We start from the raw sequence: 144,179 nt of genomic DNA, 5'->3' as shown, positions 1-144,179 counted from the left end.
GTGGTGATCATCGCTGATTTGCGAATCACTGAGGATTTTTCCTCCGAGCAATACGGAGAAAGGGGGAGGAGAGGGAATGAGAGGGAGTGGAGGCCTGACGCATAATGGCACACACGACGGAAATGAAACGCGCTCTGCAATTTCCATCTTGTGATTCCCGCAGGTCAGATCCTCCCACCCACTCCACTCACGACGCACAGGGACCATGTTGGGTCACATCTCACCACAGGAGATGGACACACACACACAACTTGACCCTACAGAGAGAATTCCATTGGAAAATCTCACTATTTTAATATGGCTTCCTCTTCTGATCTCCTCTAGTTCACCTGCTCTGACCTGAAGACTCATCTCCTGACCTCACATATAACATTTATCAGACATGACATCTGTCCCTAATGCTCTTTACAAGGCATTATTTCATTGACTATGACGATGAAGATGATGCATATCATAACGACTGCCATTATTCTCATTAGAGCGTCTTGGGAGATGACTCAACCAAAGACACACGGAAGCACACATGCACACACACACACAGTCGCCATGACAACATTGAGGTTAAAGTCGATTGATCAATGCCAGGAGCTAAATATGGCAGTAGACTCTTTTTCCTGTCTGTCTGTCTGTCTGTCTGTCTCAGGACAAAGACAGACAAAAAAGGTATGACAGTCTGTCTGTGTCTGTCTCAAGACAATGTCATTGTCTGTCTGTCTGTGTGTCTGTGTGTCTGTCTCAAGACAATGTCATTGTCTGTCTGTCTGTGTGTCTGTCTCAAGACAATGTCATTGTCTGTCTGTCTGTCTGTCTGTCTCAAGACAATGTCATTGTCTGTCTGTCTGTCTGTCTCAAGACAATGTCATTGTCTGTCTGTCTCAAGACAATGTCATTGTCTGTCTGTCTGTCTCAAGACAATGTAATTGTCTGTCTGTCTGTCTCAAGACAATGTCATTGTCTGTCTGTCTGTCTCAAGACAATGTCATTGTCTGTCTGTCTGTCTCAAGACAATGTCATTGTCTGTCTGTCTGTCTGTCTCAAGACAATGTCATTGTCTGTCTGTCTGTCTGTCTCAAGACAATGTCATTGTCTGTCTGTCTGTCTGTCTCAAGACAATGTCATTGTCTGTCTGTCTGTCTGTCTCAAGACAATGTCATTGTTTGTCTGTCTGTCTGTCTGTCTGTCTCAAGACAATGTCATTGTTTGTCTGTCTGTCTGTCTCAAGACAATGTCATTGTCTGTCTGTCTGTCTGTCTCAAGACAATGTCATTGTCTGTCTGTCTGTCTGTCTCAAGACAATGTCATTGTCTGTCTGTCTGTCTGTCTCAAGACAATGTCATTGTCTGTCTGTCTGTCTGTCTCAAGACAATGTCATTGTCTGTCTGTCTGTCTGTCTCAAGACGATGTCATTGTCTGTCTGTCTGTCTCAAGACGATGTCATTGTCTGTCTGTCTGTCTCAAGACGATGTCATTGTCTGTGTCTGTCTCAAGACAATGTCATTGTCTGTCTGTGTCTGTGTCTGTCTGTCTCAAGACAATGTCATTGTCTGTCTGTGTGTCTCTGTCTGTCTCAAGACAATGTCATTGTCTGTCTGTCTGTCTCAAGACAATGTCATACCTTTTCTTCTGTCTGTCTGCCTTATGACAATTTGACAATGTCAGGTCAAGGAGGCTGTTATAAAGAGCGGGAGTGGCATGGTGTGTGTGAGTGTCTATGTGGCGATTGGGCTGTGTTAGAAGAGCTGGATTAGCAATGTAATCAGATTAGTCATGTCAGGATGAATGCACCTTTCCAGAGAGCTCTCTACAGGTTGCACATCCATGCATGTATGCTCACACGAACACACACTGACTGCTCTCTGCTCTTCAATCTGATAAGACACACACACTCTGACTCACTTCCTGAGCAGGAAATGGAGCTAATTCATGACAACAGCTCTCTCCTCTTCCCTCTCCTTCTTTTACCTCTCTCTCTCTCGCCTTCATTTCTCTCTGAAGATTAATATTGTACCTCACTACGGCACTCCCTATCTATCATCAGCTGCTCTGTCTCCTCATCCACCTTCTCCTCAGTCCCCCCACCACCACCACTCTCCTCCCCCACCATGTCTCACGCCTCCACCGCCACCTATATGTCTCAGTGTGTAAATCAGGTGTGAGTCTCAGTGAGGACTGAGGAGTGGTGAATACCTCATACAGCTGCTGACATCCTGCTGCCAAATCAAATTTATTTATATAGCCCTTCGCACATCAGCTGATATCTCAAAGTGCTGTACAGAAACCCAGCCTAAAACCCCAAACAGCAAGCAATGCAGGTGTAGAAGCACGGTGGCTAGGAAAAACTGCCCAGAAAGGCCAAAACCTAGGAAGAAACCTAGAGAGGAACCAGGCTATGTGGGGTGGCCAGTCCTCTTCTGGCTGTGCCGGGTGGAGATTATAACAGAACATGGCCAAGATGTTCAAATGTTCATAAATTACCAGCATGGTCAAATAATAATAATCACAGGCAGGACAGTTGAAACTGGAGCAGCAGCACGGCCAGGTGGACTGGGGACAGCAAGGAGTCATCATGTCAGGTAGTCCTGAGGCATGGTCCTAGGGCTCAGGTCTTCCGAGAGAGAGAAAGAAAGGGAGAATTAGAGAGGGCATACTTAAATTCACACAGGACACCGAATAGGACAGGAGAAGTACTCCAGATATAACAAACTGACCCTAGCCCCCCGACACAAACTACTGCAGCATAAATACTGGAGGCTGAGACAGGACAGCCATATACAGTTCAACCCTGGGCTTGCAGTGTTCTTAACCTCTCTCTCTGCCTCTTTTTGGCAATGTACTACTACGGCATGTTCTATAAATAGGCCTAACACCCAGCTAATGTGTTGCTGTCCATCTGTATACAAAATGTTGGAAATTCCAGCCTAAAGGTAAATCATATTATGTTGTTCCTGGGCCAATTTGATGTGAGTATGCTGTTTTCAAGTTTACTACCCTGAAATGTAATATTCTATGGGTCGTGAATTTACACACCAGGACCTCTGTGAGAGGTACACCTGCCCCAATGCATAGTGCCAACTGTAAAGTTTGGTTGAGGATGAATAATGGTCTCGGGCTGTTTTATATGGATCCAGCTAATCATATTTTCTGGTCATGTTTGGTATAACACTGTGAAAATGATGATTTATAAGTTTTTCGAGTAAGAGCTGTTTGAAAATATCACCTGAAATTTCAGGTGTAGTTTTCGCCAGCCTCCCAGACAGTCCTATCAAACTCCTTACTTGACAAACTGCTCTTTGCTAAGAAGTTATTTTTTATTGTATTGAGGGCTGGATGATTAGTTGACAAGTTGAATCAGGTGTTCTTTTCCATGGTTACAATGGTACTGTTGGGGGTACTGGAGGACCAGGGTTACAATGGTACTGTTGGGGGTACTGGAGGACCAGGGTTACAATGGTACTGTTGGGGGTACTGGAGGACCAGGGTTACAGTAAAAATGTGTACTGTTGGGGGTACTGGAGGACCAGGGTTACAGTAAAAATGTGTACTGTTGGGGGTACTGGAGGACCAGGGTTACAGTAAAAATGTGTACTGTTGGGGGTACTGGAGGACCAGGGTTACAGTAAAAATGTGTTGGGGGTACTGGAGGACCAGGGTTACAGTAAAAATGTGGGTACTGTTGAGGACCAGGGTTACAGTAAAAATGTGTACTGTTGGGGGTACTGGAGGACCAGGGTTACAGTAAAAATGTGTACTGTTGGGGGTACTGGAGGACCAGGGTTACAGTAAAAATGTGTACTGTTGGGGGTACTGGAGGACCAGGGTTACTGTTGGGGGTAGTAAAAAAATGTGTACTGTTGGGGGTACTGGAGGACCAGGGTTACAGTAAAAATGTGTACTGTTGGGGGTACTGGAGGACCAGGGTTACAGTAAAATGTGTACTGTTGGGGGTACTGGAGGACCAGGGTTACAGTAAAAATGTGTACTGTTGGGGGTACTGGAGGACCAGGGTTACAGTAAAAATGTGTACTGTTGGGGGTACTGGAGGACCAGGGTTACAGTAAAAATGTGTACTGTTGGGGGTAAAAATGTGTACTGTTGGGGTACTGGAGGACCAGGGTTACAGTAAAAATGTGTACTGTTGGGGGTACTGGAGGACCAGGGTTACAGTAAAAAATGTGTACTGTTGGGGGTACTGGAGGACCAGGGTTACAGTAAAAATGTGTACTGTTGGGGGTACTGGAGGACCAGGGTTACAGTAAAAATGTTACAGTTAAAAAAATGTGTACTGTTGGGGGTACTGGAGGACCAGGGTTACAGTAAAAATGTGTACTGTTGGGGGTACTGGAGGACCAGGGTTACAGTAAAAATGTGTACTGTTGGGGGTACTGAGGACCAGGGTTACAGTAAAAATGTGTACTGTTGGGGGTACTGGAGGACCAGGGTTACAGTAAAAATGTGTACTGTTGGGGGTACTGGAGGACCAGGGTTACAGTAAAAATGTGTACTGTTGGGGGTACTGGAGGACCAGGGTTACAGTAAAAATGTGTACTGTTGGGGGTACTGGAGGACCAGGGTTACAGTAAAAATGTGTACTGTTGGGGGTACTGGAGGACCAGGGTTACAGTAAAAATGTGTACTGTTGGGGGTACTGGAGGACCAGGGTTACAGTAAAAATGTGTACTGTTGGGGGTACTGGAGGACCAGGGTTACAGTAAAAATGTGTTGGGGTACTGTTGGTGGTTGGGGGTACTGGAGGACCAGGGTTACAGTAAAAATGTGTACTGTTGGGGGTACTGGAGGACCAGGTTACAGTAAAAATGTGTACTGTTGGGGGTACTGGAGGACCAGGGTTACAGTAAAAATGTGTACTGTTGGGGGTACTGGAGGACCAGGGTTACAGTAAAAATGTGTACTGTTGGGGGTACTGGAGGACCAGGGTTACAGTAAAAATGTGTACTGTTGGGGGTACTGGAGGACCAGGGTTGGGAGACACTGCAGTAAGATACTTCATTGTTACCCAGAAATGTTTTGACATTGAGAAAACATTTGCATTGGACCTTAAAGGAAAAAAGCCTTTGATTAATGGTCTGTTTCTGTCATACATCCTGTATCTGATAATTCCCAATTCACTCCAGTCTCCCCATGGCTGTCTGGTTTCATTACCCACAGCTCAGTCAGAAAGGCAGGCAGAGCCACTGAAAGATGGGCGCAGCCACCACTGGGTCCATTATGGCTCAAAAAGGCTGCAGTGCACCATTGGATTTGCAGCCATGTCCTATAAATGACAACAGCGGGGAGATTCACCGTGCTCTGTTATGTTGCCAAGCAGTTACATTGACAGCCCTTAGAACTGTAAGGAAGAGGGGAGCAACTGAGAAATCCATGTGACCGTGGCTGGGTCCATTTCGGCTCAAACAGGTGCAGTGTCAGGTTGGGTGCTGTTTAGAGCCGACATACGCAATGACCCAATAACAGTCCTCCTCATTATATTTGTCAACAGGCCCCAGACAGAGAGGGGAGGTGCTCTGAAGCCACGACTACTGTACCTCACCAACTACAGCCAACCACGCTAAACTCTCTCCCAAGACAACGATGGAGACCCATACCATTGGCATAGCAACCCGACATCCAGACAGCAGCTACACATAAAGGAACTGATTTTAGTTCTGTGCCTAAGGCGCATGAGCACTCACACACACTCATACAGCCATTCACAGATGTAGAGGGGTACTTCAGGATTTTATCTACTTCTCCTCAGTCAGATGAACTCGTGGATACCATTATTATGTTTCTGCGTTCAGTTTGAAGGAAGTTGCTAAATCACGTTAGCATAATGTTTGATCCAGCCAACAAGGTGAAGGAGCGTGCGTGAGTGTGATTATGTTGGCTTCGGTGTAAGGTTGAGTGACAGGATCTAACCACATCATAGTTGTGTTGTCATAAATCAAGTAGACACTCTTGGAAGCAGGTTTGATGTGCTTTAGAAACAAGTAAAACTGTCACATCAACCACCACCTTCTGGTAGTTGCACAAATCATGACCTGAATCTACAGTAGGAATTGTGTAGGAATTGTATGTGTTTTAGTGACTGTACAGTCCTCCCATCGACTGTCCCATATGGCACCCTACTCCCTATGTAGTGCACTACTTTTGACCAAAAAGGTTAGGGTGCCATATGGGATGTAACCATGGTCTCCCCCCTTCCTGTCTAGCTCCCTGACACAGGAAGCATCACACCTTAAGGTCAAGTGAAGAGATCTAATGTGATGACTGATGTGTGCCTCGTAGTACTAGAAGCCACACCGCCCACTCCTGCCTCAGTGCATCACATTTCACATGACAACACTCACTACTCTACACCCACACACATTATATTGTGGTGCTGACTGGGAAACCCTGGGGGAATCACACACACGTACAGGCATGGATGGGCACACACACGTATATACACACACACACACACACACACACACAAGCAAAGCATATACATGTGCGCACACACACACTGCAGCAGTAGTTTTCTACCTGTAGGTCATACATTAAGATAAGTGCTTCCCGTGGTTATTGGAGTTTGTAAAGGCAGACTGGACAGCCTGAGGTAGATTCCTCTTCTCCTTTCCTCTTCCATCCTCTTTTCCATCCCTCCTTCACCCCCCCATCCATCCATCCCCCCTCTCTCCATGTTCCCTCTACTCCCTTCCTCTCGTCTTGCCTCCTCTTTTTTTATCCCCTCTCCTCCAACCTCCTCTCACTGGTGAAAAGATGGAGAAAGGAAGCAAGAGGAAGAGGGGGAAGGGAAGAAGAGAAAGGATGAGAGGGGAAGACAGTGAAATAGGGGATGTGAGAAGAAGAGAGGGTGATGGGATGATATGGAATAGAGAAAGAAAGAGGGGGAGAGGGGAGACAAGAGGGAGAGAGAGAGATGTTATCCCCTGGGGAGATGTTTGCGCATCATCAGGTTTGTGTCGCAGTGAGAGATGGTCCTTTCACAGATCACAGTACAATCCCTAATAGTCTTCCATTGGGATCGCATTAGGAAGGACAGGCACATTGTAGGCTACATTAGTTGAGATACATCATACTGTAGCTATAGAACAAGAATGACAAGCCAGCACTCAACATGTTCTTAACTTACTGCTGTAATGTAGATAGTAGTAGTTATATCATATATAGGCTATGACTTTAGAAATACACTATATACAGTGTGTGTGTGTATATATATGTGTATATATATATATATATATATATATATATATATATATATATATATATATATATATATATATATGTGTATATATACACATATATATATATACACATATATATATATACATACACACACAAAAGTATGTGGACATCCCTTCAAATTAGTGGATTCGGCTATTTCAGCCACACCTGTTGCTGACGTGTATAAAATCGAGCACACAGCCATGCAATCTCAATAGACAAACATTGGCAGTAAATTTTGGAATGAGATGTTTGACGAGCAGGTGTCCATATACTTTTGTCATCAAGGCAAAGGGTGGCTATTTTGAAAAATCTAAAACATATTTTGATTTGCTTAACACTTTGTTGGTTACTACATGTGTTATTTCATAGTTTTGATGTCTTCACTATTATTGTACAATGTAGAAAATAGTAAAAATAAAGAAAAATCCTTGAATGAGTAGGTGTCCAAACTTTTGATTTGTACTGTGCTGTAGGTTCTTTGGATACTGTGTTAACTAACCTCCAGACGAGCTTCAATGCCATACAACTCGCCTTCCATGGCCTCCAACTGCTCTTAAATGCAAGTATAACTAAATGCATGCTCTTCAACCGATCGCTGCCCTCACTTGCCCGCCCGTCCAGCATCACTACTCTGGACGGCTCTGACTTAGAATATGTGGACAACTACAAATACCTAGGTGTCTGGTTAGACTGTAAACTCTCCTTCCAGACTCACATTAAGCATCTCCAATCGAAAATTAAATCTAGAATCGGCTTCCTATTTCGCAACAAAGCATCCTTCACTCATGCTGCCAAACATACCCTCGTAAAACTGACCATCCTACCGATCCTCAACTTCGGAGATGTCATTTACAAAATAGCCTCCAACACTCTACTCAGCAAATTGGATGCAGTCTATCACAGTGCCATCTGTTTGGTCACCAAAGCTCCATATACTACCCACCACTGCGACATGTACGCTCTTGTTGGCTGGCCCTCGCTTCATACTCGTCGCCAAACCCACTGGCTCCAGGTCATCTACAAGTCTCTGCTAGGTAAAGCCCCGCCTTATCTCAGCTCACTGGTCACCATAGCAGCACCAACCTGTAGCCCGCGCTCCAGCAGGTATATCTCACTGGTCATCCCCAAAGCCAATTCTTCCTTTGGCCACCTTTCCTTCCAGTTCTCTGCTGCCAATGACTGGAACGAACTGCAAAAAATCACTGAATCTGGAAACTCATATCTCCTCACTAGCTTTAAACACCAGCTGTCAGAGCAGCTCACAGATCACTGCACATGTACAGTGCCTTGCGAAAGTATTCGGCCCCCTTGAACTTTGCGACCTTTTGCCACATTTCAGGCAAAAGGTCGCAGAAGAAGAATCAACAACAAGTGGGACACAATCATGAAAGTGGAACGACATTTATTGGATATTTCAAACTTTTTTAACAAATCAAAAACTGAAAAATTGGGTGTGCAAAATTATTCAGCCCCTTTACTTTCAGTGCAGCAAACTCACTCCAGAAGTTCAGTGAGGATCTCTGAATGATCCAATGTTGACCTAAATGACTAATGATGATAAATACAATCCACCTGTGTGTAATCAAGTCTCTGTATAAATGCACCTGCACTGTGATAGTCTCAGAGGCCCGTTAAAAGTGCAGAGAGCATCATGAAGAACAAGGAACACACCAGGCAGGTCCGAGATACTGTTGTGAAGAAGTTTAAAGCCGGATTTGGATACAAAAATATTTCCCAAGCTTTAAACATCCCAAGGAGCACTGTGCAAGCGATAATATTGAAATGGAAGGAGTATCAGACCACTTTAAATCTACCAAGACCTGGCCGTCCCTCTAAAGTTTCAGCTCATACAAGGAGAAGACTGATCAGAGATGCAGCCAAGAGGCCCATGATCACTCTGGATGAACTGCAGAGATCTACAGCTGAGGTGGGAGACTCTGTCCATAGGACAACAATCAGTCGTATATTGCACAAATCTGGCCTTTATGGAAGAGTGGCAAGAAGAAAGACATTTCTTAAAGATATCCATAAAAAGTGTCGTTTAAAGTTTGCCACAAGCCACCTGGGAGACACACCAAACATGTGGAAGAAGGTGCTCTGGTCAGATGAAACCAAAATGGAACTTTTTGGCAACAATGCAAAACGTTATGTTTGGCGTAAAAGCAACACACTATCCCCACTGTCAAACATGGTGGAGGCAGCATCATGGTTTGGGCCTGCTTTTCTTCAGCAGGGACAGGGAAGATGGTTAAAATTGATGGGAAGATGGATGGAGCCAAATACAGGACCATTCTGGAAGAAAACCTGATGGAGTCTGCAAAAGACCTGAGACTGGGACGGAGATTTGTCTTCCAACAAGACAATGATCCAAAACATAAAGCAAAATCTACAATGGAATGGTTCAAAAATAAACATATCCAGGTGTTAGAATGGCCAAGTCAAAGTCCAGACCTGAATCCAATCGAGAATCCGTGGAAAGAACTGAAAACTGCTGTTCACAAATGCTCTCCATCCAACCTCACTGAGCTCGAGCTGTTTTGCAAGAAGGAATGGGAAAAAATTTCAGTCTCTCGATGTGCAAAACTGATAGCGACATACCCCAAGCGACTTACAGCTGTAATCGCAGCAAAAGGTGGCGCTACAAAGTATTAACTTAAGGGGGCTGAATAATTTTGCACGCCCAATTTTTCAGTTTTTGATTTGTTAAAAAAGTTTGAAATATCCAATAAATGTCGTTCCACTTCATGATTGTGTCCCACTTGTTGTTGATTCTTCACAAAAAAATACAGTTTTATATGTTTATGTTTGAAGCCTGAAATGTGGCAAAAGGTCGCAAAGTTCAAGGGGGCCGAATACTTTCGCAAGGCACTGTATATGTATATATATATATATGTGTGTGTGTGTGCGTGTGTGTGAGCTGCAGTAAGTTAAGGTGGCAGGTTCGTTGTCTTCGTTTATTTTACTCACCAAAGAGCGAACTGAACATCTTCCTCTATTAATTATCCATCATTGCCTAAAATAGCAGGATATACACAAAAACGTCACACCCAAATGTGTGGTGGTCGATAACCACTCTCTTAAAGACATTTACATACAGATGTCAGATCTTAAAATGACCCATTTCATTGCAGGAGGAAAATGATCCTGCAGCAGGAGGATTTGAATGAATATTGAGAATCGCAGCCAAGGGGCAGCTGGAAGCGGTGTTTGTAGGCTATACAATGCAGTACCGTACCTAGCTGGTTATGGTATGGGGAAGGCTCTGCAAACCAACCAACCTCATACCATCAAGTATCATCAAGTATTCTCACGGTTGCTGGAGCATTGTGAACTGCTGTAGCACAGTGGTCTGTATATTTTATTAAATTAATTCAGCATTGTCATATTATTGATGCCTTTCTAGCTCATTGCAGGGACAGATGAGCTGCAGTCACCAGATACCCAAACCTCAAAACATGTGGAGATATCAACACTTGTAATTCTGAATAAATGTTCAAATGTTATTGGTTTTCCTGTATTTGTGCAAGTCAAAGCATTGTGCATTGTACAAAAAAAGTAATTCCCAAGTGAGGGATATCAAGGAGATTAAGCTCCAACATTCATAAGCCTGTTCAGTACACAAGGGCAAATTTAGTTATAACAGCCCTAGGTTTTTGTTCCAGCCCTTTACTAACACCTAATTGTGGTCTAAATTGAAGACTTGCATAGAGTGCAATCCCCTGGGACAGAAATCCCATATGTATTTTAGAATGAGCTTCATAAATTACAGTGTCCTGCATGATCAACAATAACATGGGTGAATCTATTTCTATCTAGCAATTGTGATGTTGCACACTCCTGAATAATATCATAGGACAGGCTAAATGCCTTTTATGGGAAAGGGCAGTGTGGAGTGCGATTGAGATTGTCTCATCGGGCCTCCCGGGTTAAGGGCGCTGTACTGCAGCACCAGCTGTGCCACCAGAGACTCTGGGTTCGCGCCCAGGCTCTGTCGTAACTGGCCGTGACCGGGAGGTCCGTGGGGCGACGCACAATTGGCCTAGCGTCGTCCGGGTTAGGGAGGGTTTGGCCGGTAGGGAAATCATTGTCTCATCGCGCACCAGTAACTCCTGTGGCGGGCCGGGCGCAGTGCTCTCTAACCAGGTGCACGGAGTTTCCTCCGACACATTGGTGCGGCTGGCTTCCGGGTTGGATGGCGCTGTGTTAAGAAGCAGTGCGGCTTGGTTGGGTTGTGTATCGGAAGACGCATGATTTTCAACCTTAGTCTCTCCCGAGCCCGTATGGGAGTTGTAGCGATGAGACAAGATAGTAGCTACTAAACAATTGGATACCACAAAATTGGGGAGAAAAAGGGGTAAAATTCAACAAAAAGAAAAGAGATTGTCTCATCTGTTGGGGTGGTATGTGAGTTGGAGTGGGTCTAGTGTTTTCGGGATGATGTTGTTGATGTGAGCCATGATCAGCCTTTCAAAGCGCTTCATGGCTACCAACGTGAGTGCTACAGAGCGGTAGTCATTTAGGCAGGTTCCCTCTGCTTTCTTGGGCACAGGGACAATGGTGGTCTGCGTGAAACATGTAGGCATTACAGGGAGAGGTTGAAAATGTCACTGAAGACACTTGCCAGTTGGTCTGGGCATGCTCTGAGTACACGTCCTGGTAATCCGTCTGACCCTGTGGCCTTGTGAATGTTGACCTGTTTAAAAGTCTTGCTCACATCGGCTATGGAGAGCGTGATCACACAGTTGTCCAGAACAGCTGGTGCTCTCATGCATACTTCAGTGTTGCTTGCCTCGAAGCGAGCATAAAAGGCATTTAGCCTGTCCTATGATATTATTCAGGAGTGTGCAACATCACAATTGCTAGATAGAAATAGATTCACCCATGTTATTGTTGATCATGCAGGACACTGTAATTTATGAAGCTCATTCTAAAATACATATGGGATTTCTGTCCCAGGGGATTGCACTCTATGCAAGTCTTCAATTTAGACCACAATTAGGTGTTAGTAAAGGGCTGGAACAAAAACCTAGGGCTGTTATAACTAAATTTGCCCTTGTGTACTGAACAGGCTTATGAATGTTGGAGCTTAATCTCCTTGATATCCCTCACTTGGGAATTACTTTTTTTGTACAATGCACAATGCTTTGACTTGCACAAATACAGGAAAACCAATAACATTTGAACATTTATTCAGAATTACAAGTGTTGATATCTCCACATGTTTTGAGGTTTGGGTATCTGGTGACTGCAGCTCATCTGTCCCTGCAATGAGCTAGAAAGGCATCAATAATATGACAATGCTGAATTAATTTAATAAAATATACAGACCACTGTGCTACAGCAGTTCACAATGCTCCAGCAACCGTGAGAATACTTGATGATACTTGATGGTATGAGGTTGGTTGGTTTGCAGAGCCTTCCCCATACCATAACCAGCTAGGTACGGTACTGCATTGTATAGCCTACAAACACCGCTTCCAGCTGCCCCTTGGCTGCGATTCTCAATATTCATTCAAATCCTCCTGCTGCAGGATCATTTTCCTCCTGCAATGAAATGGGTCATTTTAAGATCTGACATCTGTATGTAAATGTCTTTAAGAGAGTGGTTATCGACCACCACACATTTGGGTGTGACGTTTTTGTGTATATCCTGCTATTTTAGGCAATGATGGATAATTAATAGAGGAAGATGTTCAGTTCGCTCTTTGGTGAGTAAAATAAACGAAGACAACGAACCTGCCACCTTAACTTACTGCAGCTCACACACACGCACACACACACACATATATATATATATATATACAGTGCCTTGCGAAAGTATTCGGCCCCCTTGAACTTTGCGACCTTTTGCCACATTTCAGGCTTCAAACATAAAGATATAAAACTGTATTTTTTTGTGAAGAATCAACAACAAGTGGGACACAATCATGAAGTGGAACGACATTTATTGGATATTTCAAACTTTTTTAACAAATCAAAAACTGAAAAATTGGGCGTGCAAAATTATTCAGCCCCCTTAAGTTAATACTTTGTAGCGCCACCTTTTGCTGCGATTACAGCTGTAAGTCGCTTGGGGTATGTCGCTATCAGTTTTGCACATCGAGAGACTGACATTTTTTCCCATTCCTCCTTGCAAAACAGCTCGAGCTCAGTGAGGTTGGATGGAGAGCATTTGTGAACAGCAGTTTTCAGTTCTTTCCACGGATTCTCGATTGGATTCAGGTCTGGACTTTGACTTGGCCATTCTAACACCTGGATATGTTTATTTTTGAACCATTCCATTGTAGATTTTGCTTTATGTTTTGGATCATTGTCTTGTTGGAAGACAAATCTCCGTCCCAGTCTCAGGTCTTTTGCAGACTCCATCAGGTTTTCTTCCAGAATGGTCCTGTATTTGGCTCCATCCATCTTCCCATCAATTTTAACCATCTTCCCTGTCCCTGCTGAAGAAAAGCAGGCCCAAACCATGATGCTGCCACCACCATGTTTGACAGTGGGGATGGTGTGTTCAGGGTGATGAGCTGTGTTGCTTTTACGCCAAACATAACGTTTTGCATTGTTGCCAAAAAGTTCCATTTTGGTTTCATCTGACCAGAGCACCTTCTTCCACATGTTTGGTGTGTCTCCCAGGTGGCTTGTGGCAAACTTTAAACGACACTTTTTATGGATATCTTTAAGAAATGTCTTTCTTCTTGCCACTCTTCCATAAAGGCCAGATTTGTGCAATATACGACTGATTGTTGTCCTATGGACAGAGTCTCCCACCTCAGCTGTAGATCTCTGCAGTTCATCCAGAGTGATCATGGGCCTCTTGGCTGCATCTCTGATCAGTCTTCTCCTTGTATGAGCTGAAAGTTTAGAGGGACGGCCAGGTCTTGGTAGATTTAAAGTGGTCTGATACTCCTTCCATTTCAATATTATCGCTTGCACAGTGCTCCTTGGGATGTTTAAAGCTTGGGAAATATTTTTGTATCCAAATCCGGCTTTAAACTTCTTCACAACAGTATCTCGGACCTGCCTGGTGTGTTCCTTGTTCTTCATGATGCTCTCTGCGCTTTTAACGGACCTCTGAGACTATCACAGTGCAGGTGCATTTATACGGAGACTTGATTACACACAGGTGGATTGTATTTATCATCATTAGTCATTTAGGTCAACATTGGATCATTCAGAGATCCTCACTGAACTTCTGGAGAGAGTTTGCTGCACTTGAAAGTAAAGGGGCTGAATAATTTTGCACGCCTAATTTTTCAGTTTTTGATTTGTTAAAAAAGTTTGAAATATCCAATAAATGTCGTTCCACTTCATGATTGTGTCCCACTTGTTGTTGATTCTTCACAAAAAAAGAGAGAGAGAGAGGGTGAGGGCAATAGGGAGAGGGACAGAGAGACAGAGACAATCAGAAAACATGACTCACCATAGCCAGTTATTTTCTACAAGTTGTTATGTTTCACTGTATGGATAAAATACTTGTAATAGGCTTTGTATCTCAAATCCAGCTATAAAACAGACATACAGTATATCTACCAGTAGAGGCTCCTCGGAGGAGGAAGGGGAGGACTTAAGTCCTCAGTGAAATTTCATAAAAATAGTGAAACACTAAGTTATCCTTTTCAGATAAAACAACTAAATACATTAATGTCACCAAATAATTGATTTAAATCACACTGTTTTTCAATGAAGTTCTATATTAACTTCAACAGCACTCTCTGGGGTAGCACCATGGTCTAGCCTGAGGACAGCTAGCTTCTGTCCTCCTCTGGGTACTTTTACTTCAATACAAAACCTAGGAGGCTCGTAGGCCTCACCCTCTTCCATAGACCTACATGGTAATTATGACCACTTCCAGAGGACGACCTCCAAACAATCAAAGCCTTTTCAGTATGAACTGACATGTTGTCCATCCAGTCATAGGATTAGGATCAGAGAATGAACCGAGTGTGTTGTATTGGGGTTGTGCCACAGATCGTAATGTGGGGTGGGGGGGGTTCTATATGTTGAGAGGTCTGGTGAGTTGGTGACATGGGATGGAGATTGAAAAGTGATAATTAAGCATTGAAAAAAAATATTATTCCATAAAAATTAGTTTCTTCAAATTACAGGAGACAGAGGAGGTAGATTATACATTGTTTTAGAACTTTATTTTTGTGTCCAGTAAGTGCAATTTATTTCAATTTGCCTTGCTAACTTCAGTAGCTAGCTACCAGCTCGAGTGGAAACTTCTACCAGCAGTTTTCGCCACCAAGGCCGCCTCACATTTAGTTTACTTTATGTTGAAGAACCCCTTTCATTCTTTAGGGTACAAGGAAAAGTTGTGAATTAAAACTGAGGGTCAACCTCTGCCTGAGTCTCATGAAGAAGGATGAAAAGGTGAGGGAGTTCAATACCAACTGATATCAAAAGTATAGCTGTTTAACAGGGAGCCTTTCATCAAGCCGCTTGTATTTTTGAAAAGTCTGAGCCTTGGGGTGAAGAGGGGTACAGTGACATGAAGAACATTGATCGTTCAGCTAAACTGCAAAACAAAAGAAGGGAGCATATAAATGCCCACATCAGATTCAACTTTCTGAGAAAAAGCTGCATTGATCATGACAAAGGTCTGCGTATTCAAACTGAGCAACACACCGAGGAAGTAAGAAGAAACAGGGATGTTCTCAAGCGGCTTATCAACACCACTGGGTTTTTTCCGAGGACACGACGAGAGGGAAAGTTCCTCTAACAAGTGCAACTACAAGGAGCTTGCAGCGGTAATTGCACATTACAATGCTTTACTTGCTGAACATATAGAACTTTCTACTGTCTTTTCTGGGATGTCGAAATCTATTCAGAATGATTTGATAGCTTCCATCGCATCATCACGACGCAGGACATTTGTGAATGTGATCACATTTCTTTTATATTCAAAATTGGGCTGGCTAGGCAGCCTATATGTTTTCAATCCAAAATTATTAACTGGAATTAATCAATCAACATAATAGTGATGACAAATGTGAGTAGATTTTTTACAAGGCCTACACAGTTGCATAGGCCTGCATGATGCAAACATGCATAAAGAAAGCTCAGCCCTGTGAGTTCTATTGTCTATCAGTTGTTATCTATGTGTCTGGGTAGAGGGAATCCCCCCCCCCCCTAATCGAGTCTAAATATAATTGATATGAACAAGTATAAGGATGATGCAGTTTGACAGTTCTGAGGTGTTCAGAGTCAAGCCTCTTTGAGGTGTTCATTCAAGCCTCTGAACACGTCAGCTCGTGCCTCATACCCTCATTCAAACCCTTCTCAAAACGGTGTAAGTAGCCCTCTCATTCCCATTCCTCATATTATTGTACTATAAATATCTTTATTAAATGCTTTCGGTTAAAATAATTACTCTTTGACAATTTTTTAAACACACTTTGATGTCTCTGTGCATTCTGCTCCGATACCGTGGGTCTCCCATCCTCCTAAATTTTTCAAGTCCCCAGCCTCCATTGATGTTTATATACAGTATAGTGGCCATAAGATTAGCCAATTATTCTAAGCAACACATACAATTAGGCAGGTTTATCTTTTCATCTGTTAAAGTATATTTGTTTTTATTTCTGGACCAGTAGCTGCTGACGTCAATCTCTCTGTCTGGAGGGCAACCTCTGGGAGTGGTGTGTCCTTTTTGGCATTTGAAGAGCCAGGAGGCTCTTGGGCAAAAGTATCCTCTCTCGTCCACGTTTAGAAAACGCGGTGATGCTAAAGATCACAGGGTTGGATATGAATCGGAGTGAATTATTTGTTGTCATGGAACTTTCCTGAAGGAGCGTGAATAAGCATTTTTCTTCAAGATTCACATCCAAATTAATATTTTATCCAGCCTCACAGGCGTTCAATGACAAGTATATGCGGGGAGACTGTGTATATCAACCATTGTAATGTTTCTCTGTGTCTGTAAGTCTGTGTAAGCTATCTGTGTCTTAATTCATTGCATGTCCTCAACATAGGAGGTTGGTGACACCTTAATTGGGGAGAACGGGCTTGTGGTAATGAATGGAGCGTAGTTAGTGGAATGGCATTGTGATGACCGGTTAGTGACAGTATCAAATACATGGTTTCCAGGTGTTTGATGCCATTCCATTTGCTCTGTTCCGGCTGTTATTATGACCTGTTCTCCCCTCAGCAGCCTCCTGTGGTCCTCAAATGTAAAGGGTTAGAGAGAGTTACAAACACACACGCGCGCACACACACACTTTGACTATATTAAAGAGCAGAGCTATTTGTGTTGTGTAGTGAGGCTGCCCCTTAAGTCTGTTTTTCAAAAGACCTGTGTTCTCTGTGGGAGAGAGAAAGAGTGAGAGAGAGATTCTCCAGATCTTCCTCCCTCCTCCACAGTCCTCCTTTCTTTCCCCCTCCTCACTCCTCCTCCTCTCCTCACTTCTCACCCATGACCCTCACCCCTCCTTTTCTTCTCTCCCTACTCCCCCCTGCCTCTCACTCCTCTCCCCTCCTCCTCCGTGACTCTGGACCTCTGTGTGTTAACAGATGTAATTAACCTTGCTCTCCCCCCCCAGTGAGTATCCGATAGTGCTGCTTGTCTCGCTACTTAATGTGGCGTATGCATCACTCAACCTTCAGAGGCTCCTTTTTTTTAGGCCCTGTTCTGGGAACTGTTGAAGGAGGATAGGGAATGATGGATCATTCAAACAAAGTTTTCTTTATGATTTAAATTAAATATCCTTGGAATGTTCTGACATTCACTAAAACATCTGTAACAACCACCATAGAACATTTCCCTAGGTTTCCAAGTCATGTAAAAACACAATGTCCCAGGAATGTTTTTAGAACATATTGGCACAACAACATGTGGGAGCAACAAATGGTTCTGAGAGAAAACATTACAGGAATCTTCTCCTAACGTTCCCACAACGTTGGAACCTTTAAATAACAGACAAAATGTGTTCAGAACGTTCTTGCAACATCAGATGGTGGTCTCATCCCAAGAGGCCTGTGTCTGTCAGTTTAGTGCACACATTACAGTATCACAGAGTCAGAGGTGACCTGCTGGAAGTCTCCTCTTCACATTAAGTGAAAGGAAAACCCCATTCACAGATGAACAGAGATCAAACACATTGGCAATATTAACTTATGGAGAGCAGATATATGGACGTATTAAAGAATGGAGAGCTTTATATACATTAACTGGTTTTCATAAAGGATATAGGATTTCTGAAGGCTGCAGTTTTGATGAAGCTAATGGTATTGATGACCTGGAACTCTTTAGTTTGATGGATTGAGAGTTGTGTGAGTTTTCCATTGTTATTTGTTTATTATGCGCAGTGACTATGTGAGTGTGGTGGGTTGGAAGTAAAGAGAGACATGAAGAAAGTTTTTGGCAAACGAGGACCAACAATGTATAATTATTGCCCACTCTTTTTACACCCACGTGTGTGTGTGTGTGTGTGCGTGTCAGCATCCCTTTAAAAAAATGGCCTCCTACGCAGTATTTCAAGCCTACTCTCTCACACACACACACACACACACACACACACACACACACACACACACACACACACACACACACACACACACACACACACACACACACACACACATACGGCCTGATCGGGAGGGGAGAAGAGAGGTTGGAGTGTGTAATTATAGTGAAGAATAAAGAGATGCATGCTAAAGCTGACCTTGTTAAACAACCTTTTGTTTTCAGACTTATCTGAATGGAATGATTTGCCCACTAAACCATGTAATTAGTCATCAATTAAATTCCATAGCACACATCCACCTCCACGGATGAAGCAGCTTTAAGACTATCACCTACACATGCTGGCCTCAGGGCCTCCAGGAACCACTTTGGAAATGTCAATGTTCTATTGTAATAATGTAACTATTGGAAAATAAAAGTGAGTTGTTGGAAAGAAAATGCTTTTGTTAATATCATCTACTTCTGGCCCTTCTTTGGACACTGTGTTAACAACCCTCCAGACGAGCTTCAATGCCATACAACTCTCCTTCCGTGGCCTCCAATTGCTCTTAAATACAAGTAAAACTAAATGCATGCTCTTCAACCGATTGCTGCCTGCACCTGCCCGCCCGTCCAACATCACTACTCTGGACGGTTCTGACTTAGAATATGTGGACAACTACAAATACCTAGGTGTCTGGTTAGACTGTAAACTCTTCTTCCAGACTCATATCAAACATCTCCAATCCAAAGTTAAATCTAGAATTGGCTTCCTATTTCGCAACAAAGCATCCTTCACTCATGCTGCCAAACATTGCTGCCCTTGTAAAACTGATCATCCTATCGATCCTCGACTTCGACGATGTCATTTACAAAATAGCCTCCAATACCCTACCAAATAAATTGGATGCAGTCTATCACAGTGCCATCCGTTTTGTCACCAACGCCCCATATACTACCCATCACTGCGACCTGTACGCTCTTGTTGGCTGGCCCTCGCTTCATACTCCTTGCCAAACCAACTGGCTCCTGGTCATCTACAAGACCCTGCTAGGTAGTCCCCTCTTATCTCAGCTTATCTCAGCTCAGGCCCCATGTCATTCTGGACGCACAAGAAATGCCTCTCTCTCTCTCTTTCTCTCTCTCTCTCTCTCTCTCTCTCTCTCTCTGCCTTTCTCTCTTTCCATCTCTATTTGTATCTCTATGGACTACAACTCTCTATCTGTATCTCTGTATAATCTAGATTTATGGGCTATAGCTGGCAATATTGCTGCATAGGCATGTATTGTATGTGTTCATGGCCATGTGCCATAGGAAGGGGGGTGGTGGTGGATGAGGTAGGACAGTGGGGGGGGGGGGGTTGATCAAATCAAAAGGAACAGGATGTCTAATAAAGATGCTGTGAAACACACCAGCTGCCCAGAGCCTGACTTCTAACATGGACACATTACACAGCTCGTATTATTTTAATGATACTGGAGCAATTAGTGGCAGGAGATACGTGTGTGTGTGTGTGTGTGTGTGTGTGTGTGTGTGTGTGTGCGCATGGCGTGCGTGTGTGAGAGAGTTTGTGTGTACACATGGTGTGTGTGTTTGTGTGTACACATGGTGTGTGTGTGTGTGTGTGTGCATGGCGTGCGTGTGTGAGAGAGTTTGTGTGTGTACACATGGTGTGTGTGTGTGCGCGCATCTGTGTATAGTGTGTGGATTCATTTCAAACCGTGGATGAAACAGCAGCTGGTGCATATAAATGCAAATGTATTAGCATTTTCATTTGAGTTTGAAAAAAAAAGGGAGGACCTTCCGGGCTCCCTTCCTCTACTTGAGATTTCTCTCTCTAATGGTTATTTCTGAGAGGAGAAAAACAGTGAAAAAAAATATGATAAAAGAGGAGAGGGGGATCCATTCAGCAGAGTTGATAATGGCTGTTGTTCAGCCTAGCACACAATAGGATGGTGCTTTTTGGGGATGATGGGATTTTTTACCCACAAGTCTTTGGGGACCTCTTCAGGCCTTAAAAAATATAAAAAAGAAACACACACACACACACACACACAAACACACAGAGAGAGAGAGTTTGTCTGTTCATTGTCATTTGCCCAATGATGAAGGATAAACCTATTACGTATGGCAGGGCAAGTAGACCAGTGGTTTGATTGTTGGGCCAGTAATCGAAAGGTTGCTGAATCGAATCCCTGAGCTGACAAGGAGAAAATCTTCCGTTCTACCCTACAATATATTTGTTTTGTTTCTCTATTTGGAAATGATGACACATGTAAAACCCCTTACCAGGCCTGCCTGGTTGATAAATCATTACTGAATTGACTGAATGAGTCATGCCTATGTCATGACGTTGGCCTCTTTGGGTATAGCAAGCCCATCCCCCTCTCCCTGCCTCCCCCTTTCCTCTTTCAACTCTGTTTCTGTGGTCAGAGAGACGTCGTAAATTCCTGAGAATCTCCTCATGGACACATATTAGAGAGAGAGTAACATTTCATGGAGCACAAAGGAATTCCCTTTTGATTTGAACTAAATCAGAGGACCGCCGCTGAGCCCAGTTAGGGTCAGACATCCTGGGACAGCCCTCTTCGGCCCTTCCGAATAAAACCCCCACTCGGGTTTTCGATCAGCAGACCGAGCTTACCTCAATTACGAGATGGCTATAGGTTGCAGACCATGTTTTTCTCCATTAGGAGGGGGACAAAGGTTGTAGACCATTGCTGAATATTTTAACCATACCACGTGGTTAAACTCTTAGACGATCGATACCGACAGAATAAGAACAAGTCTTTGATATTGATTACTAGCCTGCAGCTAGGAATTCGGTATCATTGAACGAAAAGTACGACAACCGCCAAAACATCCATTCTATAACAAATGAATGAATATCACTTTGAACTATCCCCTCTAACCACAACCGAGGGAGAGAGACGGACAATTCTACAAAAGACACAAACTTTTCACCAGCGATCAAGATGACACACTGATCGTAAATATATATATTGATTGCAATTGTTCCCGAAAGAGTGAGCGTTCATGTGTAAAGGATTAGCATTTCAATTGTTATAATCATTAACTGTAGTGACTTCTTAGTCGACCCCCGGCTTGTCTAACAAGCCGCCATGCCCGTTTAGCCTCTAGGGCACATTATCCTATCATTACATTTACCTTGTTTGTTTGTTTGTTTATGCATTTCTGTGAATTACTTAGTTAGTAATAAATAAATGATTTAAGACAATTGATGTATGGATGACTCATAGTGAAGACTGGATTTGTGCAGATAACCAACAATATATGACGTTTGGAATGAGACTTACGTGAGGTAAAGTAAATCATTAATTAATTCGAAGACTAATTGATCAGATAAAATATCTGAAAAGTTATTTTAGGAAATTATAACTTTGTAATCTGAATATTTTTCCTTGGTGCCCCGACTTCCTAGTTAATTAGTTACGTGATTAATCAGTTGATCGCTTAATAACTAATTATAGAGAATCTTTGATTAAAAACTATCAGTCTTCAGTTAATGATAGTAAAGACACAACACCTATGTGTTCATCAGTGTTGTCCCTCAGTATTCTCAGAAACCTTGAGTCAAAACGTGACAGAAGGACATGTCAGGGCAAGGATGAAGCGGGTTAGTCTATGAACAATAATTCAACAATGTTAGCTAGCCCACTGAACAGTATTTCAAGACTATTACACCACACAGTCTTAGAAAATAGGTGCTGAACAAAAATATAAATGCAACATGCAACTTCAATTTCAAAGATTTGACTGAGTTACAGTTCCTATAAGGAAATTAATTAATTAATGAGTCCTTAATCTATGGATTTCACATGACTGTCGGTTACAGATATCTGTGTGCTCGTTCAACACCACGGTCTTGACCTGACTGCTGTTTGGCCTTGCAACCCACTTCTGTGGGCAAATGCTCACCTTCGATGCCCACTGGCACGCTGGAGAAGTGTGCTCTTCACAGATGAATCCCGGTTTTAACTGTACTGGGCAGATGGCAGACAGCGTGTATGGAGTCATGTGGGCGAGCGGTTTTCTGATGTCAACGTTGTGAACAGAGTGCCCCGTGGTGGCGGTGGGGTTATGGTATGGGTAGGCATAAGCTACAAACAATGAACACAATTGCATTTTATTGATGGCATGTAGCAAGGATCTGTACACAATTCCTGGAAGCTGAAAATGTCCCAGTTCTTCCATGGCCTGCATACTCACCAGACATGTCACCCATTGAACATGTTTGGGATGCTCTAGATCGCCGTGTACAACAGCGTTTTCCAGTTCCAGCTAATATCCAGCAACTTCACACAGCCATTGAAGAGGAGTGGGACAACATTCCACAGGCCACAATCAACAGCCTGATCAACTCTATGCGAGGGAGATGTGTCCCGCTGCATGAGGCAAATGGTGCTCACACCAGATACTGACTGTTTTTCTGGTCCACGCCCATTTAAGGTATCGGTGACCAGCAGATGCAAATCTGTATTCACATTCATATGAAATCCATATATTAGGGCCTCTACCACCCTCTCCGAGTTGGGCATCTCCGGCGCGGCTCACGCTTGGATTGCGTCCTACCTGACAGGTCGCTCCTACCAGGTGGCGTGGCGAGAATCTGTCTCCTCACCACGCGTTCTCACCACTGGCGTCCCCCAGGGCTCTGTTCTAGGCCCTCTCCTATTCTCGCTATACACCAGGTCACTTGGCTCTGTCATAACCTCACATGGTCTCTCCTATCATTGCTATGCAGACGACACACAATTAATCTTCTCCTTTCCCCCTTCTGATGACCAGGTGGCGAATCGCATCTCTGCATGTCTGGCAGACATATCAGTGTGGATGACGGATCACCACCTCAAGCTGAACCTCGGCAAGACGGAGCTGCTCTTCCTCCCGGGGAAGGACTGCCCGTTCCATGATCTCGCCATCACGGTTGACAACTCCATTGTGTCCTCCTCCCAGAGCGCTAAGAACCTTGGCGTGATCCTGGACAACACCCTGTCGTTCTCAACTAACATCAAGGCGGTGGCCCGTTCCTGTAGGTTCATGCTCTACAACATCCGCAGAGTACGACCCTGCCTCACACAGGAAGCGGCGCAGGTCCTAATCCAGGCACTTGTCATCTCCCGTCTGGATTACTGCAACTCGCTGTTGGCTGGGCTCCCTGCCTGTGCCATTAAACCCCTACAACTCATCCAGAACGCCGCAGCCCGTCTGGTGTTCAACCTTCCCAAGTTCTCTCACGTCACCCCGCTCCTTCGCTCTCTCCACTGGCTTCCAGTTGAAGCTCGCATCCGCTACAAGACCATGGTGCTTGCCTACGGAGCTGTGAGGGGAACGGCACCTCAGTACCTCCAGGCTCTGATCAGGCCCTACACCCAAACAAGGGCACTGCGTTCATCCACCTCTGGCCTGCTCGCCTCCCTACCACTGAGGAAGTACAGTTCCCGCGCAGCCCAGTCAAAACTGTTCGCTGCTCTGGCCCCCAATGGTGGAACAAACTCCCTCACGACGCCAGGACAGCGGAGTCAATCACCACCTTCCGGAGACACCTGAAACCCCACCTCTTTCAGGAATACCTAGGATAGGATAAATCCTTCTCACCCCCCTTAAAAGATTTAGATGCCTTCTCACCCCCTGGATAAGAGCGTTAAAAGATTTAAATGTAAAATGTAATTGTAAAGTGGCTGTTCCACTGGATGTCTTAAGGTGAACGCACCAATTTGTAAGTCGCTCTGGATAAGAGCGTCTGCTAAATGACTTAAATGTAAAATGTAAATGTAATAGTAGTGGCCAAGCTGCTGGAGTGACTTCTCTCAAAATATATTTGTATACATCATTGTTATACATCATTCCTGTGTATGATGAATACACTTTAAATATGACTCATTCGCAAGTTGTATGATTCAGATTGAGTTTCAGCCAACTTGAATAGGTCTACATAAACAAATTGTAAAAAGGAATGCACAAGCAGTCTGATAGTTTATGCAGTTATCATTTGACCTCAAGACCAACTGTTCAATGTTGCAGCCTATCCTCTTATTTATCTGCCTCATTTTGTTTCTTTATTTTTGAATATACTCGCAACGTAACCGACAGTGTTCCCTCCAACACTCAACCCTCCCCAGCATCAGATACCATACAGATTGTTCCATTACACGGGATTACCCACTTCACTGGTATACCATTATTGATTTCATTCTTCCTAGTCCCTCATATACAGCACACCCCCATCCCCTCTCTCTTTCTCTCTCAGGGTCCTCTCCTCTTTCTTTGAGTACTGCAGAGGAACGGTTGCAACTCGGAGGAGAGGAGAGCGGGAGAAAAGAGAAAGAACCCTCAGCGCGAGGGCACTAACTACCGACATTGCTGTGTCGCGAGGGAAACTAGGGCATATCGACTGGAAAAGCACACAGCTGGCTCCCCGCGATGTTGTAACGAACTGCCCGTTTTCTGTAGTCGGTGAGTATCTCCCCCCGTCTTTATACTTTAATTTGACTTTAATCTCTTTGATGCAAACCCTGTGTATTGTGAGTGGGCTATCCCCGTGATCTTTGCTCGGTTTACAGTAGGATAAATGTAGATTTGAAATGTGTATCGAACCGTACTCACATTAGATTAGCTCATCAATAACTATAAATATTTGCTATGTATACTACGACATGTATAGAATACGATATCATTAATAAACAGGCTTCGCGTTTGCATATTTGAGGGAAACTTAAAAGGTGTCACGTCTCTGAACTTCAAACGTTGTAGGTATTTGCGCATGCTGTGCCCTCGATGTAACTGCTGTTGGAGTGGGACACCTGATCAACACGTTTCATCCCGCTGAGATCACATTACCGCGCATGAATGAATTAGATATTTAGCTGTACTCATGTAGGCTACTCTAGGATACATGGAATACTTAATTTAATTGAATCAGTAGGCTTATATTTATGCTGATTAGACTAACGGTTCTACAAAAATGTAGTTGATCAATTAACGAATGCGCACAACCCTTTCAAATAAATAAACGTTTTGACTGAAAGATAAAGAGTTAAAAAACACAACACATATGTTTATGCCTTATAAATCCCTGACACCATCTCGTGGGACTCATCAATCAATCACCATAGGATATTGCACTGAATTTGTATTACCCTTATCCGGCTTCACCTCGGACACACACACACACACACACACACACACACACACACACAATGCAGAAAGGGAACAGATCCATCAATTACAGCAGAGAGAGAAAGAGGGGGCGAGAGAGAGAGGCAGAGAGAGAAAGAGGGAGAGAGAGAAAGAGGGGGCGAGAGAGAGAGGCAGAGAGAGAAAGAGGGAGCGAGAGAGAGAGGCAGAGAGAGAAAGAGGGAGTGAGAGAGAGAGGCAGAGAGAGAAAGAGGGAGCGAGAGAGAGAGGTAGAGAGAGAAAGAGGGAGCGAGAGAGAGAGGCAGAGAGAGAAAGAGGGAGAGAGAGTTCGATGCTGCTACACATAGTGCTGGTTTACTGAGTAATCTGCGGAGAGAGGAGCAGTCCGAAGATAGAGGAGGATGGAGAATTGATTACCGACCACAATGTCAGGACAAGACAGAAAATCACATCACAGGATGCATTTTACTCCAAAAGTCCGGCCGGTGATTGATGACCTTCCCGACCGGGTTTACTGTGGCCATGCAGTGCAGCCTCCGCACGACTTCACAGAGCCGCGTTAGTAAAGGGGGAATCTGCGGTACTTGAAGACAGAGAGGGAGAAAGACACTGAAGACAGTGCCCAGTACTGCTATCTCTGCCTCCATTGTCAATGGCTGAACATACACAACTATCCATCGGCCCAATATCTCTCTTTTTTACTGTAACATTGGCTGTGTGACAGTTTGATGGAGACCAATTCTAAACAGTTTAGACAATTCATTATGGGAGCTTGAGCAGGACTGAACATGGCATATTGACATTTCCCTGGCTCAGCTATACAGGCAGGGATGTGTCCCAAATGACACCCTATTCCCCATATAGTGCCCTACTTTTGACCAGAGCCTCATGTGCTCTGGTCAAAAGTAGTACACTACAGTACATAGGGATCAGTGCATTGGGACAGACCCAACCTTAACTCAATGTTGACTTCAGGTTGGAATAAAGGGAATGTGTATTTTCACCTGCTTATCTTTGGAGTTCAGGCATCATAAAAGAAAATCTTATCCAGCTCATTTATTTTATTTCAACAAAGCCTTAATAGCAGTAAAATATCAATAGCCTATCGGTAGCTAGATGTAACAGCCTGCAATTTATTGGTTTGAAAAATGTGTAATTTATCAACTCATGAGTAGATTGTTCAATTGATATAGTCACATTTAATGTAATTACTTTTGAAAACTGATATAAAAGCCATATGTCATGGTTTTTATGTCAGTATACTGATTGCATAACAGAACTACAATCCCCAAAAAATAAAAAATATTTCAGGCATTGGGAGATCTCCCAAATTCATGTCATCCAACCCACAACATGTTTTTTTATGTAGAATAATCTGTATACATACAAGAGTACAGATAGACAATGATAACATATGCTAGGGGGTACAACAAATTACAGATTATACAAAGACCTTAAAAGAAATACACACATTGATTGTTTTAACAGCTTTCTTATTAGAAGAATGTTGAATGGTCTTAATGTACTGCTCGAATTCCTTATAGAAAACACGGAAGAGTGTTTTTTATTACTGAATTTACATTTATGAATATGACATTTTGACATTAGCACAATTAGATTCATGAGGTAAACTTTTTTTTAATTTATCTTTATTATACTTAAGGAAACCGAGCAGCACATTCTCTCATAACAAACAAAAGTTATCAAGAATATTAACAATTATAAAACTGTGAATATCTTTCCATAATTGTTTTACATGTAGACAATGCCAAAATCAATACGGAACTGTTTCTGGATGCTCATCACAAAAAGTACAGTCAATGTTAATGTCTTTTTTGAGTTTCTTCAGGTAATGATTTGCAGGGTAATACTTAAGGATCATTCTGAAAGAGACCTCTTTGACCTGGTTAACTAGAAGGTATTTGTGTGGTAATAACCAGACTTTTTTTTTTCCAACAGATATTAGCAACCAATGTATTCCAGTAAGTTGTGACATAAGGAATGGATACAATATCCCTTTGAAATAAAGCACGTATAGATCTGTTGTTCTGAGGGAGCAAGGAGAAACATATTTTCCCTATTGGAGAGTCAACTGGATTAAGCGAGGGTAGGTCAAGAAGGTGAGGTCTGGCTACACCTCTAAATAACATGAGAGTTCCAGATGGAATAGCGTCAAGGACTATGGCGAACTCTCTAGGTGTTACAAGGATATTGTAACGAGATAAAAATTCCTCATAATTAATTGAGTAACAATCCTTCTGCATTAAAATATTGACTCACCAGCAGGATATGATTATAGAACCAGTTCTTGAAAAATAAAGACTTGTTTCTATACAAAATGTCCTTATTGTTCCAAATGAAATACCTATGTGGGAATAATTTTGCAGGAAATGTATCAATGTTATAGTTACAAAGTAACATAAAATTGAGGCCACCAAGATGGGAGAAGATATGAGGGATGAAATTCCAAATTGAAGTTGGATTCTTTAAGAAATATTTAGCCCAATTTATCTTAAAAGTATTATTCAAAGTAGGAAAATCAAAAAAATGGAGACCACCATATTCATATGAGTTCATAACGACAGATTTTCTAATATAATGTGTACGATTTTTCCAGATGAAGTTGAAAAGCACCTGGTCAACCGCTTTACCTATTTTGTTGTCAAGATATAGGGAATGGGCTGCATAAGAAAGTCTGGAGATACCTTCAGCTTTAGAATGCAATACTCGACATTTCAAGGATAAATCCCTCTGCAACCAATGGTTCAACTTCTTTTTGTCTTTTTCAATAATAGGTATAACATTTTATGAGCATCTTTCCTGTTGATCCTTACATCCCAAGGTATCCTAAGGTAATCCCAAGGGATGTTACTTTTTCCTTGACTGGAATATTGCATATAGAGGGTATCACACAGTCTTTAACAGCAAACAATTCATACTTATTAAGGTTTAGGCAAAGAACAGATGCTTTGGAAAATATATTTATCACACCGACTGCTCTAGGAATCTGGTCAGCATCTTTCAAAAAGAGGGTTGTGTCATCTGCAAGCTGACTTATGATAATACCTCTGTCAGCAATAGAGATCCCTTTATATCGATTTAACAGAACTTGTAAGAAGTTGGGTTGCAAGCAGGAAGAGGTCATTTTCAAATCAAATCTAGGAGAAGTGCCATGCTTTAATTGATTTAAACTGTTCCCATTCATATAGAGCTTTAATGGTACTACAAAATAATTCCCCAAAACCAAATTTCTCAAGGGAGAGAAATAGAAACTCATGTTCCACTGTATCGAAGGCTTTATAAAAGTCTAAGAAGATAATAAAACTATCTTTGAAGATTAGATTAGATCAGAATAGTCAATAAGGTCTAAAAACCAGTTGGATATTATTAGATATGTCTATTCCTCATGAATCCAGATTGGGTCTCTTCTATAATTGAGTCCAATACTGCCTTCATTCCTTTTGCAAATATAGAGGCTAATATTTTGTAGTCCTTATTGAGCAGACAGATTCGATGCCAATTATCGAGTAGAAGCAAGTCATTCTTGGGCTTAGGGATTAATGTAATCAGACCTTGAGTCAAACTGGGAGGGAGGGCATTATTTGTAATGCTTTCAGAAAAGACCTCTAACAGAAATGGGGCCAACTGTTGAGAAAAAGTTGTGTAAAACTCAGCAGATATACCATCAGTCCCAGGAGACTTATTATTTTTAAGGTGTTCAATATAATAAATGATCTCCAACTATAATAGGGTCATCACACTGTTCCTCCCCAAATGATTTCACATCCCCCAAAGAGTAAAAATAAAAGAGTTATAAAACTATATAACTTCCTGTATAAGTTGCAACTAAAGTTAGAGATTCATTTGGGATCATCTGTGATGAGACCATTACTATTTAAATGTTGATTTGTATTATTTTTAGAGTGGTATTTTTCTAACCTTCAAAAATAAGATGAATTTTGTTCACCCTCCTCAAGCCACTTCTTCCTAGATCTGACAAAGGCTCCCTCTGCTTTCAATTCATACATATCATCCAACTTGTTTTGTAGCTCAAACAGAACAGATTTGTCCTCCTGTGAGAGACTTTCAACAGGCAGCAGGTAGCCTAGTGGTTAGAGCGTTGGACTTGTAACCGAAAGGTTGCAAGATTGAATCCCTGAGCTGACAAGGTAAACAGCTGTCGTTCTGCCCCTGAACAAGGCAGGTAACCCACTGTTCCTAGGCCGTCATTGAAAATAAGAATTTGATCTTAACTGACTTGCCCAGTTAAATAAAAGTAAGATATATATATATATTTAAAGCTGTGATCTTTGTAATTACACTTTCTTCTTCAGCTCTCCTCGTCTTGGCAAGAATACTCTCATATTTTCTTAAATATTTTCCAACCTCATATTTAAAAAGCTCACAGTTATTAAAAGGCTAAGCTGTGTCTCAATATATTTCATTTGTGATTTTCATGAATAGGAATATTTTCTAGGAATATTTATGTCCGTTGCGTTATGCTAATTAGTGTCAGTCGATGATTACGCTCCCGCATGCGGGATGGGGAGTCACTAGAGGTTAACTGACTTGCTTAGTTAAATAAAGGTATAAAAATTATTATATATATATTTTTTAAATCGGAAATCGGCGCCCAAAAATACAGATTTCCGATTGTTATGAAAACTTGAAATCGGCCCTAATTAATCAGCCATTCCGATTAATCCGTCGACCTCTACTTTGTTCCAAAAGTGTGTAATTAAATTGTTTATCTCCATCTTGACCAACTCATGTTTTAATATAGAGTTATTAAGCTTCCAGTAGGATGCTCTGCCAAGGCCATTATCAGAGATAAAAAATGTAATGTCAATATAAATAGCTCTAAGGGGAGTGTCAAGGATGTTAACAGAAATACCCTGTTAAACAAAACATTTAGACACCAGCCAAAAATCTATGTGTGATTGTGTGGAGCCTTATTACTCCAAGTGAAAGACTTGTCATTAGGAAACTTTACTCTCCAAAGATCTATAATATCAAACCTTTCCATAACCTGCCTCAAACTTGTATTCATAGCAGTGGACTGTCCCGGATGCCATCTATCAATTAAATTATTCGGCAAAATATTAAAATCCCCACCTACTATAAGTAAAGCAGTGGTTCTTAACCTGGGTTCGATCGAACCCCAGGGGTTCGGTGAGTCAGTCTCAGGGGTTCGGCGGAGGTCAAGACACACATCCGACTCATATGATTTGTGATGACACGCCCCGCTTGGCCATCATTGGCTGCAGGTGATCACGCTACATCGCTTGGCCTATCTGTGCTGCAGGGAATTTGGTGCTCTCAGAAGTCGACTTGTGACTGTCGTGATGGTACGTCTTGTGATTTCTTTCTTAATATTTTAATCCCTTGATACTTACTATGTCGAGCAAAAAAATAAAGTGGTCAGACGAATATGTACAATATGGATTCACATGTATAACGGAACGTGATGGGAGTCAGCGTCCTAACTGCATGATTTGCAATGCTAAGTTGAGCAATTCTAGTCTAGCACCGGCAAAACTAAGAGAACACTTCCTTAAGCTGCATGGAGATGGAAAATACAAGAACACAACGCTCGCTGAATTCAAGGTGAAGAGAGCCAGATTCGATGAAAAGGCTACTATGCCTGTTCTCGGCTTTGTACCCATCAACAAACCGATCCTCACAGCATCGTACGAAGTTGCTTACCTGATCGCAAAGCAGGGCAAACCACACACCATTGGTGAAACACTCATAAAACCAGCTGTGTTGAAGATGGCGAATATCATGCTGGGAAAAGAGGCTGAAGTTAAGTTATCCCAAATTCCTCTTTCAAATGACACCATCAGTGACAGAATAGAGGACATGAGCAAAGACATCTTGGCTCAAGTAGTTGCAGATCTGATTTCAAGCCCGGCAAAATTCAGCCTTCAACTCAATGAGACCACAGATGTTTCCAATCTAAGCCAGCTTGCTGTATTCGTGCGCTATGTGAAAGACGACGTGATAAAGGAAGATTTTTTATTTTGTAAGCCTCTTACAACAACAACTAAGGCAGCCGATGTGAATAAACTTGTGGAGGACTTCTTCAAAGACAACAATCTTTCGTGGGATATGGTTTCTGCAATTTGTTCGGACGGAGCTCCAGTCATGCTGGGAAGAAAGTCTGGTTTTGGTGCGCTAGTGAAAGCCGATGCACCACACATCATTGTTACGCATTGTATTCTGCACAGGCATGCGTTGGCAACAAAAACCTTGCCTCCAAAACTGGCAGAAGTATTAAAAATTGTAGTGGAATGCGTGAACTATGTGCGAACTAGTGCTCTGAGGCACCGCATCTTCAGTGCGCTGTGTAAAGAAATGGGCTCTGAATTCGAGGCACTTCTGTACCATTCTAACGTTTGGTGGTTATCCCGGGGACAGGTGCTGAATCGTGATTTTGCCGTGCGTGTGGAATTAGCCCTGTTTTTGCAAGAGCACCAACATTGTCATGCAGATTGAGTTCATTCTCATTTTAGCATACATGGCTGATATCTTCGCAGCTCTCAATCATCTCAATCTAAAGATGCAGGGCGGTGGAGTCAACATCATCGAAGCGGAGGAAAACCTGAAGGCTTTAAAAAAAAAAGCTACCGTTATGGAAACGACGAACAGAGAACGATAACTTCGCAAACTTTCCCCTGCTGGACGACTATGTAAGTAAGATCGAAGATGTATCTGGAATCGGAGACATTTCTGTACCTTCGGAACTGAAGCAAGCAATTGCCACGCACTTAGATGAGCTTGCAAAGTCTCTCGACGGATACTTCCCTACAAGAGAGTCATATCCAGCATGGGTGAGACAGCCGTTCACATTTAGTGTTGAGACAACAGATGTCAATGATGAATACCTCGATGAAATCATTGAAATTCAGCAGAGCCAGGTTCAACAGCAACTCTTCAGAACAACAACGCTTTCAACGTTTTGGTGTCAACAAATGGTAGCGTACCCTGTTATTGCTAAGAAAGCACTGGAGATTTTCATAACGTTTGTTACAACATATCTTTGCGAGCAATCCTTTTCGAGGATGCTGGACATAAAAACGAAGAAAAGGAACAGACTTTGTTGTGAAAATGACATGAGAGTGGCACTTGCCAAGGTGAAGCCGCACATTTCTGAACTGGTCTCTGAAAGGCAACAGCAGAAGTCACACTGATTTGCAGCAAATATTCATTATTATGTTTTTGTTTTTATGTGAAAATCATGTTTTGATGATTTTGTTCTTTGAACACAGTGATGTTGATGCACGGTTCATTTTGTGCACCAGTAAACTACGTTTTGAATTTGAAAAAATCATATTTTATTTTTCCAATTAAGAAGGGTTCAGTGAATGCGCATATGAAACTGGTGGGGTTCAGTACCTCCAACAAGGTTAAGAACCACTGAAGTAAAGCATTCGGGAACTTGGTTAGCCAATGGAGAACACGCTTTTCTAAAGATTCAAGTAAGTGATCATTTTCAAGTTTGGAATTGTAACCATAAATGTTGGTAATAATAAGGATGATGTTGTTACAGTTGATAACAAGACAAAGTAAGTGACCAAAAGGGTCACAGTCGGAGTGCAAAATACTTCCATTGAAATGATTCTTTAGAGTGATAACTCCTGCAGAGCGTTCAGAGCCATGAGAGTCATACATCATTACCCCACTGAGACCTCCAGAAGTTGACGTCGCTAGCAACTGAATGAGACTCTTGAAAAAAACATACATCTGTTTTAAGCTGTTTGGCAAATAAAAAATATGCTTTACATTATTTCTTAACCCCCTAGCATTGAGTGAAACTATAGACAACGACCAAGTGGAATAGAGAACAAAGTACTATGAGCTAAACAGCAATCGCAAATCGAAAAAGAATGAAACGAAGCCAGGGTTGCACACCAAATAGATATAAATAATTGAGTGAGAATAGTTTAGCATAACAAAGCTAACTGCCAGAACAAGAAACAACAAAGAGCTTGCTCACTGCCTATACTACAGGTACAAATATCAGAAGTGAGAGAACAAATCAAATAGTAAATATCCATTACTCCAGTAGTCCTGTGCAGTTAGAGCGGAGGTTAAATCACCTTAGAGCCAGGAGTGGGATCTGATCACATCAGGGGTAGCTATCTAGGTAGCCTATGTTGACCACCAAGCACAGCCTATGACAGTCCTGAAGGAGGAAGGTTGATGTCGGATCCTTTGATGAAGGCGCGCCCTCCGATGAAGTAAGCCGCTTTCCCTTCTTTCGTGCTTTTTCCACAGCTGGCCACAGTTTCTCTCTCCTTTCTCTATTCTGCTTTCGAGAGGTCTTCAGAAAACCGCAGATTGTTGTCGCGTAGGAAAGTAGATTTCTTGGCTGCTTTCCAAATGGCTTCCGTGTAGATCTGTGATGTGAACTGGAGAATGACACATCTGGGCTTGGAGTCACCCTGCCTTCTCGTGCCGAGGCGATGTACAGTGTCGACAAACTCTGCTAGCTTAGCCTTCTCCACAGGTAGGATAACTTGGCAGACTTTGATGGTCTCTTGCCGGAACGTTCTCTCCCCATCTGCTTTGGGAACTCCATACAGTCTCGGATTCCTCCATCTGGAGTAGCTTTCGATTTCCGCGATTCTTATTTGGCACAAGTCCATCTTTCCCTCCTCCTTTTCGACACGCTTTTCGATGTGGGCAACCTTCTTCTTAACAGCCCTGATTTCCATGCATGCAAAGTCAACTGTTTTTTTTAAGCCCTCGATTTTCATTGCGTTGTCGCCAACCATTTTCTCTATGGCATCGGACCTTGCATTGATGAGCCTGGAAGGAGTGGCGATAACATCATTATTGGCAGTGGCATCTGGGCCCAGTTCAAACATGCCTTTCTTGGAAGCTAGAGGTTTGCTTGGGGTTATAGGCAAAGAAGGAAAATCCTTGTCTGACACTCTAAGTGTCATAGAGTCTGTCAGACCAGTATAGTTGTGTCAATCAAAGCATTTACCTCCTGTGTAACGACATTGGATGATGCCTGAGCATTGCTAGCTGACGAGGTAGCCATAAGATTTCTCTTCTGTCAGAGCGCTGTGACATTTTGGAAAATATAATCTTAAATCATCAATAACCTGGTGTTTTTAGCAAGCAAAGTATTAGTTTGGTAGTTCAAAACAATACACTTTTCACTATCTTTCAAAAGTTGGTATGCAGCTCCAGGATCACAACCTCATGATGTCACAACCTGCCAGCTGACCACTGGACTGGAACCAAGATGTCTCTCCCCTGCTGATAGAGAGGTCATGAACTCTGGGACACACACACACACACACACACACACGGTCCTCAGTGCCTCTATGAAACCGGCTAGGGCATCCGTGGTGGGTCTCCTACAGCTGCTGTCCAGTCGACCCACACAGTCATCCATCACTAAATTGTTGCACTTAGTCAGGCAGCTGGGTGGGTTTGTCTGTGTGTGTTTGTTTGGGTGTGTACAATTAGGACTTACAGTAAATTGTATACTGGTGTGCGTTTCTGTGTGAGACTGCGTGTTTTTGTCAACAGAGGGACTTGTCAGTGCCTGTCTATAACAGAACGTAAACTATAAACTGCTGTGTGTGTGTGTCTGTGCCTGTCTATAGCAGAACGTAAATTATAAACTGCTGTGTGTGTATGTGTGTGTCTGTGCCTGTTTATAACAGAACGTAAACTATAAACTGCTGTGTGTGTGTGTGTGTCTGTGCCTGTCTATAACAGAACGTAAACTATAAACTGCTGTGTGTGTGTGTCTGTGCCTGTCTATAGCAGAACGTAAATTATAAACTGCTGTGTGTGTATGTGTGTGTCTGTGCCTGTCTATAACAGAATGTAAATTATAAACTGCTGTGTGTGTATGTGTGTGTCTGTGCCTGTCTATAACAGAACGTAAATTATAAACTGCTGTGTGTGTATGTGTGTGTCTGTGCCTGTCTATAACAGAACGTAAACTATAAACTGCTGTGTGTGTGTGTCTGTGCCTGTCTATAGCAGAACGTAAATTATAAACTGCTGTGTGTGTATGTGTGTGTCTGTGCCTGTCTATAACAGAACGTAAACTATAAACTGCTGTGTGTGTGTGTGTCTGTGCCTGTCTATAACAGAACGTAAATTATAAACTGCTGTGTGTGTATGTGTGTGTCTGTGCCTGTCTATAACAGAACGTAAACTATAAACTGCTGTGTGTGTGTGTGTCTGTGCCTGTCTATAGCAGAACGTAAATTATAAACTGCTGTGCGTGAGTGGAGTTCGGAGTTGGCAGCTCGAGCGGGAGCGGTTAGCACGGGGAAACCATTTCTGATGCTACTGCCGTATCCTGCAGCTACCTAGATTAGAGGATGGTGTCGTTCCTTCCTGAAACATTCTTATAAGGAAACATCTCCCCCTTGCACACACACACCACATTCTCTCCCTAAGGAATACCTGGGTAGTGTTCAGAAAGCACCAAACAGGAGAAAATGTTTTTAAATGGAGGAGGTAATACATCGCCAATCCTGATTTTTTTATTTAAAATAAAAAAATAAAAGTTTTTTTATCACGCTCCGTTTTCGTGTTTACTGATCATGCTATGTTTTCCTGTTTACTAATCATGCTATGTTTTCCTGTTTACTGATCATGCTATGTTTTCCTGTTTTCCTGTTTACTGATCATGCTATGTTTTCCTGTTTACTGATCATGCTCTGTTTTCCTGTTTACTGATCATGCTATGTTTTCCTGTTTACTGATCATGCTCTGTTTTCCTGTTTACTGATCATGCTCTGTTTTCCTGTTTACTAATCATGCTCTGTTTTCCTGTTTACTAATCATGCTCTGTTTTCCTGTTTACTGATCATGCTATGTTTTCCTGTTTACTGATCATGCTCTGTTTTCCTGTTTACTGATCATGCTCTGTTTTCCTGTTTACTGATCATGCTATGTTTTCCTGTTTACTGATCATGCTATGTTTTCCTGTTTACTGATCATGCTCTGTTTTCCTGTTTACTGATCATGCTCTGTTTTCCTGTTTACTGATCGTGCTATGTTTTCCTGTTTACTGATCGTGCTATGTTTTCCTGTTTACTGATCGTGCTATGTTTTCCTGTTTACTGATCATGCTATGTTTTCCTGTTTACTGATCATGCTCTGTTTTCCTGTTTACTGATCATGCTCTGTTTTCCTGTTTACTGATCGTGCTATGTTTTCCTGTTTACTGATCGTGCTCTGTTTTCCTGTTTACTGATCATGCTCTGTTTTCCTGTTTACTAATCATGCTATGTTTTCCTGTTTACTAATCATGCTATGTTTTCCTGTTTACTAATCATGCTCTGTTTTCCTGTTTACTGATCATGCTATGTTTTCCTGTTTACTGATCATGCTCTGTTTTCCTGTTTACTGATCATGCTCTGTTTTCCTGTTTACTGATCATGCTATGTTTTCCTGTTTACTGATCATGCTATGTTTTCCTGTTTACTGATCATGCTCTGTTTTCCTGTTTACTGATCGTGCTCTGTTTTCCTGTTTACTGATCGTGCTATGTTTTCCTGTTTACTGATCATGCTATGTTTTCCTGTTTACTGATCATGCTATGTTTTCCTGTTTACTGATCATGCTCTGTTTTCCTGTTTACTGATCATGCTCTGTTTTCCTGTTTACTGATCGTGCTATGTTTTCCTGTTTACTGATCGTGCTATGTTTTCCTGTTTACTGATCGTGCTATGTTTTCCTGTTTACTGATCATGCTATGTTTTCCTGTTTACTGATCATGCTCTGTTTTCCTGTTTACTGATCATGCTATGTTTTCCTGTTTACTGATCACGCTATGTTTTCCTGTTTACTGATCATGCTATGTTTTCCTGTTTACTGATCATGCTCTGTTTTCCTGTTTACTGATCATGCTCTGTTTTCCTGTTTACTGATCATGCTCTGTTTTCCTGTTTACTGATCATGCTATGTTTTCCTGTTTACTGATCATGCTCTGTTTTCCTGTTTACTGATCATGCTATGTTTTCCTTTTTACTGATCATGCTATGTTTTCCTTTTTACTGATCATGCTATGTTTTCCTGTTTACTGATCATGCTATGTTTTCCTGTTTACTGATCATGCTATGTTTTCCTGTTTACTGATCATGCTATGTTTTCCTGTTTACTGATCATGCTATGTTTTCCTGTTTACTGATCATGCTATGTTTTCCTGTTTACTGATCATGCTATGTTTTCCTGTTTACTGATCACAACCCTGGTTGGATCTGGAAATATGTCATTCCCGTACCACCTGTCCTGAACTGTTGTCTGTTCTATATCACAGTGCAGATGAAGGCCTTTTTATTTTTATTCAGCATTACATTTTATGGGACAAATCTCTCCTTCTCTGTGATTCACTGTGTGTGTGTGTGTGTGCGCGAGCGTGTGCTTTTGTGCATGCACGTGTGTGATTAATGAAGATGGCTGTGTGGCGTCAGCGGGCCATGACAGCCCCACTAGGAGGAAATCATTTGTACCTCTTAGCAGGCTCCTGATTCCAGCCAGCAGGAAATGTGCATATTGCGTAAAACGCACCGTGAGCCTATAATAACCATAATCACTGTGCTAAGCCCAGCAGCTACGCTACGCAGGGACAGAAATGCGGAAAGGCATTTGACTGGATTTGTGGGTGGATGTGTGTGTGAAATCTGCATAAGTGATTTTGTGACCATAACTTTGTCAGTATGTGTGTTTATGCTGATGTACCATATACAGTACATTCACAGTGTTATCTGTGAATCTCAAGGTGCACAGCGGCGACTTATGTCAACATTAAGGGCCATTAACATATTAACTATGTGTAGGAAGGGATGGATCCACCATCATACAGTGAAATGAAATGCCAACAGACCGACAAGGCCTTTTAAGTTGCGGATCTCCTTCTGAGCAGCTAACCGATCGCTGCAGCTGTACACAGTCTATCTGTAAATAGCCCATTCAATCTACCTACCTCATCCCCATATTGTTTTTATTTACTTTTCTGCTTTTTTACACACCAGTATCTCTACTTGCACATCATCATCTGCACATCTATCACTCCAGTGTACATTTGCTAAATTATAATTACGTCGCTACTATGGCCTATTTATTGCCTTCCCTCCTCACGCCATTTGCACACACTGTATATAGACTTTCCCCCCCTATTGTGTTATTGACTGTACGTTTGTTTATTCCATGTGTAACTCTGTGTTGTTGTTTGTGTCGCACTGCTTTGCTTTATCTTGGCCAGGTCGCAGTTGTAAATGAGAACTTGTTCTCAACTAGCCTACCTGGTGAAATAAAGGTGATGTCCTGCCAGACTCCACTGAGCCATCAGACACTGTGTTAGAGAAGCTACATTACTGTCATAGGGGACTTGTCTAACGGGAAGAGAACACTGGTTGTGTCCCAAATGGCACCCCTATTCCCTATATAGTGAACTATTTTTGACCAGGGTTCATAGCAATATGTAGGGAATAGGGTGCCATTTGGTACGCAGTCTCTGAGACTGCTCTCTCTCCTCTAGATGGTCCAGATGAACAGGAAGTAGAGATAGCTGGGGGGTTGTTCGTTGTCTTGGTGTTGGATTATTGTTGTCTCTTTGTTTGTTGTTACAGTGTGGTTTACCTGTTTTATCGGACTGAGTTGATTTGGTGGAATGAAGTAGGAAGAGAACATACTTATAACAGGCCTGTGGTGCACACACGTCACATACTTTACACACTACTGTTCACATACTGTACACATGCATATGGGCACACACACTCACGGATATATAAAGTTGCGTTTTACCTTCACACACACGACTGCAAACATCCCCCCTCAGAACAACGCTGCTTTCCATTTGACTGCAGCAAAATCTCCAGGGCTGGTTGAGTTTGTTCTAGACCCCAGGGCTGGTTGAGTTTGTTCTAAACCCCAGGGCTGGTTGAGTTTGTTCTAGACCCCAGGGCTGGTTGAGTTTGTTCTAGACCCCAGGGCTGGTTGAGGTTGGTCTAGACCCCCAGGGCTGGTTGAGTTTGGTCTAGACCCCTGGGCTGGCTAAGTTTGTTCTAGAACCCAGGGCTGGTTGATGTTGGTCTAGACCCCTGGGCTGGCTAAGTTTGTTCTAGAACCCAGGGCTGGTTGAGGTTGGTCTAGACCCCTGGGCTGGCTAAGTTTGTTCTAGAACCCAGGGCTGGTTGAGGTTGGTCTAGAGCCCAGCTTCAATGCACCTGCTAGCATGACAGATTCGTCCTGATGTCTTATCAAAGCCCTGGGACCAGAGGTTAGCACAAACACCATACATTAATTAACCTGTCATCTGCCTATAAATATACAGGGGACTCACCCCGCACTCACATCTCAGCCTCACCCCTCAGCCCAGTCTCACCCCTCAGCCCAGTCTCACCCCTCAACCCAGCCTCACCCCTCAACCCAGCCTCACCCTCAGCCCCGCCTCGTCCCTCAGCCCAGCCTCAGTACTCTACACTCTACTCCACTTGAGTCCTGGGACATAAACAGATATCATGCTAAAACAGGTTTTGGAGAATTTATCCAAGATAGATAATACTGTGTACTATCTAAAATAACTCCACTGGAAATAATGTTAGGATATGTGTCCTAGGCTCTGTTAAAATAACATTTGATTTGTTATATGATGTCTGAGATGCTGTCTGTCAGCAGGCTGTGGTGTTGGGGGCAGGGTGTTGATGGTGAGGCCTGATGTTTTGACAGGCCCTCTGAGATCCTCAGTCACAGTGTCAAGTAGTCACAGAGGAGGACGCCAGTCCCACACCACATGACATGTACTGGACTATAGTATACTGTAGCCTGGCCTGGGAGCAGTACATAGATTCCTGGAAGAAAACAGCAGAATACATTGAGCTAGATGGAATGGAACACAAAGGCTCAGACAGAATATACAGGCTCTAGACCAGTCTAGACCGGACACAGAATAATAGATAACAGAACTTGACGGATCATACAGACCTAGATGGACGTCATAGACCCCAAACAGAAAACACGGGTGTCTCCGAGGCCCATTCCAGTCAAAGGGTGCATGGAATCTATCTACTTTTATTTATCCCCTTCTCTCTCTTTTTTGGCCTGTTTCCGCCTTTTAAATTCATTTCTTTCCATTGACCTCACAGACTGACAGACATATCCACTGATATTGTTGAAGAAGATTTATAGTGTACACTGAAGGCCTCAAGGGTTCCTCACTAACTACCGGCAGAAATAGAACACTCTGCAGAAAACCTGATTGTGGGAACTTATATTGACAAAGGGAACCTGAACACTGCTGTATCCAAATCATTGTCCAGTTCAAAGAAGGTGATATGGGTTCCGTTTAGGGTATTAACTTCTTGCGGCGAGCCATCCCGGATCCGGGATCGTGAATACAGCCTCAAGCTCATTACCATAACGCAACGTTAACTTTTCATGAAAATCGCAAATGAAATGAAATCAATATGCTAGCTCTCAAGCTTAGCCTTTTGTTAACAACACTGTCATCTCAGATTTTCAAAAATATGCTTCTCAACCATAGCAAAACTAGCATTTGTGTAACAGTATTGATAGCTATTGATAGCTAGCATTAGCATTTAGCGTTAGCATTCAGCAGGCAACATTTTCACAAAAAACAGAAAACCATTCAAATAAAATCATTTACCTTTGAAGAACTTTGGATGTTTTCAATGAGGAGACTCTCAGTTAGATAGCAAATGTTCAGTTTTTCCTGAAAGATTATTTGTTTAGGAGAAATCGCTCCATTTTGTGCGTCACGTTTAGCTACTAAAAAATCCTGTATCCAGGATTGTGTAAATCTATCCGCAAGCTCATTAGCATAACACAACGTTAACTATTCATGAAAATCGCAAATGAAATGAAATCAATATGCTAGCTCTCAAGCTTAGCCTTTTGTTAACAACACTGTCATCTCAGATTTTCAAAAATATGCTTCTCAACCATAGCAAAACTAGCATTTAGCATTTAGCGTTAGCATTTAGCATTTAGCATTAGCATCAGCAGGCAACATTTTCACAAAAACCAGAAAAACATTCAAATAAATCATTTACCTTTGAAGAACTTCGGATGTTTTCAATGAGGAGACTCTCAGTTAGATAGCAAATGTTCAGTTTTCCTGAAAGATTATTTGTGCAGGAGAAATCGGTCTGTTTGGTGCGTGACGCGCAACGTGACGTTTGGCTACCAAAAAAACACGAAAATTCAGTTATCCAAACGCCAAACTTTTTTCCAAATTAACTCCATAATATCGACTGAAACATGGCAAACGTTGTTTAGAACCAATCCTCAAGGTGTTTTTCACATATCTCTTCGATGATATATGGTTCGTGGAAGTCCGCTGAAGATTACGCAACAATTTAGACAAAGGACACCGGGCGTACCCCTGGCAAATGTAGTCTCTTATGGCCAATCTTCCAATGATATGCCTACAAATACGTCACAATGCTGCAGACATCTTGGACGGACGGCAGAGAGCTTAGGTTCATTCATCACACATTCACAGCCATATAAGGAGACGATGGGAAACAGAGCCTCAAAAATTCTGCTCATTTCCTGTTTGAGGTTTCATCTTGGTTTCGCCTGTAGCATGAGTTCTGTGGCACTCACAGATAATATCTTTGCAGTTTTGAAAACGTCAGAGTGTTTTCTTTCCAAAGCTGCCAATTATATGCATAGTCGAGCATCTTTTCGTGACAAAATATTGCGCTTAAAACGGGCACGTTTTTTAATCCAATAATGACATAGCGCCCCCGTAGGTTGAAGAGGTTAAGGTAAGTCTTAAATGTATTACTCTCTCTCTCCACAGACAGATGAGCTGTGACCAGATCTAACCACAGTCTGCATGGTGATCTCTATTACTGGAACTCAGCTGTCTTCACCGCTCAACCTTGTGACTGCTCCCATCCCACTGCCATAGAGATCTGCTCTTCCTCACCACGGCAGCAACAGCTAGCGATCCAACGCTAGCAGCATTTGAACCACCTCCAAACTTACTGTGGTTTGCTGCAACTGAATTGCCATTCAGTAACTTACACTGATACTTCAGAAGAAAGTAAGCAAGTAGCCTAACGTAAGTTAAGTCTCTGACAGTTAAGTTGTCCTCCACTGCAGTTCTTTGGCAGAAATTCTTGCCAATGAGAATTGGTTCCCAACTGACCTAGCAGGTTAGATAAAGGACAAATAAAGACACATAGATAGATAGATAACTAATCAGAGTTAGTGAGATGGATGAGTCGTACAACAACAGGATGTCGCTGGTGAAGGGCGCCAAGGACATCGCCAAAGAGGCCAAACGCCACGCCGCCAAGAAGGTCAGCAAGATCGTGAACCGCGCCACGGAAGAGTACTCCTCCCAACGCAACTACAGCCAGTTCCAGAACGAGGACAAAGACAATGACTACACGTTCTACACACAGCCCGACAGCAATGGCCACTTTCCCTGCAGCCGCACCGCCAACGACGAAGACGGCGAACACTACGCCAGTGACGCCACAGAGGGTCACGATGATGAAGATGAGATCTACGAGGGGGAGTACCAGGGGGTGCCTGCTTACACTGACAGGAAGCCCAGGGATGGGCAGGATTCTCTGGGTCAACCTGTCTCAGACAGCCCGAGGGACCGTAAGGAGCTGGAGCTGGAGAGGCAGGCAGACGAGGAGGAGCTGGCCCAGCAGTATGAGCTGATCATGCAGGAGTGTAGCCACGGCAGGTTCCAGTGGCAGTTGTTCTTCGTGCTGGGCATGGCGCTGATGTCAGACGGTGTTGAGGTGTTTGTGGTGGGGTTCGTCCTGCCCAGCGCCGAGACTGACATGTGTGTTCCCAACTCTGGAGCTGGGTGGCTAGGTAAGTGTGTGTGTGTGTGTGTGTGTGTGTGTTGGTAGAAATAGGGGCAGTGAGGACGTTGGATGACATTTACAAATGCACTCTCATTACGTTAGAACAGGTTGGGTTGTCATGGCACCAGGTATTTGGATGCCTGAGTAGAGAGCTGTGTGTGCTCTAAGTGTCTACAGAACCAGAAATTCCAAGGCCACACAAACCCATATGCAGTTAACATGTTATCTTGCTCACTTTTCCTGTCTGTCACCGTCATCATTCTGAGGTAGTGGTGACTCACCCTAAAGAAACGGAGAAACCGTTTGCAGGCTTTGGAACCCTGAAATAGCCTTCTGGTACAGTGTAGGTCTGATTGTCTTGCCTCATCATGGCTCTGTATGAAGGTCATCCACACTGTTAGTGGAGAAGAGCTCCTAATTCACAGTCTGGTTAAGAAGAGAGAGAAAGAGAGAGGGAATGATAGAGAGAGTCAGAGAGAGAGAGAGAAAGAGAGAGGGAACGATAGTCAGAGAGAAAGAGAGAGGGAACGAGAGAGAGAGAGAGAGAGAGAGAGAGGGAATGAGAGAGAGAGGGGGGGAATGAGAGAGGGAACGATAGAGAGAGAGGGGGAAAGAGAGGGAACGATAGAGAGAGAAAGAGAGAGGGAACGATAGAGAGAGAAAGAGAGAGGGAACGATAGTCAGAGAGAGAGGGAACGATAGTCAGAGAGAGAGAGAAAGAGAGAGAGGGAACGATAGAGAGATTCAGAGAGTGAAAGAGCGAGGGAACAATAGTCAGAGAGAGGGAACGATAGCGATTCAGAGATAGAAAGAGAGAGGGAACGATAGTCAGAGAGCGAGAGAAAGAAAGAGAAAACAGTCAGGTTTATATAGTTCTGAAATGGCTTGAGACAAAGAGAGGGATAATGACTGACACCTGCAGGAAAACACTTTTCTTTACCTGCTATTCTTCATTCTTTCTATCCATTCCCATCCCTCTCTCTTTGTTTCCTCCCTCTCTCTTCCAATCTCATTACCTCTTTATACATCCCCTCTATGTTTTTCATTGCTGTGGGATATGATTGTGAGGTAGTATAATCTCTGCAGCATTATGCCTCTCTGCAGTTTAACCATGCTAAACTGTCTCAGGACACCCACAGCAGGGTGTGTGTAAGGGGGTATGGAAAGCCACTGGGGCAGTTGACTCCTTTGGGTTTCCATAAAAAGTGGGAAAAAATGCTAATGTCATAGGCTAAGTGAATAATGTGAGGGGGGCCTGCAGGAGTGTCTGCCCTATGATGGGGTGTGTGAGGTTTTCATCCCGTTATTGACTGACACTGAATTGATTATGACCAGAGGTATCATGTGTAGATTGATGAGGGAAAAAAACTATTTTATAATAATCCAAGGAGTCTGAATACTTTCCGAATGCACTGTAATTCCAATGCAAGAAAACCAAAAATGTTTGCCCCCTCTCCGATTTCAACTGCCCCCTTAGTCACTTTATCCTGGCACCGGGTCAGGGGCTTTGGTCATGAAAAGCTGATCATTTAAATTGGCACCGGCCAATTGTGTGGGAGAAGAAAAAAAAATCCCATTGTGAAATAATGCATTTGAGCCTATTCATTGATTGAAATACCAGTCGACGTAGCTTGTTCGTTGCTGCTGGATGGAGTGCTTTTACAAGGACATGTTAAAAACTAAAAGACACAATTAAAAAGAGCTACTATCTTTTTTTCTCAACTGGTAATTGAAGCATGCTTCCCATTCACCATTCAAGTGTATAGGGAACTAGGCAGGCTTCAGCGCCTCACACACCACAATGAGCTGGAGGCATTAACATTTTGGAAACATACTTAATTCCTTGAAACCTGAACCTCTTACTACATATTATGAGGCATGTCTTACCTTGCTTCAAAGTATTTTAGCCATAATCCAACCAAATGTGCAGGCAATTATTGTATTATTTCATATGCCACTGAAACCAGTAGCCTATTTCTCTCATTTTCAAATAAACTTTATTTCATTGTCCAGTAGCCAAAGGCACAATCCTAGTCATATTAGCAGCCCATGCTAGTTGTTGCATATGTAGATCACCACTTTTTCTAAATATCGAACGGGTATTTTAATCTCGGTCTCATGAAATGCTTGCGATGTTTTCTGCTTATTGCGTTATGAATCCGACATTTGCGTGTAGCCTACTGCCTTGTGCGCATTGCTGTGTTAGAATTTGAAGAAATAATAGTTGATCAACATTTCAAGTTAAATGTTTTGATCTGTTGCATGAGCCGCCCCCTTTTTGACGTCTTTGGATGTAGCCTAGGTTTACTGGTTGTATGAATGTGGAATGTATCGTCCCACAACTGTCCCAGGGTCTGTTTGGAATAGGCTATTTCTTTCTCGCACAGAACGACTAACCAATAGAATAGGTTCACTTTTGGGGGACAGTAGATTGACAGGCTAGTGATTTAGCTGTTTGTTACTCGTCTTGTTGGCTGAGGAAAAGAACACGTGGACAGTTATTCTAACATCTTCAGATTGGGATCGGAATTCAGTAAGAAGGACGCGAGCCGTTGTATCCTTCAGTTGCATGTTCTGTTAAGATCAATTACCATCGTCTACAGTGAGCTCCGATTGGGACAGTGATATATTTTTTATAATATCTCAAAGGTTTACCGATATGGGTGAAAATACCCTCATATTAGAGCAGTCTGCACTTTAACCTCATAGTCATTGTATCATTTACATTTCAAAGTGCTGGAGTACAGAGCCAAAACAATAAAAAATGTGTCACTGTCCCAATACCTTTGGAACTCACTGTAAATGGGATTTCTGTCATCCTGAGCACTGTGGGTGGACGTCCTAAACAGGTTAAGAACCCAATGCATATGGGTCCGGTACATTTTGTAAATGCTCTGTGAATTAAAATGCTGCTGGTCAAATGTCCAGCGCAAAATCTTCCAAAACGGAAACCCTGACCCACAGGACCAAGGAGAGCAGAGGATAGAGAGGAGGAGGAGAGAGAGAGAGAAGACAACAGTTGAGTCTGCCTCCCCTATAAAACACTCCCACACACTGTTTTAACTCGGGGTCAGGGATAGAAGCAGAGAGCATGTTTGGAGGTGTGTGTGTGTGTGTGTGTGAGCTGGAGCTTGAGGTCAGCTAATTAAAACACTGTCAGTGTGTGTGTGTTTGGTTTTACTAATCAAAAGAGAACCATGTTGCTCTCCTAAAAGCTTGGCTGGTGCATAAAACCTGCAAATTCAGACAAACAAAGAGGTGTACTGGGTTCACACTAAAGAAATATGTGGCATCAAGCATTCTATGTTAGATTTTTTTTGGTTTTACTAAGTAAAATCAATTCAAATCAAATTTCATTTGTCACATGGGCCGAATTCAACTGGTGTAGCTTTTACCGGGAAATAAATGCTTAACGAACCCTTCTCTTAAAAAAACAAACATATTCAATAAAATAGTTTAGGGTTAGGGTTAGGGGTTAGGGTTAGGTTTAGGGGTTAGGGTTTAGGGAAAATACCATTTTGAATGGAAATCAATTGTTTGGTCCCTACAAGGATAGTAAAGAAACATTGTGTGTGTGTGCCCTTTCCCAGTCTCCAAACACACACTTGTCTTTTCCCAGTCCCTCCTTTTGTCCCACAGTCTGATATCAAGTGTCATGCCCTCTACTGTCAGAAGAGTGGTGAAGACTGCAAGCAAGCAGGAGGCAGGCTGCTAATACAAGTGTCTGCCTCAACATGATCATTGACTGCTTTGTCCTCTGACAGTCCTCCTGTCTCTGGCCTACAGCTGGAGTTTCTCTGTGTCTGTGTGTGTGTGTGTGTGTGTGTGTGTGTATGTGCGCATACGTGTGCTACTGTGTGCGTGCGAATGTGAAACTGCCATTTGCTCAAATGAATAGAAATAGTTGTAATTAGTCTACTAAAATGAGAGGTCTGTATTCCTGTTGTACACCAGTCTGTCTGATAGCTGCTCTCAGACAGACCTGTTGATCAGACATCATCCTCAGGGGTTTCCCTGGAGCTGGGGGAATCCCCAAAGAACATCCAGAATGTTCCCAATGTTCCAGATCCCTAATTAGTCAGCTGTTTCTCTCTGCTGTCTGCCTTCCTTCTCCTCTCCTCTCATCCTCTCATCCGCTCCTCTCATCCTCTCATCCATCCTCAGAACAGAGTAATGAGGAGCGTAGCGTGGAAGGGGAATTATGCTTACACATAAGAGCTAATTATCATCGAGACAAACTCACCACGCCGCTCCCCGCTCGGCGTGCTCATCTTGTCTGGTGGAGATAACAGCAGCAGCTAGCATTGAGTTAGTTAAGTAGTCCCTCTGGGCTTAAGGCAGAGCTGCCCGCTGTACCGTACCGTTGGAGAGGAGAGAGCAGATAGACAGTCTGCAGAAATATCTCTAAAGCGTAGGATTTTCTTTACATTCAATTAGACTAAATGCAGCTTCATTTGAATAATGCTTATTACGCAGTCATTTGTTGTGGAAGTGAAAGTCCCTTCCAGCAATTCTCAGAAAAATGTGTGTGAATCCCATTATTTCATAGCAGGTGTTGTGGTAAGAAGTAAAGACTGAATTGCACCGTTTGTACGTCTCAATAAGGCCATCACCAACATTCAAAGAAGGGAAAACAGAAGTGAAGAAAACAGGGAGGGTCTGGGTTGTGGGCTCTGGCCTTCCCGGCAGTGATGAGGCACAGTGTCGGTAAACCATCACCTCTCCCCACAAACACTGATTATAATTTGTATTAACATTTCTCGATTCTGGAGTGAAGTGGGTTATTTACTGCCCCCTTTTCCCCTCCTCCACTTCCCAGTGTCCCCTGGGACTTGAAGAGAGATCACACTCCCTTCCTGCGGAAGAACAAGACTTGACCATTTCTGTTAGCTCACTCAGACAGTTGTTTTCAGGTCAGTGTTGTGGTATGAAACTCTCCCCTATCAATTGCTGCTTTCAGAACACAATATTTTTGAGGTTCAGTTAGTCTTGTGATATGAAATGATACTTCATGGTGAGGTTCAGTTAGTGTTGTGATATGAAGTGATGCTCCATAGTGAGGTTCAGTTAGTGTTGTGATATGAAATGATACTTCATGGTGAGGTTCAGTTAGTGTTGTGATATGAAGTGATACTCCATGGTGAGGTTCAGTTAGTGTTGTGATATGAAGTGATACTCCATGGTGAGGTTCAGTTAGTGTTGTGATATGAAGTCATACTCCATGGTGAGGTTCAGTTAGTGTTGTGATATGAAGTGATACTCCATAGTGAGGTTCAGTTAGTGTTGTGATATGAAGTGATACTCCATAGTGAGGTTCAGTTAGTGTTGTGATATGAAGTGATACTTCATGGTGAGGTTCACTTAGTGTTGTGATATGAAGTGATACTTCATGGTGAGGTTCAGTTAGTGTTGTGATATGAAGTGATACTCCATGGTGAGGTTCAGTTAGTGTTTTGATATGAAGTGATACTCCATGGTGAGGTTCAGTTAGTGTTGTGATATGAAGTGATACTCCATGGTGAGGTTCAGTTAGTGTTGTTGCTTCATGACTGCCTGTGTGTTCTTTATTACTGTAGCTCTGTCTGTCTGCAGGTCCCCAGGCACTGTCCAATCAGATTGACCAGATCTCTGTGACCCCTCATAGGTTTGTCAATGACTGGGAATTGACAAGCCTGGTTAAATCACACCACGTGACCTTGTCTGCTCTGGACTGTACTAATAGTCAGACATGCAGCAATTCTGACACAGTTTATGCGTGTGACACACCTGCTTCTATGTGAGTGTGTCTTCTCCCTAGTCAGCAGTTTGCCTTAAAAAATAAACATGTTTGGTCCAGATGGATCAGATCCTTCTCAAGTGCTGCAAAATATAAAAGGGCCACTTAACAAGGCAACACTCCCTCCCTCCCTCCCTCCCTCCCCCTCCCTCCCTCCCTCCCTCCCCCTCCCTCCCTCCCTCCCTCCCCCCCCCTCCCTCCCTCTATTTTAGTCTTTCTGTCTTTCTTTCTTTCTCCCTCCTCCCCCTCCCTCCCTCCCTCCCTCCCTCCCTCCCTCCCTCTATTTGAGTCTTTCTGTCTTTCTTTCTCTCTCCCCTCCTCTCCCTCCCCTCCCTTCTCTCACTTTCTCCCACTCTCTTTTTCTTTTGTCTGTCTTGACCCCTTTCTCTTTCTCTCCCTCCCTCGCTCTCTGCAGGTAGCATAGTGTACCTGGGGATGATGGTGGGGGCGTTCTTCTGGGGGGGTCTGTCAGACAAGGTGGGCCGTAAACAGTGCCTGCTCATCGCTATGTCTGTCAACGGCTTCTTCTCCTTCCTCTCCTCCTTTGTCCAGGGGTACGGCATGTTCCTCTTCTGCCGCATGTTTTCCGGCTTCGGGTGAGTGGTGTCCGTTATGTTCTATTCTACTATATTCTAGTCTTCTCTACTCTAATTTACTCTTCTATACTGTACTATACTATTCTGTTATTCTAAAACATAATATACTCATGTCTTGTAAACATCTTCCTTACTATAAAACTCTCCTAGAACACTTCATAAGCACTAAACATCTCTGAACACTTATTTATCTATTCTCTCCTAATCTATTATAAACATCTCCTAGTTCATAAGTTATCTTATAATGTCTCCTAGTCATGTCTTGTAGAACATTTCCTTCCACTAAAACTCTCCTAGAACACTTCATAAGTTATCTTACTCTAAACATCTCCTAGAACACTTCATAAGTTCTCTTACTCTAAACATCTCCTAGAACACTTCATAAGTTCTCTTACTCTAAACATCTCCTAGAACACTTCATAAGTTCCATTAAGTTCTCTTACTCTAAACATCTCCTAGAACACTTCATAAGTTCTCTTACTCTAAACATCTCCTAGAACACTTCATAAGTTCTCTTACTCTAAACATCTCCTAGAACACTTCATAAGTTATCTTACTCTAAACATCTCCTAGAACACTTCATAAGTTATCTTACTCTAAACATCTCCTAGAACACTTCATAAGTTCTCTTACTCTAAACATCTCCTAGAACACTTCATAAGTTCTCTTACTCTAAACATCTCCTAGAACACTTCATAAGTTCTCTTACTCTAAACATCTCCTAGAACACTTCATAAGTTCTCTTCCACTAAAACTCTCATAGTGTCACACCCTGACCTTAGAGATCCTTATTTATTCTCTATGCTTGGCTAGGTCAGGGTGCGACTCGGGTGGGAAAATCTCTGTTTTCTTTTTCTTTGTTGTTTTGCGAACACTTCAGTTCTCTTACTCTAAACATCTCCTAGAACACTTCATAAGTTCTCTTACTCTAAACACTTCCCAATCAGAGGCAGCTGTCTATCGTTGTCTCTGATTGTGGATCATATATAAGTTGTGATTTTCCATTTGGGTTTTGTTGGATGTTATTATCTGTTTAGTGTCTGTGGCTGACGGTACTGGTCGCTTTCGTTTTTGGATTTGTTATTTTTGTTTGAGTGTTTCTTGTAAATATATATCATGAACACTTTCCACGCTGCGCTTTGGTCCACTCTTCCTTCCACCGACGACGAGAGCCATTACATCAACAACACTTCATAAGTTCCATTAAGTTCTCTTCCTCTAAACCTCTCCTAGAACACTTCATAAGTTCCTGTCACGCTGGTATGAAGAGATTTGGGAGACAGGTTTTTTTTATACCCCAAATTACGGCGTGCCGTGTAAAGGCACGGGGACGAAGACCAAACAAACACGTAACAAAAACACAGGGTTGAAACCCAAACAAAAAGCGAGGAGTACCTTGAGTAAATAACACACGTGCACCATGATTTAACTCACGGGACAAGACCCGTAATCATCTGTGCAATCCACAAGGGCACGAAAACCCAAAACACACAGCACAGGTACTCACACCCACCAACGGACATATTAACAATAATCTACCCCCAATGGAAACCAAAGGGCACATATCATATACACACATACTAATCAGTGGGAATACGGGCCAGGTGTGCGTGATGAAAGTTCTGGAGGGATCCGTGACAGTTCCATTAAGTTTCTTTGACCATGCAGTACTCTTCCAGACAGAGCTCTACTCCCACGTCTCTCTCTCTCTCTCTCTGTCTCTCTCTCTCTCTCTCTCTCTCTCTCTCTCTCTCTCTCTCTCTCTCTCCTTTCTCTCTCTCTCTGTCTCTCTCTTCTCTCTCTCTCTCTCTTCTCTCTCTTCTCTCTCTCTCTGTCTCTCTTCTCTCTCTCTCTCTCTCTCTCTCTCTCTCTCTCTCTCTAGCTACTCTCCACTTCTCCAAGGCTCTCTCTCCCTCTCCAGATATTCTCCACTCCTCCAAGGCTCCAGATATTCTCCACTCCTCCAAGGCTCTCTCTCTCTCGTCTCCACAGCTGTCTCTCAATTCAATTCATATGTATTCAATTTAAGGGCTTTATTGGCATGGGAAACATGATAACATTGCCAAAGCAAGTTAACTATATTATTTACAGTAAACATTACACTGAGAAGAAATAATAAAGACAGTTCAAATGTCATTATGTCTATATACAGTGTTGGAATGATGTGCAAATAGTTCAAGTTCAAAAGGGGAAATAAATAAACATAAATATGGGTTGTATTTACATTGGTGTTTGTACTTCGGTGGTTGCCCTTTTCTTGTGGCCACAGGTCACAAATCTTGCATACTGTGGTATTTCACCCAGTAGATATGGGAGTTTATTAACATTTGGTTTGTTTTCAAATTATTTTTGGATCTGTGTAATCTGAGGGGAATATGTGTCTCTAGTATGGTCATACATTTGGCAGGAGGTTAGGGAGTGCAGCTCAGTTTCCACCTCATTTTGTGGGCAGTGTGCACCTAGCCTCTTGAGAGCCAGGTCTACCTACGGCGGCCTTTCTCAATAGCAAGGCTATGCTCACTGAGTCTGTACATAGTCAATGTTTTCCTCAAGTTTGGGTCAGTCACCGTGGTCAGGTATTCTGCCACTGTGTACTCTCTGTTTAGGGACAAGTAGCATTCTAGTTTGCTCAGATTTTTTGTTAATTCTTTCCAATGTGTCAAGTAATTATCTTTTTGTTTTCTCGTGATTTGGTTGGGTCTAATTGTGTTGCTGTCCCGGGGCTCTGTTTTGTGAGCCACCGGACTAGCTTGCTTAGGGGACTCTTCTCCAGGTTCATCTCTCTGTAGGTGATGGCTTTGTTATGGAAGGTTTGGGAATTGTTTCCTTTTAGGTGGTTGTCGAATTTAACAGCTCCTTTCTTGATTTTGATAATTAGTGGGTATCGGTCTAATTCTGCTCTGCATGCATTATTTGGTGTTTTACGTTGTACACAGAGGATATTTTTTGCAAGATTCTGCATGCAGAGTCTCAATTTGGTGTTTGTCCCATTTTGTGAATTCTTGGTTGGTGAGAGGACCCCAGATCTCACATCCATAAAAGGCAATGGGTTCTAAAACTGATTCAAGTATTTTTAGCCAGATCCTAATTGGTATGTCACATTTCCTTTTGATGGCATAGAAGGCCTTCTTGCCTTGTCTCTCAGCTCGTTCACAGCGTTGTGGAAGTTACCTGTGGTGCTGATGTTTAGGCCAAGGTATGTATGTTTTTTGTGTGCTCTAGGGTAATGGTGTCTAGATGGCAACTGGACTTTTTTGGAACACCATTATTTTTGTCTTACTGAGATTTACTGTCAGGGCCCAGGTCTGACAGAATCTGTGCAGAAGATCTAGGTGCTGCTGTAGGCCCTCCTTGGTTGGTGACAGAAGCATCAGATCATCAGCAAACAGTAGACATTTGACTTCATATTCTAGTATGGTGAGGCCGGGTGCTGCAGACTGTTCTAGTGCCCTCGCCAATTCATTGATATATATGTTAAAGATGGTGGGGCTTAAGCTGCATCCCTGTCTCACCCCACGGCCCTGTGGAAAGTAATGTATGTGTTTTTTGCACATTTTAACCACACACTTGTTGTTTGTGTACATGGATTTTATAATGTCGTATGTCCCCCTCCCCCCCTCCCCAACACCACTTTCCATCAAAATGCCAAATTGAGTCAAAGACTGTTTTGAAATCAACAAATTTGTTTTGGTTTGTTTTGTTTGTCAATTAGGGTGTGCTGGGTGAACACATGGTCTGTCGTATGGTAATTTGGTAAAAAGCCAATTTGACATTTGCTCAGTACATTGTTTTCACTGAGGAAATGTAGGAGTCTGCTGTTAATGATAATGCAGAGGATTTTCCCAAGGTTGATGTTTCTCTCTCTCTCTCTCTAGTCTCCACTCCACAGTCAGAGAACAGCACAGGAGGTTATTCAAGCTGCCTGGCATCAGCCCTTCCCCTGAGTGGGAGAGAGGAAGAACAGAGAGAAACACAAACGTTAGCTAAACATTCACAGCAGACTAAATGTCCTTATTTTTCTGTTTAATGACTGATTCAAAGTCTGCTAGTATAATCACAAGATGTCACTTACTTTGACAGTGGAAAGAAAACCTTTTTTTGTCATGAATAAAAGACTAAACAATAGATAGAAACATTGATACAAGCTTCGGCAAAATAGAATAAAACGTTCTGCTAAAAGATGAATAAGCAGATGAGACTGACAGAATATTTGCCCCCCACTCTTAGATAATACACTATCTGCACAATTGATTACCTGGTGATTGTTGCACATGATTGTTATTCATAGCATGACTTGGCTCTATGGTGCGTTTGCATTAACAAGTAAATGTAATTGAATTTGAGACAGCCTGTTTTGGCCCGAGGGGATTCATAAACCACAGGACTGTTTCTAAAGCAAGGTTTCAGTTGGACAGAGCTGTCAAAATCAATCTGCAACAACACAATGGATTTACACTCAGCTGTGGTATTAGTAAGTGTGTGTTGTGTATGTGTGTGTTGTGTGTGTGTGACTCAGACTACACCTCATTGCAGTTCCACTCTACCAGTCCTACATACTGCCAGCACACTCCATCTAATACAATGCCTGTCTTACTTTTATTTCCATGTCGATTTAAAGACTCTTCTCATCTCTTTGATAGCCATCAGCTAGCTGGTGGTTTCCACTGGCTGTCAGACAAATTATATAATTTGCATTGAATTGCTACACTTAGCATAAATTCGCTTCTCAATGAGAAAAGGCATCGTTCAAGCTTCCTACAGATGTAGGATCTAATTTGATCACTGTTTTGTTGATGATAATTTTCTTGCACAGCAGGAAATGCAAACCTGTAGTGTTTTCATACATACATACATACATACATACATACATACATACATACATACATACATACATACATACATACATACAGTATATGGAAATGAAAATCAATAGAAGATTGAGGCTCTTCCACCTAAAATCAAGCCTGGGCACCAATATAGATTCACACATATCTCAGCCTGAGCTATAGCGGCAGTTACTTTAGCAAGAAGAATAATAAAGATACGAATATTACTGAACCGGAGTACGTGAGAACTCACACCACTGTTTCATGATCAGATTCAACCAAAAATAAAAGTTATCCAATGCTGTGGAGGTGCAGCTTAAAGTTATTTACCCGAGAGAGTCAATAAACGCAGCAGCCTCTTCAGGTGTGTAGAGCTTTTTAGGCGATCCGTTGACCATAATCTTCAATGTGGCCGGGTACAGCAGTGCGTAGTCCATCTTCATTCTCTTGAGTCGAGCCTTTGCCTCATCAACTGCTTTGCGTCTTCGTACAACCGCTGTGGAATAATCATTGAAGAATGAGACCTTTGGACCTTTACATTGACGACCGTCAGAGCCGATGTTTCTAGCCGCATCCATGACGCGCTGCTCGTCGGTGAAGTTGTGGAACTTTATAACCACCGGCCGTGGGCGCTGATTGGGACCGGATATCGGTGCTTGAGAGCGATGGGCTCTGTCCAGCTTCGCACAACCAGCCTTAGTCTCCATTTGTAGGTAGCCAGGGATCCATTCCTCAAAACTTTTTACTGAACGTGTCCCTTCAGAATTTTCCGGGAGTCCCACAACACGAATATTGCATCTGCGTCCTCGATTATCCAAGTCGTCAATGTGCTCCGCCATTTTGCGCACCTGTTTCTCAAGTGCATTTATCTTAGTGTTCATAGATGTAGTTGAAGTTTCCACTGTAGCAATTCTTCCTTCCGCCTCATCAACACGTTTCACAACCCTCTGTAGTTCAGCTGAATGGCCTGCTATTGCTTCCAATACCGTTCTTATCTTATCATCGATCCCTTTAGTAATATTTTCAGTCATCCTTTGAATCACCAGGTCCATTGTGCCTGGATCCGCAATGGTGTTAGCTTCGCTAACGTTACCTAGCTCCTCCTGCACATCTACAGGGATGGTGGTTTGGGTCGAGTTCTTAGTAGTTCTGTTGGGCACGTTGTCGGAGATTTTTGAGAAATAGCCGTCAAGACTCATTGTAGGATAACTTATTTAGCCAATTCTACCACTTTTTCAAGCTAGGAGATGAATGTAAAACTATAAATTACGAATGCCACAGGAGCTCGCTGAAACACAGTGTTCTCTCTACGGCGCCATTTTGTCAACCCTGTCATTCCTACTTCAAAATGTTAGACTTGATTTGCCCTGACATAAAATGTATTAGCCCCTACAAAAAAACAACATTAATTATAATCCACATAATAATTCACATTTCCTGTTGCTGCAGGATTATATTCCTGCTGTAGCAAACTGTCAATATTTTGTTCCCTTCCCAAACAAACCCATCAGCAGAGATCCTAACAACAAAAGCAGCAGAAATAGACAGATAATCATCTATTAATAGTTTGATGTCTGTCCTACTGTGTTGCCAGTGGGACCAGAAGAAAGGCTTTTAGGCTACTGACTGCTGGTTCCTCCGGTGGGCTATTGATTTTTATCATCCACCAGATCAGACCAAGATGGACCTCTGTCTCTCTGTCTCTCTCTCTCTCTGGAGGTATGGGGGCTTAGGGGAGCTGTCTGTATGGCTGCAGAGGAGGGGTTGGTTGTACAGTTGTAATGTGGTGCTGGAGGGTGTATTATATTCCACTGTGTTCTTGTGTTGTACTGTGTAATGTGATTGTGTGGAGGTTGTGGTGGCATGCAGTGCGTTTGTATTGGGGTGGGGGTAGGGGGTTCTGGTGGTTTTAGTGTAATGAGGATGTCTCGTTTAAGTAAGACAAAAAGTCAAGTCTCTCTCTACCTCTCTCTTTCTGTTTCTCTCTCCAGACTCATTATGCCAGATCAGAGCTGCCATATTGTTTCTCCAGCTGCCCAAAGACCACACAAACAGTGATGTTTTGAAAGTGACCTGACAAAAAGGACAAACAGGGCACTCAAGATCTTTACCCTGTTTGTCAGTTAATTTGTCCATATACATGTATTTCTGACATTTCCCATGTTCCCATGCAGGATTGGTGGGGTGGTCCCCATCGTGTTCCCCTACTTTGCGGAGTTCCTGGCGAGGGAGAAGAGAGGAGAGCACCTGAGCTGGCTCTGCATGTTCTGGATGATAGGAGGGATCTATGCCTCGGCAATGGCCTGGCTCATCATACCACACTACGGTGAGGGACTGACAGCCCTGTCCTATTACGCTGCAGGATTATTTGTGCCACACCTAGGTCACCAATCATAGTCATTGATATCAGCAGCCTAGGCCTGAACCCTCAACCTGTATCCAGGGATTACCCGTGTTTACTTACTGTCTGTCTGTCTGCTACTGTCTACTGTCTGTCTGTCTGTCTGCTACTGTCTACTGTCTGTCTGTCTGTCTGCTACTGTCTACTGTCTGTCTGTCTGTCTGCTACTGTCTACTATCTGTCTGTCTGTATGCTACTGTCTACTGTCTGTCTGTCTGCTACTGTCTGTCTGTATGCTACAGTCTACTGTCTGTCTGTCTGCTACTGTCTACTGTCTGTCTGCTACTGTATACTATCTGTCTGTCTGTCTGCTACTGTCTACTGTCTGTCTGTCTGTCTGCTACTGTCTGTCTGTCTGCTACTGTCTGTCTGCTACTGTCTACTATCTGTCTGTCTGTCTGCTACTGTCTACTATCTGTCTGTCTGCTACTGTCTACTATCTGTCTGTCTGCCTGCTACTGTATGTCTGTCTGCTACTGTCTACTGTCTGTCTGTCTGCTACTGTCTACTATATGTTTGTCTGTTACTGTATGTCTGTCTGCTGTCTACTGTCTGTCTGTCTGCTACTGTCTACTGTCTGTCTGTCTGCTACTGTCTGTCTGCTGCTGTCTACTGTCTGTCTGCTACTGTCTGTCTGCTACTGTCCGTATGTCTGCTACTGTCTGTATGTCTGTTACTGTCTGTCTGCTACTGTCTGTCTGCTACTGTCTGTCTGTCTAATACTGTCTATTGTCTGTCTGTTACTGTCTACTGTCTGTCTGTCTGCTACTATCTACTGTCTGTCTGTCTGTTACTGTCTGTCTGCTACTGTATGTCTGCTACTGTCTTGTCTGTCTGTCAGTCTGCCTGCTATTGTCTATTGTCTGTCTGTCTACTACAGCCTACTGTCTGTCTGCTACTGTCTACTGTCTGTTTGTTGCTGTTTACGGTCTGTCTGCTACTGTCTGCTGCCTGTCTGTCTGCTATTGTCTACTGTCTGTCTGCTACTGTCTGGCTGCTGCTGTATGCTGACTCTGTCTGTCTGCTACTGTCTTGTCTGTCTGTCTGTCTGCTACTGTCTTGTCTGTCTGTCTGCTACTCTCTGAAGCTGTCTGTCTGTCTGCGACAGTCTACTGTCTGTCTCCTACTGTCTACTGTCTTGTCTGTCGGTCTGCCTGCTATTGTCTACTGTCTGTCTGCTACAGTCTGTCTGCTACTGTATGCTGACTCTGTCTGTCTGCTACTGTCTACTGTCTGTCTGTCTGCTACTGTCTACTGTCTGTTTGCTACTGTCTACTCTGTCTGTCTGTCTGCTACTGTCTACTGTCTGTCTGTTTGTCTGTCTGTCTGCTACTGTCTGCCGTCTGTATGTCTGCTACTCTCTTGTCTGTCTGTCAGTCTACTGTCTACTGTCTGTCTGTCTTGCCTACTGTCTGTCTGCTACTGTCTACTGTCTGTTTGTCTGTCTCTGTCTGCTACTGTCTGCTGCCTGTCTGTCTGCTATTGTCTACTGTCTGTCTGCTACTGTCTGTCTGTCTGACTCTGTCTGTCTGTCTGTCTGCTACTGTCTTGTCTGTCTGTCTGCTACTGTCTGTCTGTCTGTCTGCTACTGTCTGATGTCTGTCTGTCTGCGACAGTCTACTGTCTGTCTCCTACTGTCTACTGTCTTGTCTGGTCTGCCTGCTATTGTCTACTGTCTGTTTGTTGCTGTCTACGGTCTGTCTGCTATTGTCTACTGTCTGTCTGCTACAGTATGTCTGCTACTGTATGCTGTCTGTCTGTCTGCTACTGTCTACTGTCTGTTTGCTACAGTATGTCTGCTACTGTCTACTGTCTGTCTGTCTGCTACTGTCTACTGTCTGTTTGCTACTGTCTACTCTGTCTGTCTGTCTGCTACTGTCTACTGTCTGTCTGTTTGTCTGTCTGTCTGCTACTGTCTGCCGTCTGTATGTCTGCTACTCTCTTGTCTGTCTGTCAGTCTGCCGGCTATTGTCTATTGTCTGTCTGTCTACTACAGCCTACTGTCTGTCTGCTACTGTCTACTGTCTGTTTGTCTGTCTGTTTGTCTGTCTGCTACTGTCTGCTGCCTGTCTGTCTGCTATTGTCTACTGTCTGTCTGCTACTGTCTGGCTGCTGCTGTATGCTGACTCTGTCTGTCTGCTACTGTCTTGTCTGTCTGTCTGTCTGCTACTGTCTTGTCTGTCTGTCTGTCTGCTACTGTCTTGTCTGTCTGTCTGCTACTCTCTGAAGCTGTCTGTCTGTCTGCGACAGTCTACTGTCTGTCTCCTACTGTCTACTGTCTTGTCTGTCGGTCTGCCTGCTATTGTCTACTGTCTGTTTGTTGCTGTCTACGGTCTGTCTGCTATTGTCTACTGTCTGTCTGCTACAGTATGTCTGCTACTGTATGCTGACTCTGTCTGTCTGCTACTGTCTACTGTCTGTCTGTCTGCTACTGTCTACTGTCTGTTTGCTACTGTCTACTCTGTCTGTCTGTCTGCTACTGTCTACTGTCTGTCTGTTTGTCTGTCTGTCTGCTACTGTCTACTGTCTGTCTGTCTGCTACTGTCTGTCTGTCTACTACTGTCTACTGTCTGTCTGTTTGTCTGTCTGTCTGCTACTGTCTACTGTCTGTCTGTCTGTCTACTACTGTCTACTGTCTGTCTACTACTGTCTACTGTCTGTCTACTACTGTCTGTCTGTCTGTCTGTCTGTCTGTCTGTCTGTCTGCTACTGTCTGTCTGTCTACTGTCTGTCTGCTACTGTATGTCTGTCTGCTACTGTCTGTCTGTCTGCTACTGTCTGTCTGTCTGTCTGCTACTGTCTACTGTATGTCTGTCTGTCTGCTACTGTCTACTGTCTGTCTGTCTATTACTGTCTACTGTCTGTCTGTTTGTCTGTCTTTCTGCTACTGTCTACTGTCTCTCTGTCACTGTCTGTCTGTCTGTCTGTCTGTCTGTCTGTCTGCTACTGTCTGTCTGTCTGTCTGTCTGCTACTGTCTACTGTATGTCTGTCTGTCTGCTACTGTCTACTGTCTGTCTGTTTGTCTGTCTGCTACTGTCTACCGTATGTCTGTCTGTCTGCTACTGTCTGTCTGTCTGTCTACTACTGTCTACTGTCTGTCTGTTTGTCTGTCTGTCTGCTACTGTCTACTGTCTGTCTGTCACTGTCTGCCTGTCTACTACTGTCTACTGTCTGTCTGTCTACTACTGTCTGTCTGTCTGTCTGTCTGTCTGCCTGTCTGGGGTTTGTTAGGGGCTTGTTGCTATCATCCTGATCATCAGGCATAATCACGTTTACCCCTGTAGCCCTGTATGCCCAACGGACCAATGTCTGAACAGGGACAATATGCGTGTAGTCTGTGTGGGCAGGTGTTTAATTACCAGTAAAGTAATTGATTTTCCATAAAAGACAGTTGACTTCAGAAGATATAAAAGCACTCGTCATAAAACACAAGGCATATCTACACACACACACACACACACACACACACACACACACACACACACACACACACACACACACACACACACGTCTGTGAAAGAACGTGTGTGTAACAGGTTCCGCCGCAGTGGGCTCTTCATTGACTGCTGCTGGCCAGAGGCTGAAGGACTCCTCCTCTTCCTGGAAAGCTGGAGGGGCGGGTCGTAAATGTTTTGTGTAAAACATGTGTAGGTGTTAATGTCGTGGGCATTGTGCTGTGACCAAGAACATTGCAGGTGTGTGTGATACCGCCTTGTTCTAGGTAGTGCAGCTCCATAAATCTAGGTGTGTGTCAATCAGTCAGCCATACCCTCCAGTCCATTATAGTTGTAATCTCCCTAATGTGATATGTACTGGTGGAGTCTAACACAGCCCCATGGGCATCACATACACACCAACAACCCCCAACAGACATGATTTGGTTTACAATACTGTGACATCATATGAACTCCCCCTCACACCTCTGACATCTCCCTGGCTTTCTCCCTCCACCCCAGGGGCTATCCTGAAGACCACCCACACCCTGACTGTCTGGATGTGTGTCTTGAGAGAGAGAGAGAGAGAGAATCCTCATTCCATTGCTATCCTCAGAGAGTGCTGTATCAGTTAGTCTCACTAAATGCTTCCAATAAGAATTGAACAGGACATTGTCTCTCTCCCTTGCTCATTTCCTTCACCAAATGGTGTTCTTCAGTCTATAGATTCTCATTACCATCATCACACTGCATCTCATTTGGAAAATAGAAGTGTGTTTTTGGATAATTCCTCATTAGAGAGACTATAATGAAATGGGTTGATGATTTAAGGTACTTGGAGGCACTTTAAGATTTCAGGCCTTCATACTTTTACTCTTATACAAAAACAACGCATAATATTAGACATGGAATATGTATTGTTGTGCTCATTTCTCTTGTTTCTGATTGGTGGTTGTGTGTGTGCAGGATGGAGTTTCAGTATGGGCTCCGCCTACCAGTTCCACAGTTGGAGAGTGTTTGTGGTAGTGTGTGCTCTACCCTGTGTGTGTGCTGTCGTAGCACTCACCTTCATGCCCGAGAGCCCACGATTCTTCCTAGAGGTAAGGAGTATGTGTGTGTGTGTGTCTGCATACCGCCCCAACAGATTCACAGATGACACAATCTCCATTGCACTTCACACTGCCGTCTCCCACCTGAACAAGAGGGGAAATAACTATGTGAGAATGCTGTTGATGGACTACAGTTCAGCGTTCAACAACATAGTCCCCTGCAAGCTCATCACCAAGCTAGGGACCCTGAGACTGAACACCTCCCTCTGCAACTGGATCCTGGACTTCCTGATGGGACAGCCCCTATAGACTTAGAAGTGTGGTGCCAGGACAACAACAAGGAGCTGATCATGGACCACAGGAGAAAGAGGGGAGAGCACGCCCCCATCCACATCGACAGGACTTTTGGAGCGGGTCGAGAGCTTCACGTTCCTTGGCATCCACATCACTAAAGACTTAACACACACCCACACAGTCTTGAAGAGATCACAACGCGCTACAGAGGGTTGTGTGGACAGACCAGGGGCCAAGATCCCTGCCATCCAGGACCTCTATATCATGTGGTGACTTCCGGGTTGGAGCGAGCGGTCGCATCTGCACTCGGTCCGCAGGTAGTATTACATTTCATTTCATTTCATTATAGTACAACGGTTTGATTTGTCTAATCTTATCAATTTCTTCTTAGCTAGCTACACAGCCGTCTTTGTATCATAGATAATTGCGTAATTATCGTATTTCGTCGTCCTAACGCAGTCTACACTGCCCTGCAGCTAGCCAGCTAGCTAACGTCCACCGTTAGCTAGTCCACCGTCTACCGATTAGCATCACAACTATTACACTCAACTGAACGACTTGATTAGTGTAGTGTTAGCTAGCTACATAGTTGTCTTTGCTGTCTTCGTACCCAAGATAATTGTGTAGTTTAGAGTGTGTAGTTTTATGTCGTCCTTAACATAGGAGACTCTGCTAGCTAGCCAACAGCTAGCCAACGTCTACCGAACAGAACTTCTGCACTCAACAATCCGGTCGCATTTCGCTTCGCTCCACAGGTAGTATCACATTTTTCATTTCATTTCATTACAGTACAACGGCTTGATTTGTTTGATCGTAGCTAGCTATATAGCTAGCTACATAGCCGTCTTTGTATCAAAGATAATTGTGTAGTCTAGAGCGATTTCCTAGGTTAGTTAGCCAGCTATTGTCGTTCTTTTAACGCAACGTAACGTAATCAACACTGCTAGCTAGCCAGCTAGCCCGAATAGCAGCACAGTAGAAACTATTACACTCAACGGAACGACTTGATTAGTGTAGTGTCAACAACGCAGCCAATGCCAACTAGCCTACTTAGTCAACAACGCAGCCTCTGCCAGCTAGCCTACTTCAGCAGTACTGTATCATTTTAATCATTTTAGTCAATAAGATTCTTGCTACGTAAGCTTAACTCTCTGAACACTCGTGACGTGTAGTCCACTTGTCATTCCAATCTCCTTTGCATTAGCGTAGCCTCTTGTGTAGCCTGTCAACTATGTGTCTGTCTATCCCTGTTCTCTCCTCTCTGCACAGACCATACAAACGCTCCACACCGCGTGGCCGCGGCCACCCTAATCTGGTGGTCCCAGCGCGCACGACCCACGTGGAGTTCCAGGTCTCCGGTAGCCTCTGGAACTGCCGATCTGCGGCCAACAAGGCAGAGTTCATCTCCGCCTATGTCTCCTCCAGTCCCTCGACTTCTTGGCACTGACGGAAACATGGATCACCACAGACAACACTGCTACTCCTACTGCTCTCTCTTCGTCTGCCCACGTGTTCTCGCACACCCCGAGAGCTTCTGGTCAGCGGGGTGGTGGCACCGGGATCCTCATCTCTCCCAAGTGGTCATTCTCTCTTTCTCCCCTTACCCATCTGTCTATCGCCTCCTTTGAATTCCATGCTGTCACAGTTACCAGCCCTTTCAAGCTTAACATCCTTATCATTTATCGCCCTCCAGGTTCCCTCGGAGAGTTCATCAATGAGCTTGATGCCTTGATAAGCTCCTTTCCTGAGGACGGCTCACCTCTCACAGTTCTGGGCGACTTTAACCTCCCCACGCCTACCTTTGACTCATTCCTCTCTGCCTCCTTCTTTCCACTCCTCTCCTCTTTTGACCTCACCCTCTCACCTTCCCCCCTACTCACAAGGCAGGAAATACGCCGACCTCATCTTTACTAGATGCTGTTCTTCCACTAACCTCGTTGCAACTCCCCTCCAAGTCTCCGACCACTACCTTGTATCCTTTTCCCTCTCGCTCTCATCCAACACTTCCCACACTGCCCCTACTGGATGGTATCGCGCCGTCCCAACCTTCGCTCTCTCTCCCCCCCGCCACTCTCTCCTCTTCCATCCTATCATCTCTTCCCTCTGCTCAAACCTTCTCCAACCTATCTCCTGATTCTGCCTCCTCAACCCTCCTCTCCTCCCTTTCTGCATCCTTTGACTCTCTATGTCCCCTATCCTCCAGGCCGGCTCGGTCCTCCCTCCCGCTCCGTGGCTCGACGACTCATTGCGAGCTCACAGAACAGGGCTCCGGGCAGCCGAGCGGAAATGGAGGAAAATCTCGCCTCCCTGGACCTGACATCCTTTCACTCCCTCCTCTCTACATTTTCCTCTTCTCTCTGCTGCTAAAGCCACTTTCTACCACTCTAAATTCCAAGCATCTGCCTCTAACCCTAGGAAGCTCTTTGCAACCTTCTCCTCCCTCCTGAATCCTCCTCCCCCCCCCCCTCCTCCCTCTCTGCAGATGACTTCGTCAACCATTTTGAAAAGAAGGTCGACGACATCCGATCCTCGTTTGCTAAGTCAAACGACACCGCTGGTTCTGCTCACACTGCCCTACCCTGTGCTCTGACCTCTTTCTCCCCTCTCTCTCCAGATGAAATCTCGCGTCTTGTGACGGCCGGCCGCCCTACAACCTGCCCGCTTGACCCTATCCCCTCTCTCTTCTCCAGACCATTTCCGGAGACCTCCTCCCTTACCTCACCTCGCTCATCAACTCATCCCTGACCGCTGGCTACGTCCCTTCCGTCTTCAAGAGAGCGAGAGTTGCACCCCTTCTGAAAAAAAAAAAAACCTACACTCGATCCCTCCGATGTCAACAACTACAGACCAGTATCCCTTCTTTCTTTTCTCTCCAAAACTCTTGAACGTGCCGTCCTTGGCCAGCTCTCCCGCTATCTCTCTCAGAATGACCTTCTTGATCCAAATCAGTCAGGTTTCAAGACTAGTCATTCAACTGAGACTGCTCTTCTCTGTATCACGGAGGCGCTCCGCACTGCTAAAGCTAACTCTCTCTCCTCTGCTCTCATCCTTCTAGACCTATCGGCTGCCTTCGATACTGTGAACCATCAGATCCTCCTCTCCACCCTCTCCGAGTTGGGCATCTCCGGCGCGGCCCACGCTTGATTGCGTCCTACCTGACAGGTCGCTCCTACCAGGTGGCGTGGCGAGAATCCGTCTCCACACCACGTGCTCTCACCACTGGTGTCCCCCAGGGCTCTGTTCTAGGCCCTCTCCTATTCTCGCTATACACCAAGTCACTTGGCTCTGTCATAACCTCACATGGTCTCTCCTATCATTGCTATGCAGACGACACACAATTAATCTTCTCCTTTCCCCCTTCTGATGACCAGGTGGCGAATCGCATCTCTGCATGTCTGGCAGACATATCCGTGTGGATGACGGATCACCACCTCAAGCTGAACCTCGGCAAGACGGAGCTGCTCTTCCTCCCGGGGAAGGACTGCCCGTTCCATGATCTCGCCATCACGGTTGACAACTCCATTGTGTCCTCCTCCCAGAGCGCTAAGAACCTTGGCGTGATCCTGGACAACACCCTGTCGTTCTCAACTAACATCAAGGCGGTGGCACGTTCCTGTAGGTTCATGCTCTACAACATCCGCAGAGTCGACCCTGCCTCACACAGGAAGCGGCGCAGGTCCTAATCCAGGCACTTGTCATCTCCCGTCTGGATTACTGCAACTCGCTGTTGGCTGGGCTCCCTGCCTGTGCCATTAAACCCCTACAACTCATCCAGAACGCCGCAGCCCGTCTGGTGTTCAACCTTCCCAAGTTCTCTCACGTCACCCCGCTCCTCCGCTCCCTCCACTGGCTTCCAGTTGAAGCTCGCATCCGCTACAAGACCATGGTGCTTGCCTACGGAGCTGTGAGGGGAACGGCACCTCAGTACCTCCAGGCTCTGATCAGGCCCTACACCCAAACAAGGGCACTGCGTTCATCCACCTCTGGCCTGCTCGCCTCCCTACCACTGAGGAAGTACAGTTCCCGCTCAGCCCAGTCAAAACTGTTCGCTGCTCTGGCCCCCCAATGGTGGAACAAACTCCCTCACGACGCCAGGACAGCGGAGTCAATCACCACCTTCCGGAGACACCTGAAACCCCACCTCTTTAAGGAATACCTAGGATAGGATAAAGTAATCCCTCTCACCCCTCCCCTGAAAAGATTTAGATGCACTACTGTTCCACTGGAGGTCATAAGGTGAATGCACCAATTTGTAAGTCGCTCTGGATAAGAGCGTCTGCTAAATGACTTAAATGTAAATGTAATGTGGTGTCAGGGGAAGCCCCGAATAATCACCAGTCTCCAGCCACCCAAGCCATAGACTGTTCACTCTGCTACCGTCCGGGCAAACGGTACCGGAGCATCAGCTCTCGGACCAACAGGCTTCGAGACAGCTTCTACCCCAAGCCATAAGACTGCTAAATCAAATCAAACTTTATTTGTCACATGCGCTAAATACAACAAGTGTAAACCTTACCATGAAATGCTTACTTACAAGCGCTTAACCAACAGTGCAGCTCAAGAAGAGTTAATAAAAGATTTACCAAATAAACTAAAGTAAAAAATAATGAAAAGTAACACAATAAAATAACAATAACGAGGCTATATACAGGGGGTACCGGTATCGAGTCAATGTGCGGGGGTACAGTTTAGTCGAGGTAATGTAGGTACATGTAGGTAGGGATGAAGTGACTATGCATAGATAATAAAGAGCGAGTAGCAGCAGTGTAAATAAATGGAAAAAGAAATGGAGGGTGGGTGTCAATGTAAATAGTTATGTGGCCAGTTGAATAATTGTTCAGCAGTCTTATGGCTTGGGGGTAGAAGCTGTGAAGGAGCCTTTTGATCTTAGACTTGGAGCTCCGGTACCGCTTGCCGTGCGGTAGCAGAGAGACACGTCTATGACTTGCGTGACTGGAGTCTCTGACAATTTTTTGGGCCTTCCTCTGACAACGCCTAGTATATAGGTCCTGATTGGCAGGAAACTTGGCCCCAGTGATGTACTGGACTGTACGCACTACTCTCTGTAGCACCTTAAAGTCTGAAGCAGAGCAGTTGCCATACCAGGCGGTGATGCAACCGGTCAGGATGCTCTCGATGGTGCAGCTGTGGAACATTTTGAGGATCTGAGGACCCATGCCAAATCTTTTCAGTCTCCTGAGGGGGAAAGGTGTTGTCGTGCCCTCTTCACAACTGTCTTGTTGTGTTTTGACCATGATAGTTTGTTGGTGATGTGGTCACCAAGAATCTTGAAACTCTCGACCCGCTCCACTACAGCCCCATAAATGTTAATGGGGTTTTGTTCGGCCCGCCTTTTTCTATAGTCCACGATCAGCTCTTTTGTCTTGCTCACATTGAGGGAGAGGTTGTTGACCTGGCACCACACTGCCAGGTTTCTGACTTCCTCCCTATAGGCTGTCTCATTGTTGTCGGTGATAAAGCCCTGTTGTCGGTGATAAGGCCCTGTTGTGTCGTCAGCAAACTTAATGATGATGTTGGAGTTGTTTGGCCACGCAGTTGTGAGTGAACAGGGAGTACAGGAGGGGACTAAGTACGCACCCCTGAGGGGCCCCAGTGTTGAGGATCAGCGTGACAGATGTGTTGTTGCCAACCCTTACCATCTGGGGGTGGCACGTCAGGAAGTCCAGGATCCAGTGGCAGAGGGAGGTGTTTAGTCCCAGGGTCCTTAGCTTAGTGATGATCTTCGTTGGCACTATGGTGTTGAACGCTGAGCTGTAGTCAATGAACAGCACTCTCACATAGATGTTCCTTTAGTCCAGGTGGGAAAGGGCAGTGTGGAGTGCGATTGAGATTGCGTCATCTGTGGATCTGTTGGGGCGGTATGTGAATTGGAGTGGGTCTAGGGTGTCCGGGAGGATGCTGTTGATGTGAGTGCTACGGGGCGGCAATCATTTAGGCAGGTTACCTTCGCTTCCTTTGGCACAGGGACTATGGTGGTCTGCGTGAAACTTGTAGGTATTACAGTGAGAGGTTGAAAATGTCAGTGAAGACACTTGCCAGGTGGTCCGCGCATGCTTTCAGTACACGTCCTGGTAATCTGTCTGGCCCCGCGGCTTTGTGAATGTTGACCTGTTTAAAGTTCTTACTCACATCGGCTACCGAGAGCGTTATCACACAGTCGTCCAGAACAACTAGTCCTCTCGTGCATGATTCAGTGTTGCTTGCCTCTGTTAAGTTCTTATTTTTCAGAGTAAATAACTCTTTAACGCTTTAACCAAGTTTAATTCTTCCCAAAGGTTCTGTACAGCTGTTTTCAGACACTCCAACATTTGTCCCACTCAGATATATATATATCCCACTTAAAACACTCCCCCTTCTCTACAATCCTTACATCTAATGGTTTAACAGGAAAAGAGTAACAAGATACCAAACCCTTATTACTCCCTTCAGGTGACCTGTCCTCACCTCCTGACCTCAACCCCTCCTTCATCTAATCCACAGAGTTCCATCTGTCTCCCCTGTATCAACACGGTGCTCTGCTCCCGTCCCCCAACACATTCCACAGCTATCTGTCTTTCTACAGAGGCCCAGTCTCTTTCTCCTTTGATTCTATGCTTCTTTCCAATAATTTATTTAATATCTCAATGTTCAAAATGTCGAATCCAACACTGCAAAGCGAGCATAAAAGGCATTTAGCACATCTGGTAGGCTCATGTAACTGGGCAGCTTGCGTCTGGGTTTCCCTTTGTCGTCCGTAAGAGTTTTCAAGTCCTGCCACATCCGACGAGCGTCAGAGCCTGGTGTAGGATTCAATCTTAATCTTGTATTGACGCTTTGCTTGTTTGATGGTTTGTCTAAGGGCATAGCTGGATATCTTATAAGTGTCCGGATTAGTGTCCTGCTCCTTGAAAGCAGCAGCTCTAGCCTTTAGCTCAGTGCGGATGTTGCCTGTAATCCATGGTTTCTGGTTGGGAAATATATGTACGGTCACTTTGGGGACGACGTCATCGATGCACTTATTGATGAAGCCAGTGACTGAGGTGGTGTATTCCTCAATGCCATTGGATGAATCCCTGAACATATTCCAGTCTGTTCTAGCAAAACAGTCCTATAGTGTAGCATTCGCTTCATCTGACCTCTGGGAATTAATGGTTACCTGGACTATCTGCATTGATCTATCTTGCACTGAATCTATACACACACACACACAGGACTATATATACACACTATGTACACAGTCACTCACACACACTACACTGACACACTCACACAAAACCCACTCACATTATTATACACTACGTACTGTACTTACACACACACATAACACACACACATGCATAATGACACCACACAAACACACATACATACATATACACACACACCTATAGACACTAGGTCCAGGCGATATGGCATAAATATCATATCTGGATTTTTTCAAACTTAATTGCCGATTCACAATATATATCTCAAGTTTTTAAATGTTCTCTCTAAATAAGCTTTTCTTTACAATTAAAGGTCAAAAGCACAGCATTTCAAACAGTCAGCAATAATCTAATGAATTCAGTTATACCTAGGATAAATATAAGCCTTCCATAACCATAAGACCCACTTGAATTTAGTTTATCCAACTTGGATGTATCTACTCGCTAACAAGGCAAAACAGTTGAATAGTTATAAACACACCCTGCTGTCCGTCTCCAACAGTTTGAACAGCATGCTAGTCTGTCCACTTTGTTCATGTGGCCTACCTTATTACTCAAAATAAACACAAGTTACAAATTCCTTTTATGCTCATTACACATTTCTAAAACACAGACGAGACGGCTACTTTAACAGTGTGGTTAGCAGTACAGAAGCGGAACATTCATTTTCCAGAATCAATGTTCATTGATACTCACGTTTTAGTAGAGTCTGTCTTCGCTCAATTTGAGGGGTTGAAACATAGAAGAAACATAAAAAGGCTATGAGGGTACCCCTCTAATCTTAGAGTAAAATAATGTCTCAATTGTGTTTCATACACAGTACACACACTTTTACACTCATCGTATGCTGCTGCTATTCTGTTCTTTATTTTACTCTTATTATTATCTATCCTGATGCGTAGTCACTTTACCCTGCATTCATGTACATACAGTATCTACCTCAAATACCTTGTACCCCTGCACATTGATCTGGTACTGGTCCTCACTGTACTGTATCTCCATTCTTTATTCCTTGTGTTACTATTTTTAAAATGTGTTACTATTATTTTAAAACTCTGCATCGTTGGGAAGGGCTCGGTAAGCAAGCATTTGTGTGTGTAACTCTCCTCTCTGTGACTAGATGGGTAAACATGACGAGGCATGGATGGTGCTGAAACAGATCCTGTTGTATTCGGCACAATTTGATTTGTGTGTGTAACTCTCCTCTCTGTGACTAGATGGGTAAACATGACGAGGCATGGATGGTGCTGAAACAGATCCATGACACCAACATGAGGGCCCGCGGAGAACCAGAGAAAGTCTTCACCGTGAGTATACAGTACCTGTCTCTTTGGGACTCTCTCGCTCTCTTTCATCCTCTCTCTTTTCCTATTTTTCTTTCTCTCTCTCTCTCTCTCTCTCTCTCTCTCTCTCTCTCTCTCCTTCACACAAAACACACACATAGTGTATTGACTCTGAGTCTCCCCCTGTAGGTGAACAGAATAAAGCTCCCTAAGCATCTGGATGAATTGGTAGAGATGCAGTCAGACTCATCCAACCCTGTTGGCCAAGTCCTCTTCAGGATCAGGACTGAACTCAGAGGGGTAGGACTGTGGGTGTTAGTGATAGGTTGTAACAACAAATATTATATGAAATCATTATGAATAATTACTTTTTTTAGGTATTTATACCTATCTCTTTCTCTTTCTCTAGATCTGGTTAACATTCATGAGCTGTTTCAACTACCCAGTGAAAGACAACACCATCAAACTGGCCTTCGTGTGGTTCACACTGTCTTTTGGGTAAGCAGTACCTATCCCAGTTATCAGTTTCTCCTGAGCCTGTGTGTGGTTCACACTGTCTTTTGGGTAAGCAGTACCTATCCCAGTTATCAGTTTCTCCTGAGCCTGTGTGTGGTTCACACTGTCTTTTGTGTAAGCAGTACCTATCCCAGTTATCAGTTTCTCCCGAGCCTGTGTGTGGTTCACACTGTCTTTTGGGTAAGCAGTACCTATCCCAGTTATCAGTTTCTCCTGAGCCTGTGTGTGGTTCACACTGTCTTTTGGGTAAGCAGTACCTATCCCAGTTATCAGTTTCTCCTGAGCCTGTGTGTGGTTCACACTGTCTTTTGGGTAAGCAGTACCTATCCCAGTTATCAGTTTCTCCTGAGCCTGTGTGTGGTTCACACTGTCTTTTGGGTAAGCAGTACCTATCCCAGTTATCAGTTTCTCCTGAGCCTGTGTGTGGTTCACACTGTCTTTTGGGTAAGCAGTACCTATCCCAGTTATCAGTTTCTCCTGAGCCTGTGTGTGGTTCACACTGTCTTTTGGGTAAGCAGTACCTATCCCAGTTATCAGTTTCTCCTGAGCCTGTGTGTGGTTCACACTGTCTTTTGTGTAAGCAGTACCTTTCCCAGTTATCAGTTTCTCCTGAGTCTGTGGGTTCATAATGAAGTACTCTAAGGTAGAGCCAGGGTCTCTCAAATAGCGCTATGATGATGAATGCTAACACGCTAACTGGGAAAGAGACCACCCATCTAAATAAAACACCATTAGGAACATCAATGCTAAATCCCAATGCTAAATCCCTTTGTCATTATGTGGCATTGTGTGTAGATTGAAGATTGGAAAAAACTATGTAATATATTTTCGAATAAGGCTGTAATGTCACAAAATGTGGAAAAAGTCAAGGCGTCTGAAAAGTTTCCGAATGCAATGTATATCCTAACTAGAGAATGTTAAGAATATTATTCCTGTGTGCTAGTCTGTCAGTGACACCATATCCTTTGCAGGTACTATGGCCTATCTGTGTGGTTCCCTGATGTCATCCATCACCTGCAGTCTGATGAGTATGCCTCTAGAGTGAAGACTCACAACAACGAACATACAGAAGACTTCACCTTTAACTTCACCCTGGAGAACCAGATACACACCAACGGAGTATTCGTCAACGACAGGTACTGTGTCTAAACGCACACACAAACACACCAATGTAGTCTTCACCAAGGATGGTTATTGTAACCAACAAACTCACTTAAAGAGACTTTAATGAGTTAAACAGGCTCTATCAAACCCCCAGTTTATCCAGTTAAAGTAGCCTATCCCATTCCAGGATAGCAGTGTGATCCGTCATTCCTGTAAACAACACACCGCTCTCCGTAATGTCCTTCCTTTCCTTTATCTACACCGCCTCCGTAATGTCCTTCCTTTCCTTTATCTACACCGCCTCCGTAATGTCCTTCCTTTCCTTTATCTACACCGCTCTCCGTAATGTCCTTCCTTTCCTTTATCTACACCGCCTCAGTAATGTCCTTCCTTTCCTTTATCTACACCGCCTCAGTAATGTCCTTCCTTTCCTTTATCTACACCGCCTCCGTAATGTCCTTCCTTTCCTTTATCTACACCGCTCTCCGTAATGTCCTTCCTTTCCTTTATCTACACCGCCTCCGTAATGGCCTTCCTTTCCTTTATCTACACCGCTTTCCGTAATGTCCTTCCTTTCCTTTATCTATACCGCTCTCCGTAATGTCCTTCCTTTCCTTTATCTACACCGCTCTCCGTAATGTCCTTCCTTTCCTTTATCTATACCGCTCTCCGTAATGTCCTTCCTTTCCTTTATCTATACCGCTCTCCGTAATGTCCTTCCTTTCCTTTATCTACACCGCCTCCGTAATGTCCTTCCTTTCCTTTATCTTTCCTTTATCTACCCGCCTCCGTAATGTCCTTCCTTTCCTTTATCTACACCGCTCTCCGTAATGTCCTTCCTTTCCTTTATCTACACCGCCTCCGTAATGTCCTTCCTTTCCTTTATCTACACCGCTTTCCGTAATGTCCTTCCTTTCCTTTATCTATTACCGCTCTCCGTAATGTCCTTCCTTTCCTTTATCTACACCGCTCTCCGTAATGTCCTTCCTTTCCTTTATCTACACCGCCTCTGTAATGTCCTTCCTTTCCTTTATCTACACCGCTCTCCGTAATGTCCTTCCTTTCCTTTATCTACACCGCTCTCCGTAATGTCCTTCCTTTCCTTTATCTACACCGCCTCCGTAATGTGCTTCCTTTCCTTTATCTACACCGCCTCCGTAATGTCCTTCCTTTCCTTTATCTACACCGCCTCCGTAATGTCCTTCCTTTCCTTTATCTACACCGCCTCCGTAATGTCCTTCCTTTCCTTTATCTACACCGCTCTCCGTAATGTCCTTCCTTTCCTTTATCTACACCGCCTCCGTAATGTCCTTCCTTTCCTTTATCTACACCGCCTCCGTAATGTCCTTCCTTTCCTTTATCTACACCGCCTCCGTAATGTCCTTCCTTTCCTTTATCTACACCGCTCTCCGTAATGTCCTTCCTTTCCTTTATCTACACCGCTCTCCGTAATGTCCTTCCTTTCCTTTATCTACACCGCTCTCCGTAATGTCCTTCCTTTCCTTTATCTACACCGCTCTCCGTAATGTCCTTCCTTTCCTTTATCTACACCGCTCTCCGCTAATGTCCTTCCTTTCCTTTATCTACACCGCTCTCCGTAATGTCCTTCCTTTCCTTTATCTACACCGCTCTCCGTAATGTCCTTCCTTTCCTTTATCTACACCGCTCTCCGTAATGTCCTTCCTTTCCTTTATCTACACCGCCTCCGTAATGTCCTTCCTTTCCTTTATCTACACCGCTCCGTAATGTCCTTCCTTTCCTTTATCTACACCGCCTCCGTAATGTCCTTCCTTTCCTTTATCTACACCGCCTCCGTAATGTCCTTCCTTTCCTTTATCTACACCGCCTCCGTAATGTCCTTCCTTTCCTTTATCTACACCGCCTCCGTAATGTCCTTCCTTTCCTTTATCTACACCGCCTCCGTAATGTCCTTCCTTTCCTTTATCTACACCGCCTCCGTAATGTCCTTCCTTTCCTTTATCTACACCGCTCTCCGTAATGTCCTTCCTTTCCTTTATCTACACCGCTCTCCGTAATGTCCTTCCTTTCCTTTATCTACACCGCCTCCGTAATGTCCTTCCTTTCCTTTATCTACACCTGTTACGAATCCCTTTTGGCCCGACAGTCTAGGGGGGATGGTAATGAGACCCGTAACATAACTCATGCGAATTATTATTGTGACAAAGTAAAAGTGTGAACGAAATAACCACGACAACAGAAATCTACCGTCAAACTCTAGGTTTATTTATAAACACAGGGTAATGGGGGGAGCAGGAAAAGGGGCTGAGCTGGACCCAAGGAAAGAAACAATAAGTATTCAAAAACACCCCTAAGCTAGACTAGCCTACTTTAACAACAGCTAACTAACTAACCAAAAATACAGTGGGTGGTCCGCCCAGTTCTAACTAGTGTATTTAACAAAGTTCACCTACGGGTAGTGTATGCCCATGGGCGACTTGTCTTGGTTTCCCCTTTTCCCACCAGCAACAAACAAACACCATAACCAAAAACAATACTCACAGGTGATGACAAAGTGCTATGAGGTGCTTAAATAAAAGAGAGGTTAAGACACAAAGCGAGAGTGAAACACAGAGACCTACAGACATGGCATTTACAGAGAGATTGAGCTAGAGATTGAGCTAGAGATTGCTCCAGAGCAAACAAATGATGGGGTTTTTAAACCATGGGAAGGAACTGTGATAGGGTAGGAAATAGGAGGAGGTGTGTCTTCTGATTGATGATTGATTGTTGACTGATTGGGGAGTGATGGTTTTCACCTGTGAGGGGAGAAGGAGAGAAAAGAAACACACACACAGGATACACACACACACAGGATAACTGTATCCGTAACACTCCCACCCTTAAAAGAGCAACCCTAGGGGCTGCGACTACAGTATGTCAATGAATACTTATCACAAAGCAACAACCTTGCAAAACATACAGAAATAATTTTCACACACGAGACAAAGCATCTGCCAACACATTATCAGAACCCTTTTTGTGGCGGATCTCCAAATTATAATTTTGTACAATCAGCGCCCAACGCATAAGGCGCAGGTTCTGGTTGTACATTCGGTGGAGAAAAACTAAGGGGTTATGGTCAGTATATACAATCACGGGTAGGGCACTGGAACCAATATATACTTCAAAGTATTGCAGAGCCAACAACAAAGCAAGAGCTTCTTGTTCTATTGTCGCATAGTTTGTTTTGACATTTATTAAATTTACGTGAAAAATAACAAACGGGATGATCCACTCCACTCTTGTCCTGCTGCAGTAGAACAGCACCAGCACCTCTGGCACTAGCATCTACCTCAAGTTTGAACGGTTGTTCAAAATCTGGAGCAGCAAGTACAGGTGTACTACATAAGAGTGCTTTCACTGATTCAAAAGCTCTCTTACAATCAGGGGACCACACAAATGATCTAGCTGGACTAAGCAAATCGGTCAATGGAGCAACTACCGCAGAGAAATTTTTACAGAAGCTACGGTAGTAGCCAACCATCCCTAAAAGCGGCGTAGCTCTCGTCTGGTGGTAGGTGCAGGGAATGCAGTTATAGCCAAGACCTTGGCATCTACAGGGCGCACCTGTCCATGGCCAACCTCTTTACCGAGATAGGTAACAGTAGCCTTCCCAAACTCGCACTTTGCCAAGTTCAGGGTTAGAGAAGCAGCTGCCAACCGTTCACATACTACCCTTAGCGAGTCAACATGATCTGACCACTCAGACGAATAAATCACTAGGTCATCAAGGTATGCACTACAATTAGGAACGCCAGCTAATACGGAGTTAACCAGTCGTTGGAAAGTGGCTGGTGCATTTCGCATCCCAAAAGCCATGACTGAGTACTGTAGGAAGTTGTCTGGGGTCACAAAGGCAGAAATCTCAGAAGCACGTGAAGTTAACGGAACCTGCCAGTAACCTTTAAGAGGTCTAACTTGGTTACATACTTAGCAGCACCAATAGTGTCGATACAGTCGTCCAGTCGGGGTAACGGGAACAAATCTGGCATTGTGACAGAATTTACCTTCGATAATCCGTACATAACCTGGACGTACCATCAGGTTTAGGAACCAAAATGCAAGGAGAACTCCAAGGGCTTGAACTTGGCTTAGCCAGGTCATTCTCCAACAAATATCTCACCTCATCCCTCATTATCTTCCTCTTGGAAGCGTTGATACGATATGGGTGTTGCTTGATAGGTGTAGCATTTCCAACATTAATGTCATGTTCCAACACATTTGTGCGAGTAGGAACGCCATTAAAGAGACATGGAAAACTGTGTAGTAGCCTCACAATATCATTGGCCTGTCCATCCGTTAAATGAACCAGACCGGATTGGATAGACAGCAGCATTTCTGAGTTGGGCAATCTAACACACTGCTGCTGAGTATTGCGCAACTCCAAGCCATCAACATCATCAATATGACAGTCCACTATCATAGCAGTAGTAGCAGAGGAGACAGCAGTACCTTCCTCTGTTTTTGAACTCTCGAACTGTGTGATGGGTCGGGTGTGGTAAGCTTTCAACATGTTAATGTGACACACACGAGATCGGCGTTGTCTATCAGGAGTTTGAAGCACATAGTCAGTTTCACTTATTTTCTTTTCAATTAAATAAGGACCCGAGAAACGAGCTGACAGTGAAGATCCTGGAACAGGTAATAACACCAGTACTTGGTCACCTGGCTGTAGTGGACGAGAAACAGCCTCTTTATCATAGTGTCTTTCCATGCTCCTCTGTGAGGAAGACAGAGCTTCCTTTGCGAGAGCACAAGCTTGGTGTAGGCGCTCACGAAAGCGACTAACGTAGTCCAACACATTCTCATCTCTGGTACACAACTCTTGGGACAAGAACTGTTCTTTAAGGACTTTCATTGGTCCTCTCACTGTGTGACCAAACACCAGTTCAGCCGGGCTGAAACCTAGGGACTCCTGCACAGTTTCACGAGCAGCTAACAAAACTAGAGGAACTCCCTCATCCCAATCTTTCTCAGATTCCAAACAATATTTACGTAGCATAGACTTCAGTGTCTGATGCCATCTTTCAAGTGCACCCTGAGACTCTGGGTGATAGGCGCATGACACACGGTGCTTAATTGACAAGGATTTTAACACCTGCCTGAAGAGCTTGGATAGGAAATTGGTACCTTGATCGCTTTGTACCACCTTAGGTAACCCGAATGTCGTGAAGAATTTTATTAAGGCTTTACTCACTACCGGGGCTGTAATCCTTCTCAGAGGAATGGCCTCGGGGTATCTTGTAGCCATACACATTATCGTTAACAAAAACTGGTTACCCGATTTTGTCTTCGGTAACGGTCCGACACAATCAACCACCACATGCTCGAATGGTTCACCTATGACAGGTATGGGACAAAGAGGAGCGGGAGGAATAACCTGATTTGGTTTTCCTGTTATCTGACATGTGTGGCATGTCCGACAGAACTGAGCCACATCTTGTTTTAAACCCGGCCAAAAGAAATGTCGAAGGATCCGATCATAAGTTTTTGTGATTCCTAAATGACCAGACCACTGGTGATCATGAGCAAGGGATAACACATTTTGTCGAAAGGCTGTAGGAATCACTATTTGGTAAACAGCATTCCAATCTCCATCCGCGTCAACATGGGATTTCCATTTACGCATGAGGAGATTACCATCAATGAAGTAAGCCACGTTCTTCTTCTTCACATCTTCCAATGAGACAACACTAGAAAAACATTTAGCAAGCTTGTTGTCAACCTTTTGGTTAGCAATCAGCTGCTCACGAGTGACTGGTAACTGTATGGCATCAGCAATAAGTTCAACGTTCTTTGCTTCTTTCCTGGGCTGTTTGTCAGAGGTGATCAGCTTCTCAGAGGTATCACACAATCCATCTTCTTGATCAACCTCTTTGAACAGAACAGCGTTCGACAAATCTATCACGTCACCCTCTTGTCGTGCCTGAGCACGAGTGACAGCACAAGCGGGGAACACATGTGGATAACTCTGTGCCAGCTCATTCGAGAGAGAGTGGTCACTTTTATCCAATACTTCCAATACAGGTACTACCTTTCCTCCGGCAATATCGTTACCCATTATAAAGGTCACACCTTTCACTGGCAACATAGGACGTACCCCCACTCTGAATATTCCACTGATTAACTCAGAGTGTACTTTCACAAAGTGCAATGGCACTGGGACAAAACCCATTTCAATACCCTGCACTAACACACTGGAACCACAGTATGTATCGTCAGATAAGGGCAACACATCAGACAATATAAACGACTGCGCCGCACCAGTATCTCTAAGGATTTTAACCGGTCGTTGAGACGCTTCGTCATTCGTTAGGGACACAAACCCCCTCGAAAATGAATGGTTCATAACTGCGGTCGGGGACTGAGACTTTCAAACTACAGTTACCCTGAGGCACCTGTTTTGTTGCAGACCTCACAACCGTACGAATTAGAGCAACACCTGTTGGTGGCTTGGCACGAAGAGGCATCCCTTGTTTGCGTTTAAGCAGGAAGCAATCATTAATCATATGTCCTACTTTATGACAATAGAAACGGGGACGCTCATTCTTCTTGCGTGCTTGATATACTACTGCTGGCCGACTAGGGCTAAAGGTAGGAAACTCAGTGGCTCTACTCTCAGTTTGAGCCGAAAACACACTCTTGTGCGTCAACACAAACTCGTCTGCCAACACAGACGCTTCTGCCAGACAGGATACTTTCTGTTCATATAGGTAAACTACAATGTGTTCGGGTAAGCAATTTTTAAACTCTTCCAACAAGATTAACTCCCGGAGAGAGTTGAAATCAGTTACCTTACTAGCAGCATGCCATTTATCAAACAGATTTCCCTTGTCTCTAGCAAATTCCACATAAGTCTTACTAGAAGACTTTCTATGAGACCTAAATCTCTGTCGGTATGCCTCAGGCACAAGCTCATAGGCACGAAGAACAGTAGCTTTGACCACTTCATAATTCAAACTGTCCTCCAGAGGTAGCGCTGACAAAACCTCTTGGGCTTTACCAGTTAATTTACACTGAAGTAATAGGCACCATACCTCTTCAGGCCATTTCAATGCTACGGCTATACGCTCAAATACACAAAAATAGGAGTCAACCTCTGACTCTCTGAACAAAGGTACTAAGGCAATCTGCCTACTAATGTCAAACGTGTTTGAGGACACAGCAGGTGAGGACGGCTCACAAACAGGCACAGTAGGACCGGAGGCTAGCCTCGCTGTCTCTGCCTCCAGTTCCATCTGGCGCATTTTGAACTCCAACTGCCTTTGTTCTCTGTCTGCATCAATTTTACACATCTCCAAATGCCGTTGTTCTCGTTCTTTTTCTGCCTCTATTTTATACATCTCCAACTGGAGAGTCTCTCGCCTAATTTGGGCTCTCTCTTCCACCTCCAGTTGGAACTGTGCTAAATGGACATCCCTCCTGGCATCACCATTTGACAGTGGGGAGAGTGGATCAAAACGGGACAATGTGGCTGGTGTTTTAGCCTCGCCCTCATTATCAGACACCAATGGGCTTACAGGAGCAGCAACATCCCCTACAGGGGTAGTAGACTCAGGCAGCGGTAACACAAGCACCTGCTCTTCCAACAATACATTTAATACTAGCCGTTTAACCTCCACCTTAACTAAACTCTGCGGAATCGATACTGAATAATGGTCAGCCAAGGTCATTAAATCAACTCTACGACATTTGTCAAAAACCTCCCACGAAGGGTTATCCAAAAAGGATCTCAAATCAAAAGTAGTCATTTTACACTACTTCACAAGTGCCAAAGAAAATAGCAAACACTAATGCTACTTCAGCTATGACGCTCAACACTGAACTATACCACTACAACAATCTACATGAGCGGCATGGGTGTCAGTTATGACAGATCCCGGACGAGCCCCCACTTATGTTACGAATCCCTTTTGGCCCGACAGTCTAGGGGGGATGGTAATGAGACCCGTAACATAACTCATGCAAATTATTATTGTGACAAAGTAAAAGTGTGAACGAAATAACCACGACAACAGAAATCTACCGTCAAACTCTAGGTTTATTTATAAACACACGGTAATGGGGGAGCAGGAAAAGGGGCTGAGCTGGACCCAAGGAAAGAAACAATAAGTATTCAAAAACACCCTAAGCTAGACTAGCCTACTTTAACAACAGCTAACTAACTAACCAAAAATACAGTGGGTGGTCCGCCCAGTTCTAACTAGTGTATTTAACAAAGTTCACCTACGGGTAGTGTATGCCCATGGGCGACTTGTCTTGGTTTCCTTTTCCCACCAGCAACAAACAAACACCATAACCAAAAACAATACTCACAGGTGATGACAAAGTGCTATGAGGTGCTTAAACAAAAGAGAGGTTAAGACACAAAGCGAGAGTGAAACACAGAGACCTACAGACATGGCATTTACAGAGAGATTGAGCTAGAGATTGAGCTAGAGATTGCTCCAGAGCAAACAAATGATGGGGTTTTTAAACCATGGGAAGGAACTGTGATAGGGTAGGAAATAGGAGGAGGTGTGTCTTCTGATTGATGATTGATTGTTGACTGATTGGGGAGTGATGGTTTTCACCTGTGAGGGGAGAAGGAGAGAAAAGAAACACACACACAGGATAACTGTATCCGTAACAACACCGCTCTCCGTAATGTCCTTCCTTTCCTTTATCTACACCGCTCTCCGTAATGTCCTTCCTTTCCTTTATCTACACCGCCTCCGTAATGTCCTTCCTTTCCTTTATCTACACCGCTCTCCGTAATGTCCTTCCTTTCCTTTATCTACACCGCCTCCGTAATGTCCTTCCTTTCCTTTATCTACACCGCCTCCGTAATGTCCTTCCTTTCCTTTATCTACATCGCCTCTGTAATGTCCTTCCTTTCCTTTATCTACACCGCCTCCGTAATGTCCTTCCTTTCCTTTATCTACACCGCTCTCCGTAATATCCTTCCTTTCCTTTATCTACACCGCTCTCCGTAATGTCCTTCCTTTCCTTTATCTACACCGCTCTCCGTAATGTCCTTCCTTTCCTTTATCTACACCGCTCTCCGTAATGTCCTTCCTTTCCTTTATCTACACCGCCTCCGTAATGTCCTTCCTTTCCTTTATCTACACCGCTCCGTAATGTCCTTCCTTTCCTTTATCTACACCGCTCCGTAATGTCCTTCCTTTCCTTTATCTACACCGCTCTCCGTAATGTCCTTCCTTTCCTTTATCTACACCGCTCTCCGTAATGTCCTTCCTTTCCTTTATCTACACCGCCTCCGTAATGTCCTTCCTTTCCTTTATCTACATCGCCTCCGTAATGTCCTTCCTTTCCTTTATCTACACCGCCTCCGTAATGTCCTTCCTTTCCTTTATCTACACCGCCTCCGTAATGTCCTTCCTTTCCTTTATCTACACCGCCTCCGTAATGTCCTTCCTTTCCTTTATCTACACCGCTCTCCGTAATGTCCTTCCTTTCCTTTATCTACACCGCTCTCCGTAATGTCCTTCCTTTCCTTTATCTACACCGCTCTCCGTAATGTCCTTCCTTTCCTTTATCTACACCGCCTCCGTAATGTCCTTCCTTTCCTTTATCTACACCGCTCTCCGTAATGTCCTTCCTTTTCCTTTATCTACACCGCTCTCCGTAATGTCCTTCCTTTCCTTTATCTACACCGCTCTCCGTAATGTCCTTCCTTTCCTTTATCTACACCGCTCTCCGTAATGTCCTTCCTTTCCTTTATCTACACCGCCTCCGTAATGTCCTTCCTTTCCTTTATCTACACCGCTCTCCGTAATGTCCTTCCTTTCCTTTATCTACACCGCTCTCCGTAATGTCCTTCCTTTCCTTTTATCTACACCGCCTCCGTAATGTCCTTCCTTTCCTTTATCTACACCGCTCCGTAATGTCCTTCCTTTCCTTTATCTACACCGCTCTCCGTAATGTCCTTCCTTTCCTTTATCTACACCGCCTCCGTAATGTCCTTCCTTTCCTTTATCTACACCGCTCTCCGTAATGTCCTTCCTTTCCTTTATCTACACCGCCTCCGTAATGTCCTTCCTTTCCTTTATCTACACCGCCTCCGTAATGTCCTTCCTTTCCTTTATCTACATCGCCTCCGTAATGTCCTTCCTTTCCTTTATCTACACCGCCTCCGTAATGTCCTTCCTTTCCTTTATCTACACCGCTCTCCGTAATGTCCTTCCTTTCCTTTATCTACACCGCCTCCGTAATGTCCTTCCTTTCCTTTATCTACACCGCCTCCGTAATGGCCTTCCTTTCCTTTATCTACACAAATCAAATCAAATTTATTTATATAGCCCTTCGTACATCAGCTGATATCTCAAAGTGCTGTACAGAAACCCAGCCTAAAACCCCAAACAGCAAACAATGCAGGTGTAAAAGCACGGTGGCTAGGAAAAACTCCCTAGAAAGGCCAAAACCTAGGAAGAAACCTAGAGAGGAACCAGGCTATGTGGGGTGGCCAGTCCTCTTCTGGCTGTGCCGGGTAGAGATTATAACAGAACATGACCAAGATGTTCAAATGTTCATAAATGACCAGCATGGTCGAATAATAATAAGGCAGAACAGTTGAAACTGGAGCAGCAGCACAGTCAGGTGGACTGGGGACAGCAAGGAGTCTTCATGTCAGGTAGTCCTGGGGCACGGTCCTAGGGCTCAGGTCCTCTGAGAGAGAGAGAAAGAAAGAGAGAATTAGAGAGAGCATATGTGGGGTGGCCAGTCCTCTTCTGGCTGTGCCGGGTGGAGATTATAACAGAACGTGGCCAAGATGTTCAAATGTTCATAAATGACCAGCATGGTTGAATAATAGTAAGGCAGAACAGTTGAAACTGGAGCAGCAGCATGGCCAGGTGGACTGGGGACAGCAAGGAGTCATCATGTCAGGTAGTCCTGGGACATGGTCCTAGGGCCCAGGCCAGTTGAAACTGGAGCAGCAGCATGGCCAGGTGGACTGGGGACAGCAAGGAGTCATCATGTCAGGTAGTCCTGGGGCATGGTCCTAGGGCTCAGGTCCTCCGAGAGAGAGAAAGAAAGAGAGAAGGAGAGAATTAGAGAACGCACACTTAGATTCACACAGGACACCGAATAGGACAGGAGAAGTACTCCAGATATAACAAACTGACCCTAGCCCCCCGACACATAAACTAATGCAGCATAAATACTGGAGGCTGAGACAGGAGGGGTCAGGAGACACTGTGGCCCCATCCGAGGACACCCCCGGACAGGGCCAAACAGGAAGGATATAACCCCACCCACTTTGCCAAAGCACAGCCCCCACACCACTAGAGGGATATCTTCAACCACCAACTTACCATCCTGAGACAAGGCCGAGTATAGCCCACAAAGATCTCCGCCACGGCACAACCCAAGGGGGGGGCAACCCAGACAGGCCGACCACAACAGTGAATCAACCCACCCAGGTGACGCACCCCCCCCAGGGACGGCATGAGAGAGCCCCAGTAAGCCAGTGACTCAGCCCCCGTAACAGGGTAGAGGCAGAGAATCCCAGTGGAAAGAGGGGAATCGGCCAGGCAGAGACAGCAAGGGCGGTTCGTTGCTCCAGAGCCTTTCCGTTCACCTTCCCACTCCTGGGCCAGACTACACTCAATCATATGACCCACTGAAGAGATGAGTCTTCAGTAAAGACTTAAAGGTTGAGACCGAGTTTGCGTCTCTGACATGGGTAGGCAGACCGTTCCATAAAAATGGAGCTCTATAGGAGAAAGCCCTGCCTCCAGCTGTTTGCTTAGAAATTCTAGGGACAATTAGGAGGCCTGCATCTTGTGACCGTAGCGTACGTGTAGGTATGTACGGCAGGACCAAATCAGAGAGATAGGTAGGAGCAAGCCCATGTAATGCTTTGTAGGTTAGCAGTAAAACCTTGAAATCAGCCCTTGCTTTGACAGGAAGCCAGTGTAGAGAGGCTAGCACTGGAGTAATATGATCAAATTTTTTGGTTCTAGTCAGGATTCTAGCAGCCGTATTCAGCACTAACTGAAGTTTATTTAGTGCTTTATCCGGGTAGCCGGAAAATAGAGCATTGCAGTAGTCTAACCTAGAAGTGACAAAAGCATGGATTAATTTTTCTGCATCATTTTTGGACAGAAAGTTTCTGATTTTTGCAATGTTACGTAGATGGAAAAAAGCTGTCCTCGAAATGGTCTTGATATGTTCTTCAAAAGAGAGATCAGGGTCCAGAGTAACGCCGAGGTCCTTCACAGTTTTATTTGAGACGACTGTACAACCATTAAGATTAATTGTCAGATTCAACAGAAGATCTCTTTGTTTCTTGGGACCTAGAACAAGCATCTCTGTTTTGTCCGAGTTTAATAGTAGAAAGTTTGCAGCCATCCACTTCCTTATGTCTGAAACACATGCTTCTAGCGAGGGCAATTTTGGGGCTTCACCATGTTTCATTGAAATGTACAGCTGTGTGTCATCTGCATAGCAGTGAAAGTTTACATTATGTTTTCGAATAACATCCCCAAGAGGTAAAATATATAGTGAAAACAATAGTGGTCCTAAAACAGAACCTTGAGGAACACCGAAATTTACAGTTGATTTGTCAGAGGACAAACCATTCACAGAGACAAACTGATATCTTTCCGACAGATAAGATCTAAACCAGGCCAGAACATGTCCGTGTAGACCAATTTGGGTTTCCAATCTCTCCAAAAGAATGTGGTGATCGATGGTATCAAAAGCAGCACTAAGGTCTAGGAGCACGAGGACAGATGCAGAGCCTCGGTCCGTTGCCATTAAAATGTCATTTACCACCTTCACAAGTGCCGTCTCAGTGCTATGATGGGGTCTAAAACCAGACTGAAGCATTTCGTATACATTGTTTGTCTTCAGGAAGGCAGTGAGTTGCTGCGCAACAGCCTTCTCTAAAATTTTTGAGAGGAATGGAAGATTCGATATAGGCCGATAGTTTTTTATATTTTCTGGGTCAAGGTTTGGCTTTTTCAAGAGAGGCTTTATTACTGCCACTTTTAGTGAGTTTGGTACACATCCAGTGGATAGAGAGCCGTTTATTATGTTCAACATAGGAGGGCCAAGCACAGGAAGCAGCTCTTTCAGTAGTTTAGTTGGAATAGGGTCCAGTATGCAGCTTGAAGGTTTAGAGGCCATGATTATTTTCATCATTGTGTCAAGAGATATAGTACTAAAGACTTGAGCGTCTCTCTTGATCCTAGGTCCTGGCAGAGTTGTGCAGACTCAGGACAACTGAGGTTTGGAGGAATACGCAGGTTTAAAGAGGAGTCCGTAATTTGCTTTCTAATAATCATAATCTTTTCCTCAAAGAAGTTCATGAATTTATCACTGCTAAAGTGAAAGTCATCCTCTCTTGGGGAATGCTGCTTTTTAGTTAGCTTTGCGACAGTATCAAAAAGGAATTTCGGATTGTTCTTATTTTCCTCAATTAAGTTAGAAAAATAGGATGATCGAGCAGCAGTAAGGGCTCTTCGGTACTGCACGGTACCGTCCTTCCAAGCTAGTCGGAAGACTTCCAGTTTGGTGTGGCGCCATTTCCGTTCCAATTTTCTGGAAGCTTGCTTCAGAGCTCGGGTATTTTCTGTGTACCAGGGAGCTAGTTTCTTATGAGACATTTTTTTAGTTTTTAGGGGTGCAACTGCATCTAGGGTATTGCGCAAGGTTAAATTGAGATTACACCGCCTCCGTAATGTCCTTCCTTTCCTTTATCTACACCGCCTCCGTAATGTCCTTCCTTTCCTTTATCTACACCGCCTCCGTAATGCCCTTCCTTTCCTTTATCTACACCGCCTCCGGGAAATAAAAAAAACGTCTCTCTCTCTCTCTCTCTCTCTCTCTCTCTCTCTCTCTCTCGTCAATATGCTGCACTTATACTATGATCCTCCCCTCTAACATACAGTTGAAGTCGGAAGTTTACATACACCTTAGCCAAATACATTTAAACTCAGTTTCACAATTCCTTACATTTAATCATGGGACAAATTCCCTGTCTTAGGTCAGTTAGGATCACCACTTTGTTTTAAGAATGTGAAATGTCAGAATAATAGTAGAAAGAATGAGTATGTGTGTGTGTTTGTATACAACAATACTGGCCTGTGGACTTGCGTTTCATCTTTGTTTTGTAAAGTGTTTCATCAGTCATGTCCAGTACAGTATAACATATCCTTAGAGATAACGTATCCTTAGAGATAACATATCCTATCTCTATTGGATAGAAAAGGCTGAGTCAGCGTACAGGCCAGGCTGTTCTCCCAGCTAGTGGTCTCACACCGCTGGGTACTGGAGGGGATATCATCAATCTTTTATTTGCTCGATCACTATCTCAACTCCTCTGCTTTGTGTCGACCAAAAATAAGTGTTGATGGTACAATAGATTTTTCTTTACTGTATTTATTCTTATTTTCCTCTCCTCTTCTCCCTCTCTCCCCCTCCCTCTCCTCTCTCCTCTCCGCTTCTCCCTCTCTCATCTCCTCTTCTCCCTCTCTCTCCCTCCCTCTCCTCTCTCCCTCTCCTCTCCTCTTCTCCCTCTCTCCTCTCCTTTCCTCTTCTCACTCTCCTCTCTCCCCCTCCCTCTCCTCTCTCCTCTCATCTTCTCCCTCTCTCCTCACCTCTCCTCCCTCTCTCCCCTCCCTCTCCTCTATCATCTCCTCTTCTCCCTCTCTCCTCTCCTCTCCTCTTCTCCCTCTCTCCTCTCCCCTCCCTCTCCTCTCTCCCCCTCCCTCTCCTCTCATCTTCTCCTCTCTCTCTCCCCCTCCCTCTCCTCTCTCCCCCCCCCCCTCTCCTCTCTCCCCCTCCCTCTCCTCTCCTCTTCTCCCTCTCTCCCCCTCCCTCTCCTCTCCCTCTCCTCTCCTCCCCCTCCCTCTCCTCTCTCTCCCTCCCTCTCCTCTCCTCTCCTCTTCTCCCTCTCGCCCCTCTCCTCTCCTCTCCCTCTCCCTCTCCTCTCCTCTCCTCTCCTCTCCTCTCCTCTCCCTCCCCCTCCCTCTCTCCTCCCCCCTCCTCCCTCTCTCCCCCTCCCTCTCCTCCTCTCTCTCCTCCCTCTCTCCCCTCCCTCCCTCTCCTCTCCTCTCCTCTCCTCTCTCTCCTCTCTCTCTCTCTCTCTCTCTCTCTCTCTCTCTCTCTCTCTCTCTCCTCTCTCCTCTCCTCTCCTCTCCTCTCTCTCTCTCTCTCTCTCTCTCTCTCTCTCTCTCTCTCTCTCTCTCTCCTCTCCTCTCCTCTCCTCTCCTCTCCTCTATCCCCCTCCCTCTCCTCCTCTCTAGGTTCATCAGTATGAAGTTGAAGTCCGTCACCTTTATAGACTCTACGTTTCAGAACTGTTACTTTGACGACGTGTCAACAGTGGGCTCATTATTCAAGAACTGCACCTTCGTAGAAGCCTTCTTTTATAACACAGGTGAGTCCACACACACATGCATGTATGCGCCAGGGTTTCCATTAGCCGGTAATGGCTTTTGTCATAGTCGATAAAATTGAAGCCGGCCAAATGTCTGGGAGAAGAAGAAAAATCCCATTGTGAAATAATGATTTTTAGCCTGTTCTTTGATGGAAATACCAGTCGATGGAAATACATTTGACTGGTCATGCTTATCGGTCTATTGGGTAATTTGCATAATTTAGTGTAATTAAATTGGCGCGTTTACAGTATATTTGTTATGCATCTTTTTTATCACACTCGTACAGCATACAGATACAGAGCCTTTAAGTGGAAAATCTGTCAGACGCTGCTAGAGCTGCTGCTGCAGCATCTTGTGGTGCTTTCAAGACATCTTGGAACTCTGAAAAATACGATGTGAAATCATGACGTCAGAGATCTTCAGGTCGGAAAGTCGGAACTTTAGGAAGAGGCCCAAGTTCCTGAGTTAGAATATTTTTCCAGTTGTCTTGAACCCACTGTCAGAAGTCTGAGATTTCCGAGTTCCCAGTTGTGTTGAACTTGGCATCAAACGGCAACGGGAGGCAGGCTTCATCAGCACATCACACCACTTTGGTAGTATGCATTTTGAAAACATATACATGTTTTGAAACCTGAACGTTTTAATAGATATTATGAGGCATGTCTTAACTTGCTTAACTAGCCTATTAGATCTCCTCTCTTTCTAAACAGATATTTTCATCTCTTGTCACATCAAACCGCTCGCAATGGCAGTGTGCTTTTGACTGTATTTTCCCGATAATTGCATTATGGAAAGAACATTTGCGTGTAGTCTACTGCCTTGTTCGCATTTCTGCGCTTATAATGTGAATAAATCATATTTTAAACTGAAGCTTCTGATCTGTTGCATCAGAATGATTGCTTTTTAACATATTTGTTTATGTATCCTAGGCCTACTGCTTGTTTGAATTTGGGATCTATTGTCCCACAACTGTCTGTTTGGAATATGACATGTCTTTCTCAAAGAACTGACCAATAGACTAGGTAGCCTAAACTTTTCTAATATAGTAGAATGACATAGGCAAGGGATTTTGCTGTTCCTTACTTGTCTTGTTGGCCGAGGAAAGGTAAATGTGGACAGTTATTTTAACATGTTCAAAGTGTACATCAGAATTGGGTAAGAATGACCGCACCTTGTTGCATCCTTGACATGCCTGTTCTGTTACCTTCTTGCGTCGAGCCATCCCGGATCCGGGATCGTGACTACAGCCTCAAGCCCATTAGCATAACGCAACGTTAACTATTCATGAAAATCGCAAATGAAATGAAATAAATATGCTAGCTCTCAAGCTTAGCCTTTTGTTAACATGCTTTACCATCATCTAAATGGGATTTCTGTCATTCTGAGCACCGTGGGTGGACACCCTAATCAGGTTATACACTAAATGCATATGGGTCTGCAAATTTCTCTAATGTCCCTTAAATTACAATGTTGCCTTTCAAATGTCTGGCTCCACATTTTCCTAACAGAAACCCTGGTATGCACGCGTACTCGCATACACACACACTTGGTTGTTTACTTGAAATGTTACTCATTCTATTAATTCTGAGCACATCTCTTCCTCACAGCAACCATGTTATAGATGAGGTGTCCCCCTGCCTCTCACAAAACCCTTCAGACATAACTCTCTTACTCTCCTCTCTCTTCTTGTTCCTCTCTCTCTATCTCTCTGCTCTCTCTGTGTTCTCTCTGTCTCCCTCTCTGCTCTGCCTCTCTCTCTCTCTCCCCCTTGCCCTCTCTCTCTCTCTCTGCTCTGTCTCTCTCTGCTCTCTCTCTCTCTTCTCTGTCTCTCTCTCGCCTCTCTGTCTCTCTCTCTCTGCTCTGTCTCTCTGCTCTCTCTCTCTGTTCTCTCTCACTCTTCTCTGTCTCTCTCACTGCTCTCTCTCTCTGTTCTCTCTCTGTCTCCCTCTCTCCTGTCCCTCTCCTTCTCTCTCTCTCTCTCCCTCCCTCTCCCCCTCTCTCTCCTGTCCCTCTCTCCTGTCCCTCTCCCCTCTCTCTCCTCTCCCTCCCTCCCTCTCCCCTCTCTCCTCTCCCTCCCTCTCCCTTCTCTCTCCTGTCCCTCTCCTTCTCTCTCTCTCTCCCTCCCTCTCCCCCTCTCTCTCCTGTACCTCTCTCCTGTCCCTCTCCCCTCCGTCTCCCCCTCTCTCTCCTGTACCTCTCTCCTGTCCCTCTCCCCCTCGCTCTCCTGTCCCTCTCTCTCTCTCCTTTGTCCTTCTCATTCTCTCTCCCTCCCTCTCCCCCTCTCTCTCCTGTCCCTCTCTCCTGTCCCTCTCCTGTCCCTCTCTCTCCTCTCCCTCCCTCCCTCTCCCCCTCTCTCCTCTCGCTCCCTCTCCCCTTCTCTCTCCTGTCCCTCTCCTTCTCTCTCTCCTCTTCCTCCCTCTCCCCTCTCTCCCTGTACCTCTCTCCTGTCCCTCTCCCCTCCGTCTCCCCCTCTCTCTCCTGTACCTCTCTCCTGTCCCTCTCCCCCTCTCTCTCTGTCCCTCTCTCTCTCTCTCTCTTGTCCCTCCCATTCTCTCTCTCTCCTGTCCCTCTCTCTCTCTCTCCTCTTGGCCCTCTCTCTCTCTCTATCCTGTCCCTCTCTCCTTCTCTCTCTCTCCTGTCCCTCTCTCTCCTCTCCCTCCCTCCCCACTCTCTCTCTTGTCCCTCTCTCACCCCCTCTCTCTCCTCTCTCCCTCCCTCTCTCTCTCCCTCCCTCTCTCCCTCTCTCTCCTGTCCCTCTCTCTCTCTCCTTTTGTCCCTCTCTCTCTCTCTATCCTGTCCCTCTCTCCTTCTCTCTCTCTCTGTCCCTCTCTCTCCTCTCCCTCCCTCTCCCACTCTCTCTCTTGTCCCTCTCACCCCCTCTCTCCCTCTCCCTCCCTCTCTCTCTCCCTCCCTCTCCCCCTCTCTCTCCTGTCCCTCTCTCTCTCCTCTTGTCCCTCTCCTTCTCTCTCTCCTCCCTCTCCCCCTCTCTCTCCTGTCCCTCTCTCCTGTCCCTCTCCCCTCTCTCTCTCCTCTCCCTCCCTCCCTCTCCCCTCTCTCCTCTCCCTCCCTCTCCTTTTCTCTCTCCTCTCCCTCCCTCTCCCCCTCTCTCTCCTGTACCTCTCTCTGTCCCTCTCCCCCTCCGTCTCCCCCTCTCTCTCCTGTACCTCTCTCCTGTCCCTCTCCCCTCTCTCTCCTGTCCCTCTCTCTCTCTCCTCTTGTCCCTCTCATTCTCTCTCTCTCTCCTGTCCCTCTCTCTCTCTCTCTCCTCTTGGCCCTCTCTCTCTCTCTCTCTATCCTGTCCCTCTCTCTCTCTCCTTCTCTCTCTCTGTCCCTCTCTCCCTCTCCCTCCCTCTCCCCTCTCTCTCTTGTCCCTCTCTCACCCCCTCTCTCCCTCTCCCTCCCTCTCCCCCTCTCTCTCTGTCCCTCTCTCTCTCCTTTTGTCCCTCTCCCCCTCTCTCTCCTCTCCCTCCCTCTCCCCTCTCTCTCCTGTCCCTCTCTCTCTCTCCTCTTGTCCCTCTCCTTCTCTCTCCCTCCCTCTCCCCCTCTCTCTCCTGTCCCTCTCTCCTGTCCCTCTCCCCCTCTCTCTCCTCTCCCTCCCTCCCTCTCCCCCTCTCCTCTCCCTCCCTCTCCCCTTCTCTCTCCTGTCCCTCTCCTTCTCTCTCTCCTCTCCCTCCCTCTCCCCCTCTCTCTCCTGTACCTCTCTCCTGTCCCTCTCCCCTCCGTCTCCCCTCTCTCTCCTGTACCTCTCCTGTCCCTCTCCCCCTCTCTCCTGTCCCTCCCTCTCTCTCTCCTCCCTCTCCCCCTCTCTCTCCTGTCCCTCTCTCTCTCCTCTTGTCCCTCTCCCTCTCTCTCCCTCTCCCTCCTCTCTCTCTCCCTCCCTCTCCCCTCTCTCTCTCCTGTCCCTCTCTCTCTCTCTTGTCCCTCTCCCCCTCTCTCTTTCCTGTCCCTCTCTCTCTCTCCTCTTGTCCCTCTCCTTCTCTCTCTCCTGTCCCTCTCTCTCTCTCTCTCCTCTTGGCCCCTCTCTCTATCCTGTCCCTCTCTCTCTCTCCTCTTGTCCCTCTCATTCTCTCTCTCTCCTGTCCCTCTCTCTCTCTCCTCTTGGCCCTCTCTCTCTATCCTGTCCCTCTCTCTCCTTCTCTCTCTCTCCTGTCCCTCTCTCTCCTCTCCCTCCCTCTCCCACTCTCTCTCTTGTCCCTCTCTCACCCCCTCTCTCTCCTCTCCCTCCCTCTCTCTCTGCACGCGTACTCGCATACACACACACTTGGTTGTTTACTTGAAATGTTACTCATTCTATTAATTCTGAGCACATCTCTTCCTCACAGCAACCATGTTATAGATGAGGTGTCCCCCTGCCTCTCACAAAACCCTTCAGACATAACTCTCTTACTCTCCTCTCTCTTCTTGTTCCTCTCTCTCTATCTCTCTGCTCTCTCTGTGTTCTCTCTGTCTCCCTCTCTGCTCTGCCTCTCTCTCTCTCCCCCTTGCCCTCTCTCTCTCTCTCTCTGCTCTGTCTCTCTCTGCTCTCTCTCTCTCTTCTCTGTCTCTCTCTCGCCCTCTCTGTCTCTCTCTCTCTGCTCTGTCTCTCTCTGCTCTCTCTCTCTGTTCTCTCTCACTCTTCTCTGTCTCTCTCACTGCTCTCTCTCTCTGTTCTCTCTCTGTCTCCTCTCTCCTGTCCCTCTCCTTCTCTCTCTCCTCTCCCTCCCTCTCCCCCTCTCTCCTGTCCCTCTCTCCTGTCCCTCTCCCCTCTCTCTCCTCTCCCTCCCTCCTCTCCCCCTCTCTCCTCTCCCTCCCTCTCCCTTTCTCTCTCCTGTCCCTCTCCTTCTCTCTCTCTCCTCTCCCTCCCTCTCCCCTCTCTCTCCTGTACCTCTCTCCTGTCCCTCTCCCCTCCGTCTCCCCTCTCTCTCTGTACCTCTCTCCTGTCCCTCTCCCCCTCGCTCTCCTGTCCCTCTCTCTCTCTCTTTGTCCTTCTCATTCTCTCTCCCTCCCTCTCCCCCTCTCTCTCCTGTCCCTCTCTCCTGTCCCTCTCCTGTCCCTCTCTCTCCTCTCCCTCCCTCCCTCTCCCCCTCTCTCTCTCGCTCCCTCTCCCCTTCTCTCTCCCTGTCCCTCTCCTTCTCTCTCTCCTCTTCCTCCCTCTCCCCCTCTCTCTCCTGTACCTCTCTCCTGTCCCTCTCCCCCTCCGTCTCCCCCTCTCTCTCCTGTACCTCTCTCCTGTCCCTCTCCCCTCTCTCTCCTGTCCCTCTCTCTCTCTCTCTCTTGTCCCTCCCATTCTCTCTCTCTCCTGTCCCTCTCTCTCTCTCTCCTCTTGGCCCTCTCTCTCTCTATCCTGTCCCTCTCTCTCCTTCTCTCTCTCTCCTGTCCCTCTCTCTCCTCTCCCTCCCTCTCCCACTCTCTCTCTTGTCCCTCTCTCACCCCCTCTCTCTCCTCTCCCTCCCTCTCTCTCTCCCTCCCTCTCCCCCTCTCTCTCTGTCCCTCTCTCTCCCTTTTGTCCCTCTCTCTCTCTCTATCCTGTCCCTCTCTCCCTTCTCTCTCTCTCCTGTCCCTCTCTCTCCTCTCCCTCCCTCTCCCACTCTCTCTTGTCCCTCTCTCACCCCTCTCTCTCCCTCTCCCTCCCTCTCTCTCTCCCTCCCTCTCCCCTCTCTCTCCTGTCCCTCTCTCTCTCTCTTGTCCCTCTCCTTCTCTCTCCCTCCCTCTCCCCTCTCTCTCCTGTCCCTCTCTCCTGTCCCTCTCCCCTCTCTCCTCTCCCTCCCTCCCTCTCCCCCCCCTCTCTCCCTCCCTCTCCTTTTCTCTCTCCTCTCCCTCCCTCTCCCCCTCTCTCTCCTGTACCTCTCTCCTGTCCCTCTCCCCTCCGTCTCCCCCTCTCTCTCCTGTACCTCTCTCCTGTCCCTCTCCCCTCTCTCTCCTGTCCCTCTCTCTCTCTCCTCTTGTCCCTCTCATTCTCTCTCTCTCCTGTCCCTCTCTCTCTCTCTCTCTCTCTTGGCCCTCTCTCTCTCTCTCTCTATCCTGTCCCTCTCTCTCTCTCCTTCTCTCTCTCCTGTCCCTCTCTCTCCTCTCCCTCCCTCTCCCCTCTCTCTCTTGTCCCTCTCTCACCCCCTCTCTCTCCTCTCCCTCCCTCTCCCCTCTCTCTCCTGTCCCTCTCTCTCTCCTTTTGTCCCTCTCCCCCCTCTCTCTCCTCTCCCTCCCTCTCCCCTCTCTCTCCTGTCCCTCTCTCTCTCTCCTCTTGTCCCTCTCCTTCTCTCTCCCTCCCTCTCCCCCTCTCTCTCCTGTCCCTCTCTCCTGTCCCTCTCCCCCTCTCTCTCCTCTCCCTCCCTCCCTCTCCCCCTCTCTCCTCTCCCTCCCTCTCCCCTTCTCTCTCCTGTCCCTCTCCTTCTCTCTCTCCTCTCCCTCCCTCTCCCCCTCTCTCTCCCTGTACCTCTCTCCTGTCCCTCTCCCCTCCGTCTCCCCCTCTCTCTCCTGTACCTCTCTCCTGTCCCTCTCCCCCTCTCTCCTGTCCCTCCCTCTCTCTCCCTCCCTCTCCCCTCTCTCTCCTGTCCCTCTCTCTCTCTCTTGTCCCTCTCCCCCTCTCTCCCTCTCCCTCCCTCTCTCTCTCCCTCCCTCTCCCCCTCTCTCTCCTGTCCCTCTCTCTCTCCTCTTGTCCCTCTCCCCCTCTCTTTCCTGTCCCTCTCTCTCTCTCCTCTTGTCCCTCTCCTTCTCTCTCTCTCCTGTCCCTCTCTCTCTCTCTCTCCTCTTGGCCCTCTCTCTCTCTCTATCCTGTCCCTCTCTCTCTCTCCTCTTGTCCCTCTCATTCTCTCTCTCTCCTGTCCCTCTCTCTCTCTCCTCTTGGCCCTCTCTCTCTATCCTGTCCCTCTCTCTCCTTCTCTCTCTCTCCTGTCCCTCTCTCTCCTCTCCCTCCCTCTCCCACTCTCTCTCTTGTCCCTCTCTCACCCCCTCTCTCTCCTCTCCTCCCTCTCTCTCCCTCCCTCTCCCCCTCTCTCTCCTGTCCCTCTCTCTCTCCTCTTGTCCCTCTCCCCCTCTCTCTCCTCTCCCTCCCTCTCTCTCTCCCTCCCTCTCCCCTCTCTCTCCTGTCCCTCTCTCTCCCTTTTGTCCCTCTCCCCTCTCTCTCTCCTCCCTCCCTCTCCCCCTCTCTCTCCTGTCCCTCTCTCTCTCTCCTCTTGTCCCTCTCCTTCTCTCTCCCTCCCTCTCCCCTCTCTCTCCTGTCCCTCTCTCCTGTCCCTCTCCCTCTCTCTCTCCTCTCCCTCCCTCTCCCCTTCTCTCTCCTGTCCCTCTCCTTCTCTCTCTCCTCTCCCTCCCTCTCCCCCTCTCTCTCCTGTACCTCTCTCCTGTCCCTCTCCCCCTCCGTCTCCCCCTCTCTCTCCTGTACCTCTATCCTGTCCCTCTCCCCCTCTCTCTCCTGTCCCTCTCTCTCTCTCTCTTGTCCCTCTCATTCTCTCTCTCTCCTGTCCCTCTCTCTCTCTCTCTCCTCTTGGCCCTCTCTCTCTCTCTCTCTATCCTGTCCCTCTCTCTCTCTCCTTCTCTCTCTCCTGTCCCTCTCTCTCCTCTCCCTCCCTCTCCCCCTCTCTCTCTCTCCCTCCCTCTCCCCTCTCTCTCCTGTCCCTCTCTCTCCTCTTGTCCCTCTCCCCTCTCTCTCCTCTCCCTCCCTCTCTCTCTCCCTCCCTCTCCCCCTCTCTCTCCTGTCCCTCTCTCTCTCCTTTTGTCCCTCTCCCCTCTCTCTCCTCTCCCTCCCTCTCCCCTCTCTCTCCTGTCCCTCTCTCTCTCTCTCTCTCCTCTTGTCCCTCTCCTTCTCTCTCCCTCCCTCTCCCCCTCTCTCTCCTGTCCCTCTCTCCTGTCCCTCTCCCCTCTCTCTCCTCTCCCTCCCTCCCTCTCCCCCTCTCTCCTCTCCCTCCCTCTCCCCTTCTCTCTCCTGTCCCTCTCCTTCTCTCTCTCCTCTCCCTCCCTCTCCCCTCTCTCTCCTGTACCTCTCTCCTGTCCCTCTCCCCCTCCGTCTCCCCCTCTCTCTCTGTACCTCTCTCCTGTCCCTCTCCCCCTCTCTCCTGTCCCTCTCTCTCTCTCCTCTTGTCCCTCTCTTTCTCCTGTCCCTCTCTCTCTCTCTCTCTCTCTCTCTCTCTCTCCTCTTGGCCTCTCTCTCTCTCTATCCTGTCCCTCTCTCTCTCTCCTTCTCTCTCTCTCCTGTCCCTCTCTCTCCTCTCCCCTCCCTCTCCCCTTCTCTCTCTTGTCCCTCTCTCTCCCCCTCTCTCTCCTCTCCCTCCCTCTCCCCCTCTCTCTCCTGTCCCTCTCTCTCTCCTCTTGTCCCTCTCCCCCTCTCTTTCCTGTCCCTCTCTCTCTCTCCTCTTGTCCCTCTCCTTCTCTCTCTCTCCTGTCCCTCTCTCTCTCTCTCTCTCTTTGGCCCTCTCTCTCTCTCTATCCTGTCCCTCTCTCTCTCTCTCTCCTTCTCTCTCTCTCCTGTCCCTCTCTCTCCTCTCCCTCCCTCTCCCCCTCTCTCTCTTGTCCCTCTCTCTCCCCCTCTCTCTCCTCTCCCTCCCTCTCTCTCCCTCCCTCTCCCCCTCTCTCTCTGTCCCTCTCTCTCTCCTCTTGTCCCTCTCCCCCTCTATCTCCTCTCCCTCCCTCTCTCTCCTGTCCCTCTCTCTCTCTCCCTCCCTCTCCCCCTCTCTCTCCTGTTCCTCTCTCTCTCTCTCCTCTTGTCCCTCTCTCCCCCTACCTTTCCTTTACACCAGTGAATTACAGCTCAACCTCTCTTCCCCTGCAGAAAGGGCCTCTATGTTCCTTGTTCACTGTGCTTGACAAAGAAACCAAGCCGTGCGTACGTCCATACGTATCACCTATAATAGCATTGCAATGATCGTTGCACACTCCTCCAGCAGTTCAATTGTATCTGATAGAAGATTAGGGATGGAAATACGGTGTTCTAAAGTGAGGTGGAGGGAAGGAAAGATATATTTTCTATTTTGGCTTGACATTACACAGACCAATGGACGCTGTAATATCATCTCAATGTACACTTGAACACAGTTCTTGGTTAATGTTATCTTTCAATACTGTTTATGACATCTGTTATATTATTGTTACGACTGTGTTATGTCGCCCTTATGAAGGAGGGTTCATGTGGAGTACAATCTAATTATAAGAGGAGCTGACTAATAGTTGAACCAGGAAAGGCAGGGTCTCTGAGGGAGTAGTGAATTAGGGGGACCGCTAACGGCTACAGTGTGGTTCAGCTGACTCAGACCATGAGGGGTCGCAGATTTAGAAACGGTTCCATCTCAGTATTTAGGAAACAGCTGAACATGAAAACAATCTGGGCGTGTGAGTTTGGTGGCAAAGTCTCATGGGAGACGTAGTCTCATTGCCTCAAGCATCGACACAGAGAGGAAGGGGGTGGAAGGGAGGGATAGAGAGAGAGAGCGAGAGAGGTATGAAAAGGTCATAGTGTTTGCTGCCTTTGCTCTTTCTCTGTGATGTCGTGTATTCATAGCGTTTCCATCAGGGGAGAGTTACGTAGTTATCCCTAAAAGACCTGGGATGTTTTGCAGACGGACCATATTTCTGACCCCCCCGGCCCTGTTCTACCTTCCCTTCATCAAGAGAAGAGACACTCACAAGAGGCAGGCTGAGACCATGTCTGAACGATAGGGGACAAACATGAGTTAATAAAGAGAGTTAAAGGCCCATGGAAGCAGCATGAGATAATAAGTATAAACCCAGCACAGTGTCCATTCAGAAAGTTCACCTGCCAGACAAATAGAACATAAAGGAGTCAAAATAGTACACTTGTCTGATTCTCTATTTCTCTCTTTGTCTTTCTCCAGATATTGACGATTCTAAGCTGGTGGGGTCGAGGGTGATCAACAGTTCGTTCCACCACAACAAGACGGGCTGTCAGATGACCTTTGATGATGACTACAGTGCCTACTGGGTCTACTTTGTCAACTTTGTGGGGACGCTCGCCGTGTTGCCCGGCAACATAGTCTCCGCCCTTCTCATGGACAAGATAGGGCGCCTGAGCATGCTGGGTAAGTTTTTTAAATGCTACTTCATACAGAGTATGTATTTGATATTCAGACAAATGTTCAATTGTGTGACTGTCCCCCCTGGGGTTTTACATATCGGTACCTATGAAAAAAAAAAAATGTATCACCAAAAAGAAAATGTGTTTGTAATCTGTTATCATGTCTTATGTTGTGATATGATGTGTAATAGCATGTTTTCTCCTCCAGGGGGCTCCATGGTGCTGTCAGGCATCAGTTGTTTCTTCCTGTGGTTTGGGACAAGTGAGTCTATGATGATCTTCATGCTGTGTCTCTATAACGGCCTCAGTATATCCGCCTGGAACTCCCTGGATGTTGTTACTGCTGAGCTCTACCCGACTGACAGGAGGTGGGTACAACACGCAGGCAGGCAGGCACGACACACACGCACACACACACACACACACCTCCATCCTTGACTCTCTCCTCTCCTCTGCCCTCCTCTCCTCTCCAGGGGTACAGGTTTTGGGTTCTGTAATGCCATGTGTAAGCTGGCAGCGGTGTTGGGGAACCTGATCTTCGGCTCTCTGGTTGGCATCACAAAGACCATCCCCATCCTGCTGGCGTCGGCTGTACTAGTGGGAGGAGGCCTGGTGGGACTACGACTGCCTGACACACGCGGCCACGTCTTGATGTAGAACTACACTAGCCAGCAGTCTTCACTCATGTACCCATTAGGCTTTAGTTGAACACTATAAGACAGTGGTATGTAGGCCTTATGATAGCGTGTTCAAGTGAAGGGCTACATGTTGAAGTGCAAGTGCTAAAGTGCAATTAGTCCAACATTTTGTTAAGTTGTATTCGGAATAAAAGAGCCCTTGGCCATATTTATTTTAACCTTAGGTACTCTGTACCTGCGACCAGAGGGGTGGAGCTGGAATTCGGGGTGGAGTGGGAAGAGTTGAACCCTATTTTATTCACCTTCTGGAGGGCTCTGCCCAGGTAGAGAGATGATTGCTGTTTCTGCCCCAAGACTGGACTATCTTGCCTAAATTATTTTTCAACCTTGTCATTCCCAAACCAGCTGTTTGTTTTAGGATTATTTCTTGTTGAATATCCAGGCATTTAGTTTGGGAAGTTGATCAAAATTCAGCTCTGTTTAAGCAGAAAGCAGGAGGGTTTTAACTTGAGATATGAAAAAGCCATTCTAAACCTAGCCTAAGTTTAATCAAAGGTACCTATTGCTGCTTTCCTCAGTGCCACGGGTCTGACATGAATACAAGTTAGGTGATAAGATACGTTCTTTAGTCAGCCTGGGTACCATAGTTACTATACGTTACAACATAATCATTCTCTAAGGGCAGAATCCTAACTAAAGAAGCATCAATTTAGGTTTCAGGCTTAAGCTCTTGTGAGCACATGACTCTGTTGTCATGTTAAGGGACATTTAACCTATTTCACTGAAAGCTAAATGTATAGTTTGGAGTGAACTATGCCTTTAACATATTCATGACATTGCAGTATCATAATGGCATCATTGCAGTACATGCTTTTGCATTTGACCAGGTATGGCTCATTTGTGTAAATGTACAGTGTGTGTGTATGTATGATATTGTGTGCACGTGTATAATATATTGTATATATTCAAACGTTGTTCATTTCCCAACTATGGGTTGAGGTCGATGTTAATGAGTTGACTTGACTCACTGAAGTGTCTTGACTGGTTTCAAATCAAACTTTATTTGGCACATGCAGCTAATACAAGTGTAGACCTTACCGTGAAATGCTTACTTACAAGCCCCTAACCAACAGTGCAGTTCAAGAAGAGTTAATGGTTAATGGTGTGTTAATGAGTTTGTCTTTCAGCTTGTCCAACTGCATCACTTGCAGCCATCCATCCCTCATCACGTCACACTCTGTATGAAATCAACTCTTTAACTACACTTCTGTTCAAATAGGAAACTTTGCATGTGTGTTACTAAAGTCTTTCTGTTGTGTGTTCTGTTTTTGTGTCTCTGCTACAGGGATGTAGTTGTAGAAAAACATAACGGTGGCTAAACACTGTAGCTGGTTGAGATAACAGAGAGAGTAACATAAACACTGCAGGTAACAATGCTAAGTTGGTGTAACAGCCAGGTGTGTTAACACTTTTCATTTAATAAACCAGTGGTGTTGTCCTTGTTTAGTTGTGCTTCCACTCCACTACATCCCTGCTGCAGCCATTTTAATCTGGATCAAAGGTGACTGTGTCAATCTGGTCAGTTCCTTGTTCTGTGGGCAGGTGTCCATCTGTTCTTCTGGGTAATTTTGACGGGGCATGCAGTGGGGAAATGACTGTTCTGTACGGAGCTACAGACATGCTATAGACCAGGACTATTCAACTACAGCCCCTCCAGGTCCCTCCACAGTACTGCTGGTTTCCTCTTCTCCCCTTCTGTCCCTCTTCTCACTGATCAATATATCAAAGTATAGTGCTTTTTACAAAAACATTTTTCACAAAGTGCTTAACCGTAACCTGGTCTAGACACAGAAATAACATGCATGCCATTGATTGGCCAGATAATCCACTGACCAGGTCTGAATCCGTCCCTGATTAGAGGGGAAGGATGAAAACCAGCAGTTCTGTAGTTAGTAAATCTTGAGGCCCAGGTTTGAATAGCCCTGCTGTAGACAATACATGGAGGTGTGTGTTAAACCATTTGTCAAATACCTGTCCTTGATCTGATTTACTTTGACTAGGGAAGGTTAACAGGTGCAATGTAAACTATGTCATGACTGTCTTGATCAGGTCAGGTTACAGGAGACCACAACCCTACAGATTATCTCTCAACCCCAACAGAGGAGGGGAGAGCTAGGGGTCTGAAAATGTGGAGGGTTTTATGGCCCCTCACGGCCCTGGTAAATCTCAGGCCATAGACAAATTCCTATGTTCGATTACTATTGAGAACCAGCCTCAGAACATTAAACATGAACTAAAGGGACTTTGGAACAATTGTTTTCGTCAGCCACAATGGTGGTCATGACGATAGATGGAATATGAAAATGTATGTCATTTTTGTTCTGTTATCAAAGGTTAATAGATGACGTTATTACAAAAACATTGTAATGTGAAGGGTTTCCCTAGTATATGTTTGATGTTTATACATTGTACGTTGTATGGAAAATATCCAAATCAAAGAGAATGTTTTGGGGAAGATGAAATGTTAAGTTAGTTGTCTAAAATTGGATTTGAATAAAACCTAGCCCTTGCCTCATTAACTTGGTACGCCCAGAGAATTGCCCTAAAGGCAGCTACGCCCACTTCTGACCCAAGGGTATAAAACCTGTGAGTATAGAATTTACAGCAGGACTACGTGACACCAGCTGCAGCGAGGTCTAAAAAGTCAACGAACCCAGAACGCAACGCAAGTTTGAAGACAAAGAAATCATTTTCTACCCAAGCTACGGATGAGTAGCTGTGTCTAAGCGGGTGAATTCAAGTCGAACCACCTAGCCTCCATCTCCCATCGAATCGTGGTATCTAAAGGGTTTCATTCCTATGCTGTGAGCTCTGAGCTACAGAGCTGTCTGTCCTCAGTAGACCCCTTCCAGAGAAAAGGGTGAGGGAACAGACTCCTAAGCCAAAAAGGACACTGACACCAGGAGGACGAGCAGGGAGGTGCGCAGGAGAAGTGCTTCATCGAACAGTGGAACGGTCCACGCAGAGAATCCCCAGAGATCATCCCCACATAATTACATCATTATATTCTGACCCATAAGAGCGGCAGTTTGGGGCAAAGCTAGGGTTAGAATAGCATAGATGACAAATTCACACAAATGTATATTTCTCTTGTGCACTTTCTTTTTTCTCTCTCTTTTGAAATTCCCATTGTGGGTAACATGCGCCATAGTGTGTTGGCCCTGTATACTAAGTTCTAATCAATAGCCTATAATGTGTTTTGTCTATGTGTATCTTTTATCATCATTTTAGCTTTTTAGTAAATAAATATTCAACTAAGATTGGTGTGGTACGAATTCATTGGTGGGACCCGGGTCCGTGCAGATTCACGGGCTATACGACGTTCAGAACGAGATTGTTAGAGGCAACTGGTTAATTAGCGGCTGTTGTAAAATCGATATTCTGATATTCTTTGAGTTAATTTGGGAAATAGAAACTCAATAAAAACTAGTTTTCCCATGGTGCCCCAAGTTAATGAGTTAATAATTGCTTGATTCAGTTAATCACGTAATTAGAAACTTGTAATCATTCGACGAACAACATTAACCTCTAAGCACCGAAACCGTTAGCGGGATTAAATTCGACAACATACGGTGATCGCTACATAAATAGTCATATTAAACATTAATGAAATTACAAGTGTCTCACATGTATCGAAAGCCTAGAATCTTGCTAATCCAACTGCGTTGTCAGATTTAAAAAGGGATTTACTGCGAAAGAATACGATGTGATTATCTGAGGATAGAGCCCCATAAAAAAACTATTTCAACCAGCACAGGCGTAACAAAATCACAAACTGCATTAAAATAAAATGTTTACCTTTGACGATCTTCGTCTGTTTGCAATCGCAATGCTCATTATTACACAATGAATTATCTTTTGTTTGATAAAATCCGTTTTTATAGCCTAACACAAAACATTTTGTGAACCGCTGGTGTCGTGAATTCCATCTCAATCCATTTTCGACGACACGTAATGACATCATTGTGCACCAATGATTTGACAGCTGTTTTGTTGATTGACTGCATTTTAACCCAATGACCACTGATCGTCTTGAAATCTAGCTGGGTAGATAGCCAATGAGCTGAGGTAAACGGCAATATGTAATGTTTATGTGTTGGAAGACCAACCCATGTAGTAAACTCCGGTGTAAAGAGGGTCATTCGCTATTGAAGTTTCATACCGGAAGGAGCAACGCATATTACGCACAGCGTTGTTTCGCATATTCAGCTGTTTATATATCAATCAGTATGGCGACTAAATCAGGGAAAGCTAAATCTAAGTCTAGATATACAGATGTACACACAATTTTAGAAGAAATCGGGAAAGTGATACAGATTGTTGGGAGGACGATTCATTTAGCGATTCCCAAATGGATGAATATTTTTTGAACGGAGAGGACATCGTTTTGGACTGGTAAGTTCTTCTCATGCTAATGCCCTTGTTTGAAATTAATAATATAAAATATTATTTATGATTTTTTATTTTATTTAGTAGCAATATATAAAAATGTAATGAAATGTGAGATGCGTGTGTCTGCCGCCCCACCCCAACCCACATGAAATAGCCTATTTGAGGCTGTTTAGGGGAGGGCAGGCCCACAACAATGGCCAAAGTGAAATGGAGACCGTAGATACAGCTGGTCTGTTGTAATATAATAAAGACAGTAGATCTAGCTGGTCTGTCATAATATAATAGAGACAGTAGATCTAGCTGAAATGTCATAATATAAAAGAGACAGTAGATCTAGCAGGTCTATAATAATATATTCAACCTTATGTTCCCTGTACTCTATATATATCTGTTTATTATACCTGTTGATACAGGGCTCATGTGTGAAACTATTCTAACTGAACATTTTCTTTCACAGTGACACTGACTCCGAATGGGAGCCCCCAGTGCCAAGGTGTCCATCCCCCACTGAAGCTGGTTCATCCAGCTCCTGCTACAAGTGGTGTTCATCTGCCCAAATTGATTTCTGCAGGCATGGATGTGCCTCAGGGCCAAAAGGGCACAGCATGGAGGCGTCGCTGTGTTCTTTGCAAAATGAAGTCCCCCATCACCTGCACCACATGCTTGGTGACCCTCTGCTTTACAGCAGAAAGAGACTGCTATGGCACCTGGCATCAGCAGCACAATATTGTGTAGAGCTTTGGCAAAGTGGGTGGGGTTATATCCTTCCTGTTTGGCCCTGTCCGGGGGTCTCATCAGATGGGGCCACAGTGTCTCCTGACCCCTCCTGTCTCAGCCTCCAGTATTTATGTTACAGTAGTTTGTGTCGGGGGGCTAGGGTCAGTTTGTTATATCTGGAGTACTTCTTCTGTCTTATCCGGTGTCCTGTGTGAATTTAAGTATGCTCTCTCTAATTCTCTCTATCTCTCTCTCGGAGGACCTGAGCCCTAGGACCATGCAAGTCCACCTGGCCTTGCTGCTGTTCCAGTTTCAACTGTTCTGCCTGTGGCTATGGAACCCTAAACTGTTCATATTTACTCTTGAGGTGCTGTCCTGTTGCATCCTCTACAACTACTGTGATTATTATTATTTGACCCTGCTGGTCATCTATGACCGTTTGAAAATCTCGGCCATGTTCTGTTATAATCTCCACCCGGCACAGCCAGAAGAGGACTGGCCACCCCCCATAGCCTGGTTCCTCTCTAGATTTCTTCCTAGGTTTTGGCCTTTCTAGGGAGTTTTTCCTAGCCACCTTGCTTCTACACCTGCATTGCTTGCTGTTTTGGGTTTTAGGCTGGGTTTCTGTACAGCACTTTGAGATATTAGCTGATGTACAAAGCGCTTTATAAATACATTTGAATTGATAGAGGACTGAGGGTCTTCCAAATACTGAAAGTGTGTAAATAGTTACCCCATGTTATTTTGTAAATGTATACATTTTTTTTTCCCCCAATTTTTTTTTTTTGGGGGGGGGGTGTTAGAATACCATTTTGGTATTTTGCATATAGTTATTTGTCTCAAAATGTATACCTTCACCAAATTGGCCACTTGGGTACATTTGGGCTACTTGTGTGGGACACCTGGGTGACTTCATGATAAATGTCATGTAGCACACTCATTTTAGAAGTTATCATTCTGAAACTTTGCACAAGTACTGTTGCCCTCTTATGTGTTTCACTGAAAAGTAGGAGGTTAGCTCTAAGAGGTAAACTAATACAACGTCACGACAACTATATAGTGGTAGGTTCCACTGGGATCTACACGTAATGTATTCAATAAAGAGTTACATTCTCTAACAACCATGGTACTTTGATTACAGACTTTACAATTGGTGTCATTTATCAAGATGGCCAGAAGATGGAACTGTTCATTCAGTGTGTGGGCGTGCATGTGGGTGAGCGTGTTCAGGTGATGAGCAAACTTGCATGAGACCTGAGGAGTTGCTTTGGCTAAGTGGGCTAATGCGCTCCTGTGTTGCGCAGGAGGCCCTGCTTTTGAACCCCCTCGCTCACAATCTAATCACTATAACTACTGAGCTTTAATAGGATCATAAATCAAAATCGAATGAAAATTGTATTGCTCGTGTACATGTATTTTGCAGGTGTAGCGAAATGCTTATGTTCCTAGCTCCGACAGTGCAGTAATACCGAACAATACACACAGATCCCCAAAATATGTAAGAAAGGAAATTAAGAAATCTTATGAGTTATGTCAGAGTCTGGAATATAATATGTGGGTATATGAGGGTGTCTAGACATTATGGGCATTATCTGAATAAAAAGCCTTGACTAGAATACAGTATGAAGTGGGTAAAACAGTATGTAAACATTAATAAAGTGATCCGTGTTCAATGACTATATACTGTTGTCATGATGTTAACACTTTCTGTCAATTGGCTAGCAGAGATGTGAATAACCCCCTCTCCTGTTGGGAGGGGGGCAGTTTTACAACTTAACCCCCATATCATAAATTCCGTAAAGAGACTCTCCCTGGCCATGTAGTATGGAGAGAGTTTCACAGTAGAGTAAAGGAACTTCTTCTACATCACAGAATTTGAGAACTGAACAATATCCATGTTTTGGAGAATGTGTAAACGGTCGGTGAAGAAGCCAGCTACGACCCGGGCCATTTTGTTTCATGTTCGTGACCTCATGAAAGACATTACAGCCACATTACCCTAACTCTGTTTATACAGGTGCCTCCGTTATGAGGTTTGCATCATATTCTTGTATAAAATGAATGAGTAGAGATGAAACTATTTGTGAAATGATGTAATGTGATGTTAATGTGAGAGAATTGTATTCCCTTTAAAGTTTAACTAAGTCATTGGCCTGCCCCCGTGAGCACAGACATGATCTGGTGGCTATTCCATGACCTTCCCTATTGTTACGAATAAAAGCCCACACAGACACAATATAGTTGTAACAACCCTCTATTCTGTGTTATGCAGGTGAGTGAGGACCCAACAGCGATTCAACAGAAACAGTCTTTTAATGTCCAAACAGGGAAAACATAAATCCTCAATCGTTACAGGAGATGTCCAAACAGGGAAAACATAAATCCTCTATCTTTGCAGGAGAGTCCTCCTTCTAGTAGTAGAGGAGAATTGCAGGGCTAGCGGCAACAGACTGCAGGTCCCTCTGGGTAGGCGCGGGCCATAGAGGACAGAGACACCTGCTCACACGCAGCATCTGATGAAGAGGCAGATTACGACAGGACGGGACAAGGGCAAAGCAAACAAGAATCCGACAAGGTCAGAAGCAGAAACAGAGAGAGAAATAGAGACTTAATCAGAGGGCAAAAGAGGAGACAGATGCTTTTACACCTGCATTGTTTGCTGTTTGGGGTTTTAGGCTGGGTTTCTGTACAGCACTTTGAGATATCAGCTGATGTACGAAGGGCTATATAAATAAATTTGATTTGATTTGATTTGACAGGTGTGAGAGAGTAAACGAGGTCGTTAGGAGAATGGGGAACAGCTGGGAGCAGGAACGGAACGAAAGAGAGAGAGAAAGATAGTAACCTAATACGACCAGCAGGGGGAAACGAAGAGAAGAGAAAGCACAGGGACAAGACATAACATGACATTCTGTTGCATAAAATAACCATTTGATGCAAATACTATATGTTAACATAATCTTGCAATTTTGCTCTCACAGTTTCCACCCAATTGGCGACAGATTTTTATCTGAATATTCCAAAATCTGCACCAGAGATGTTGCCATCAAATTTACTTGTTGCAAATAAAAGGATGTGCACGATGACGTGGAGCACATAAACATTTATTTTGTGGTTAAATTCCCATGTACTGAATAAAAAATAGAAGTTAAATGGTTTTCCATCTTATTTTCAACTGTACTGATTGTTTTGTCACAAAAAATGTTGCATCAAATAGTAAATGTGACCACTCTGGTATTGGCATGTGTGCTCTTGTCACACCCTGATCCGTTTCACCTGTCCTCTTTATTTTCTCCACCTTGGCTGATTTCTTTTGATTTTCCCATGATGTCATGCAAAAAGGCACTGAGTTTGAAGGTAACATAGAAAACATAGAAAACAAAACATAGAATGCCCACCCCACATCACACCCTGACCTAACCAAATAGGGAAATAAAATGTCTCTCTAAGGTCAGGGCGTGACAACGCAAGTATAAACACCATGGGACCACGCAGCCATCATACTGCTCAGGAAGGAGATGCGTTCCGTCTCCTAGAGATGAACGTACTTTGGTGAGAAAAGTGCAAATCAATCCCAGAACAACAGCAAAGGACCTTGTGAAGATGCTGGAGGAAACAGGTACAAAAGTATCTATATCCACAGTAAAATGAGTCCTATGTCGACATAACCCGAAAGGCCGCTCAGCAAGGAAGAAGCCACTGCTCCAAAACCGCCATAAAAAAGCCAGAGTACGGTTTGCAACTCCACATGGGGAGAAAGATAATAATTTTTTGAGAAATGTCCTCTGGTCTGATGAAACAAAAATAGAACAGTTTGGCCATAATGACCATAGTTGTGTTTGGAGGAAAAAGGGTTAGGCTTGCAAGCTGAAGAACACCATCTCAACCGTGAAGCACGGGTTGGCAGCATCATGTTGTGGGGGTGCTTTGCTGCAGGAGGGACTGGTGCACTTCACAAAATAGATGGCATCATGAGGCAGGAAAATTATGTGGATATTTTGAAGAAAACATCTCAAGACATCAGTCAGGAAGTTAAAGCTTGGTCGCAAATGGGTCTTCCAAATGGACAATGACCCCAAGCATACTTCCAAAGTTGTGTCAAAATGGCTTAAGGACAACAAAGTCAAGGTATTGGAGTGGCCATCACAAAGCCGTGACCTCAATCCCATAGAACATTTGTGGGCAGAACTGAAAAAGCGTGTGTGAGTAAGGAGGCCTACAAACCTGACACAGTTACACCAGCTCTGTCAGGAGGAATGGGCCAAAATCCACCCAAATTATTATGGGAAGCTTGTGGAAGGCTACCCGAAACGTTTGACCCAAGTTAAACAATTTTAAAGGCAATGCTACCAAATACTAATTGAGTGTATGTAAACTTCTGACCCACTGGGAATGTGATGAAAGGAATAAAAGCTGAAATAAATAATTCTCTACTATTATTCTGACATTTCACATTCTTAAAATAAAGTGGTGATCCTAACTGACCTAAAACAGGGATTTTTTTTACCAGGATTAAATGTCAGGAATTGTGAAAAACTTAGTTTATATGTATTTGGCTAAGGTGTATGTAAACATCCGACTTCAACTGTACACAACCATGTCTCAAGGCTTAAAAATCCTTCTTTAACCTGTCTCCTCCCCTTCATCTACAGTGACTGAAGTGGATTTAACAATAAGGGATAATAGCTTTCACCTGGATTCACCTGTTCAGTCTGTCATGGAAAGAGCAGGTATTCCTAATGTTCTTGTACACTTAGTGTAACTACATGGTACATTTAAAACATTCTCTTTAAATAACATGTACTGAAAGAGCCAAGCATTGATCAACAAAGCTTGTTTTGTATGTAAATAATAATACACCTATACAAGTCCATACACACGCGCGCACACACACACACACACACACACACACACACACACACACACACACACAATATAATTCCAGTCTACTCAGAATACAGTGTACAGTTATTGATACAGTAGTTGACATTACTATCTGTTCGTTGTCAGAAAGGTCCTGTTTCTGCCGTCTGGTTTCCAGCTCAAACAGAAAAAAACAGCAAAGAGTCACATACAAATCCAAACAGATATCACATATGGAACTAGATCCTAAACCAGATGTTGTCCCATTTACACTGAGATCCATAACTGTCCTGATCCTGTTTGTGGCCTGTTTATGTTCCAAATTTTCATTCAGAATAAGTGAATAGGATGCTCTGATAGTCAGTCACATACATTCACAGTTTAGCTACAGATTGAGATCTCTGACACAAATGTAGGCCTGTGATGCAGGTTCTAATCCAGATCATGTAAAATTCAGTTTTCACTTTTAATCCAGATTCTAATCCAGATTAAGATTCAGGTGGAGATGTTCAGTGTCTTCCCCTTGAGGGTCATGAAGTAGAGTTTAGATCCATCTGATTTAGACATGAGGAGGAAGAGGAACGGGTCCAGGCAGGCATGCAGGCAGCACAGACACACTGCTACCTTGAAGTAGCCATAGAAGCTCTCCTCTCCGCCTTCCAACAGGCGTACGTAATGCAGGAAGTGGAAGGTTGCGACGGGGCCGAAACATGCCACGAAGATCACAAACACCAGTGAGCTTGCCTTGACATACAGTGTCCAGTCGTGGTGCGAGTGGTTGAGTCCTCGGACGATCCGTGTGTAACACACAGCCATGACCACCAGGGTGAATAATAGACCCAGGATTGTCACACCCATATTGTAGTAGAGCAGAGGAGCATGGGAGCTGTAGTCCCGGGGGAGTACATCCTGGCAGGTGGTGAAGCCGAGCTGGGGTAGGCGGTAGCTCTGACGGACCAGTAGTTTAGGTATGATGGCAGCCCCAAACACCCCCCACACAGCCAAACTGGCCCAAACGGTGCACGCCCTCTTGGGAAGGCTCTTGTAGAGGAAGGGGTGCACCACAGCCAGGTAGCGCTTGATGCTAAGGCAGGCTAGCGTGTGGGACGAGCAGTAGAGGTTGCCATAGAAACAGGCTGTGACAACACGGCAGGCAGTCTCGCAGAACATCCAGTGGTTGCCGTGGAGATGGTAGTGGGCCTTGACGATGAGAGAGAGGAGGAGGAAGAGGTCGGAGATGGCCAGGCTGCAGTAAAGGATGGTTGACGACACTGTCCTGACTTTAGTGGCCCCGGCAGACAAGATGGCAATGTTGGCCGGGATCCCTACGACAACGGCCAGCATGTAAACGCAGGGTATGACCCATGTGCTCAGAGGGCCGGCAAGATACGCCGCTGTGTCATTGCTTAGCAACCGCAGCGCCGGAGGGGTAAGGGCAGAGGGGCTGAGGAGGGGAGAAGAATGGGGTGCTTGTTGTGTCTGTGTCTGTTGGGTGGCATTAGGGAGAGTGACAGACTTTAACTGGATAATTTCTCCTCTAAATGTTCTGGGATTTACCACCAGTAATGTTCCTCTTGGATTTCCTGGCATTTTTTTCCCGGGAGAGGACATGAAGGGAGGGAGACATTAGGGTTTGGCACTATAACTCATACTGAAAGTACACTGAAGGCTATTCAAAACAGCTTTTGTCTTTTGTTTTTCTTGTGTGTTCAACATTCATTTGGTTAGCGATTTTCATTTACATAGGAATATACAGTGAGCTCCAAGAGAATTGGGACAGTGAGATGTGTTACTGTTTTAGCTCTGTGCTCTAGCACTTTAGATTTGAAATGATAGTGCGGCTGTCAGCTTTAATTTCAGGGTATTTTCATCCATATCAGTTGAACCATTTAGAAATTACAGCACTTTTTGTACATAGTTCCCCCATTTTAGGGGACCAAAAGTGTCACGCCCTGGTCGAAGTATTTTGTGTTTATCTTCATGTATTGGGTCAGGCCAGGGTGTGGCATGGGTTTTTGTATGTGGTGTGTATATATTGGGATTGTAGCTAGTGGGGTGATCTAGTAAAGTCTATGGCTGTCTGGAGTGGTTCTCAATCAGAGGCAGGTGTTTATCGTTGTCTCTGATTGGGAACCATATTTAGGCAGCCATATTCTTTGAGTTTGTCGTGGGTGATTGTCCTTAGTGTCTTGATGTTCCTGTCTATGTGTTAGTTTACACAAGTATAGGCTGTTTCGGTTCTCATTACGTTTTGTAGTGTTTGTGTTTAGTGTGTTTTTTTTTCATTAAACATGAGTCGTAATCTACACGCTGCATTTTGGTCCGATCCTTGCTAGGAGGAGATAGTAGAAAACCGTTACAAAAAGTATTTGGACAAATTCACTTAATCAAATCAAATAAATTATTATTTGTCACATGCGCCGACTACAACAGGTAGACCTGTGAAATGCTTATTACAAGTCCTTAACCAACAATGCAGTTCAAGATATAGAGTTGAGAAAATATTTACAAAATAAACTAAAGTTTAAAAAAAATATGAAAAGTAACACAATAAAATAACAATAACGAGGCTACATACAGGGGTACTGGTACTGACAATGTGTGGGGGTACAGGTTCGTCGAGGTAACTTTTACATAAAGTGACTATGAATAGATAAGAAACAGCGAGTAGCAGAAGCGTAAAAACAAAAGGGGGGGTCAATGTAAATAGTCCGAGTGGCCATTTGATTAATTGTTCAGCAGTCTTATGGCTTGGGGGTAGAATCTGTTAAGGAGCCTTTTGGACCTAGACTTGATGCTCCGGTACTGCTTGCTATGCTGTAGCAGAGAGAATCCTCTATGACTTGGGTGACTGGGGTCTCTGACAATTTTTGGGGCCTTTGTCTGATACCGCCTAGTATATAGGTCCTGGATGGCACGAAGCTTGGCCCCAGTGATGTGCTGGGCTGTACACACTACCTCCTTACGGTCGGACGCCGAGCAGTTGCCATAACAGGCGGTGATGCAATCTGTCAGGATGCTCTTGATGGTGCAGCTGTGGAACTTTTTGAGGATATTGTGACCCATGCCAAATCTTTTCAGTCTACTCAGGGGGTAAAGGCATTGTCGTGCCCTCTTCAAAACTTTCTTGGTGTGTTTGGACCATGATCATTTGTTGGTGATGTGGACACCAAGGAACTTAACTCTCGACCCGCTCCACTACAGCCCTGTCGATGTGAATGGGGGTGTGTTCGGCCCTTCTTTTCCTGTAGTCCACGATCAGCTCCATTGTCTTGCTCACGTTGAGGGAGAGGTTGTTGTCCTGGCATTACATTGCCAGGTCTCTGACCTCCTCCCTATAGGCGGTCTCATCATTGTTGGTGATCACTACCACTGTTGTGTCGTCAGCAAACTTAATGACGGTGTTGGAGTCGTTCTTGGCCACGCAGCCATGGGTGAACAGGGAGTACAGGAGGATCAGCTTGGCAGATGTGTTGTTGCCTACCCTTACCACCTGGGGCAGCCCTTCAGGAAGTCTAGGATCCAGTTGCAGAGGAAGGTGTTTAGTCCCAGGGTCCTTAGCTTAGTGATGAGCTTTGTGGGCACTATGGTGTTGAACGCTAAACTGTAGTCAATGAACAGCATTCTCACATATGTGCTCCTTTTGTCCAGGCGGGAAAGGGCAATGTGGAGTGAGATTGAGATTGGGTCATCTGTGGATCTGTTGGGGTGGTATGCGAATTGGAGTGGGTCTAGGGTTACCGGGATGATGGTGTTGTGAGCCATGCCCAGCCTTTCAAAGCACTTCATGGCTACCGATGTGAGTGCTACAGTGCAGTAGTCATTTAGGCAGGTTAGCTTAGCTTTGTTGGGCACAGGGACTATGGTGGTCTGCTTGAAACATGTAGGTATTACAGACTCGGTCAGGGAGAGGTTGAAAATGTCAGTGAAGACACTTGCCAGTTGGTCTGCGCATGCTCTGAGTACACGTCCTGGTAATCTTCTTGTGAATGTTGACCTGTTTAAAGGTCTTGCTCATATTGGCCACAGAGAGCATGATCACACAGTCGTCTGGAACAGCTGGTGCTCTGATGTATGCTTCGATATTGCTTGCCTCGAAGCGAGCATAAAAGTATTTTAGCCCATCTGTTAAGCTTGCGTCACTTGGCAGCTCACGGGTGGGTTTCCCTTTGTAGTCCGTAATAGTTTGCAAGCCCTGCCACATCCGACGAGCATCAGAGCCGTTGTAGTAGGATTCAATTTTTGTTCTGTATTGATGCTTTGCCTGTTTGATGGTTTGTCTGAGGGCATAGCAGGATTTCTTAAGCATCCGAATTAGTGTCCCGCTCCTTGAGAGCGGCAGCTTCTAGCCTTTAGCTGGGTGTGGTTGTTGCTTGTAATCCATGGCTTCTGGTTGGGATATGTACGTGCGGTAACTGTGGGGATGACGTCGTCGATGCATTTATTGATGAAGCCTGTGACTGAGGTAGTATACTCCTCAATGCCATTGGATGAATCCCGAAACATATTCCAGTCTGTACTAGCAAAACAGTCCTGTAGCGTAGCATCCGAGTCATCTGACCACTTCCATATAGAGCGAGTCACTGGTTCTTCCTGCTTTAGTTTTTGCTTGTAAGCAGGAATCAGGAGAATAGAATTATTGTCAGATTTGCCAAATGGAGAGCGATGGAGAGCTTTGTATGTGTTTCTTTGTGTAGAGTAAAGTTTTTTCCCCCTCTGGTTGCACATGCGACATGCTGGTAGAAATACTTATGTGTATTAAAGTAGTCAAAAGTTTAGTATTTGGTCCTATATTCCTAGCACATAGTGATTACATCAATCTTGTGACTCTATAAACTTGTTGGATGCATATGCTGTTTGTTTTGATAATTTTTTGCCCGGTAGAAATGAATGGTAAATAATGTATAGTGTAATTTTTCGAGACACTTTTATTCTAAATAAGATATATTTCTGTATGCTACCATGATTAATGAATTGTGAATAATGATGAGTGAGACACAGTTACAGATGTACAAATATCATGCCTCCAACATCTGTTAACCTCTCAATAACAGGGGAGGTTAGCATTTTCATGGCGGAATGATATTTGTGCATCTAACTTTCTCACTCATCATTATTCACGGTTCATTCAGGACTATCCGTAATCATGGTAGCTTCCACATGAATGTAGAAGCATATTCTAATTTACAATAAAGTGACTCTAAAATGACACAATACATTATTTACCATTAATTTCTATTGGGCACAAAATAATGGAGAACAGAACCAAACAACTAAAAATGTCCCAATACTTTTGGAGCTGACTGTATGACATGAGAAGTGACAATTAAGAATTGAAAGAGAAATAACAATATGCATTTGGTTTTCCAATATAATAAAGCATACAGTACATTAAGGTAATTTGACATGGCATGACGACTGAGTTTCCTATCTATGGTAATGAGTAGAGCTGCTGACAAGGAAAGGACTCGGGTGTTAGTCAAACACGTGGTTTTCACTGTAACATGCTGGAACATAGGACCAGTGACTGAATCAGAAGAGAGAGAGCAGTCTATCTGTGCCCTGTCGATTAGTAAAATCATACATACGGCTTTGGTTCAGTGATTCACATATCTACTGTATAAATATAGGTCAATTATTACAAAAAACATATTGACATTTTAATATATATTTTTTGTGTTAAATGTTATTATAGTCCCCCTTGGATGAAACTGGATAAATCTCACAGTTGGCAAAATAAATTATTAGAAACTAGAGGTCGACTGATTTAATTAGGGCCGATTTCGGAAATCGGAAACAATCGGAAATTTTTGGACACCAATTTGGCATTTAATTTTTTTTTTTTTTTTTACACCTTTATTTAACTGGGCAAGTCAGTTAAGAACACATTCTTATTTTCAATGACGGCTTAGGAACGGTGGGTTAATGTTAGTGGAATTCTAAATTCCTCTGTATTATTTCCCAATCAGAATTAAGCACTCTGTCAATGCATTCTATGGGATCGTAAAACCCATATTATTATTATAGGAATGGACAGAGCCCGAGTCTTAAACTCAGGTAACAGCGTTTATTACAAGAGAGTACTGACCAAAAATACAAAGAACCTTACATTTTAAAGAGACAACATAAAATGACATCATCAGCTTCTCTCTCACACCCTCATAAGTGTCTTCAGTGTCTTCAGGTCTGGAGATCTTCTTCTACTCCCCTCATAAAACAAACATTCCAATCTGTCTAAAAGACATCTTCTCCTCCACTAATGGAACATCAAAGATCATTCTTATCTGTCAGAAAAGATATATGCCATCCCCCTCCTTTAAACCCACAAGGTACAGACAATTAATTTGTTTTACTTACATTTTCAGTAACAGCTTAACCAAGAACCCATACATTTCATACCATAACATAATAGTATTAAAATAAATGGTTCTTAAATAAATGTATACATAATTAATCATTTCAACTATAATTTCCTCCAACAGTTAACTGCCTTGTTCAGGGGCAGAATGGCAGACTTTGCTCGGGGATTCGTTTTTGCAACCTTCCGGTTACTAGTCCAACGCTCTAACCACCTGCCTCACATTGCACTCCACGAGGAGCCTGCGTGGCAGGCTGACTACCTGTTATGCGAGGGCAGCAAGAAGCCAAGGCAAGTTGCTAGCTAGCATTAAACTTATCTTATAAAAAACAATCAATCTTAACTTACTCACTAGTTAACTACACATGGTTGATGATATTACTAGTTTATCTAGCGTGTCCTGCGTTGCATATAATCGATGCGTTGCCTGTTAATTTCTCATCGAATCACAGCCTACTTCACCAAACGGGTGATGATTTAGCACTGTCGTTGCACCAAACCTAACCATAAACATCCATCCCTTTCTTTAAAATCAATATACAAGTATATGTTTTTAAACCAGCATATTTAGTTAATATTGCCTGCTAACATGAATTTCTTAAAATTAGGGAAATTGTGTCACTTCTCTTGCATTCCGTGCAAGCAGTGTATATGCAGCAGTTTGGGCCACCTGGCTCGTTGCGAACTGTGTGAAGTCCATTTATTCCTAACAAAGACCATAATTAATTTGCCAGAATTGTACATAATTATGACATAACATTGAAGGTTGTACAATGTAACAGCAATATTTAGACTTAGGGATGCCACCCATTAGATAAAATAAGGAAAGGTTCCATATTTCACTGAAAGAATAAACATTTTGTTTTCGAAATGATAGTTTCCGGATTCGATCATATTAATAACCAAAGGCTCGTATTTCTGTGTGTTATTATGTTATAATTAAGTCTATGATTTGATATTTGATAGAGCAGTCTGACTGAGCGATGGTAGGCAGCAGCAGGCTCGTAAGCATTCATTCAAACAGCACTTTTGTGCATTTGCCAGCAGCTCTTCGCTGTGCTTCAAGCATTGAGCTATTTATGACTTCAAGCCTATCAACTCCCGAGATTAGGCTGGTGTAACCGATGTGAAATGGCTAGCTAATTAGCAGGGTGCACGCTAATAGCGTTTCAATCGGTGATGTCACTCGCTCTGAGACTTGGAGTAGTTGTTCCCCTTGCTCTGCAAGGGCCTATAAGAACATCCAATAGTCAAAGGTTAATGAAATATAAATGGTATAGAGAGAAATAGTCCTATAATTCCTATAATAACTACAACCTAAAACTTCTTACCTGGGAATATTGAAGACTCATGTTAAAAGGAACCACCAGCTTTCATATGTTCTCATGTTCTGAGCAAGGAACTTAAACGTTAGCTTTTTTACATGGCACATATTGCACTTTTACTTTCTTCTCCAACACTTTGTTTTTGCATTATTTAAACCAAATTGAACATGTTTCATTATTTATTTGAGGCTAAATTGATTTTATTTATGTATTATATGAAGTTAAAATAAGTGTTCATTCAGTATTATTGTAATTGTCATTATTACAAATAAAATTTAAAAAATCAGGCGATTAATAGGTATCGGCTTTTTTTGGTCCTCCAATAATCGCTATCGGTATCGGCGTTGAAAAATCATTATTGGTCGACCTCTATTAGAAACCATCACTAAATGGTATTTTTGTATAATTTCAGTTTACTTATTGATAAACGGTCATCAATAACAAGGAGTTGTCTTTACCTTTGGATTGAAAGGTCACATCCAGCAAAAGAGATGAAACAAGTTTTTTTAAACAGTTTCCCCATTGCCACAGTTTATCTGAATAGTCCTATGAATTAATAAACTCTAGCTATTAAAAATATAGGCAGATCTCTATAGATGTCCAGCGAGGTCACATCTCTGTCAAAAAGTCTGTCTGTTCTTGTTCCGTCAAGTTTTTTTCAGTGAGTTAAACCAGAGAGGAAGGCAGAGCAATAGGCAGTAATAGAAAACACACTTCCGGTTTAAAACTTCAAAACAAAAGAGGTATTTTGAAGACATTGCATCTCTAACACACATTCCTTGCAGTAGAACGCTTTAAAGATATATTCTTAAAGCTTTTCTATTGGTACTCTTATTTTGAAGGAATGTTTTCAAGTTGGTGTTGCCAGCATAATTTTGTGCTGCTGAAGAACTACTTTCTCAAAATGTATGTTTACATTTGAGTAATTTAGCAGAGTGACTTACAGTTAATGCATTCATCTTAAGATATTGTAGCTAGGTGGGACAGCCACATTATCACAGTCATAGTAAGTACATTTTTCCTCAATAAAGTAGCTATCAGCAAAGTCAGAGCTAGTTGGGGGGAGGTTATCTGCAGATGAGCATCATACCCAAGAAGACTCAAGGCTGTAATTGCTGCCAAATGTGCTTCAACAAAGTACTGAGTAAAGGGTCTGAATACTTACGTAAATGTGATATTTCAGTTTTTATTTTTAACACATTTGCGGAAATGTCTAAACCGAATTGAACCGCCACTCTTTTTGAATAGAGATCAGATTTGTTTTATGGGTTAAGAGAACTACTCTATTGGTTTACTGATCAAGTCACTTGGGTTATTTAGTCAAATAGAGGGTACAACTCATATACAGTGAGGTGTATCTTCGTGAGACTTAGCAATTAACTTAGCAATTTTGTCCTCTCTAGTGGTTATCAGTTCTGGGTCCTTATCTCTGAGGCTATACAAGACACTGTATTAAGTCCTGTTGTCCCTTTGAGAGGACAGTATGGGCTTTTCAATGATATCACTTGTGGGAGTGTGACCTTATCTTCCTGGTTCTTAAAATAATTGTAAAAAATAAAGAAATCCCCTTGAATGAGTCGGTGTGTCCAAACTTTTGACTGGTACTGTATCTTCTGAGAAAACTGGCACAAATAATTATGTTTTTACCGATCGCACAAATAAAATTATATAATGAGTCAGCTGTTCAACAGATGAATCATATTTCTAAATAAAAACGCTGTCTTTACGTCTATCTATTGTCTATGTATTGTGTGAGTGGGCGATGGTGCAGACGCACTCTCTCAAAAAAACACTAGTCACATCTTTCCTGTAGCTCAAAGAAATATCCCCACTTACGTCTTTGTCTGAAAACAAACAACATCCGCTCACAAAGACACACTATGCCTGCTGTGTCCCTCATTTACTGGTAAATAATAAATGCTACATGTCCAACAGAACAACAACAATGGCACGTAAAGCCATTTTTTACCCCCCAAGCTTCCCCCTCATGTTCAAACAAAACTGATAACCTCAACTCCCATTTTTATCAATTATATCTCAAACATTGTATTTATTTTGATCATCCCACTGTGAGTTCCCGTCAGGCCCCGGCAGCTACCAGGTGTGACCCTGTGGCCTATCTTGTTCTTCCTGTGTCTCTGACGCACAGATGCTGGGACACAACAGAGAGTCTCATCTAAACATCTATGTGGACCCCTCTCACTAAAAACATTGTATTTGGTTCAAAACATTCTCTAAGACCTAAACCTCAACTGGAGTTGTGTATAAAGGGTGTGACCAGTGAGCAAGTTGAGGAAGCTAGTTGAGGAGCTCCTAAGTATAACAAAATGGTCAATAATCATGGTCAAGTCCTATTCACAAAGTTAGGGGAGAAGGAGAAACAATTTGGAGAAATTCTAGGTGTACCACCTTTAACTGCAAATAGAGTTCTACAATCAATGACATGCATGTCATTCTTTCCTGGTTGAGGGTCAACGAGAGATGAACTGCTTCTCTTGTAGTTTTTTTGAGAAGTATTACTGTAATGAACATTACAGATTCTCTGCATAAGCAAATAACATTCAGCTCAGACACACAAGACATGCAATCAGGTTTATCTTCACAGTTACTATGTCCAAAACGAATTCACGGCAACACACAGTACTATATAGAGCCATGATCGCAAATTACTCAAGCAAACCGTAAAATTACCTTTAAAAAAAGGATTAAAATATATCTTAGGGAATGGCTGGGACTGTGAGGGGACACACACGCACACACAGACACTCCAACACACACAGACACTCCAACACACACAGACACTCCAACACACACAGACACTCCAACACACACAGACACTCCAACACACACAGACACTCCAACACACACAGACACTCCAACACACACAGACACTCCAACACACACAGACACTCCAACACACACAGACACTCCAACACACACAGACACTCCAACACACACAGACACTCCAACACACACAGACACTCCAACACACACAGACACTCCAACACACACAGACACTCCAACACACACAGACACTCCAACACACACAGACACTCCAACACACACAGACACTCCAACACACACAGACACTCCAACACACACAGACACTCCAACACACACAGACACTCCAACACACACAACATTTTTTTGTTGTATTGTTTGTATTATTTGTTAGTTGTATTGTTTGTATTATTTGTTAGTTGTATTGTTTGTATTATTTGTTAGTTGTATTGTTTGTATATCATTGTATGTTAAATTTGTTTGACTGTCCTTGTCTATCAGTGTTTGTTAATTGTCATGTTTTTGTGTGGACTCCAGGAAGAGTAGCTGCTAACGGAGATCCAATTAAATAAACCAGAGAACCCTCACAGAGAGCCACCCAACCAGAGCAACTTGACTCACGCCGTCTGTCCGTAGAGGAGCACCTGTCACGTCTGTGATGTCATGTTGTCGCTAACACCATTACTGGTGAGTCATCCAGAGATTAGGTACACTGTTAGACCATACGCTCTGAGGGTACACTCACTGAGCAACAAACACAAACAGTCTGAGGATGGCAATGCGGCCCCCCAGCCATGTCCAGTCAGTGTGCCCCCCAGCCATGTCCAGTCAGTGTGCCCCCAGCCATGTCCAGTCAGTGTGCCCCCAGCCATGTCCAGTCAGTGTGCCCCCCAGCCATGTCCAGTCAGTGTGCCCCCCAGCCATGTCCAGTCAGTGTGCCCCCCAGCCACGTCCAGTCAGTGTGCCCCCGGGCCACGTCCAGTCAGTGTGCCCCCAGCCATGTCCAGTCAGTGTGCCCCCAGCCACGTCCAGTCAGTGTGCCCCCGGGCCACGTCCAGTCAGTGTGCCCCCAGCCATGTCCAGTCAGTGTGCCCCCAGCCATGTCCAGTCAGTGTGCCCCCAGCCACGTCCAGTCAGTGTGCCCCCGGCCATGTCCAGTCAGTGTGCCCCCAGCCATGTCCAGTCAGTGTGCCCCCAGCCATGTCCAGTCAGTGTGTCCCCAGCCATGTCCAGTCAGTGTGCCCCCAGCCATGTCCAGTCAGTGTGCCCCCCAGCCATGTCCAGTCAGTGTGCCCCCCAGCCATGTCCAGTCAGTGTGCCCCCAGCCATGTCCAGTCAGTGTGCCCCCAGCCATGTCCAGTCAGTGTGCCCCCAGCCATGTCCAGTCAGTGTGCCCCCGGGCCACGTCCAGTCAGTGTGCCCCCGGCCACGTCCAGTCAGTGTGCCCCCCAGCCATGTCCAGTCAGTGTGCCCCCAGCCATGTCCAGTCAGTGTGCCCCCAGCCATGTCCAGTCAGTGTGCCCCCAGCCATGTCCAGTCAGTGTGCCCCCAGCTATGTCCAGTCAGTGTGCCCCCAGCCATGTCCAGTCAGTGTGCCCCCAGCCATGTCCAGTCAGTGTGCCCCCAGCCATGTCCAGTCAGTGTGCCCCCAGCCATGTCCAGTCAGTGTGCCCCCAGCCATGTCCAGTCAGTGTGCCCCCCAGCCATGTCCAGTCAGTGTGCCCCCCAGCCATGTCCAGTCAGTGTGCCCCCAGCCATGTTCAGTCAGTGTGCCCCCCAGCCATGTCCAGTCAGTGTGCCCCCAGCCATGTCCAGTCAGTGTGCCCCCAGCCATGTCCAGTCAGTGTGCCCCCCAGCCATGTCCAGTCAGTGTGCCCCCTCTGTAAACCACCGCTGACAGAGATTTTTTTTCTAAATAATTATGATAAAACGTGACACTTTTACAACAGGACAATCTGAAGGGGCAGGTGCCTTTTTGCCCCTATGAGCATGAAGCCACAGTCATGAAAATAACAGTCTGTTACAGCTGTTTATACTTACAATATGTGTTGTATCAAAATGTACAAGCATTGCATAAACAACAACAGTTTGAGGGAATCGGTCCGTTCACCAACCAAATATTTAATATCCATAATTCTTCTGATTATTTATTTGAATTGCGCGCCCTCCAGTTTCACCGGATGTTGTCCCGCTAGCGGGATGCCTAGCCCTAAGTGAACACTTACTTCAACTTTTTTTTCTTAAATTCTTATAGCATCGTTGGTTAAGGGCTTGTAAGTAAGCATTTCACTGTAAGTTTGTATTCGGTGCATGTGAATAAAATCACATTTGATTTGATGATTTGATGTGACAGCAGTCTACTGTCCTTTCTCATACAGTCCCATGGGCTGTAGCACTGTTTGTGTGAGTAGGCGTTTAGATTAGATCAGTGCGGTTTTGGGGTCGAGGTTCAGGCTGTGGTTGTTTCCGCTGGTGGTTGTGGGGCTGTAGCCTACAGGATGAACTTTGCACCGCTGAACTTTTGGCACAAAAGCTAAATATACTTAATTCAAGATGTAAATGATTAAGCTGTTCATTTAATTTTTAAAACTTAATTTCAATTATAGTAACAGACTCTCACCTTGGTTGGTGAATGGACATGGGGGGCTACAGTGTAATTGACATGGGGGGCTACAGTGTAATTGACATGGGGGGGCTACAGTCAGGGTTCCAACAGATAATAAGTAATGTTCTCACCTAATTTGTCAATTTGGATGTTTTCCCAGTACTGCCCCATTCCTGGTAGTCTGGCTGGTCATCCTGTGCCTGTTATATAAACTTGTTTAGATCTGGGCTGCATCTTAATTCTGCAAAGTTCTCTCCTAGAATCATCCCTAGCCAACTAAAGTAGGCCAGGGAGCTAAGCATGCTGGATACGTGGCAGCATTATTTATATCACTAACAGCTGTCCAAGTGTCTCACATCTGTAGAGGGTAGTGAGCAAGAACAGAACAGAAGGTAGGGAACGCAGCCCTGATCCGATGTCATAGTTGAGACCTGGGGTCTGTTATTATAGTCAGTATCCTGCCTCCTCCCTTAGCAAGAATGAGCTGATGTTAGTTTTGGATCAGCTAGTGGTCTTCTGAGCAACGTGACCCAACATAGGGTGCTGTTTTGAAGTCCAGCTGCATCTACAGTGGAGAGGATAGAATATGATGTGATATATAACACACACATGCAAGGACAACATGCACACTAAAAGACGCCCCCCCACACACACACACACACACACACTAAAACACAAACATACACATTAAAAACACACACACTTGCGTATGGAAGAGTATGGGAACTGAATACATAACATTACATAATAAATTATCAACTATCAAAGCATATTGGGGACAGTTTCATCACATTGAAAATCGTAATGTTTCCCTAATGAGTGAAGTATGAGGGAGTTAAGAGAGCGAGAGACAGAGAGTTTGTTGTTTGAACCCAGGGAGTCTGGTTCTGTGTTTTCTCACTGAGTCATGCTTCCCCTCCCACCCACACACACTCCCACTAATTCCACACGCATGCACGCACGCACGCACGCACGCACACACACACACACACACACACACTACAACACTCCCACTAATTCCACACACGTACACCCACACACACACACTACAACACTCCCACTAATTCCACACACGTACACCCACACACACACACTACAACACTCCCACTAATTCCACACACGTACACCCACACACACACACTACAACACTCCCACTAATTCCACACACGTACACCCACATACACACACTACAACACTCCCACTAATTCCACACACGTACACCCACACACACACTCCTACTCAATTGTCCCCACACGGCAATAACATTTCCCTCTGTCTTCAGAGGGCCTCTTGAGTCCCCCATACAGCCAAGCCCAGCTCAGCATAATCTAATAGATGACAGTGATGAATGCTCTGACCATTTACTTGTAAAATCAAAGTACAGGTGCAGTAATATTTGTGTTTTTGAAGAGTTTGTACAGTTTTAATATTTTGATATTTTCACTGTAAATGATTAAATTGTACAATGTGGTAATGCTTTCCTGAACACATTGCTTCTCACTCAAACTAAATTCTACATAGCAATATTTAGGCTAGTAGGCTAGTTGAGAACAAGTTCTCATTTGCAACTGCGAACTGGCCAAGATAAAGCAAAGCAGAGTGACACAGACAACAACACAGAGTTACACATGGAATAAACAATAAACAAGCCAATAACACAATAAACAAATCAACAATGGCGGCAGATAGTTTTAGAAAGTGAGAGTCCAGATTGTCTAGCCCAGCTGATTTGTATGGGTCCAGGTTTTGCAGCTCTTTCAGAACATCTGCTATCTGGATTTGGGTGAAGGAGAAGCTGGAGAGGCTTGGGCAAGTAGCTGCGAGGGGGGGGGGGGGCGGAGCTGTTGGCCGGGGTTGGAGTAGCCAGGAGGAAGGCATGGCCAGCCGTTGAGAAATGCTTATTGAAATGTTCGATTATCATGGATTTATCAGTGGTGACCATGTTACCTAGCCTCAGTGCAGTGGGCAGCTGGGAGGAGGTGCTCTTGTTCTTCATGGACTTTACAGTGTCCCAAAACATTTTGGAGTTAGAGCTACAGGATGCAAATTTCTGTTTGAAAAAGCTAGCCTTTGCTTTCCTGACTGACTGCGTGTATTGGTTCCTGACTTCCCTGAACAGTTGCATATCGTGGGGACTATTCGATGCTATTGCAGTCCGCCACAGGATGTTTTTGTGCTGGTCAAGGGCAGTCAGGTCTGGAGTGAACCAAGGGTCTGGAGTGAACCAAGAACCAATCTGTTCTTAGTTCTGCATTTTTTTGAACGGGGCATGCTTATCTAAGATGGTGAGGAAATTACTTTTAAAGAATGACCAGGCATCCTCGACTGACGGGATGAGGTCAATATCCTTCCAGGATACCCGGGCCAGATCAATTAGAAAGGCCTGCTCGCAGAAGTGTTTTAGGAAGCGTTTGACAGGTGTTTGTTTGACCGCGGACCCATAGCAGATACAGGCAATGAGGCAGTGATCGCTGAGATCCTGATTGAAAACAGTTGAGGTGTATTTGGAGGGCAAGTTGGTCAGGATAATGTCAATGAGGGTGACCATGTTAGTGGATTTAGGGTTGCACCTGGTAGGTTCTTTGATTTTATGATTTTTCTCCTTGATGAACTGGCCTTCCCACCTTATTCACTGGCTCTGGCACTGGCTAAATAATGTCATGTGATCTCCAGGAAAGAGCGGGGACCATAGCCAGACAGGGCCAGAGCTCTGTTAACTCAATCACAGGATTCAAAGACATCTTCCTATATACACATGCACGCAGACACACAAGCACACACACCCAGACAGCCGGGCTGGATACAATAGCATCATATTTAATGTGCCTCTCTAGACAGGAAAGACATGAACAGATAACACATGGTGGATTTGCAGCTCTCTGGACTCTGGTGCTGCTTTAGGTCAAAATGAGATTATCCAGTCTCTACCATAAACATGTCTTTCTTACGTGTTGTCTTCGTAACTGTCTCCTATGAACCTTTCCCGGCAGTTCGTGGCCGTTACCATTAAAATGTCTGATTTTGGGAATCGTTCAACTGGAAGGCAGATCCCACCTAACCCAATTACAAGCCATCTGTATGAGTTACTTGACACTGTGAACCTGATTCCAGGTGGTGAATAGGTGTGTCAAAGTTCACAGTTATGTTCTGATACCGCTACATTCAATGTCATGTCATTAGATAGAGGTTGATGAACAGCAGGCACAATCAGTCTAGCTTGATTCTTTGTCAAGAACTGGCTTCCACTGGCTTCCCTGCTTTTTAAAGTCAGCTACAGACAATGTGTTCTCACTGGGCACACACTGGTTGAATGAGTGTTTTGAAATGAAATGACATTGAACCAACATGGGATAGACATTGAATTAACATCTGTGCCCAGTGGGTTATAGAACGAGGTTGACAGAGATGGTTCAGTGTTTCTGTGAATTCCTCTCCACACTGGAAGCTATTAGTTTTTTTCAATTGCTTACAAGCATCAGTCAATACTGAAGACATTTTTTCCAAACTCTTCACACAGTTTGCATTACCAACATGCATCTTGGCCAAACAGTTATTCTCACCTCCAAAACTCACTCAAACCACCAACACTTGATGCATGCTTCAAAATAAGCTTGTTCGACCATAACACAGGCAACAATTCTCACTCAGAAAGCATACGTTGTCACTCATAACACACTGACCTAAAACACACTAACAACAGGAAGCATTACAGAATGCTGAACTTCTCTTTAAAGTTCGAAACAGCAAATCATTATTGGACAGAGCTGCATACTTTGATGTTTACTCCTCTCTGGCCTGGGACATCCACGGTTGCTCTCTGTCCAATCACATTTCTTCCCCTGCAGTGTGTTTTTGCCAAGTTGAATCCAGCTTCATCCACAAAGATGAATGTACAGTCGTGGCCAAAAGTTTTGAGAATGACACAAATATTAATTTTCACAAAGTTTGCTGCTTCATTGTCTTTAGATATTTTTTGTCAGATGTTACTATGGAATACTGAAGTATAATTACAAGCATTTCATAAGTGTCAAATGCTTTTATTGACAATTACATGAAGTTGATGCAAAGAGTCAATATTTGCAGAGTTGACCCTTCTTTTTCAAGACCTCTGCAATCCGCCCTGGCATGCTGTCAATTAACTTCTGGGCCACATCCTGACTGATGGCAGCCCATAATCAATGCTTGGAGTTTGTCAGAATTTGTGGGTTTTTGTTTGTCCATCTGTCTCTTGAGGATTGAACACAAATTCTCAATGGGATTAAGGTCTGGGGAGTTTCCTGGCCATGGACCCAAAATATCGATGTTTTGCTCCCCGAGCCACTTGCATATCACTTTTGCTTTATGGCAAGGTGCTCCATCATGCTGGAAAAGGCATTGTTCGTCACCAAACTGTTCCTGGATGGTTGGGAGAAGTTGCTCTCGGAGGATGTGTTGGTACCATTCTTTAAGGCTGTGTTCTTAGGCAAAATTGTGAGTGAGACCACTCCCTTGGCTGAGAAACAACCCCACACATGAATGGTCTCAGGATGCTTTACTGTTGGCATGACACATGACTGATGGTAGCGCTCACCTTGTCTTCTCCGGACAAGCTTTTTCCGGATGCCCCAAACAATCTGAAAGACTTTCTTGGGCACCCTGAAGCCTTCTTCACAACAATTGAACCACTCTCCTTGAAGTTCTTGATGATCCGACAAATGGTTGATTTAGGTGCAATCTTACTGGCCGCAAAATATCCTTGCCTGTGAAGCCCTTTTTGTGCAAAGCAATGATGAAGGCACATGTTTCCTTGCAGGTAACCATGGTTGACAGAGGAAGAATAATGATTCCAAGCACCACCCTCCTTTTGAAGCTTCCAGTCTGTTATTCGAACTCAATCAGCATGACAGAGTGATCTCCAGCCTTGTCCTCGTCAACACTCACACCTGTGTTAACGAGAGAATCACTGACATGATGTCAGCTGGTCCATTTGTGGCAGGGCTGAAATGCAGTGAAATTTTTGGGGGGGATTCAGTTCATTTGCATGGCAAAGAGGGACTTTGCAATTAATTGCAATTCATCTGATCACTCTTCATAACATTCTGGAGTATATGCAAATTGCCATCATACAAACTGAGGCAGCAGACTTAGTGAAAATTAATATTTGTGTCATTCTCAAAACTTTTGGCCACGACTGCATATGCAGTTTGCCTGGCTTCCATCTCCATTACTCTCTAAGATACAGTAAATCCACAGTTTTACAGTACTTAACATTATGCATAGCTGTGTATGTACCCTGTTTGGTTATTTAACAGGCATCTTACCTGGACATATTGATACCGGAGTTCTTTCACACGTTCACCGTTTCTCTCAAAGGGTACAGAGTACAACTGCTTCATCCATATTTAATGTTTCTCTGGGACTCTGGCAATTATCGTTGTGCTGACTATATTCACACTCCCAAAAGTGATATTGTCTGCCAGCACTCTGTCACGAATTTCTCGCAGTTGTATTGCATTGATGCCAATTACCATGTCAACAATGCCATTTTCCTGCGTATCTGATAATATTCTGCCTCTCCCTCCTGTGGGAGGCAACCTTTGGATACTACTGAAAAACACAAAACAGTCAATATATTTCAAAATGTCAGTACATGTAAAAATGTGAACATACTGTATTGTACTGTAGTATGTACTTCAATTATCATTGAAGGATGCACATCTCACCTGTTGTTTTGCCGGAAAATTCGTACTATTGATGCAACTGTTGAACGCTGCAGGTTTGGTTGCATCTTTAAACAGGCCTCTCTCAGAGAGATCATGGTTTACAACATGGCCCTTATCTCATCAAAGACCCCCGCTTGGTCTTCCTCTCCTTTGTCATCCACGCATTCTCCCTCTCCCTGCCACTCTTCTATCCCCACTCTTCTATCCCCACGGTCTTCCTTGATCCATCTTTCCAAACTAAATCATTCCAAAGCCGTCCTCTTTTGTCTGTTTGGTAACAAGACTAAAAACAGGACACTTGGGTAGGCTTTCAGCTGAAATTGCAATCAGCTGTGTTTGGAATAATTAAATATTCTGCCAAGATGTTCTATATGTTTCAGTCTGGTTACTGCAGAAATGCATGACATTTGATTCACAGTTTGGTCCACATACACTTCTGTTTCGCTGACTGTGTGAAGAGTTTTGACAATGTGGTTTCAGTTTTGACCAATGAATGTTAGCGATTGAAAAAAGCTGTAAGAGTATCTGGGTTCATCCTGACTCTTGCTAGTTATGTTGAAGGATCAGAGTGCAGAGAGACCCTCCACATGTTTCCCATCACAGTGTGAGTTGAAGCAGAACACAGGCGGGGGCGGGTGGGGGCGCGATTCCCTAATTCTTCGAGAGAGATACAAGATAAGTGTTAAAATATTAGTGTAAACTAACATCTCACAGTAAACAGCTGACTGTGTAATGGAAAACAATTGTTAATCCCACAGCAGGACAGTTACTTCATTGCATACAGTACTTTATTGTACTGCCTTGTGTGGGAATGGTATGCCACAGATGACCATAATAAGTAACGTGCTGAGAAATAATTAGTTAAATCTTCCCAAATCGCAGACTGAAGTTGCCCGAGAGGCTTTGACCAACTCCACTCCATCACCTTGGGGAATGTACAGCGAAAATAATATGAACTTGACTTTGTCACAGTCAGAGGAATTCAGGCCTCTTTGTATTAACAGCATAGTAAGGTCCAGATGAAGGATTGTCCCCAGACACTTCAGTGGACCCAAGCCTTCATGGTCGGACTGTTACACAACTTTCCTGAGAGAAATAATGAGGAAGGCGAGAGAGAGTAGTTGTACTTCGCAATCAAAGTCTACATTCCAATGCACTAGCATACCAATGCACTAGCATACCAATGCACTAGCATACCAATGCACTGCTCCATCCTAACTAAGTGGTATGCTAGTAGTGTGAATATTCGGAGTAGAGCCTTATCACACTCTACCAGAGCCAACAGGTTAACCATTAACCATTGGCAAAATAAGTGTCACTAAACCACTCAAGTAACTTAGTCGCTGATTCACTCTGATATAATCAATGAAGTCTTCTGTCAGACTGGATCAGATGGGCTGGATAGAGTGGAGTCTGACCCATGGAGAGAGTAGAGGCGTCTGTTGACCTACGAGGAGACATAGGTCATATCCAGTGCAAGGTGTGCTGCAGGGCAGTCAGATTAGCTTCTTAGCAACAGTTTTCCACAATTGTTTACACGTTTGCGGAATCTTTGGCCCAGTTTCACAAAACACAACCAAAAAATGCAAAACTCTACAAAGAGCTAGCAAAAACAAACACTGCATTCAAAACCGTTTTTTCTCTTTCCAAAATGTTTTTTGCATCAAAATGACACACATGCGTCATATGAATAGATCTGTCTACCAACCAACACACTTATGTGCTCAAAACACTACTGTGAATATCCCATCAGTAGGTTTATGCCTTTTGCATTTTCAGTGTTACACTGTAGCCTGTTTTGTAAAAGATTGTTACAGTAATGTATACCTACTAAAATATACATAAATGCAATACAGTAACAAAAACATTGTCATTAAAATGCAGTATTTTTGAATACTTGTGTTTTGTATGTAACACTTTCCATTCTCAACAGCAGAAATCCAGGAAAATCATTCAGTAAAGGGTTTTCTGTACAAAAAAAGGAGTGGCTGTTTCTTTCAAAACTCTAAACACAAAAAGACAAAAACACATGCAAAATGTAAGAAAAAATGCATTAGGCTGCATCCTGCCTCCTATTTTGGACTAGCCACAGCACCTCATCTACATCACAAGCCAATGTTCTCCCTGGCTAAACAGCGGGGAAAGAATCTTCTGGAGTGACGGATCCAGCTGCTGAAAGCCCCCCAGGAACTTCACCACATGCATCCTCCATTGCCTGGAGAAGAGGCATGCGTGAGAGGGAAAGGAGGTCATGCACCTTCCGTCGCCATGCCGAAAAACTCTTCAGTTGGCTTTAGGAATGGGGAATATGGTGGGAGGTATAGAACAATAAATTGTGGGTGGTCAATGAACCAGTTGCGGACCAGAACAGCCCGGTGGAAACTCACGTTGTCTCAGATGACAACATACCTGGGCTGCTCTGGTCCACCCCTCTGCTCCGCTGAAATGAGGATGCCATGTAGTGTGTCCAGGAATGTGATGAGAAGGGGGGATGTTGTAGGGACCAAGGTTGGCATGGTGATGGAGGACACCTTGCTGGCTAACGGCTGCGCACATGGTGATATTCCCTCAACGCTGTCCAGGAACATTATTGGCCATAATCAATGTTCCGTCCCCTTCTTTTGGCTAGGTTGAAGCCAGCCTCATCAATGTAAATATAAACGTGCTGAATTGCAACGGCATCCAGCTCCAAGACTCTCTGAAACAGACAAGACAATATGTGAGATACCTAGAGCAGTCAATATGGTGAGGCACAATACACTGGATTACAGTACTGTAATGGGTCTATACAGTGCTGATATGATAGTAAATTCAAAGTATAGTGCTTGCAAAATATTCATAGCGCTGTTCTTTAACAATGAGTTTTGCTCAAATGGCTCCCTGTAGACTTGTTTCATCCAGATTCAGTTGCTCTGTAATACACAGTCTAATGTAGACAAGCCCACCTGTAGACCTGTTTCATCCAGATTTGGTTGCTCTGTAATACACAGTCTAATGTAGACAAGCCCACCTGTAGACTTGTTTCATCCAGATTCAGTTGCTCTGTAATACACAGTCTAATGTAGACAAGCCCACCTGTAGACCTGTTTCATCCAGATTCAGTTGCTCTGTAATACACAGTCTAATGTAGACAAGCCCACCTGTAGACTTGTTTCATCCAGATTCAGTTGCTCTGTAATACACAGTCTAATGTAGACAAGCCCACCTGTAGACTTGTTTCATCCAGATTCAGTTGCTCTGTAATACACAGTCTAATGTAGACAAGCCCACCTGTAGACCTGTTTCATCCAGATTCAGTTGCTCTGTAATACACAGTCTAATGTAGACAAGCCCACCTGTAGACCTGTTTCATCCAGATTCAGTTGCTCTGTAATACACGGTCCAATGTAGACAAGCCCACCTGTAGACCTGTTTCATCCAGATTCAGTTGCTCTGTAATACACAGTCTAATGTAGACAAGCCCACCTGTAGACCTGTTTCATCCAGATTCAGTTGCTCTGTAATACACAGTCTAATGTAGACAAGCCCACCTGTAGACCTGTTTCATCCAGATTCAGTTGCTCTGTAATACACGGTCCAATGTAGACAAGCCCACCTGTAGACCTGTTTCATCCAGATTCAGTTGCTCTGTAATACACGGTCTAATGTAGACAAGCCCACCTGTAGACCTGTTTCATCCAGATTCAGTTGCTCTGTAATACACAGTCTAATGTAGACAAGCCCACCTGTAGACCTGTTTCATCCAGATTCAGTTGCTCTGTAATACACAGTCTAATGTAGACAAGCCCACCTGTAGACCCGTTTCATCCAGATTCAGTTGCTCTGTAATACACGGTCTAATGTAGACAAGCCCACCTGTAGACCTGTTTCATCCAGATTCAGTTGCTCTGTAATACACAGTCTAATGTAGACAAGCCCACCTGTAGACCTGTTTCATCCAGATTCAGTTGCTCTGTAATACACAGTCTAATGTAGACAAGCCCACCTGTAGACCTGTTTCATCCAGATTCAGTTGCTCTGTAATACACAGTCTAATGTAGACAAGCCCACCTGTAGACCTGTTTCATCCAGATTCAGTTGCTCTGTAATACACAGTCTAATGGAGACAAGCCCACCTGTAGACCTGTTTCATCCAGATTCAGTTGCTCTGTAATACACAGTCTAATGTAGACAAGCCCACCTGTAGACTTGTTTCATCCAGATTCAGTTGCTCTGTAATACACAGTCTAATGTAGACAAGCCCACCTGTAGACCTGTTTCATCCAGATTCAGTTGCTCTGTAATACACAGTCTAATGTAGACAAGCCCACCTGTAGACCTGTTTCATCCAGATTCAGTTGCTCTGTAATACACAGTCTAATGTAGACAAGCCCACCTGTAGACCTGTTTCATCCAGATTCAGTTGCTCTGTAATACACAGTCTAATGGAGACAAGCCCACCTGTAGACCTGTTTCATCCAGATTCAGTTGCTCTGTAATACACAGTCTAATGTAGACAAGCCCACCTGGTGAATGTTATTGAATATTGTGTTGTCTGCAATTATGTGGTTCTGGATTTCTCCAAGTCTAATGGTATTGTTTGCCACCACCATGTTTACAATACCGGTCTCCTGTTCTGGTGTGAACAGCCGGTGTCTTCCACCATGGCCTGGCCGTCTCACAGCATGGTAGAAGATCCACAAATATGATATGATTCGGATACAGTAAGCTAAAATAATCTATTTTCTTTCAATATGAAATGACATTACTATAACATTGGCCAACAATCACTGAGTAACATAGGCTTACTGATATGTCAGACTGCAGTATACATACATAAAGAGCATAGTGTAGATGGTAGGTAACTCAACTTACTGGTTGTCATTTCTGAATGTACAGATGATAGATGCAACTGTGTAGTGGCTCAGGTTGGGCTGAACTCTCTGCCCAGCTTCCCTCATACGCAATCCCTGGTTGAGCACATGGTCAACCAATGTGGCCCTGATCTCATCTGAGACAACTGTCCTTCCTCATCCTCTAATTTCTTCACCTCTAGCTCTTGCTTCATCATTGACTTCCATTTTCCTCCAAAACAGGAGAGCTCATCTGTGGCCTTTTAAAGTGCTAAAGCTCTGATTTCTAAGTGAACAATTCAGCAACTAGTGTTTACACCTGTGAGGAGTGGGTGTTGCCAATTGATACATAGAGTTTGGCATTGTGATTGGCGTTGCTTTCCAAAGGGACTAAATATATTTTAAATTTGTGCCTAATGTAGAGAACTTTTGCATATTTTTTTTATTTAACTAGGCAAGTCAGTTAATTAAGAACCAATTCTTATTTACAATGACAGCCTTCCGGGAAAGAGTGGGTTAACTGCCTTGTTCAGGGCAAGAATGACAGATTTTTACCTTGTCAGCGCAATTGCAAATTGAGAACTGAGTGTAAAGCAGGAATTGTGCTTGCAATTTTGCAGATTTGGTTTATGGATTTGGTACATGAGTTTCAGGTTTCGGTGATTGCGTTTCAAGTTCCAATTTTAGTGTGTAAACAATTGGGAAAAACTCTACGCATTAATCACAGAAGGTGATTGCAGAAAACCAAACTTAGTTTTAGTTTTACACTAATTTAATAATCTAGAAAACAATGTTCATCATGATTGTTGGAGGATTCTTTAAGCTGAATAGTTTGTTCTGAACCTTGACAGGCAGACAGAACGTTGGGTTGGGGATAGTTCTAAACAGCAAGGTCAGTTTACTTTCCCAAAAAAGAAAACCAGCCTCTGGAAATAGACAGGAAACAGAGGGGTTTTTCAATGCTTGAGCGAGGTCAACATCAAATGCATTCCTCTTAAAGGGCTACATGGTCAATCTGCTGTCTGCATTGTCTGTGCAGCATTTACGGCCTCTGCAGAAGTCAGGACATTCATACTTTTTGCGGAGCAGCGCAGAATTGTTGTGAAGGAAGTTTTCAAGGAAGTGAGTTTCTGATTATACAGGACTTCATGTCAATGCAGAGCTACAGTATACAGAGCCCTCTGTATTGATACAAAATTTGAGGCGCATGGTGATGCGCTATGGAACTCAATGGCGCCTCCGATCACATTTTCGGATTAAGCATAAATTGGCTCTTACAAGAATCACACTAAACCCAAATATTTTGATTTGTATAAATTATAGCGGCTTATAAATTACATTATCAAGTACATTATACAATAATGTGTTGTCCCACAGCTTTGGACCACTGATTTAATAATTGTTATAAATGTGCTCTGCAGTACCATAGGAGACTCAGCTGCAACTGTTGTCTTGAGGCCATTAGTAGTCTGCTTTTACAGAAAGTAATTCCTTGACAAATGACTTCCTGTCCATTCTTATACCCCCCCCCCCCCCCCTTCGCTCTTGAACATCACAATTGGCCATTTCCTGGAAATTCCTGATGCTGACCATTATCAATGTCAGATCTGCACAAAATTGAGGAAATACATCTTTATATAATCATCAGCAAGCACAACCTCACTAAACAAAACATATCAAACTGACAAACAGCATTCTTCAATATTCATATGATCTCAAAAGCGTTTTAGTTTAATGAAATTGTTGAAAAATATGATTATCTCCTCTTGTCAGAAACTAGGAGTATAGGTGTACTGTGTACTGCACCTGTCTGTGTTCATATCGAACATTAATTTTAATGATAATACAAATAAAAAGTAGGCAATAAAACTGGAACCGCAAATGTAAAAAAAAAGTTACATCTTCTATTTAACATTTGTGCTAACAAGAAAACAGCATTGATCTCCATTCAGTAATTCCATTAAACGTTAACTGTCGACCCATGTGAAAGTTAGTCCAGTCGTTGACTCAAGTGATGACATCAGAAGATAGGAACGCGCGCCACGCTGGACAATTTCCATATTCTGCGTCACGGATGGACTGGGGAGGCGTAAACTGTCTGAAAGCGACAGTTAGTTCTCTATGCAGCAACAGAGAAGGAGACCAAACATACATACAGGTTGATAATAATACGTGTTCAGATCTAGAATAAACGCTTTAGGCTACATTAGTAAATCTGTTCATCTTTATTGGACTTCATTACAGTTCTGCGAGAATGTTTTTCAAAGCCGTTCTATTCCTGGCAGGCGTGCATGCGGTTTCAGGCGTTTTTAACGGTGAGTAGAATTCGCCTGATTCGTGATAAAATGTATTACATACAACGAATGTGTAGCCTACACTTTTAGGCTTTTCTTGTCTGAAATAACTCTCCTTTTTATGATGCAAGAAAACAGGTTGAAATGTATTGCGATAGGATTTTAGAAGTGGTCTTGTTGAACACCAATTTATTGACAGAACCAGCATTTTATCAACAGCGAAAAGTAGATTTTAAAGAAAGTTGTTCCAATACCCATGTAGCACCTCTCATTTTCAGGACACACATTATAGTCATCCCATTTTCAAAGGGATCCTATAGGAACTTCAAACAGTCTGTTTCAGGTCCTCCATAACACTGAGCTCTATGACTATTATAATGTACTGCAGTGCTACACACCTATTCCCATGTGTGACTGACTTGCGTCTCTGTATTGTTTTTCTCCACAGGCAGCTCCATCGTGAGGACCTTTGCCAGGAGGTTAGTCACGGAAGGGTCCGTGGTCACAGACGAGCCAATAGATCTAGACCTACTGGACTACTACCCAGACATAGACAGTAATGGGACTGGAGTTGGACTAAACAATGTGTCCGGACCGGGAGAGAGAGTTGGGTTTATAAATGGGTCCAGACTGAGACCATTGGAACTGGGCTCTGCCAGGAATGCTACAGAAGTCTGGTCTTACACAATCTCTGTTATGGCCAACAACTTCCTCACAGGCCACCTCTCTACCATCTTCATCCCGACGCTTTACACCTTCATCTTCCTCATCAGCGTGCCTCTTAACATTGTTGCCATGGTGACCTTTGCCCAACGGATCCGGCCCATGAAGCCAGCAGTGATCTACATGCTGAACCTGGCAGCCGCCGACCTGCTGTTCGCCCTGCTGCTGCCCTTCAAGATCGTCTACCACTACAATGGCAATGACTGGGGCTTCGGCGAGGGGTTGTGCCGCCTGGTCACTGCGGCCTTCTACTGCAATATGTACTGCTCCATCCTCCTCATGACCTGTGTCAGCGTGGACCGCCTGCTGGCAGTTGCCTACCCCATCAACTCCCTGTCCTGGAGGAGCCCCCGCAACGCAGCCTTGGCCTGTAGCGCCATGTGGATCCTGGCTGTGGGTGGCTCGCTGCCTCTTGTCCTCTCACAGCAGACAGTCTACTACAATCCACTGGATATCACCACCTGCCATGACATCCAGGACCTGGAGCTGTTAGAGGAGCAATACGTCTTCTTCTTTCCTACACTCTCCTGCACCCTCTACTTCCTGCCGCTGTTCGTAATGGTGATCTGTTACTCCCGGGTGGTGCAAGTGCTCAACAAGGCTCCGTGCGGTGTTGTAGGTAAATACAAACCAGGGAAACCAGACATAATGTACTTAATTTGGCTAATCTGCTTCTTAATCTTGATGCAGCAGGTCTGTTTAAAAAATACACCTCATTAGAGGATAATAATATTTTCCATTGTAATTTGATCTGATCTAGGCCGTTCAAGGCAGAAGGCGCGGGCTGTGGTGATGGCGGTTACCGTGCTTGTGGTGTTCGTGGTCTGTTTCACACCCACCAACTCCATTCTCCTCGCTCACTACCTCCAGATCGCTGGGCAGGTGGGTGGGGAGCCGGACGCTACCCACGTGGCCTACCTCGTGTCACTATGTTTGGGGAGCATCAGCTGCTGCCTGGACCCCCTGGTCTACTATTTTGGCTCGTCCCAGTGCCAGAGACAGCTGGAGGCGGCGCTGGGATGCCAGGCGGTCACTGAGGGAAGGAAGAGTCTGGCCTCGTCCTCTGGTTCCTCCAGGACCAGCACCAGGACCAGAATAAGCACGAGGACCAGCACTAGGATTACTAAGGTGGATACCTTCCAGGCCAGCCTCAGCAGCCAGTACAAGAAACTCCTGGTCTGATGGATGGAGACACAGAGAGCTGTTTCTTTTTCACTGACAACAATTAAAAATATATATTTAGTATATGCTGTATTCCCACTGTTTCAGACAGTGCAAGATGCTTCTGGTCTGACAGATAGGCTAGGCTACTTCTGAGGAGAAAGAATGGATTTGGCTTGTATGATGAATTCAGTCAGATATTCATCCATAGGTCTGGGTTAGCTATGCCCAACTGTAAATATGAAGAGATACACGTTGTTTCAGACAGTGCAAGAAGCTGCTGTCATGATTGTGATGGGCCAAAGTTGTTTCTGCCCTGTACACCACTACAGTACCAAGAATATATATTTAGGGTAAGAGAAAAGGAAAATGTAAGTTTTGTGAAAATGTAATGGATAATACAATTTTTAATCTTGAAGCAGGTTTAAATTCCCCAAAACGATTTATTTTAAGTTTGATGGTCTGCGATAAGGGAATAACAAAGGAGTCTTTATTCAAGCCTGTATTGTACCATTTCTTAAACGCTCACTGAACAATACAAGGAAATGCTTTCGACGCAAGCTGAGTGAGGTCACTGCTATGCCTGCTGGCCATAGAGATATTTACTCAGCATTGTGAAATGTATAGCCTATGCACTATGTTGTATAGAAATACCATGCAGTTTATTAGGTACACCCATTCTTGTACCAGGTCGGACCCCCCTAAGCCCCCAGAACAGCCTGAACTATTTGGGGCATAGAAAGGTTGCACAATTTGCATAAAGAGACCTAACGTGTGCCAGGAAAACATTCCCCACACCATTACACCACAGCCACCACCCTGTACCATTGACACCATGCAGGATGGGGCCATGTACTTATGCTGCTTACGCCAAATCTCGACTTTGCCATCATCATGATGCAACAGGAACCAGGATTTGTCGGCCCAGGCAATGTTTTTCCACTCATCAATATTCCAGTGTTGGTGATTACGTGCCCACTGAAGTCGCTTCTTCTTGTTTTTAGCTGATAGGAGTGGAATCCAGTATGGTCGTCTGCTGCAATGTTTTTAGAAACTTTTACAAATGACTCAAGACATTTCATCTTTTCATTTTTAATTCAATAAGTATTCAATAATTTTGTTATGGCAAGCCTAAAAATTTGCTTAACATGTCACATTACAAGTTGCATGGACTCACTGTGTGCAATGCCAGTGTTTAACATGAATTTTGAATGAGTACCTCATAGGGGGGTCCGACCTGGTACAAGATGGATGTACCTAATCTGTAAGGTCCCTCAGTCAAGCAGTGAATGTCAAACACAGATTCAACCACAAAGACCAGGGAGGTTTTTCAATACCTTGAAAAAGAAGGGCACCGATTGGTAGATGGGTAAACATAATAAAAGCAGACATTGAATGGTGTATCAATACACCCAGTGATACAGGCGTAGGAGCGAAGCCGAGGTGGTGTACCTTAATAAACTGACCACTGTGTGTATATTATCACTCAAATAACTTTAGCTCACACTCATTATTACTAAATATTCAATTTGTGTGAATGTATAATCTATGCATTCAGAATTGGAAGAGCTGCTTGACTACTCAAATACCCAGACAAGTCGAGCAAAACGCGTCAGAGCAGGTACTATGCTGCGTACAGACACTTGCGCACGCAACGATAGAAATATAACGTATTGCGGTACTAATTTGAGAGTAAGAAGTGCTGTGATGCCCCCTATTGGTGTGAATTATACATCAAGGCAAGTACATTTACAGCACTTTGTCACAGTCCTGCATGTTGCATTACGTACAGCAGGTGGCGCTACATATATATTTAGTACATTCAGTGGAATTTATATTTGGTCTGGAGGATAACATTAAATGAACAAAAATATGAAATGGTCTTAAAGAAGGTATTTGTGCCATACTGTTACAGAACATTACAAAAAACAATGGTACATGTTTCAAATAAAGCTATCTGATTTTTTTGTGTGTGATGATGTATATTTTGTTTGTGGTTTAATTTCTTTAAAATGAATTTAAGGACTATAAATAATGGGCACAGAGGCATTGTGAATAGCTGAAATATTGAGTAATACGTGTTTATGCACACACACTGGCAGTGACTCACCAATTTTGTCTCATAATTTAAGGTAGTTGACCAAATTAATTCCACATTAAACCTTTTCATTTAGATAATTCATTTCCATTATGATTTGAAGACAATAGGTCAGATAACATTGTTACTTCCTGTCCTTTCTTCCCATCACCACCATTCCTCTCCATTCCATTCCTCTGTTTCACCTGTACAAAGAAAGAGAAAAGCACCCGAGAGTCCTCAAGCAAATAGCCATCTGCTCTGTTTTATGGCCCAAACAGAGATGCTAGTGACTAACTCAAACAAAAAGATCAAACTGTTGTAACTTCCACTGAGCCTGCCCTGAGTACACTGGACCTGATGCAAGACACACCACTTTCTCCTTAGTCTCATAAACCTTTGCTCTGTGTTGCAACTGGGAACATAACGACAGAGAAGATTGCAGGAGACATCAGCAGACAGGGAATCATATTCTTTAACTGTGAGGAAATATTCTTGATGCACTCCTCTTTTCCACTGAAATGCTATCCCACTATTAACTAGCCTACCTACTACACATGCTGTTAGGCCTACTCTACCACAGTGCTGAGCTATACATTTCCTTAGGCCTATGCTTGTAAAGGAGGCACATTTAAACATCCGTTTTTCTGCAGTTGGTAGTGAAGGCACAGCTCTAGGATTAGTTTATACCTTCCTCAACTTCAAGCCTAGGTGGAAAAATATAAAACTGACCTTAGATCAGTGTCTGAGGGCAACATCTGGACATACTACAGCTTGCTCAGGCAGTCAGCCTGAACAACACAGGTGTGCATGGTCACGTGTCTTATAACATTACGCAGGTTTTTTCTTCTCACCTGTTATGTAAGGAAGGGGTGTGGTACCCTACCTCTTCCGTTTACTTCAACGTCGCACAGACAAAAGGAATACACAAACGCGTGTATCAGCATTCAACACTCTTCATACATCGCAGATAGATCAATATTGGAAAGTTTTGTGGAAGTTAACATGGGTTTTCAGTCACATTGGTTAAAACTTATATTTTTATTTACCTGCGTCGATCTCTGTCTGTCTCAGAAAAATGGTAAGAGAAGGCTTTCCCCCTCTATTTCTCGTTATTTGTTTTTTCCCACCGTTCAGATACACGTTAGGATATTCTTTATTGCTTTGGACAATTTATTGTGTCGGATTCCCTCTTATCTGATTGCTTTGAATGCAGAGTTTGTGAAATACCACAAAATGTGATGATATTTCCAATATCGGTGTGGTTACAAACGTCAAAGCATCAATGAGTGATGTCATCATCTCACATGGCAATGGGCTTGTTCAACATTGCTGCGACCGTGCAGGCGACTGCTTACTGACTTATCTACAAATCACCTTGCATTTTTTATTTTAATTTTTTTATTCCAAAATCATGGCATTAATATGGATTTGGTCCCCCTGAACTCATCTGGGAAGGCTTTCTACTCGATGTTGGAACATTGCTCTGGGGATTTGCTTCCATTCAGCCACGAGCATTAGTGAGGTCGAGCACTGATGTTGGGCGTTTAGGCCTGGCTCGCAGTCAGCGTCCCAAATTCAACCCAAATGTGTTCGATGGGGTTGAGGTCAGGGCTCTGTGCGTGCGGGGCAGTCAAGTTCTTCCACACCGATCTCGACAAAACAGGAAAGGGCCTTCCACAAACTGTTGAATGTTGGAAGCATAGAATGGTCTAGAATGTCATTGAATGCTGTAGCGTTACGATTTCTCTTCACTGGACCCAAGGGGCCTAGCCCGAACCATGAATAACAGCCCCAGGCATTATTCCTCCTCCACCAAACATTACAGTTGGCACTATGCATTGGGGAGGGTAGCGTTCTCCAGGCATCTGCCAAATCCAGATTAGTCTTTCGGACTGCCAGATGGTGAAGCGTGATTCATCACGCCAGAGAACGCGTTTCCACTGCTCCCGTCCAATGTTGGCGAGCTTTACGCCACTCCAGCCGACGCTTGGCATGGTGATCTTAGGTGTGCGGCTGCTCGGCCATGGAAACCCACTTCATGAAGCTCCCAACGAACAGTTCTTGTGCTAACGTTGCTTCCAGAGGCAGTTTGGAATTCGGTAGTGAGTGTTGCAACCGAGGACGGATGATTTTTGCGCTATGCGCTTCAGCACTCGGCAGCCCCATTCTGTGAGCTTGTGTGGCGTGGATGAGCCGTTGTTGGTCCTAGATGTTTCCACTTCACAATAACAGCACATAGAGTTGACCGGTGCAGCTCTAACAGGCCAGAAATTTGACAAATTGACTTGTTGGAAAGGTGGCATCCTATGACAGTACCATGTTGAGTCACTGAGCTCTGCAGTAAGGCCATTCTGCTGCCAATGTTTGTATATGGAGATTGCATGGCTGTGTGATCGATTTTATACACCTGTCAGCAACTGGTGTGGCTGAAATGGCCGAATCCACAAATTTTAAGGGGTGTCCATAACTTTTTATATATGGGGTACTTCTACTGGTCCATTTTTTTTAAAGCTAGGACTCTGGTACACAGCAACAGCAGGATCGCTCCAGTACAGTAGGTAGCAGTAATGCACCATATCGTTGGATGCCAACGGCCAATAAACCCCACAGAAAAAGAGGCGGAGGCAACAACAGTTTATAGTTAGCTAGGACAATTGTAGATACTGTCCTCTGCCCCAGCCTGTCAGTCACTCTTTTCCAGCAGTTCTGTTAACAAGGGTGAGAGCAGGTGTTTAGGAACCTGGGTGCTAGCTAGCTAGTTAGCAAGCTAGTACTTGTTACACAGCATGCGGGAGAGATAGCTAGCTAGCACACCGGTAGACTGTGTACTTTGCCCCCCGCCTGTCAGTCATTGGTTTCCTGCAGTTCTGTTAATGATGGCGAGGGTCAGTGTTGTAGGTGTTCGGCAGGTGTTTAGGACACTGGGTGCTAGCTCGTTAGCTAGACTCTGGTACACAGCAGGTGGGATAGATAGTTAGCTGGCAATAGCTAGGATACCGGTAGACAGTGACCTTCGCCCCTGCCTGTCGGTCACTGCTTTCCCGCAGTTCTGTTAACAACAGCGAGGGTAGATGTTCGACAGGCGGGAGCGAAGGACACTGTGTGCTAGCTAGCTGGCAGACTGGGAGTGACAGTACCAGTGTCACTGGGAGTGACACCGGTAGCTAGCTAGGACACTGGTTGACTGTGTCATTTGCCCCCTGAAAAACTCAGATGGAGGAATGCCCACATGAAGGAACACCATCATATACACTATTGAGATTTTTTAAACTGAGAATTACCACTAAGGGGTATACTACAAAGCAGGATCAATGAGTTAGCCAGCTAACTTTCTGGTTCATAAAGAAAGCTACACTTAAATACAGTATGTGTTTTTGGTTGTTAAGTAGACATTGCCCATTTTAAGCTTATCCTTATTCTCCTTGTTCCTACTTTTTGTTTACCCCTCTGGCGTCTTATTAGTTGATTTCAAATCAATGTTTACTTTTGATATAGTTTACATAAGTACAATAAAAAAGTAATAATTGAGGCATCTACCTGACAGCGAAGTAAATAAGTCACAAATGTCTATTGTATTCAAATGGCATACATTCTAACCTCATTGTTGGAAGTCCTTAAGCAGCCCTGTTTATAATCCCCTTGTTTCTCGCCTCTTTCTCAGAGCGTAATGCTGCCGTTGACGACCGAGGATTCTCAGGGAACGAGACAATGGAGGGGGTAGGGGTCTCCCTTACGGGCCTCATGGTTCTGGACAGTCATCTAACCACGGTGTTCCTCCCCATCGTCTACATAGTGGTGTTTGCTGTGGGGCTGCCCACCAACACCATGGCCATCTGGGTCTTCCTGTTCAGGACCAAGAAGAAGCACCCTGCCGCCATCTACATGGCCAACCTGGCTCTGTCTGACCTGCTCTTTGTCATCTGGACGCCTCTGAAGATCGCCTACCACTTCAACGGTAACGACTGGATCTATGGAGAGAGGCTGTGTAAAGTCCTGGTGGGCTTCTTCTATGGGAACATGTACTGCTCCATCCTCTTCATCACCTGTATCAGTGTCCAGCGCTACTGGGCCATTGTTTACCCCCTCTCCCAGGATTGTAGGAACAACCATGTAGCCATCGGTGTCTCGGTCGCAGTCTGGGTGGGGGTCTGTCTGCTGACCACCCCTCTCTACCTCTATGACCAGACAGTCAAGGTGACCAACCTCAACATCACCACCTGCCACGACGTCATCCGGCCCAGCCAGATTAGCATGGCCGTCGGCTACTTCCTGACCATGGGAACCCTGGGATTTGTAGTTCCCACTGTGGTGTGCGTGGTGGCCTACGTTCTGATGCTCAAGTCCCTAAGGAACTCAATGACGGACAACAGCATCTCCAAGCATCGGCGCAAGGCTGTGGTGCTCATCATTACTGTGCTGGTCATGTTCCTGGTCTGTTTCACCCCCAGTAACATCATGCTGCTGGTGCACTACTCCCTCCTGCTGGCCGGAGTAGTGAACGATGGCTACGGCTTCTACATCACCACCCTGTGTCTGGCCGCCCTCAACAGCTGTGTGGATCCATTCATCTACTACTTCATCTCAGAGGAGTTCAGGGAGCACGTGAAGAACACGCTGAGGTGCCGAAGTGAGAGGACAGTGGCGAGGATGAGGGTCTCGTTCAGCGCTCTTAAGTACTCCAAGAAAAAAAGCACCTACACGTCAGACTCAGGGAACACACAGAGCTGCTCCTGTTAAGGGGGTTGTCATGTGGAGATGGAAGTTGGCTGTACTGATGTTTTTAAAGTACTGGACAGGTGAAAGAGGAAGAGCTGGTGACCATCTGCCATGTTGCTTTCACCTGACTTGTTTCATCATTATTAATGGACATGGTGCCATTTTAAACTGAGTTGCAACCCCAGACTACTTCATATTATGTGCTAGTGTTACATTGACTTCTCTTCCCTCATACATGATATTTACATGGAGATTTTGTTGGTTTTATATAGAGGGCAAAATTAGTAAGAGTGATGAGGCAAATAGTTTTTATTCCGTGTTACTGATCCATCCTCCACGTTTAGACAATCAGATGTCCATTAAGCTTGGTCCAGCGCGGAGCTCTCCAAAACTTTCAACTGAGTTCTCAGTGCCCTGCACTGACCCTTCACTTCTTTAAGTGAGCCATTCACATACAGTACCTAGTGAAAGTCTACACACCCCATGCACAGTTATGGCATTTTCTACACCACCTGCTTGACATTTTCAAAGTGAAAGAAAAAGTATAGAACATTTTTGAAAAAAATAAACAAAGATGTCTTGTTTGTATTCACACCCCATAGTTAACACTTAGTGGAAGCACCTTTGGCAGCAATTACAGCTGAAAGTCATTTTGAATAACATTCTACCTACTCTTAGCGTAACATATCTGTTGTTTTTGTCAAAATTGCTCAAACTCAGTGCAGTTGGTTGGGAATCATTGATGAAGGCAAACACAGTCTTTGATTTTCAAGCAGATTTAAGTCAGGCTGGAAACTGGACCCCTCTGAAACACTCAACACCTCTTGGAATGCCATTCTGGTGTGTCTTGTTATTCAAATTTCTGTAATTGTCCCCCTTGACTTTTTCCACATTTTGTTATGTTACAGCCTTATTCTAAAATTGATTAAATCGTTTTTCCCCCTCGTCAATCTACACACACTACCCCATAATGACAAAGCAAAAACAGGTTTTTAGAAATCTTTGCTCAGTACTTTGTTGAAATCTTCTTTGGTATGACGCTACAAGCTTGGCACACCTGTATTTGGGGCGTTTCTCCCATTCTTCTCTGTAGATCCTCTCAAGCTCTGTCTGGTTGGATGGGTAGCATTGCCTCACCGCTATTTTCATGTCTCTCCAGAGATGTTCAATCAGGTTCAAGTCCAGGCTCTGGCTGGGCCATTCAAGGACATTCAGAGACTTGTCCCGAAGCCACTCCCACATTGTTTTGGCTGTGTGCTTAGGGTCGTTGTCCTGTTGGAAGGTGAACCATCGCCCCAGTCTCTGAGGTCCTGAGTGGTCTGGAGCAGGTTTTCATCAAGGATCTCTCTACTTTGCTCCGTTCATCTTTCCC

At 44.4% G+C, this 144,179-nt stretch overlaps 5 protein-coding genes across 5 annotated transcripts in view; 4 read left to right on the top strand and 1 right to left on the bottom strand.

The window, feature by feature from the left end:
* Nucleotides 1–42,663: 42,663 nt before the first annotated feature.
* LOC115121122 (synaptic vesicle glycoprotein 2C-like) lies at nucleotides 42,664–101,518 on the top strand. The gene is made up of 12 exons (XM_065017412.1): nucleotides 42,664–43,675; nucleotides 49,860–50,040; nucleotides 57,041–57,192; nucleotides 61,669–61,802; nucleotides 70,465–70,554; nucleotides 70,720–70,830; nucleotides 70,940–71,028; nucleotides 72,018–72,182; nucleotides 87,426–87,559; nucleotides 97,361–97,564; nucleotides 97,769–97,928; nucleotides 98,034–101,518. Exons 1-12 carry the CDS (start codon nucleotides 43,057–43,059, stop codon nucleotides 98,215–98,217), a joined length of 2,223 nt encoding a protein of 740 aa, XP_064873484.1. The 5' UTR covers nucleotides 42,664–43,056; the 3' UTR covers nucleotides 98,218–101,518.
* A 7,207-nt stretch (nucleotides 101,519–108,725) lies between these two features.
* LOC115117328 (proteinase-activated receptor 3-like) lies at nucleotides 108,726–118,570 on the bottom strand. Its single transcript, XM_029645803.2, has 6 exons — nucleotides 118,558–118,570; nucleotides 117,982–118,065; nucleotides 117,750–117,757; nucleotides 116,356–116,459; nucleotides 112,735–112,749; nucleotides 108,726–109,803 (listed from the first exon to the last, which is right to left on the bottom strand). Exons 1-6 carry the CDS (start codon nucleotides 118,568–118,570, stop codon nucleotides 108,726–108,728), a joined length of 1,302 nt encoding a protein of 433 aa, XP_029501663.2.
* A 994-nt stretch (nucleotides 118,571–119,564) lies between these two features.
* LOC135571504 (putative keratin-associated protein 4-16) lies at nucleotides 119,565–120,591 on the top strand. The gene is made up of 3 exons (XM_065018094.1): nucleotides 119,565–119,901; nucleotides 120,045–120,305; nucleotides 120,398–120,591. The coding sequence occupies exons 1-3, from the start codon at nucleotides 119,565–119,567 to the stop codon at nucleotides 120,589–120,591; spliced, it is 792 nt and encodes a 263-aa protein (XP_064874166.1).
* A 13,294-nt stretch (nucleotides 120,592–133,885) lies between these two features.
* On the top strand, nucleotides 133,886–137,977 carry LOC115128873 (proteinase-activated receptor 1-like). Its single transcript, XM_029659003.2, has 3 exons — nucleotides 133,886–134,148; nucleotides 134,576–135,469; nucleotides 135,611–137,977. The coding sequence occupies exons 1-3, from the start codon at nucleotides 134,088–134,090 to the stop codon at nucleotides 136,030–136,032; spliced, it is 1,377 nt and encodes a 458-aa protein (XP_029514863.1). The 5' UTR covers nucleotides 133,886–134,087; the 3' UTR covers nucleotides 136,033–137,977.
* A 1,010-nt stretch (nucleotides 137,978–138,987) lies between these two features.
* The window catches only part of LOC115121110 (proteinase-activated receptor 2-like), a 7,122-nt gene continuing 1,930 nt past the window's right edge, over nucleotides 138,988–144,179 (top strand). Inside the window, exons 1-2 of the mRNA XM_029650144.2 lie at nucleotides 138,988–139,169; nucleotides 141,753–144,179. The exon at nucleotides 141,753–144,179 is cut by the window's right edge and continues 1,930 nt beyond it. Of these exons, the coding sequence (XP_029506004.1) occupies nucleotides 139,094–139,169; nucleotides 141,753–142,828 (1,152 nt within the window). The 5' untranslated portion in view covers nucleotides 138,988–139,093 and the 3' untranslated portion in view covers nucleotides 142,829–144,179. The remainder of the gene's footprint in view (nucleotides 139,170–141,752) is intronic.

The sequence above is a fragment of the Oncorhynchus nerka genome, linkage group LG4, assembly GCF_034236695.1.
Source record: "Oncorhynchus nerka isolate Pitt River linkage group LG4, Oner_Uvic_2.0, whole genome shotgun sequence".
Taxonomy (NCBI): domain Eukaryota; kingdom Metazoa; phylum Chordata; class Actinopteri; order Salmoniformes; family Salmonidae; genus Oncorhynchus; species Oncorhynchus nerka.
This window is presented reverse-complemented; position numbering and strand designations above follow the sequence as displayed.

Bases quoted from the DNA above. Each gene is read 5' to 3' on its own strand.
- LOC115121122 (XM_065017412.1), top strand. From the start codon at position 43,057: ATGGATGAGTCGTACAACAACAGGATGTCGCTGGTGAAGGGCGCCAAG. The intron at 70,831-70,939 runs GTAGGACTGTGG...CTCTTTCTCTAG, and splicing joins TCAGGACTGAACTCAGAGGG to ATCTGGTTAACATTCATGAG. The intron at 72,183-87,425 runs GTACTGTGTCTA...CCTCCTCTCTAG, and splicing joins GGAGTATTCGTCAACGACAG to GTTCATCAGTATGAAGTTGA.
- LOC135571504 (XM_065018094.1), top strand. From the start codon at position 119,565: ATGTCCAGTCAGTGTGCCCCCCAGCCATGTCCAGTCAGTGTGCCCCCC. The intron at 119,902-120,044 runs GTCAGTGTGTCC...GTGTGCCCCCAG, and splicing joins TGTGCCCCCAGCCATGTCCA to CCATGTCCAGTCAGTGTGCC. The intron at 120,306-120,397 runs GTCAGTGTGCCC...TGTGCCCCCCAG, and splicing joins TGTGCCCCCAGCCATGTCCA to CCATGTCCAGTCAGTGTGCC.
- LOC115128873 (XM_029659003.2), top strand. From the start codon at position 134,088: ATGTTTTTCAAAGCCGTTCTATTCCTGGCAGGCGTGCATGCGGTTTCA. The intron at 134,149-134,575 runs GTGAGTAGAATT...TTTTCTCCACAG, and splicing joins GGTTTCAGGCGTTTTTAACG to GCAGCTCCATCGTGAGGACC. The intron at 135,470-135,610 runs GTAAATACAAAC...GATCTGATCTAG, and splicing joins GGCTCCGTGCGGTGTTGTAG to GCCGTTCAAGGCAGAAGGCG.